General features: G+C 36.7%; 15 protein-coding genes and 2 pseudogenes across 23 annotated transcripts; 7 read left to right on the top strand and 10 right to left on the bottom strand.

The window, feature by feature from the left end:
- The first annotated feature begins 20,827 nt into the window (after positions 1-20,827).
- LOC145902909 (52 kDa repressor of the inhibitor of the protein kinase-like) lies at positions 20,828-22,785 on the top strand (annotated as a pseudogene).
- Positions 22,786-28,246: 5,461 nt separating this feature from the next.
- LOC145902908 (uncharacterized) lies at positions 28,247-40,830 on the top strand. The gene is made up of 23 exons (XM_082990997.1): positions 28,247-28,373; positions 28,668-28,788; positions 29,379-29,544; positions 30,602-30,693; positions 30,771-30,999; positions 31,440-31,582; positions 31,989-32,187; positions 32,272-32,396; positions 32,507-32,646; positions 32,719-32,912; positions 32,962-33,001; positions 33,058-33,156; positions 33,625-33,688; positions 34,630-34,717; positions 34,781-34,853; positions 37,316-37,379; positions 37,600-37,713; positions 37,767-37,814; positions 37,878-38,065; positions 38,183-38,332; positions 38,598-38,631; positions 38,691-38,761; positions 38,821-40,830. The coding sequence occupies exons 1-23, from the start codon at positions 28,247-28,249 to the stop codon at positions 40,797-40,799; spliced, it is 4,548 nt and encodes a 1,515-aa protein (XP_082847123.1). The 3' UTR covers positions 40,800-40,830.
- Positions 40,831-40,900: 70 nt separating this feature from the next.
- Positions 40,901-46,192, bottom strand: LOC145904040 (ras-related protein Rab-35-like). Its single transcript, XM_082992261.1, has 6 exons — positions 45,571-46,192; positions 45,464-45,514; positions 44,796-44,919; positions 44,605-44,729; positions 43,829-43,953; positions 40,901-41,740 (listed from the first exon to the last, which is right to left on the bottom strand). The coding sequence occupies exons 1-6, from the start codon at positions 45,620-45,622 to the stop codon at positions 41,606-41,608; spliced, it is 612 nt and encodes a 203-aa protein (XP_082848387.1). The 5' UTR covers positions 45,623-46,192; the 3' UTR covers positions 40,901-41,605.
- Positions 46,193-47,415: 1,223 nt separating this feature from the next.
- Positions 47,416-50,009, top strand: LOC145904041 (uncharacterized). Of its 2 annotated transcripts, none has more exons than XM_082992263.1 (2): positions 47,416-47,625; positions 49,257-49,864. In XM_082992263.1, the coding sequence occupies exon 2, from the start codon at positions 49,265-49,267 to the stop codon at positions 49,862-49,864; it is 600 nt and encodes a 199-aa protein (XP_082848389.1). In that variant the 5' UTR covers positions 47,416-47,625; positions 49,257-49,264. The 2 variants fall into 2 exon arrangements, with proteins under 2 accessions (XP_082848389.1, XP_082848388.1); XM_082992262.1 differs by having other exon boundaries at positions 47,418-47,733; positions 49,257-50,009.
- Positions 49,854-51,574, top strand: LOC145904038 (GTP-binding nuclear protein Ran-like). Its single transcript, XM_082992257.1, has 4 exons — positions 49,854-50,055; positions 50,129-50,310; positions 50,587-50,709; positions 51,092-51,574. The coding sequence occupies exons 1-4, from the start codon at positions 49,992-49,994 to the stop codon at positions 51,371-51,373; spliced, it is 651 nt and encodes a 216-aa protein (XP_082848383.1). The 5' UTR covers positions 49,854-49,991; the 3' UTR covers positions 51,374-51,574.
- A 134-nt stretch (positions 51,575-51,708) lies between these two features.
- On the bottom strand, positions 51,709-53,072 carry LOC145904037 (mitochondrial S-adenosylmethionine carrier protein-like). Its single transcript, XM_082992256.1, has one exon. The coding sequence runs from the start codon at positions 53,070-53,072 to the stop codon at positions 52,263-52,265; it is 810 nt and encodes a 269-aa protein (XP_082848382.1). The 3' UTR covers positions 51,709-52,262.
- Positions 53,073-53,135: 63 nt separating this feature from the next.
- On the bottom strand, positions 53,136-54,095 carry LOC145904035 (high mobility group protein 20A-like). The gene has a single exon (XM_082992255.1). The coding sequence runs from the start codon at positions 54,009-54,011 to the stop codon at positions 53,136-53,138; it is 876 nt and encodes a 291-aa protein (XP_082848381.1). The 5' UTR covers positions 54,012-54,095.
- Positions 54,096-60,492: 6,397 nt separating this feature from the next.
- On the bottom strand, positions 60,493-63,873 carry LOC145904034 (uncharacterized). Of its 3 annotated transcripts, none has more exons than XM_082992252.1 (12): positions 63,663-63,873; positions 63,241-63,349; positions 62,966-63,048; positions 62,855-62,910; positions 62,602-62,648; positions 62,497-62,537; positions 62,368-62,438; positions 62,138-62,312; positions 61,976-62,081; positions 61,824-61,917; positions 61,306-61,466; positions 60,493-61,248 (listed from the first exon to the last, which is right to left on the bottom strand). In XM_082992252.1, exons 1-12 carry the CDS (start codon positions 63,831-63,833, stop codon positions 61,082-61,084), a joined length of 1,281 nt encoding a protein of 426 aa, XP_082848378.1. In that variant the 5' UTR covers positions 63,834-63,873; the 3' UTR covers positions 60,493-61,081. The 3 variants fall into 3 exon arrangements, with proteins under 3 accessions (XP_082848378.1, XP_082848379.1, XP_082848380.1); XM_082992253.1 differs by having other exon boundaries at positions 62,602-62,645; XM_082992254.1 differs by having other exon boundaries at positions 62,981-63,048.
- Positions 63,874-65,787: 1,914 nt separating this feature from the next.
- Positions 65,788-66,705, bottom strand: LOC145902907 (uncharacterized; annotated as a pseudogene).
- A 2,885-nt stretch (positions 66,706-69,590) lies between these two features.
- On the top strand, positions 69,591-76,648 carry LOC145904032 (uncharacterized). Of its 4 annotated transcripts, none has more exons than XR_014402710.1 (17): positions 69,591-69,730; positions 71,667-71,815; positions 72,940-73,047; positions 73,110-73,235; positions 73,317-73,412; positions 73,506-73,616; positions 73,764-73,954; positions 74,181-74,341; positions 74,397-74,510; positions 74,572-74,683; positions 74,748-74,842; positions 74,993-75,183; positions 75,385-75,555; positions 75,621-75,764; positions 75,826-75,886; positions 75,947-76,092; positions 76,413-76,648. XR_014402710.1 is itself a non-coding variant. In XM_082992250.1 (16 exons), the coding sequence occupies exons 1-16, from the start codon at positions 69,632-69,634 to the stop codon at positions 76,040-76,042; spliced, it is 2,016 nt and encodes a 671-aa protein (XP_082848376.1). In that variant the 5' UTR covers positions 69,591-69,631; the 3' UTR covers positions 76,043-76,648. The 4 variants fall into 4 exon arrangements, 2 of the variants coding, with proteins under 2 accessions (XP_082848376.1, XP_082848375.1); XR_014402709.1 differs by having other exon boundaries at positions 76,149-76,648; XM_082992250.1 differs by having other exon boundaries at positions 71,667-71,783; positions 72,917-73,047; positions 74,572-74,688; positions 74,753-74,842; positions 75,947-76,648.
- LOC145904031 (uncharacterized) lies at positions 75,946-80,810 on the bottom strand. The gene is made up of 7 exons (XM_082992247.1): positions 80,569-80,810; positions 80,250-80,330; positions 78,982-79,629; positions 78,818-78,923; positions 76,756-78,758; positions 76,571-76,619; positions 75,946-76,518 (listed from the first exon to the last, which is right to left on the bottom strand). The coding sequence occupies exons 1-7, from the start codon at positions 80,775-80,777 to the stop codon at positions 76,405-76,407; spliced, it is 3,210 nt and encodes a 1,069-aa protein (XP_082848373.1). The 5' UTR covers positions 80,778-80,810; the 3' UTR covers positions 75,946-76,404.
- Positions 80,811-82,384: 1,574 nt separating this feature from the next.
- LOC145902906 (uncharacterized) lies at positions 82,385-83,854 on the top strand. Its single transcript, XM_082990996.1, has 5 exons — positions 82,385-82,448; positions 82,537-82,680; positions 82,738-82,841; positions 83,245-83,405; positions 83,474-83,854. Exons 1-5 carry the CDS (start codon positions 82,393-82,395, stop codon positions 83,852-83,854), a joined length of 846 nt encoding a protein of 281 aa, XP_082847122.1. The 5' UTR covers positions 82,385-82,392.
- A 207-nt stretch (positions 83,855-84,061) lies between these two features.
- Positions 84,062-85,445, bottom strand: LOC145904042 (small ribosomal subunit protein eS21-like). Its single transcript, XM_082992264.1, has 5 exons — positions 85,382-85,445; positions 85,069-85,217; positions 84,497-84,580; positions 84,191-84,246; positions 84,062-84,137 (listed from the first exon to the last, which is right to left on the bottom strand). The coding sequence occupies exons 2-5, from the start codon at positions 85,165-85,167 to the stop codon at positions 84,122-84,124; spliced, it is 255 nt and encodes an 84-aa protein (XP_082848390.1). The 5' UTR covers positions 85,168-85,217; positions 85,382-85,445; the 3' UTR covers positions 84,062-84,121.
- A 2,317-nt stretch (positions 85,446-87,762) lies between these two features.
- Positions 87,763-88,612, top strand: LOC145904039 (uncharacterized). The gene has a single exon (XM_082992258.1). The coding sequence runs from the start codon at positions 87,968-87,970 to the stop codon at positions 88,604-88,606; it is 639 nt and encodes a 212-aa protein (XP_082848384.1). The 5' UTR covers positions 87,763-87,967; the 3' UTR covers positions 88,607-88,612.
- A 5-nt stretch (positions 88,613-88,617) lies between these two features.
- LOC145904033 (uridine-cytidine kinase-like 1) lies at positions 88,618-94,476 on the bottom strand. 2 transcript variants are annotated; one of them, XM_082992251.1, is made up of 16 exons: positions 94,145-94,476; positions 93,256-93,337; positions 93,101-93,200; positions 92,939-93,045; positions 92,036-92,206; positions 91,903-91,974; positions 91,617-91,712; positions 90,817-90,910; positions 90,690-90,751; positions 90,603-90,619; positions 90,428-90,526; positions 90,206-90,362; positions 90,027-90,149; positions 89,785-89,907; positions 89,408-89,549; positions 88,618-89,354 (listed from the first exon to the last, which is right to left on the bottom strand). In XM_082992251.1, the coding sequence occupies exons 1-16, from the start codon at positions 94,213-94,215 to the stop codon at positions 89,320-89,322; spliced, it is 1,551 nt and encodes a 516-aa protein (XP_082848377.1). In that variant the 5' UTR covers positions 94,216-94,476; the 3' UTR covers positions 88,618-89,319. The 2 variants fall into 2 exon arrangements, 1 of the variants encoding a protein (XP_082848377.1); XR_014402711.1 differs by lacking the exon at positions 88,618-89,354 and having other exon boundaries at positions 89,410-89,549; positions 89,785-89,893.
- Positions 94,477-97,543: 3,067 nt separating this feature from the next.
- On the bottom strand, positions 97,544-99,630 carry LOC145902905 (uncharacterized). The gene is made up of 2 exons (XM_082990994.1): positions 99,611-99,630; positions 97,544-98,807 (listed from the first exon to the last, which is right to left on the bottom strand). Exons 1-2 carry the CDS (start codon positions 99,628-99,630, stop codon positions 97,544-97,546), a joined length of 1,284 nt encoding a protein of 427 aa, XP_082847120.1.
- A 667-nt stretch (positions 99,631-100,297) lies between these two features.
- Positions 100,298-104,361, bottom strand: LOC145902387 (T-cell immunomodulatory protein-like). 2 transcript variants are annotated; one of them, XM_082990332.1, is made up of 13 exons: positions 104,190-104,361; positions 103,722-103,809; positions 103,498-103,656; positions 103,199-103,370; positions 102,927-103,128; positions 102,616-102,761; positions 102,426-102,521; positions 102,228-102,368; positions 101,945-102,152; positions 101,811-101,885; positions 101,591-101,756; positions 101,108-101,204; positions 100,298-100,997 (listed from the first exon to the last, which is right to left on the bottom strand). In XM_082990332.1, the coding sequence occupies exons 1-13, from the start codon at positions 104,256-104,258 to the stop codon at positions 100,820-100,822; spliced, it is 1,797 nt and encodes a 598-aa protein (XP_082846458.1). In that variant the 5' UTR covers positions 104,259-104,361; the 3' UTR covers positions 100,298-100,819. The 2 variants fall into 2 exon arrangements, with proteins under 2 accessions (XP_082846458.1, XP_082846459.1); XM_082990333.1 differs by having other exon boundaries at positions 102,927-103,125.
- Between the last annotated feature and the right edge of the window lie 248 nt (positions 104,362-104,609).

Genomic DNA, 104,609 nt, shown 5'->3' with positions numbered 1-104,609 from the left:
ATATCTTACAACACTTTGGGTACACAAAGACCTTCTATACTTGGTTACAGCAGAATGGTAATACAAATCCAGCCAAAGCACAAGGTTTATGGGACTTCTTATTAGCGGATAGGTTACCCTGGAGGCTAATCTCCAAAAAAAGCTGCAGTGGAGAGGAAACTAATAAGCTCCCAATTTAAACCGAACCCCATGGCTATCATGACCAACAAACAATTAAAGGAATTCAAGCTAGCAAAACTGTATCGTGCGTCTTTTGCCTATGAAACGGTTTTTATTCTTACTATTGTCATATTGTGATATTGTAAAACAGTACTGAAATTTCATACTATTTTTTTTTTTTTTTGAAATTTCATGTTGTTGGCATGTAATGTACAGATGCAATACGCTAATAGGCGACCAACAATTATTCGTATTTTAATCGACAAGAACTATTAAATTGAACATCGGTGGGCAAAATCAAACAACTGAATATCTTATGAAAACTTGTTTAAGCTGCTTGTCGTGAAGTAAGTAATTTGTATTTTTGCGCCATTGTGTTTGTTTTTTGCCCCTATGCCACCTTTTTCTTTAATTATTCACCGCTACAGTTTTTTCCCTCTTTCTTCAATGATAAAAAAGAATAGACCAAAGGTCCCACATGTACTCACACCGAAACATGCATGTCTTATCACAATCTTTGATTCGCGACGATACATGACTCCACAAACTGACCCGTACAAGATGCAATACCAACAACGGTTATCGCTTGACCTTTCCTTTTGGCTGTTGAAGGCTGTTGCAGAGAACACCGTGTATATTAATATGAAATATTGCAAAGCTGCAGACAGGGTGTGTACACGCACTGTTTCGACCTGTAAGGTCTCATCAGTGCAGCTGTTGTGTGGCACTGTGCTAGCTTTCACACTAGCAGGCACACTAGTCTCCACTTTGTGGTACCTTTCGGTCAACGTCGATCTGCAGGGTACCCTATACTAGGTACCGAACAACAGAGACGACGAACCACTGCGGAGCGCACTATGACCAAACGGAACTGCTTGGTAAATATGAAATATGTAATATTGGCATTGTTAATATTTGTGACCTGTTTTCCACGTACAAAAGGACAAGCCAAACGTTGTGCAACAATAATTACAAACGACCGCCCTGACTCTAAGTTAATAACCTCGTCTCCAAACTGTGGCATTTCTGACAAAAATCATTTAAGCGTTATTCGTCAGTGAATTACAATAGTTTTAATTACCTGTTAGTGTGAAACAATCCTATACCATTCGCTGTCCCAAAATGTTTAAAACGTGTCCAGATTAATTTTAGACAAGGAAATTACTTGTTGCCACCGAAAATTAGTTTGGACTGACGTCATGACATTTCTATGTTTCCATGTGCTTATGTCACGTGACTCCCGCTGTGTTGAATGTTACGTACGCACAGGACGACACAGAAGATGTTTTTTGTATTGGAAGTTGGTTCGTTTTTGGTTTGTTTGTTTGTTTGTTTGTTCGCATAGGCGCCTAGTTTTAATTTTTCCAGGGGGGCGGGCTATATTATGACGTCATAATCTGTAACTATGACGTCATAATTTGTTACTATGGCGTCACAATTTGTAACTATTACATCAGCAAATATCGTGTTTAAACTTCAACGCATGAGGCGTATTAGCCAAAAGGACGTCGTTAACGATAAACGCACAAGATCAGTCTACGACACAACCAATAACTACCTGTTGGCATATGATAATGCGAGACTGACGTTGCAACAACCGATGTCAGTTACGCAAGCGAAACTAGGTCAACATATTTTGTGTGCGTCGTGTAAGAAACACTTTGTTTTCAGGTCATTTTTTCTTCGTACGTTACGAATGCGACGAGTTACATGGTGCGGACAGCCGCGCGTAATAGCCACTTGAACCCCCCCCCCCCCCCCCCCCCCCCCCGGACCAGGCGCCTATGTTTGTTAGTCTTCGTTTTCATTTTTAATGTGTCCAATTATAAGTGGATGTTTGAAAGACGTATTTTACCGTTTGCTTTTTCTAGACGTATTGTTAATTTCTTTGAAACACTGATCCTTACCAGTGGTCTGCTTATAGAAGATAGTAATATGACAAGACCGGCTGTTAAAAAAAGGGTTAAACTAAGAAACCATGGAATACATTTCGACATTTTTGCATTGGCCAGGGCGTTTGTTGTTACAAACAACTTTCAACCACTTGACAACATAATAGATCACAAGTGCCTGAAGTCATACTTTGGATTGAAAAAGACAAAAGTATCCAAAAAAGCTGTTTTGCGTTTCAACAAAAGTTGGCGCAGTAACCATGATTTACGAAGAAGAGTGATGTCTTTAATACATGACATGAACAGTATAAATCGCGATGTAAAAAGTGAAACATATTGCATATGTCACAAGCCGTATGAGGGAGAATTGATGATAGAGTGCAATGTATGCAAAGAATGGTTACATCCATCCTGTGTGTTTCCGCAAGGCCATGCAGCATTGCTATTGACAGAAAGTGAGTGGCAGAACACCAACATTGTGTGTGGTGAAGATATTATTCCAAATTTGCCAACTTTTGTTCATGAGCATGTTGCAGTATTGAAAGAAAAATATTCTGAAAAGGTTTTTGACAGTCAGCACAAAAATTCTACTACAGATGTAACTTTGCTACAAGAGCCACCTTTATCAGACAGTGTGGAAGCAGATTGTGGAAGCAACAAAAAAACAATAACTGAGGATTTAAAGTTTGAATCAGATACAACTTTGCTACAAGAGCCACCTTTATCAGACAGTGTGGAAGCAGATTGTGGAAGCAACAAAAAAACAATAACTGAGGATTTAAAGTTTGAATCAGATACAACTTTGCTACAAGAGCCACCTTTATCAGACAGTGTGGAAGCAGAGTGTGAAAGCAACAAAAAAACAATAACTGAGGATTTAAAGTTTGAATCACTTTTACCAAAGAAGAGTGATTATTCATCATTTTCCTCTGATTCAGATATCAGCCACTTGTCTGATGAAGAACGTGTAACCGATATGGGCAATAATTCTTTCACATCATACATAGATTTTAAAAAGATTGTGAATATTGATGAACAGGCTTGGAAAAATATTGTAAAGAACCGATCAACCAATAGATTTTCAAGTGAATCTGAATACGCTGATTTTTTTTTGAGACTTTTCAAAAGCAATTATGATGGTTGTGTACCTTGCATTAGGAACCATTATTTACAACGGCCAAGTGCTGTTACTTTACTGTCAGACAGTTCAGAGCTGCACTATGAAGGTCATATCAATATTTATTGCAGCCACAGAAATTGTTGTAAGTGTGAAATTCTGGGCAATATAAAAATTTTCACTGGACTTGCAAAAGTGGAGGTAACAATAACAGTGCAAGGAATTAAAAGACATGACATAAGATGTGTATGTAGTAGACCTATCAGAGGTGAATTAAAGAAATCCCTGGAACAACAACTGCAGTACAAAACTGCTGCCCAAGTCCACCGGGGCCTTCACAACAACTTAAGTCAAACTGAGAGAAGCTCTGGCGCATATACATATGCTCCAGCACAAAGTGTCCTGCATAATCTAAAATACAAAGGAAAGCTTACTGACAGGTACACATCCAATTGGTGCATTAATTTAATGTTACTTAGGGAGAAATCACTGGATGAAGAAAAACTTTTTATACGGGAACTTTGTGCGGTACCTCCGAGTGTTATCTTGTTTTCGAAAACACAAGCTAAAATTTATCGAGACTTGTGTGAAAAAGACGTGGTATACTTTGACGCGACTGGCAGCATTTTGCAAAAACAGAGTGACTATAGTGCGTTCCAAATTTACAGCTTGCTTGTAAGAAACCCATACCCTGGAGGTATTGGCATGCCAGTGGCTAGCTTCATTACCTGCAAGCACACCGCATTGCATATAAGTAGATTCTTAGAATTATTCATAGAAAATTCTGCTGCTTCTTCCAAAATTGTAAAAAAACCTCTGATGATGATGATAGATGGTTCGAAAGCTATTTGGAATGCCACTCTGAAGGCATTTTGTCATGAAACAAGAATTCAGTACTATTTACGCTGCTATCGGGTTGTGACTGGTGAAGCAGACAAAAGAGATTTGGAAACACCTTTCATTCACAATTGCCTCAGTCATGCTATGAGAGCTGCAAAAGTGATGTGCAAAAAATATTATACAGAAAGATACAGGGCAACTGTTATGTTTTGGATCCATCTGCTGTTTAATAGTCAAACTCTGACAGAACTGGACAACATTGTCAGAAGTATGATTGTTGTTCTAATGTTCCCACAGAGTTCCCTATTTGTGGAGGAACACTTCAACAATTTGAAAGGTCACTGTGATGAAGAATTGGAATTTGATGAAACACATAATACAGATAACTTTGAAACCTTCGACACTTCGAATCAAGATTTTTTCTTTGCAACAAGAGAACTTGATAGCAAACAAGAACTTAATTCTCCATTTTACCACAGGTACAGTAATATGCTTGAAGAAGTTATATCACAGCATGAATACGCACAAAATAATGATACAGCTATTTTTCCTAATCAAAACAAATATTATTCTGCTAAGTTGTGCGAAAAGGTTATTTCCATTGTTTTGAGTAGAATATGTACAACATCCAAATTGCTTCTAGGTGATCTTCTTCGCCATGCAAATGCAAATTCACCTAATCTTTCTTGGTATGCACGTCTTTCTTGTTCATTTCAAAACCTAAGGAACAGCAAAACAAATACCATCGCCAACAATAACATGACACAGGGAATTGTGGAGCAGCACTTCAGAGAGCTAAAATCAACGTACTTCAACAACTGTCGATCTGCTAGGATAGATCAGTTCGTTGAGAAATATGAAAAAGAAATCCGAATTTCTGAAAAAATCTTTCTTGACTACATTAGTCACAGGGGTTGTCAAAGATATAGGACAAAGGAGAAAAAACGCAAAACTGATAAGGAGTCAAAAAGAAAACTTGTGGAGTCCAAATTCAAACGACGCAAAAGGCGAGATAAAGGATTTTATTCCTCCCCGGATGTATATAAAGTTTTAAAATACCATAATGTAAAAGAAAATACAGTTTACAAAACGCAATCTGAAGACAGTGTTCAAAAGTACAACGATTTTTTGTGGAATGTGGATAAAGCAAAAGCCCAAAAAATTGAAAATTTCGCTCATATGTTGTGGCACAATGTCCAATTTGATGAAAGCAACATCTTCAACACTGCAATAAACACGAACACAAGACAAAATATTTCTTGGATAGATATAATATCCACATGTGACCACCTGAAAAAAAACACATTTGTTCTGTTTAAAAATATTGTGCAAAGCCCCACTGCTGTTGGCTGGCTTACCCAAAATGTTATGGATTCGTATATTTTTAGTCAAGTTAGTGCCATCAACAAGAACCAACTGGTACCTAGCTATGGATCAGTTTCATCAGATGTTACAAGTCAAATATTACGGGGCTATAAATTCAAAAGAGTGGACAAAGTTTTCCAACATGCCTTGCTGTCTGATGGTGAAACCTGGAGAACAACTGTTTTTTTCCCGGTTTTGTGGGAATCACATTTTATGCTGCTGGTGTACTTAAATAAGTCTCATTCTTTAACTCTTTTTGATTCCACAAAAAGATCCCAGAAAGCCCTGATGGCAGTTGCCGCTGAACAATTTTTTACACTGTTTTCAAGGTTTGGTATGAATAGGCAACTGTTTACTTACACCAAATCCCTCATACAACAACAGGATGCTATTAATTGTGGTGTATGTGCTTGTATAACTGCAGACTTAATATGTGCTGGTTTGCAACAAACAGATATTTCACCAGCAACATTTAGGTGTTGGATGTTATATGTTTTATACAATGGATGTTACAGTTGTGATGCTAAAATTACGGAAATGGCACAGAGATCAGCCCTGTGTCCTAAAATTAAAGGTTTGCACAATTTGGGAAACAGTTGCTGGCTAAATTCTGTTATACAGAGCCTTGCATTTTCCTTTAAGTGCTTAAACTGGAAAGAAAAAGACTGTGACAATACAATTTCTCCAATATACAAAGTTGTTGGTACAATTGCCAATGAACAGGAAGTGTCACTGGATTTGTTGGAGCAGTGTTTGAAAGAAGCATGCAGAGTTAGCAACTTTACAGTAGGGGAACAAAACGATGCAGAAGAGTTTTTTTTGAAATCTGATTTCAATAGCTTTGCCAGTATGCATGATGTGGTGATGAAATTTCAAGTGCAAATATGTACAATATGTCAAACATGTGCAGAAACCCAGTCAACACTTCTATGCGAGTTCACCGACATTATCTTGCCAATTAATAATATTTCTGATGAAACAAAACTAAGTTTGATTTTAGAAAAGTTTTGCAGTGTAACAGAAAGCAGAACATGTCTTCAATGCAGCAATAACCTCATGACAACAACATCATTCATTACTACACCTGACATACTGGTGCTGTGTTTGGGGCGAAATTCTACAGGCAGAAAGTGTGAAGTTCCGATTTGCCCAGACTGTGATTTTCAAGTGAAAAATGTTTCAAAGGGTTGTAATGTTGAGTACGAACTCAAGGCAGTTGTGATTCACCTTGGTGTTTCAGTGAAAACAGGTCACTACATATGCTACCTGATGACAGGGAAAAATGAATACTGTGTGTGTGATGATGAAACTGTTGAGTTCATTACCAGTTTTGAAGCTGTCACAAATATTAAAAAGTATGGATACATGTTTTTTTATGTCTCGACTGCCAGTCTAAGAAACAAAGGCATGCCTTCTGGCAATAAAGCACCACTTACTAAAAGGCGGGCCGCAGATAGAATTGATTTTTACAGCAAGAGTAAAACAGTGGAATATTTTGTTTACATGGGTATAGAACTTGACCAAGACAGCAGATGTGTACTACAACAAATTGAACCGGATTGTTTAAAGATTTTAGAAACCAAGATATTGGAAATTTGTCACATGCCTTTGGAAAATGCAAAAACTTATATTCATGGATTCCGCCATGCCATGTTTATTTCGTCAAGAGAAAATTGGATCAGAAAAGCTGACTCGAAACTGTGCTACACATTTAAAATTAGTACAAGTGTACTGGCTTCACTAATAAAGCATTTCAGGTCTTTTCTCTGTGTGTTTCGGGAAAAACGAAAAAAAATTGAGAACACGGACATAGATGTCACAGTTTATCCACAGACCACTTTAACTTTTAATAGTTCAGTTGTAGACAAAAATTGCAGCCTCATGAAAAAGTTGGAACCTGACTACCTATCAACATCCTACTTCTCAACAGTACTCGAAATTGAGATAATCATAAATTACTTAGTTATCACATTGGGGAAACAGTACACAGAAATTTCAACCATGCTTGGAGTGCCGTGTACTAGCTACAGCAATTTCAAAACATCTGCTACGTAAACCACAGCCAGAAATAGTGCCATTTGAGGTGAGAGATATATAGTTTGTTTGCTAGTTCAGTTACACAATTTGTTTGCCAGCACAAATAAACTGTAATTAATGATTGTTGAAATATGTTTCAAATTGTTATTTTGGGAAAAACAAACCTGTTTATTGACTGCAAACAAATACAAAACATTTTGCCACATTTATTTGCAGTTATTGGATTGTTTCCTAATACATATTTTGCTATATTTATGTGTAGCTGATGGATTGTTTTCTTCATTTCTTTGTCATGTGCTGTTCAGATAAAATTGCAAATGGAACAAAATAAAAAGGTATGTAAGATGCACAATGCTTTATGTTGGTTTATTACATAAGTTACACACTTACTAAAATATGTTTATTGGTGTAATAACAACTTATTTATGTGTTGCATTATTTTTTGGGGAAAACAGACCTGTACAGTAAAACCTACTGAATGCATGAACCAAGTGTAGCACAGTCTGGACTGAAGGACCAAACTTGATTACACCATAAGCCTTCTAAATTTATAACTTTGGCAGTATGCAAGTACAACATGTGTTCAATCACATTTGCACATATCAGCAAACTTGGCAATAATACACCACTTTATTTGTAAAAAATTGTATTTGTTAAATTCCGGGGCTGGGCCACGTAGCAGCCTTCGACATGCTACAAAATGTTGATTTAAGGACTGCAGTTTGTACACCCTTGGTGTAAACAAATACAAAACATTTTTGCTACATGTTTAGGTGATGGATTGCTTTCTACATTTCTTTTTCATGTGCTCTTTGGATAAAATGGCAACAAATTTTAGAGGTATGTGACATATATAACGCTAAATACTATTTTTTCCAACATATTTATTTACTGTTTATCCTGTGACATGTGTTGCATAATTTATTTCTGTGACAAAATACTGTAAAAAAAAATATGCTCTATTTTCTGTGCAGGTCGTGATTCATTTCTTCACTGTTCAGTTCGAAAAAAAAAGAAAAGTTGAATTGTGATGGTTACTTTTGAGGGAAAAAAAATTGAAAATGTAGTGTAATTCATACTACACCTGACAAATTCCTGCAAATGTGTCATTGATAGGGGAGTCAGGAGATAATAGGAGGGAGGTTATTAAAAAATTTTCATGTTAGGTACCACGAATCCATACGGGTTGATAAACTTTTCGGTATCTGAGATCAAATCCTAATAGAATGCAACAGTACAGTCAAACGATAACGCGCGAAATATGTCCTCATCAACGTCAATGCGTCATAAGGGACAAACAAAAAGAAAGGCAATCTTCGACCAAAACGAATTTCAATGCCAGGACCAAACTTTATTTTATGAAAATAGGACTAAAGACCGCATATCAGCAACTCTATTAAAATAGTTTTGCCCGCGGGGATTGCCCGTCTTGTACTCCTGCGTCATAGAGATTCTCAGTTTCGTCACAAGGCAACCGGTGATGCATTGGGGTCAATTTTCTGGTTGAATGAGCAAGAAGTCACGTGGTACAGCGATTTTCAGCGTGTTAGGTGCAGTTTGTTTTAATAGGGAAGTTTTTCGCATGCCGACATTACGCCATTACGCTGCTGATTCGCTCAAAGCGGGTCGTCTTCTATCGGCGATTTGAAGGTCATCCGGCACCTTAATTTCCAATTTGTTAATTGCATGTTGTAGAGAATTAAATTTCCGTTCTCTTGATATTGGTCAATATTGGCACCTATTGCCAGAACGCCGAGCAGAATTGTTTTAATAGGGAAGTTTTTCGCATGCCGACATTACGCCATTACGCTGCTGATTCGCTCAAAGCGGGTCGTCTTCTATCGGCGATTTGAAGGTCATCCGGCACCTTAATTTCCAATTTGTTAATTGCATGTTGTAGAGAATTAAATTTCCGTTCTCTTGATATTGGTCAATATTGGCACCTATTGCCAGAACGCCGAGCAGAATTGTTTTAATAGGGAAGTTTTTCGCATGCCGACATTACGCCATTACGCTGCTGATTCGCTCAAAGCGGGTCGTCTTCTATCGGCGATTTGAAGGTCATCCGGCACCTTAATTTCCAATTTGTTAATTGCATGTTGTAGAGAATTAAATTTCCGTTCTCTTGATATTGGTCAATATTGGCACCTATTGCCAGAACGCCGAGCAGAATTGTTTTAATAGGGAAGTTTTTCGCATGCCGACATTACGCCATTACGCTGCTGATTCGCTCAAAGCGGGTCGTCTTCTATCGGCGATTTGAAGGTCATCCGGCACCTTAATTTCCAATTTGTTAATTGCATGTTGTAGAGAATTAAATTTCCGTTCTCTTGATATTGGTCAATATTGGCACCTATTGCCAGAACGCCGAGCAGAATTGTTTTAATAGGGAAGTTTTTCGCATGCCGACATTACGCCATTACGCTGCTGATTCGCTCAAAGCGGGTCGTCTTCTATCGGCGATTTGAAGGTCATCCGGCACCTTAATTTCCAATTTGTTAATTGCATGTTGTAGAGAATTAAATTTCCGTTCTCTTGATATTGGTCAATATTGGCACCTATTGCCAGAACGCCGAGCAGAATTGTTTTAATAGGGAAGTTTTTCGCATGCCGACATTACGCCATTACGCTGCTGATTCGCTCAAAGCGGGTCGTCTTCTATCGGCGATTTGAAGGTCATCCGGCACCTTAATTTCCAATTTGTTAATTGCATGTTGTAGAGAATTAAATTTCCGTTCTCTTGATATTGGTCAATATTGGCACCTATTGCCAGAACGCCGAGCAGAATTGTTTTAATAGGGAAGTTTTTCGCATGCCGACATTACGCCATTACGCTGCTGATTCGCTCAAAGCGGGTCGTCTTCTATCGGCGATTTGAAGGTCATCCGGCACCTTAATTTCCAATTTGTTAATTGCATGTTGTAGAGAATTAAATTTCCGTTCTCTTGATATTGGTCAATATTGGCACCTATTGCCAGAACGCCGAGCAGAATTGTTTTAATAGGGAAGTTTTTCGCATGCCGACATTACGCCATTACGCTGCTGATTCGCTCAAAGCGGGTCGTCTTCTATCGGCGATTTGAAGGTCATCCGGCACCTTAATTTCCAATTTGTTAATTGCATGTTGTAGAGAATTAAATTTCCGTTCTCTTGATATTGGTCAATATTGGCACCTATTGCCAGAACGCCGAGCAGAATTGTTTTAATAGGGAAGTTTTTCGCATGCCGACATTACGCCATTACGCTGCTGATTCGCTCAAAGCGGGTCGTCTTCTATCGGCGATTTGAAGGTCATCCGGCACCTTAATTTCCAATTTGTTAATTGCATGTTGTAGAGAATTAAATTTCCGTTCTCTTGATATTGGTCAATATTGGCACCTATTGCCAGAACGCCGAGCAGAATTGTTTTAATAGGGAAGTTTTTCGCATGCCGACATTACGCCATTACGCTGCTGATTCGCTCAAAGCGGGTCGTCTTCTATCGGCGATTTGAAGGTCATCCGGCACCTTAATTTCCAATTTGTTAATTGCATGTTGTAGAGAATTAAATTTCCGTTCTCTTGATATTGGTCAATATTGGCACCTATTGCCAGAACGCCGAGCAGAATTGTTTTAATAGGGAAGTTTTTCGCATGCCGACATTACGCCATTACGCTGCTGATTCGCTCAAAGCGGGTCGTCTTCTATCGGCGATTTGAAGGTCATCCGGCACCTTAATTTCCAATTTGTTAATTGCATGTTGTAGAGAATTAAATTTCCGTTCTCTTGATATTGGTCAATATTGGCACCTATTGCCAGAACGCCGAGCAGAATTGTTTTAATAGGGAAGTTTTTCGCATGCCGACATTACGCCATTACGCTGCTGATTCGCTCAAAGCGGGTCGTCTTCTATCGGCGATTTGAAGGTCATCCGGCACCTTAATTTCCAATTTGTTAATTGCATGTTGTAGAGAATTAAATTTCCGTTCTCTTGATATTGGTCAATATTGGCACCTATTGCCAGAACGCCGAGCAGAATTGTTTTAATAGGGAAGTTTTTCGCATGCCGACATTACGCCATTACGCTGCTGATTCGCTCAAAGCGGGTCGTCTTCAATCGGCGATTTGAAGGTCATCCGGCACCTTAATTTCCAATTTGTTAATTGCATGTTGTAGAGAATTAAATTTCCGTTCTCTTGATATTGGTCAATATTGGCACCTATTGCCAGAACGCCGAGCAGAATTGTTTTAATAGGGAAGTTTTTCGCATGCCGACATTACGCCATTACGCTGCTGATTCGCTCAAAGCGGGTCGTCTTCTATCGGCGATTTGAAGGTCATCCGGCACCTTAATTTCCAATTTGTTAATTGCATGTTGTAGAGAATTAAATTTCCGTTCTCTTGATATTGGTCAATATTGGCACCTATTGCCAGAACGCCGAGCAGAATTGTTTTAATAGGGAAGTTTTTCGCATGCCGACATTACGCCATTACGCTGCTGATTCGCTCAAAGCGGGTCGTCTTCAATCGGCGATTTGAAGGTCATCCGGCACCTTAATTTCCAATTTGTTAATTGCATGTTGTAGAGAATTAAATTTCCGTTCTCTTGATATTGGTCAATATTGGCACCTATTGCGAGAACGCCGAGCAGAATTGTTTTAATAGGGAAGTTTTTCGCATGCCGACATTACGCCATTACGCTGCTGATTCGCTCAAAGCGGGTCGTCTTCAATCGGCGATTTGAAGGTCATCCGGCACCTTAATTTCCAATTTGTTAATTGCATGTTGTAGAGAATTAAATTTCCGTTCTCTTGATATTGGTCAATATTGGCACCTATTGCGAGAACGCCGAGCAGAATTGTTTTAATAGGGAAGTTTTTCGCATGCCGACATTACGCCATTACGCTGCTGATTCGCTCAAAGCGGGTCGTCTTCTATCGGCGATTTGAAGGTCATCCGGCACCTTAATTTCCAATTTGTTAATTGCATGTTGTAGAGAATTAAATTTCCGTTCTCTTGATATTGGTCAATATTGGCACCTATTGCGAGAACGCCGAGCAGAATTGTTTTAATAGGGAAGTTTTTCGCATGCCGACATTACGCCATTACGCTGCTGATTCGCTCAAAGCGGGTCGTCTTCTATCGGCGATTTGAAGGTCATCCGGCACCTTAATTTCCAATTTGTTAATTGCATGTTGTAGAGAATTAAATTTCCGTTCTCTTGATATTGGTCAATATTGGCACCTATTGCCAGAACGCCGAGCAGAATTGTTTTAATAGGGAAGTTTTTCGCATGCCGACATTACGCCATTACGCTGCTGATTCGCTCAAAGCGGGTCGTCTTCTATCGGCGATTTGAAGGTCATCCGGCACCTTAATTTCCAATTTGTTAATTGCATGTTGTAGAGAATTAAATTTCCGTTCTCTTGATATTGGTCAATATTGGCACCTATTGCCAGAACGCCGAGCAGAATTGTTTTAATAGGGAAGTTTTTCGCATGCCGACATTACGCCATTACGCTGCTGATTCGCTCAAAGCGGGTCGTCTTCTATCGGCGATTTGAAGGTCATCCGGCACCTTAATTTCCAATTTGTTAATTGCATGTTGTAGAGAATTAAATTTCCGTTCTCTTGATATTGGTCAATATTGGCACCTATTGCCAGAACGCCGAGCAGAATTGTTTTAATAGGGAAGTTTTTCGCATGCCGACATTACGCCATTACGCTGCTGATTCGCTCAAAGCGGGTCGTCTTCTATCGGCGATTTGAAGGTCATCCGGCACCTTAATTTCCAATTTGTTAATTGCATGTTGTAGAGAATTAAATTTCCGTTCTCTTGATATTGGTCAATATTGGCACCTATTGCGAGAACGCCGAGCAGAATTGTTTTAATAGGGAAGTTTTTCGCATGCCGACATTACGCCATTACGCTGCTGATTCGCTCAAAGCGGGTCGTCTTCTATCGGCGATTTGAAGGTCATCCGGCACCTTAATTTCCAATTTGTTAATTGCATGTTGTAGAGAATTAAATTTCCGTTCTCTTGATATTGGTCAATATTGGCACCTATTGCCAGAACGCCGAGCAGAATTGTTTTAATAGGGAAGTTTTTCGCATGCCGACATTACGCCATTACGCTGCTGATTCGCTCAAAGCGGGTCGTCTTCAATCGGCGATTTGAAGGTCATCCGGCACCTTAATTTCCAATTTGTTAATTGCATGTTGTAGAGAATTAAATTTCCGTTCTCTTGATATTGGTCAATATTGGCACCTATTGCCAGAACGCCGAGCAGAATTGTTTTAATAGGGAAGTTTTTCGCATGCCGACATTACGCCATTACGCTGCTGATTCGCTCAAAGCGGGTCGTCTTCTATCGGCGATTTGAAGGTCATCCGGCACCTTAATTTCCAATTTGTTAATTGCATGTTGTAGAGAATTAAATTTCCGTTCTCTTGATATTGGTCAATATTGGCACCTATTGCCAGAACGCCGAGCAGAATTGTTTTAATAGGGAAGTTTTTCGCATGCCGACATTACGCCATTACGCTGCTGATTCGCTCAAAGCGGGTCGTCTTCAATCGGCGATTTGAAGGTCATCCGGCACCTTAATTTCCAATTTGTTAATTGCATGTTGTAGAGAATTAAATTTCCGTTCTCTTGATATTGGTCAATATTGGCACCTATTGCGAGAACGCCGAGCAGAATTGTTTTAATAGGGAAGTTTTTCGCATGCCGACATTACGCCATTACGCTGCTGATTCGCTCAAAGCGGGTCGTCTTCAATCGGCGATTTGAAGGTCATCCGGCACCTTAATTTCCAATTTGTTAATTGCATGTTGTAGAGAATTAAATTTCCGTTCTCTTGATATTGGTCAATATTGGCACCTATTGCGAGAACGCCGAGCAGAATTGTTTTAATAGGGAAGTTTTTCGCATGCCGACATTACGCCATTACGCTGCTGATTCGCTCAAAGCGGGTCGTCTTCTATCGGCGATTTGAAGGTCATCCGGCACCTTAATTTCCAATTTGTTAATTGCATGTTGTAGAGAATTAAATTTCCGTTCTCTTGATATTGGTCAATATTGGCACCTATTGCCAGAACGCCGAGCAGAATTGTTTTAATAGGGAAGTTTTTCGCATGCCGACATTACGCCATTACGCTGCTGATTCGCTCAAAGCGGGTCGTCTTCTATCGGCGATTTGAAGGTCATCCGGCACCTTAATTTCCAATTTGTTAATTGCATGTTGTAGAGAATTAAATTTCCGTTCTCTTGATATTGGTCAATATTGGCACCTATTGCCAGAACGCCGAGCAGAATTGTTTTAATAGGGAAGTTTTTCGCATGCCGACATTACGCCATTACGCTGCTGATTCGCTCAAAGCGGGTCGTCTTCAATCGGCGATTTGAAGGTCATCCGGCACCTTAATTTCCAATTTGTTAATTGCATGTTGTAGAGAATTAAATTTCCGTTCTCTTGATATTGGTCAATATTGGCACCTATTGCGAGAACGCCGAGCAGAATTGTTTTAATAGGGAAGTTTTTCGCATGCCGACATTACGCCATTACGCTGCTGATTCGCTCAAAGCGGGTCGTCTTCAATCGGCGATTTGAAGGTCATCCGGCACCTTAATTTCCAATTTGTTAATTGCATGTTGTAGAGAATTAAATTTCCGTTCTCTTGATATTGGTCAATATTGGCACCTATTGCGAGAACGCCGAGCAGAATTGTTTTAATAGGGAAGTTTTTCGCATGCCGACATTACGCCATTACGCTGCTGATTCGCTCAAAGCGGGTCGTCTTCTATCGGCGATTTGAAGGTCATCCGGCACCTTAATTTCCAATTTGTTAATTGCATGTTGTAGAGAATTAAATTTCCGTTCTCTTGATATTGGTCAATATTGGCACCTATTGCCAGAACGCCGAGCAGAATTGTTTTAATAGGGAAGTTTTTCGCATGCCGACATTACGCCATTACGCTGCTGATTCGCTCAAAGCGGGTCGTCTTCTATCGGCGATTTGAAGGTCATCCGGCACCTTAATTTCCAATTTGTTAATTGCATGTTGTAGAGAATTAAATTTCCGTTCTCTTGATATTGGTCAATATTGGCACCTATTGCCAGAACGCCGAGCAGAATTGTTTTAATAGGGAAGTTTTTCGCATGCCGACATTACGCCATTACGCTGCTGATTCGCTCAAAGCGGGTCGTCTTCTATCGGCGATTTGAAGGTCATCCGGCACCTTAATTTCCAATTTGTTAATTGCATGTTGTAGAGAATTAAATTTCCGTTCTCTTGATATTGGTCAATATTGGCACCTATTGCGAGAACGCCGAGCAGAATTGTTTTAATAGGGAAGTTTTTCGCATGCCGACATTACGCCATTACGCTGCTGATTCGCTCAAAGCGGGTCGTCTTCTATCGGCGATTTGAAGGTCATCCGGCACCTTAATTTCCAATTTGTTAATTGCATGTTGTAGAGAATTAAATTTCCGTTCTCTTGATATTGGTCAATATTGGCACCTATTGCCAGAACGCCGAGCAGAATTGTTTTAATAGGGAAGTTTTTCGCATGCCGACATTACGCCATTACGCTGCTGATTCGCTCAAAGCGGGTCGTCTTCAATCGGCGATTTGAAGGTCATCCGGCACCTTAATTTCCAATTTGTTAATTGCATGTTGTAGAGAATTAAATTTCCGTTCTCTTGATATTGGTCAATATTGGCACCTATTGCCAGAACGCCGAGCAGAATTGTTTTAATAGGGAAGTTTTTCGCATGCCGACATTACGCCATTACGCTGCTGATTCGCTCAAAGCGGGTCGTCTTCTATCGGCGATTTGAAGGTCATCCGGCACCTTAATTTCCAATTTGTTAATTGCATGTTGTAGAGAATTAAATTTCCGTTCTCTTGATATTGGTCAATATTGGCACCTATTGCCAGAACGCCGAGCAGAATTGTTTTAATAGGGAAGTTTTTCGCATGCCGACATTACGCCATTACGCTGCTGATTCGCTCAAAGCGGGTCGTCTTCAATCGGCGATTTGAAGGTCATCCGGCACCTTAATTTCCAATTTGTTAATTGCATGTTGTAGAGAATTAAATTTCCGTTCTCTTGATATTGGTCAATATTGGCACCTATTGCGAGAACGCCGAGCAGAATTGTTTTAATAGGGAAGTTTTTCGCATGCCGACATTACGCCATTACGCTGCTGATTCGCTCAAAGCGGGTCGTCTTCAATCGGCGATTTGAAGGTCATCCGGCACCTTAATTTCCAATTTGTTAATTGCATGTTGTAGAGAATTAAATTTCCGTTCTCTTGATATTGGTCAATATTGGCACCTATTGCGAGAACGCCGAGCAGAATTGTTTTAATAGGGAAGTTTTTCGCATGCCGACATTACGCCATTACGCTGCTGATTCGCTCAAAGCGGGTCGTCTTCTATCGGCGATTTGAAGGTCATCCGGCACCTTAATTTCCAATTTGTTAATTGCATGTTGTAGAGAATTAAATTTCCGTTCTCTTGATATTGGTCAATATTGGCACCTATTGCCAGAACGCCGAGCAGAATTGTTTTAATAGGGAAGTTTTTCGCATGCCGACATTACGCCATTACGCTGCTGATTCGCTCAAAGCGGGTCGTCTTCTATCGGCGATTTGAAGGTCATCCGGCACCTTAATTTCCAATTTGTTAATTGCATGTTGTAGAGAATTAAATTTCCGTTCTCTTGATATTGGTCAATATTGGCACCTATTGCCAGAACGCCGAGCAGAATTGTTTTAATAGGGAAGTTTTTCGCATGCCGACATTACGCCATTACGCTGCTGATTCGCTCAAAGCGGGTCGTCTTCAATCGGCGATTTGAAGGTCATCCGGCACCTTAATTTCCAATTTGTTAATTGCATGTTGTAGAGAATTAAATTTCCGTTCTCTTGATATTGGTCAATATTGGCACCTATTGCGAGAACGCCGAGCAGAATTGTTTTAATAGGGAAGTTTTTCGCATGCCGACATTACGCCATTACGCTGCTGATTCGCTCAAAGCGGGACGTCTTCTATCGGCGATTTGAAGGTCATCCGGCACCTTAATTTCCAATTTGTTAATTGCATGTTGTAGAGAATTAAATTTCCGTTCTCTTGATATTGGTCAATATTGGCACCTATTGCCAGAACGCCGAGCAGAATTGTTTTAATAGGGAAGTTTTTCGCATGCCGACATTACGCCATTACGCTGCTGATTCGCTCAAAGCGGGTCGTCTTCTATCGGCGATTTGAAGGTCATCCGGCACCTTAATTTCCAATTTGTTAATTGCATGTTGTAGAGAATTAAATTTCCGTTCTCTTGATATTGGTCAATATTGGCACCTATTGCCAGAACGCCGAGCAGAATTGTTTTAATAGGGAAGTTTTTCGCATGCCGACATTACGCCATTACGCTGCTGATTCGCTCAAAGCGGGTCGTCTTCAATCGGCGATTTGAAGGTCATCCGGCACCTTAATTTCCAATTTGTTAATTGCATGTTGTAGAGAATTAAATTTCCGTTCTCTTGATATTGGTCAATATTGGCACCTATTGCCAGAACGCCGAGCAGAATTCTTTGTATTAGACTAGTTTTTCGCATGCCGTCATTATGCTGAATCGCAAAACCAGGCGATTTTTTTAATTCGCGATTTTTTTGATTGATACAGCTGCGGAAAATGTTGTTTAAATGTTTTTTGAGGTTTGATCTGCTTGCTCATCTCTGTAATTTGATTCTAATCCAAAAAAAAAACAATTTTTGAGTAAATGCCTGTTGTACCTTGTAGAATGTGGCAAATTTGCAAAATTATTCTGCCAGAATTCTGCCAGAATGAGGGTGGTGTATAAACACTGGATTGCGCATCTCACTGTGACGCATGAATGATTTTTGAAGCAAATTGAAAGACGCGGCCGCCGTCTTGGAAGGTCCAACTTGCCGTGCAGAAGGCATTGGAGAGGGTGATTTTAGGATTAGAAAAAGTAATATAGCGGTAATGTATGGGCGGCCAGAAGGGTCATAATGCGTCTGAATCAACACGTTGCTTATTTAAGGAACATGTTCCTTATTTAACCAACATGTTGCTTATTAAGCAACGTGTTACTTGGCGCCAGAAGGGTCAAAATTCACACGTTGCTTATTTAAGCAACATGTTGGTTAAATAAGCAACATGTTCCTTAAATAAGCAACGTGTTAAAAAAGACGTTGCTAGAAGGCGACCGTGGTCGGCCAAAAGGGTCAAAAGTCTGCCTAAACAACATGTTGCTTAAATAACGAACATGTTGCTTATTTAACGCACGTGTTCATTCTGACCCTTCTGGCGCGCTTTGTCACGTTGGTAACCTTTAACCCTGGCGGGAAATTGAACATTATTCAGCAGATTTAGAAGACCACGCTTTTTCTGAAACGTCGCGGGAAACGAACTTATTTATGTTGAACTAGTTTTTTTGTGTAGAACTGAAATCATTTTAATGTATGTCATATTATGCCCTTCATCACATTATAAGACCTACTTGACAAGTAAAGGTTCATTTCACTCTGTATCTCGTTGTATTTTAGTTAAAGGTATAGGTATACTTATAGGCCTACTTTAGAAATGAATTTTCGGAGAGAAGTTCGACGGCTAATGGATGAGGCGCGATCGGGGAACAATAATGAAGCACTTGTTCAAAGGTCATGGTAATTCAGTAAATACAATTACTACTTGTACTGCAGCAACATAAACAACTCTAACTATATACAAGTCATTGTAGTTCATGAGCAATTTGTATGCCATAACGGTGACTTCATTGCATGTTCAGACTGAGAATAAACACTACATCTATGTGAACAACAGACCAACCACTCCAGCCGCGCGTGGTCTTTTGAAACTGCTGAATAATGTTCAATTTCCCGCCAGGGTTAAAGGTTACCAACGTGACAAAGCGCGCCAGAAGGGTTAAATAAGCAACATGTTCGTTATTTAAGCAACATGTTGTTTAGGCAGACTTTTGACCCTTTTGGCCGACCACGGTCGCCTTCTAGCAACGTCTCTTTTAACACGTTGCTTATTTAAGGAACATGTTACTTATTTAACCAACATGTTGCTTAAATAAGCAACGTGTGAATTTTGACCCTTCTGGCGCCAAGTAACACGTTGCTTAATAAGCAACATGTTGGTTAAATAAGGAACATGTTGGTTAAATAAGCAACGTGTTGATTCAGACGCATTATGACCCTTCTGGCCGCCCATAGTAATGCAGCTTGTCGCAACCCATCACCTCCCAGTGCGACTGGCTGCGATCCTACGGCAGACGGTGATTCTCCGTGAGGAAATCACCTTTACATGGGCGCCTGACTCGATAACCTTTATGGTTTTATCGGTGCCCATGCCATTTCATTTCCTTGTTTTTTGATCGTCGAGTAGTTGCTTTTCTCGCAAAAATAAACATGATTTGATTTGATTTGATTTGGTAATTTACGGATTATCCCTAATTTCTACCGTAGAGTATGTAAGCATTGTCCAAAAATATGGATTTCTAAAGTTGCTGTGCAGTTGGCTGCGAAAAAAGAAACAATCGTGGGATAGGCACACATCAAAATCAGCTTTGGAAAGGTAGTCAAAAATATTTTAAAGTGGTTAAAACTGTACCATATATACTTTTAAAAGCTAGTTGGAAGTTAAATGATTGATTTTATTGTTAAAAACAGATTTCCTTCTGACGAAGAACAAAGAAATATGTATATACACTGAATATGCAGTTTTACAAGACTGGATACATTCATTCATCAAGATGGCTAGAAGGAAAGAATATATTGTTCCTATGGGGGCTGCAAACCTAATGATCGCGATACGATAGCTGTGATCGCCAAGCAAGGACCTGCGCAGTGGGGCGATCCTGCCAATCATGCCATTTTATGAAATATTACTGCGTTGTTCCTATAGGCTAATTATTTTTTTCCCAAAGAAAAAATTTAGAAAATAATTGGCGCCAGCCATGGTCGTCCACAGGAAACAAAGCAGGGGGGGGGGCAATATTATCGTCACATCACCGTTCCAGAAACGGTATTTCAGAAGAAAAATCATCTGACAATGCTACTCATTTTTGCCAATCCCGATATGGCAAAATAACACAACAAACACAATATTCGCTATCACTGAAGTATGTGGTGGAATGGCAAAAGCTTTTTAACGGAAGTGGGTTTACATATACGAACCTCATCAGATGTAACAGCAGACCCAGTGACTATATCCCATAATGGCTTATTGACACATTTATCAGTGACGTAACAACATGTCATTTAATCTGTTGTAAAATCTCATTCTATTCAGTTACAGTTACAGCTCGTATTATTGTGTTTAACGCGAGTTTGTTTAGCTGCTGTTGTTTTTCGCTAGCCGGTAAAACTGTAGTATTTTTTTGACAGGACCAAAAAAATGGATATCAAAAGGTTTCTAAATAAACGTAAGTCAGAGGAAAATCAATACAAACTAGAAACGCTTGCTAAACCAGCAAAGCAGCCTAGAGTGGACAAACGGTTGGTCACTGTAGCCAATCAAATTCCACCCGAAACACCACCTGCGAAAGTGGCCAATCACTTGCCTCAAGATAGGGACATAGGGCTATACGTTAAAATCGCAGAGCGTTTGACTGATGAAAAACTATACGACCTCCTGTACAACACATATGTTCCACCAATTGAATACAATTACAACAACGATTCTCATGGCTCCCGCTCCTTCCGTCACGCGTGGATAGGCCAATATTCTCCATGGCTGGCCTACTCAAGTCTTTTGAAAGGTGCTCTGTGCAAGTATTGTGTGTTGTTTCCTCAACCAGTACATCGAGGTAAAATGGGCGCGTTTATCGTGACCCCCTTTGTTAAATATAAAGATTTTAACGACTGCGCGAGGAATCACATCATTTCCTCCTGGCACAAAGGCGCCTTGCAAGATTGTACAAGTTTTCTCAACGCCGTGCAAAACCCAGAGCTGTCAAGTGGATCAAGCAGTCACAAAAAACCGTAGGAAACTTTTTCCTATCCTATCCAGCATTCTGTTTTGCTGCAGTCATGATATTGCACTGAGAGGGAAGGAGAGTGCATCAGGTAACTTCTGTGACCTACTGCGGTTCAGGATAGAAGCAGGGGACACGATCCTGAAGGATCACTTGGACAGTGCAGGCAAAAATGCTAGATACACGTCTGTTCGTATACAGAACGAGTTGATAACTCTCTCTGAAGAAGTAGTGAGAGATGGTGTTGTAGAAGCAGCAAATAATTCAACTGGATTTTCCATCATTGCAGACGAAACTGCAGACATTTCAGGCACCGAGCAGCTGTCCATAGGTGTAAGATTTGTTAAGCTACAAGGTCAGCAAAATGACGTAGCCTCCATACGTGAGGAATTCCTTGGATTTATTCCTCTGCAAGGGATGGACTCTGCCACAATTGCAGATGCTATCATCAACCAAGCAAAGAAATTTGGTCTTAATCTGAACAAACTCCAGGGCCAAGGCTACGATGGATGCTCTACAATGGCGGGAAAAGACAACGGTGTTCAGGCCCGTATCAGAAGCATCTACCCCAAAGCCACTTTTGTTCACTGCTCTGCACATCGACTGAATTTGGTTGTTCATGATTTAAATTCCGTCACAGATGTAAGCAAGACAACTGGGACTGTGGAGTCTATCATAAAATTTTTCCGTGAAAGTCCAAAGCGCAGGAGATTGGTTTCAAATGTTTCTTTTGTTGTGTGAAACCAGATGGAGTGCAAAGTACAAAAGCATTCGCAAGTTTTCAGAGAACTTTTGTGCAATCTACACACAACTGGAGCAACTTGAGGCAAACCAGCATGAGTCACAAAGTACGCGCCAGACGGCACATCAACTTAAGTGTACAGCAGGAACCACGGTGTTTCTTATCTGTCTAAAGATCATTGCGAAGTACTCGGCAATGCTGGAGCCAGTTACCCAACAGTTACAGGCAAAATTGACATGGACATGATGGGGGTTCGAAATCACATTGACCTGTTGTTAAAGGCTTTCCGAGCTCACAGAGAGAATGCTGAGCGTGTGTTCTCAGAGGATGTCATCCCCGAGGTGAAAACTCTGGCAGTTAAACTTGGGATCGACTTGACTGTGCCCAGGCGATGCGCACGCCAGATCCATCGGCCGAATGTAGGAGGCACCATTGAAGAGTATTATCGCCGCACCACCTTATCCCGTACATGGATTTCTTGATCCAATCTCTAGAAATTCGCTTTGGTGATAGCAACAAACCTTATTTCAACATTTTCAAATTACACCCTAAAGAAATGCAGCAAACAGAAAGAGGGGATTTAAACACATCGTTCTATCTGTAAAGGAAATGTATGGCTGGTGGTTTTGTGAATAAACAAACAAGTCTGTATAGTTGTTTCATTGCTTTCTTTTAATAGCTAGGAAAATATTACAAATTTATGTCACAACTTTCAAGACGAGAAAAATCTGTTAGAAAATGGAAGAGAATATTGCAGCGTACCAATATGATTCCCAGTCGCTGCTTTGCTGAATCTAAAGTCTGCTTGCGTGTTCTTGCTGAAGACTATATGCTTGATTTGAAACTCCGTGGCAGACTTGTTTATTAATTGAAAGGCATGATTGCAATTACCAGGTGGCTTAAGTTTAATTTGTTTCAAGCGCGTTTAATACGTGACTGAATTGCAGCGAATTTAACTATTAAAAGAACGTGCGAACGTTTACAGCGCGATGGCGAGAATAACAACAGGGCCGAGAGAGGTCGAGCGCCTAAGAGCGTAGACGAGACTAGACTGTCGAAGGATTACGAAAATGGGCGTTTTATAACAAAGTGTCAGAAAAAGTGTGTTGTCCAGCAGGATGCCAGAAAGCCTGTGGGAGCTCCGGCAGGAAAGCTTAACACTTAAAAAGCTTAAGTAGTAAGTGTTTAGCATGCTACCTTGCAGATACATGACAATCCATATTCTTTACATACAATGTTGTGGTTATGGATGTCATAGTTTTAAAAGGATTGCTGTTTCTTCGATACTGTAAATCATTACCACAATGTTACAAAACTAAGAACATATTAATATACATGGTTTTGAAAAGGAATTTCTCTCAGTTGTTGTATTTCTGTCGTGGCCTACAGGTGCTTTATCTTGTTTGATTTAACTTCTGTCCTCTACACTTGGACAGGATTCCGGTTGTTCAACAGGTTCAAAAGTGTACAATTGTACGTGACAATGAAAGAGACATATAGTACAAACGAGAAATTTGGTGCTTAAACACATAAAAAATTAACTCGGTACGTTTTTATCGAACATCTTTTAAACGATTGCGTGTAGGTTGTCCATATATTTTGTTGTTTTCTTGGGGTTTTCTAATTTTTGACGCATAATATTCGTAAACTTGTTTTGTGGAATTAAACTTATCATAAACGGGTTAAAATCGTTGATCTATCTATTTCTGTGTCGAAACTTGTTTCCCATTTTGTTGGAATGGCTTTTGTTAGCTTAAGGTAGTCTGTATAATTTTTGTTCAAATCTTCAAGTCCTCTACTCTGCAGTTCTTTGAAATGGCAGTATTGCAGGGATTCGTCAATTGGTGGTGTTCTATGCCGTTTGATAGTTTGTTACAAATTGATTTGGTACCTTCCACCGCACATAAACAATCCCTCCACTCCCTAAGGGCCACCCAGAATGTAGTTAATGGAGATACTGATATAATAATTTTATTGCTTGCCGTGAGAACACTGCATGCAATGCATACCATTTTGTTTATTGATGTTACAGTTGTTTGAACAGTTTTCCACGAGGCCATAAAATTCGGATTCAAAATTTTTCTTTTCCAAGAGAATCGCTGCGTTTTTGTATAAGACTCAATGTCTATCATATCTATTCCCCTTCTTCAATCTTTGCACATAATACATTTCTACATACTCTTTACGTCTGCCTTCCGCGGGGCCTGTCCAGCCATGACGTTACTTGAAAAACCCCATACCCGATTCCAGAACCTGCTTCCCCATTGCGCGGCCTAAACTAGCAAACAAGTTTCCAAGCCCATGTCCGCGCATCGAAAGCGAAAAGTGACAATAGTTCTCGTAATCTCTGAAGTCGGTCTCGGGTCTCGGCGTTGTAGGGTATTTGATGAGTAATATTCAAACGCGTAGCGGCTTCTTGTTGAAGTGTAAGGTTCCACTCTCAAATGATATGAGTTTGCCGAACCCGTCATATATAAAGCCGTTTGGATGGTGTCAAAATGTCGAATGCGAACCGGATAATCCGCCAAACGCCTGAAACGCAAACGCTGCATTTTGTCTATAATTTTATCGCCGGCCGGAACTTTTTCTATAATGGTACTTCCGTATTTCCAACCACGCGAGGTTAAACGATGTCTGTGTAAACATATATTGCGGAGTAATCTGAAGAAACTTCACTCCGACGCACGCTCGTCTACCTGGGGGCAGCTCGGCGAAAGGGTCATTGCAAAACCTTCTGGAACGTGTGCTCCAGTGCGTTGCTTTGTTTCATCGAAGGTAAACAGACCATGACCGGTCTAGCGTTTGATTTCGAAATCTTTCGATTTCCGCATATGTTGGACTAAAATTCGACCCGTTTCGTAATGGCCCGCATTTAGCATGTAGCGCAGCGTGCTGCCACCTTGCGTGATGTCAAACCAGCACTAAAATTCCCCAATATTATTCCATGAATGCGGGAATATTATCTCACTTAGATTGACCTCCCACTCGCCTGTCTCCAGGGAAATAACGGGCTTCGGGTAGCTTTTTTGTTAAAGCAGAAAGGTTGTTCGGGAAGTGGTCGACAGAGTTATTCGATGGGAGGGTCACGTACATCGCTCAGTTTTTTAGTTTAGGGGCGGGTAATACGTAACCGACAGGCTTGCTAACAGCGTAGTTCACGGGCTTTGACTGGGACTTCCAACCGTTAAGTTAAGCAAGCTCGTCACAATCACGAACAAATCGCGATTATCTGAAAGACAAAGACCATAAGAAAAGCAAAGTGGAGCCAATAATATGAATTGTGTAAGCTGACGGCACTATTGGTTGAGCTTTGCTTGGCCGTAGTGTTTCCACCTTGTTTTCTCCGTAAGGTTGCACCTAGTTTGGTGCCCAACGGATGACGGTGATTGTATAGTCACCACAAAGTGGAAGACTTTGCTAGGCCGTTTGGTCAGCAAAGTCGTCTGAAAGTCACACCAGCTGCACTGATGAGACCTTTTAGGTCGAAACAGTGGCCATGTGTCTGCAGTTTACACAAGACAAAGACCACTTCAGACCGTCTAACGTCTTTGATAAGAACGTAAATACCGTATTTACTCGATTGTAAGCCGCGGCTTATAAAGTTTTTTAACCTACCGTTTGTGCGGCTTACAAACGAGGGCGGCTTATATTCGAGGGCGGCTTACATTATTTAATGTCACGCCGATATTTTGTCTGCGCTCTGTTTTTTAATGAAATTTACCATCAACTCGCTTCATCGTACCAATACGTTTTATCTCCCAAGATTTTCTGCGTATCTCACAATTTTAAACGACAGATTTGTTGACTATTATTGTTGTAGGGCACCTAAGTTTGTCTTTAACATTAACGTGCGGCTTACATTCGAGTGCGGCTTATATTAATTTTTGAACACCTTCACATGCGGCTTACAATCGAGGGCGGCTTACATTCGAGGGCGGCTTACAATCGAGTAAATACGGTAACGCAAATACGAACCGAGTAAATCTAAATAATTTGATCCTATTACTAGCAAGATTTTGTATTTACAAATGTAAATTAGCTACATTGCAACCCTGCTTTGAAATATTCTGTAGACAAGTTCAGCAAGATATGGAGATACCGCTTGAAGAGAAAAACGCTTTATAGCGAGTATATGTAAATAGACAAGGGGTATGTCCAGGAGGGGTCTACAGTTTTGTACAGATGGCTGAACCCGGCCGATGACATAAAGACCCCAAATCACTTTGGGAGAAGGCTGTTTCCTGATTTATCGCCGCTTTCGATGGAACTTTTGCCTTAGGAAAAACAGACTATAACGAAGTTGTTAGGGTTGCCAACCGTCCTTTATTTCAGTGAACAGTCCTTTATTCAGCCATATGTACTTATCTTTTTGTGACTATTTGTCCTTTAATTTATAATCGCTTTTTCTATTTTTCAATGAAGAGTAGCCTACAAACTCTGTCAACTTTGCGATCTGTACAATACCAATCAGCTACCTTTTATTTTTTACTTATGTCTCAATTTAAAATGGGGCACTCATTTTTTAAAAAAAAGGGAAGCAATCTATGAATAATAAACCCCCCCAAAAGAAAACAAGGAAGAATAGCTCGTGAAATTTTGGATCGACAATATTAATTTGAAGTGTGTTTTAGGACATGATAATCTTTACATTGCTGCAAAATTGCACGTATGAAATTAAACAATAAAGTCTGTATGTCCTTAATTGTAGCTGCTTAAAGTGCATATGGCACGGTCATGGCAACTTTACTTAAAACCAAAGGTACACCTACAACAAACATATTTCCAAAGTATTATTGGTCTACGTCAACTAAAAATTGTAGAAAACTGCACAAAAAGTAGCGGCAGCGTGGTTGCGTCAAAAATGCATTGTTTACATAGGAGAAGGCGCCTTAATTGCAGATATCGAGTAGTTTCAAACATAGGAGAATCCGCAAATTACGTTATCTCAAAGGTCAGGACAAGTTTTGCATCATACAAAAATATGTCACTGTGACGTCACAAACCAAAGGCTTATTTGTCCCTGATTATTGGAAGACGAAACGTTATAGCATCAACAACACTAATCTGTAGTTTGATAAGATGGGGATGGTACGTTTCTTTGTGGCTCAGTGACATAACATGACGTCATTTTCGGTGTGATGTCATAACTTTAACCTCACCCATGTGTAGACTTAAATTTGTTAATTCCAACATTTAGAGTGACGAACTCTATTGCGGTCACGCTTCTGCCGTGGTACTATGACAGAAAAACTGTGTTGCATAATCAGCTAATTTGGTCGGCTTTTCTCGGCGGTCTTTGACAGCCTCAAAATTCACTTGCTTATATCTTTTCCTGTGAGTGGACAAACCACTATGCTTAAAAGCATAATACAGTCTATACGCCAAGGTATAAGTCTTCATGATTGCTATTACACCCAATGGTGTACAATGCAACACCTCGGATAACGCAGCGCTCTCAAACGGGCCGTTGCATAGTGCATTTGCTTAGTTTTGCTGTTTGTAATTGTTTAACCACAATCAATGCCTCACATAAGAAAAAAAATTCATGCTGTCTATAATATACTAAATTGTAAGCCTACAAAATCATCATTGTATACGTGTTATTACCTCCATAGCGCGCTATGGTTACTTCCTTGGACCTTGCCTAAAGCGGCGTCGAAGTTACCCGATTGGCAGTTTTTGAGATCAAATCAGTATATCAGCAATTTGACCGACTTATTTTTAGCCTTTTCAAAGAATTAGTCTATATTTTGGCCTTTTTCGAATAATATAACATAATAATCATGTAATTTCTCATCAATTTGTTTTTTTATTTCGTGTATGAGTCGATGCCCTGTTATTGGAATAATAGACTGGACGATCTTATTTGACCAGATATTTCTTTCTGAATATTTGCTCAGTATCGAAGTTTTGCCTTGAGGTTTTTTAAGTCTGGCAACCCTTTTCGACCTTTATTGCGTCACTTCCGTTGGAATACACTGTCTGTGTTTGTTGTCTGCTTGCCACAAAAGTTTTGTATTCCCATCTGTCTGAGTTATGCCTTTAATCTCTGCGTGATTCTTTAAATTAAAAATTATATTTTGGATAGAGTACAACCATGTATCACAGCGGCATTGCGTCGCTTGGTAGGGTAAAGAGTTCTGATATACATAAAACTCAGTTGTTCAGATACGTATCAAATGGAAAACACAAAAAAATTTCCTCGGTTATAACAAGTAAGTTGTGTTTGAGATCGTTGGTTTTATTTTGTCTATATATATACTGTATGGGATTGTGACGTTGTATTACACTTTTATGTATTTTTCAAAAGGTAGCCTATTTTTGTTGATATTGCCATTACATATGACATATGTCAGGTCAGGTTATTCGTACAACTTTTTGCTATAATTTAACTATCTTTCTTAGTTCGTGCTGTAGTCTTTCCATGTTGGTAACTTTATGTAAATTGTTTCTGCTATAGCCTATACATTGTTTATATACATATATTATATTCATATTTTTTACCATGTTTTGTTTAGGTCAAAATCTTTACGTAGATGATTGTAACAGCAGGGGCCAGACTCCACTATTTGTAGCCTGCTTAATGGGGCATACAAAATGTGTTTCAGTGCTATTGTTTTTGGGAGCAAATCCAAACAGGTATCACTGCCTAAAATTGCTAGCAATTTTACTCTTTTCTTGGCGTATATATTTTATGTTAATTTCTTAACAATTTCCACAACACTTTTCATCAAAAAAAAATAATTGTAGCCTAAAGAAAGAAACATACACACAAAGCATATTTGTTTTATTTATTGTTTGTGTGTATTGCAGTTTTTTTAAAGCACTCACATATTGCCATATTGGGTTTGTGAACTACATAAACCCTAGTTTTACACCTTGCTGCCTATTGTATTTAGTTCACCAATTTGTGTCACCTATGGCATATGGTGAGTGCAGATATGAGTGACATTATGTTAGTATAAAGAGGATTGAATCATTATTAAATAGGGTAAACTATATGTATGGTGCAATAGTGATCGGCAAAAATACTGTTCTATAACACTTCTTGTAACTGTAAAAAAATGCAATCTGTTTATTTATTGCACTCTGGGATTGAACACTGCCCTTTTCATGCTTTTATTTTTTTCTGATATTTCATGTATATATATTTGGAGGGTTAATATACTTTCTTGCCCAAAAAATCAAAAAGTATTATGTGTAACTAATAAATGCCAAAATGATTTAAGGCGATGTGATGATGGAAGCACACCAACCCATGCTGCAGCCTTTTCCTGTAACTCTGGTATATTAACAGAAGTTGTTAAACATGGAGGAGATTTAAGACTGCATGATAATAGGAATCTAGTTCCACGAGATTGGGCAATCGAAGCAGGAAAGAAAAGAAATGCAAAGGTAAGAAATCAGTGAATGTGGATTTTGAATGGCTTTTTTAGTTGTAAACTTGTGTTTGTTGCCAAAGCTGTTGACCCAACATCAATTCCAATGCATTATTATTGCTACAAAAGGCTGTTATGGTGCAAAAATGATTAATTATTCTTTATAAATTTTCCTGTTATAAAACCTATGCTTGACTTACAAAATAAAAAAAAAATATTGACAGCTTGTTTTGTCCTGTTTAAAAACATTGTGCAATACAGAGGTTCTTAAACTGGGTGGCGTGGAAGGTTGACAAGGGGGTGCAAAAGTTTTTAGAATACCTGTTTAGTGACCAAGCATTGATCTATCAATGTTTAGTATTTCTGTGTGCAGAATCCTTACGAAAAAATTTGAACAATGGTTTAGACTTTTGTTGGTAAAGCGCGACTACCGGAGCTCATCTTAGTGTCAATTTAGTTACAATGGTAACTGTGACGCAATAATGGTCATTATGTTTACGGAAGTAGTGTTATGATTACTGGCTACTAGTTGTTTTAATGGACTTTAATATAATGGACTTTTTCGAGTGGGAGGCGCAGAAAAAAAAAGATACTGTATGATCCCACTACAAGTATATATCTCCAAAACCAAATTTTTTCAGGACACACAAATCTTTCATAAATTTTTGATGAATTAGTTTGGCGAAAGCATGTTGACATTGTGTAATCCACATTCTTTGGTTTGACATTGAACAACATTTTTGTTTATATTACTGTACATCTGGGTATTGTTACATTTGTTCACATGTGTTATAAAAGACCATACAAACATGATTAAGGTTCCTTATTAACAAAATTCCAGCAGTTGGTTTAAATTAAAAATGTCCATCCTAATTTTAAATTTAGTTTTATAATTGCAACGGTCTATTATTGTGCTGCAATAAATCATTCCTGGCAGGATCAGCAATAATTTATTGGTCCATTATAGTATCAACAAGTCCTGCCGTATTTATTAGAAAGGTAAATACATATTGTATATATGCTTTTTTGTCTCTGCTTGGTATACAGTGGTTGTATATGTTGTTCTGTTGCAGATTTTGCAAGTAATTGATCAATACTATGTGGATGTGATGGCTAACCTTTATATTCAACCTTCTATGACTAATCCTGGCCCAAGCCTCTCCAGGTCAGCACAAATAAGTGATCACTGCAATAGTTTCATTTAAATTAGTTTGTGATTTGAATTTACTTGATATGCTCTAGGATGCTGAGTAAAGTTACCTCTGAATCAACATCTGAAATAAAAATGAAAATGTTCAATAACAAACAGTTGGAAATAAACAGCCAAGGTTATGGTGATTATGTTGCTGTGAAATATATAGCAGAACAACATTTTAAAGAGGACAATCAAGTGGAAGTTGGACATGCTGCCTTAATTCCAATAATTCAGTCTGACCAATTAACAACCACTGAAAATTCTTTGCAACAAGAGGTAACACTACAAACATTCAAAAACGTTTCAAAGCAAACCAATACTACCAACAATTGTAAACTTTTCCCTACAACACAAACTTTGAGATCAAAATTAGTTGTTCGTTTGACATCAAAGAAGCTAATTCGTCAATAAGGAAACAAAATCAACTACAATGAAACGAGATCTTGTTACATATTTTTATTTAACAATATTTAGGCTTGTGCAAAATTTCGCAAATTTTATTTGCCCATGATTTTTCTGAATGGGAGTTTTTGAGAACGCCATAAAAAGTACCATGGATTTTTGCATTATTTGATGCTATTTGCTTGTATTGCATATAAATGCAAGTTGATTGAAGTCGATACCCTTTATTTGTTTGATCATAAAGAAAAACATATATAGTGAACAAAAAATTTGAAGTTTGATTATAAATTTGTTTGCTTCTGTTGAACTTGCAGGCTCCTCCTATGTTTTTCATGTCACATGGCAAGTGGGGGCAACAAGCAGTCACTTTAAAATTCTGTAAGGAGCAAAGAAAACACAGATCAATACAAAGTGCATGTGCCTCTGATTTGCTTGTTCATGAGCTGAAAATTAATAGGTATTACATCACAAGAGCGTTTTTGATATGTTATTTTTATTGCAAAATAAAAATAACATATCAAAAAAAAATTAAAAAAATTACCATGTTGGCTGCATTTTGTCTGGTCTGTTTAAATTTAAGAATTTGGTTGAAACAGTTGGTTTCAATTATTAAGGGTGACATTTTAAATTTAATTGAATCTATTGACTTAACAAATAAATCTACTAAATTGCCTACTTTTACAGGATTTTTTTTTATATTGAAAGAAAATATTTTCTTCCTTGTATATTTAAAGCAGTTTTATGTTGATGGGTTTTATTGAACTGTTATGTTAAGATATTATGTGTTATCTCCAAGATCTAATTTTAGGAACTTTGTTGGTATCATGTTTTTTTCATGCAAACTATTGTATTTTGTCAAACAGAATGCTTAGACATCCAAGCGTATTACTTTTAATGGGAACTTGTTTTGAAATGGGTCAAACATCAACTTCGACAACAACTGCTGGTCTGCAGCTTCATTGTTTTGTATATGAAAATATTTCTCTTGGATCTTTACACAACTTGTTACATCTGAAAAAATATTTTTTGTCGGAGGCAAATAAACTTTTGCTGTTGACCCAGGCATGTGAAAAGAATATGTATAGAATATGTATATATATATATATAAAGTTCCATATAACAATTGGTCATTATTTTATTGTTCAGATTGGTAATGCGATCTCTTATGTTCATCAACTCGGTTTCATACATTGCTGTATATCGTCCTTTGCTATTTATTTGTGCAGTGATCAACAGGCAAAACTTTCAAATTTTTATTACACTTTACACAGGTTTGCTTAACTTTTTGGTTTTCAAAAGAGAATTTTATTTTACATAATAGCAGCAATTTAATAGCAACAGTCTAATTTAAGACTCTATTTTAGTTTTCATGGTTTTGTAGGAAAGATCTGGCTCCTATAGAAAACAAAATGTCATCTATTTTTAATCGTTGGGTAGCACCAGAATTGTTGGTGAACAAGAAACCTTGTGTTGAAACTGATATCTACAGCTTTTGTGTTGTAGTTTGTGAAACTTTATCAGGTAATGCAAACAGTGCCTTAATATGAGTTGTGCACCCTATGCCAAAGCAATTGCACTTTGTTTTTTATCAAGGTATATTGCCTTGGAAGGGTTTTGATGCAGAAAGCGTTCGTCACCAAGTTGTATCACGGGGTCACATGTTGCTTGTTCCGCCTGTTGTACCCAAACCATTGCACAAAGTTCTTTACAAAGGTTTGTCTGTGTCAAGGAGTAAACGCACAACAAAGCTGCAGGAAATTGAAGCCGTGTTAAAAAGTCTTTTAAATGTCAGTTTATTTTCACAAGTATATGTTGTTTTTTATTGCTGTTATTCAGTTACAGAGTGATTTTCCACAGAAAGATGGCAACTCTTGTGGTAAGTAGCGATGTTCGTGTTTGCTTTTTCTGTGTCATTTAATATATTTTTTAAAGAGTTTATGACAAGCACCTTTCAAGCTTCAAGTCAATACAAAAAAGGGCAGATGGTTGATAATGCTGATGGAGATTTGGGAATTGATCAGCCAGATTCATGTAAAGCTTGATGTTATAATTTTTTCGTTACTTTGTGCATAGAATGGAAAATTTCTTAACAGATTTCTAAATTTTTTCAGAAATTTTCTTTCTTAAAAAATTTCTCAACAGAGCTTTGTGTTAAATGGGCAGTAAAATTGTGATTTGATTTCAGTATATGAGATCATAGACTATGAAAATAATGGTCATTATTATGTAACAATAAACAGTTGAAAAAATTATTCCAAACAGGAAGTAAGTTTTTCTAATATCATGCTGCAACATCTGATGGTAAAATTTTAAGATTTCAGAGTTTGTGACATGGCAAACATAAAAAGACAGGTGGGCCACAAAAATTTGGTTTGTAGGTTGCACACACCTGCTGAACACTACATTTAGTGTTTTTTATCACACATTGTGGCTAATTTTTGAAAATAAACCAAAATGTGTAATAAATTTTTGAAAAAATTTAAAATTTCAATCTTTCAGGTGCATTTCAGGTGAAGACAATGCAACAAAGCATTGAGGGACCAACTTTTTTCCAGAAAAGATGGTAAAGTTTGTAGGGTATTTATTTACAGACTTTACTACTTAAAAGGCTATGACTTTGTTTATTTATAATAGTAGATATATTACTGAGATTGATTATTTATAGTACAAGGTGCCATTTTGTAAAAGTGCCTAAATGTCCCCTGTGTTACATGATTTTAACTATTAAAATAGAAAAAAAAAACATTATCAATGAAAAGGTCCACACATTTTGATGGGGATATATAAGCTGGCATGCAAAGTCATTAAGATCTTGAATAATTTGTAAACTGGCATGTGAAGTTTAAATGGTTGCTGGCCCCAGATTTAAACACAAAAACTGGTAATTATGCCAGACTTGATGTAGACAGTGTTTAAACTGTACCCTTTGCAGTTGTCCTCCTCACAATTCTGGATAAAACCTTTAGGTAGATGGTTGTACAATGACCCAAACTACCAAAGTCTTTTGGTTACTTTCTGCCCAAATAAACTGAAACAAAAACAGACATTTCTAAGAAAAGCCCAAAACTATTGACTTGAAATGATTGTGTTGTGTAACTCATTTGATGATGTTATTTGTATTTTGTAATATCTGTGTAGAATATTATATATTTACTGCAAAAAAATTATTTTGTGATTTTAGTAATTGCTGGTGCACTGTTTTGGATTTGCACCTGATGAACGAGATTAAGCTGGCGAAAACTCGTGCAAATAAAGTTGTTTAACAGTCAGTCTATCCAAAACAGTGCACCAGCAATTACTGAAAGTCATAGACCTGTGACTGACATTTTGTGATTTGTCAATTTAAATAACTCCCTCCCTTGTTATCTATTAAATGCATTTCTTGTCTGAGGTGATTGCATGTAATGTAGATATGATTAACTTATATTTGTATTACAGTTATCAACAATAAGAATAATGGAATCCTGGTTTAAGTTAATTTAGAAATGCTTTAAAATGTTTCAGTAAATTCCCTGAACATTCTGAAATTTATAAAAAGAACACAGAGAACACCGAAGTGGAAAACATACACCAGTTATCAACACAGTTGCCGGTAATAATTTTAAATGCATAAAGTGAATGGTTATTGGTGTTAAATTTAAAACCAATGATTTAGGATTGTGAAAACTTAAGACCAACTTTTTCTTTATCTGTGAGCTGTCCGCAACGAATGGCCAACTTTTCTGAAGGTAAGTTAAAAATATATATATACTCCTATTTGGAAATGAACGTGTTTACCAAACATCCAATCATAAAGATTATGTACAGGAATTTGTAAATACTACAATTAAACTTGTTTGCACTCCACAGATACATTGATTTTGTTGAAATTACATAGATTGGCACAAAAATATGTGTGAAAATTGTTTATGTAAGTGTTTATACCAGTGGTATGTTAAGTTCCTTGTAAGGACCACAAAGCATGTTACTATATGGATAAGTCATTTGCAAAGTCCACAGCTTGTGTGAATGCATCTTTTTAAGTCTAATTGTTAATGTTTTATCAGAGGTGGACAAAAAGTTGGGCACTGTAAGAACCACCTGTATAAAATCTAGTCTCATTGGTAAAAGACTAACACGTATTTAGTTAATACTTGCCATTGAAAATGAGCCACAAGCTGAAAAACGTGGTTTATTTGATGTTTTACAAGGGTCCTGGATGCCTTAAGTTACAACTTCATTGTTGGTACCTATGATATGTTGAATGTGTGTGGACAAAATGTATCCATGTAAAATTATGTCCGGCTTGATAGTTCATAGTAGCGCCAACTCCAAATTTTCCAAAGAAGTTTAGAATACCTACAACATTGTATTATCCTAATACTTAACACTGTGCATAGTCTATTTTTTAGCTAGAGATGTACCAAACGAAGCCTATTTTATTTAGCCCAAAACAAAATTTCTGAAAAAATGCTGAACGTTCTCTACTCTGTTTTAAAGGAGTTCAAATTGCAAGTGACTATTTCTTAATAACCATCTCATCCAGACATTTTTAGATGTAATTTTTTCTCATGTGAGTTTAATCCCACAAAACTATAATTAATATGGTTTGAGTTTACAAAATGCTATTAACATTTTTCCCTTCAACACTTCAGTTTAAAGTATTCTATAGCAGGGTTTATCACACAGTGGGTAATAGAATAAATTGGAGGTTAATGAGACAATTCTGTTTTAGTTAAGGTTTAGCTTTGTGGTACGAACTGAAAACTGTAATTTATTATCTTTTTGGCCAGTAAACCATATGCTAGTAATTTCCTGTGTACACACTGCATTAACTGGACTATAAATGTATGTTAAGACAGTCAAAAATAGAATGTGCATTTCCTAAACTAGGGATGCCAGATTCTGGGGGTGAGATCTGTTCCTAGGTGGTATGTGGAGGCTGAATGATTCGGATGAATTTTTGATTTTTTCATATCCTAATGGAAGTACAATAACTTGATGGTGATTTCAAAGAGGGTAGGAATCACTGATCTAAGAAATGTTTCTTGTTACCATCGTGGCTACAACTTGTGTGGAGCAGTGAAGGACCCATATCAGTATGAAAACCTAAGAATTAAATTTTGAAGGCTATCAGCATTAATACCCATACTGAGTTATTTCCTTTTTTGGCAACAACATCCTGTGGTGTGTGACCCATGAAGATCTACTAGTACTATTCAAAAAGAAAAAAAATATATATATGTATATACATATACATATATCGCAGCTGCTTAGAACAAGACACAACAAGGATCTGGGGAGCCTCAAGGAGGATCTTATATCCTAGGATAGCAAAAACAGTCCCGGGGGTTACCAAAGCAACTTTCCCATGACAATTTTTTTGCCATTGCATAGAAAAGGGTTGGGCCAACATTAAATTGCAAATTGGATGAGGTTTTTGTGATTCATTTTTTGCAAAACCAACTTACATTTTTTGCAGCCTATTTAGCTAAAATAATGTCCGACCAGGGGGCGAAATGCCCCCTGGGGTGCGCTTAAAGTAACTATCCTGCAACTAATTTTGACCTGAATGCGTAGACAAGAGGCCGGCCCAACATAATATCACAAATTAACGTATACTTCTGTGATTCAATTTTGAGCTTTTTGAACTAACTTTTTCACAGCACCCAGCACCAAATGACTAGCTGACTGAGAAGGGCAAAAAATGCATAAATACTGCACCAAACACACTGAAAATTGCCCTCGCAACAACACATGCCTTCCTGCTCATTCAACCACAAATTGATCCAAATGCATCACCGGTTGCATTGTGACATAAGTTTCTTTGTGACAGTGGAAACTTTACAGAAATACTGATATCCAATCTTAAGTGATACAGTATTGGTCACATAAACGTAAATGCTTGGACAAACCTAGTAATTGTATATACCTTAGTTTAGACTTCAGCTTTTAACTATAAGCATACATAACAAAATTTTATATAAATGGTGGGCTGGTGCCCCATGTTAACACAAATTGTATTGCTCAAGTCAACCTGTATTAACTACTATCCATTTATGGAAGTAGTGGTAATGGTCTAGTGCTCAAATTTGTCGCAACCTGAAATGTACTATTTTCTGGGATTTGGTATTTTCCTACTAATAAAATTTAAAACCACAAATAGTTTACCAAAATATAATTACTTCAGAAACCACTAACTGTTTTGCAGTATGCAGTGATGTGCAAGGAAGATGGAGTCACTCTGGTGCTCAACAAAATAACTCCAGTAATAGGTACGAAGGCACAAAATTTTTTTTCTAAATTTATTCAAAATTCCCCAACCAAATCCATAACCTTTTAAATGCAGCTTTTAGATTCCAAACTAACACCAATGTTATTTAATTTATTAATTGTATGTTGTAGTTTGGCTTTACACAGTGCTTTGAAGTGTAATAATTTTTTATTAATAATGTTTGTTCAAATGGGGTAGTTAAATTATAAATCTGATTTTAGGGATGATTCTGTCAGTGTTATACATAGTGACTTATTGGACACAGACTCCTTAAAAAGTAGTATGGTCAGTATGAGTGAAGAATATTTGTACAATGACACAGATGTAAACCAAAAGTAAGCATGATGCTTTTGTAAAAAAAACGTGTATTTTAAAGTTTAATTTGCAGTCCATCGATTTCATCAGCCAAACAAGGTTTTGTTGAAAGCATCATTAGGTATGTTTTTTTGGATGTAGAATACTTGTTGTTTCCACTTGTTGTATGTTAATGTTTTTGCAGTGAAAGTGTTGGAGTTTTAACGACTGAAGATTTTGATGAAATACTGAATTGTCGTGAAAACTGTGTTCAACCCAAAGATAATAAACCTGTTTGTGGTGAAAATGTGAAACAAATTGAAAATCAAAAAACCTTTGCTAATAATCCATCCAATCCACATTCAGATATGATTGACTGCAAAAAAACATCTGGTAAATGCAGCAAAGCAATGTCATCCAACAAAGTCTAGGGATCTTATATAATAATCAGTCGTTTGCTTTTCTACACTCAAAATTAAGTGTAATATTCCAAACCAGCATTTTTGATAGGAGACAGCTTGTATCAAATGTTTTATGAAGAAAGGTCTTCACATTCTTTTACGGACTCCTACATTGATATAAACCACCATGCTCCAATACCTGTTGGAGCATTTTCTAATACTCCGCTAAAAAACTCTTCAGGCCAAATGAATTTAAAAGGTAATGTAAGCTACCCCTGGTTTGTATATTTAAATATTAATTTTATGCTCATGAAAATAAAGAGACTGGCCCATACTGTTGAAAACATTTATTTATTTAAAGACCAACCGAATCATTTTTAACTGATGATGGCGTAAGTTCTTGCCAAAACATTTGGAATATAAAAAAACATGTCAATGTTTTTAATAGTATAGACTAGTCTTCTTTTTCTCAGATTTATAAATCTATTGATAGTGTTCGTAATTTTATGCTTATTTTACACTAGAAACCAAAAGCGTTTGTCAGGAAAAAGTTCTCAGGTATATTTATTACACCATTTTGTAATTGCCATGCATAATTACCCAAAAATATGTTTCAGACAAGAAACCGAATCTGAAAAAAGTTTGCCTGCATGTCCCCCATTTATCAACAGCAAAATTAAAGAAAATGGTATTACTAAGACTTATTACCCCACTTATATTAAACGCTACACCCTCTTCATTTTCCAGGGACCAAATCATGTCATAGATATAGTCATTTGAGACAAATCAAGCCCTGTAACAATAAAGTCCGAACAAATGAACCGAAGGATGCAGCAGAATTGAGTGAAACTACTGGTAAAAGATGTTCTGTAGATGTTGGCATTTCACACATGACCGTGACATCTCCTTTACACTTTTCTGTACAAAAAGTCCAGAAATCTTTGGAGGAATTTTCAAAACTCTTTAAAGATGAAGCACAAGTTGATGGGAAAAATGTTCTGGAAATTGAACACTCCCTTTCATGTGTAGATAAAGATAATAGATGTGACAAAAACTACAACAATGAAACAGAAAATTTTGTTGAGGAAGTTTTGAATGCAGCTGGATTGTCTGAGGTAGATATTACTACTGCAAATTGTTTGAAAGAAACCAAACCTAAACCGAAAAACAGCAAAGCTACATGCAACAAAGTGTCAGGTGGTCCTCCACCAATTGTTGGGCAACAAACAACTTCTGAACTGGAGGCGGTTAAAAAAATAAAGGTCCCAAAACAAAATATGATGCCCTTACCAAATGAAGTGGAACATATATCACAAATCGCCGGAGCACAGTCTATTCCAGCACAACTATTTGGTGCACCACAGCCCTCTGCTGATAATGCAACTTTATTAGAGCAGAGTATAAGCAATAAAGGTAAAAATGAGGATAAAGCAAATGAAACTAAGACAAAAAGGTTTAGTATCACCAGTGAAGACCTCATCGACATTTTTACGGATTTTGCAGATCGAAAAGGTTTTGTGCAGGTAGAAGAAAATTGCCATCAAGATGAATTGGGCTGTGTCGATGTAACCAACCCTTGCTCTTTAATTTCTGACAACATGAATGGTGTTGAAAATTATAATCAATGTACTGCTGTTTCTAAAGTGACAACAATGAACCAAGCCTCGCAGACATCTCCCAATCATGCAAAAATGTGTAAACTAGAAAAAATGTTGGCAGAACATCCACCCTCAATTAAAGAATTTTTGTGTCGAACAGGTGATTGGTCACTGATTGTAGTTCCACCTAATGAGGTCCAAACAACAAATAAACAAAATATCCTAGATTCTCCAAACAATTCTAATTTTAAAGAAGATTGTACTAGAGCTCCAATACATAAAGAAATCCAGCTCAAAAATGCGACACCAAGCAAATGGACATTCAGGCAAAAGTTGTCGATGTTTGAAACTAACACTGCTGACAAAATTATTGAGACCAAAGCACGATTACAAAAAAATCTTACTGCAAAATTTGAAGCTGAAGCAAAAAATGAAATACCCCTGACTTTGGAAGAAAACATAACCTCACCCCTGTACCTCACTGCACTTGACAAGGAACTCAGCAACAGTTACCTCAATGATACACCAATCCACCAAACCGGTACATTGATACCAACGCTGAGGGAAAATGGAGTGAAAACCTCGACCCCTGTAACTTCTGAAGATTTGAACATTACTAGTAAGCAAATTATATTGGAGGAGGAAAATGACAATTACAAAAACATAAAACAATTCAACACTGCAATAGATTGCCGCAAAAAAAATGTTCAAACTACAAAACAACAGGATGAAACAAGCCCGGTTCTCAAAACAAGTGTTACACGGAGATCAAATAGTTTGCCGAATATCAGTGTGCTGCTGAATGCATCAGCATTCAAAAGATGCACACATAAAAATTCAATCACTACCAACAGTCAGTTCAATGCACACCATGATCAGTACAGAAATTCAACTGATACATCCTCAGAAGAGGGGAGCAATTCTGTTATTAGTGAAGATCAAGAACTAAACTTTGGTAAACTATCCAGACATACCAGTGAAGCAGTATTGAAAAAAATGAAACAGTTGCAGGACTTAAACAGTCTGAATAAGAGTGTAAAAGCAGGAGGGTGTTCCATGCCATGTGATGACTCTGTTGAGGTTGATCCAAATGATTTTAAATGTGAAACAAATGTTTGGTCAGAGTAACAAACCTTGAAAACTATATTTTATAGCAGATAACTCTTAAATTTAAAGTTGTGTTACTTTTGTTTTCACAAAACTCTGTTGGTTATGTTTATTATGTATATTTTTCGAAAGTCAAGGCTTCCACCAGGTCAATAAATAATCAATGTTGTTTTGTTCTTGAAATGGTAATGATTTATAAGTGGACAAATCTTATCTCAGAGCAGTTAAGTGCACAATAACAATCCATTTAACAAAAACACCAAAAAGCCGAGAAAAACTTTTGTAGGTAAACATGTTTCAAGAAACAGTATTGCCACATGGAAATTTTAACTTACTCAAGAGCTATAATTACAAATGTTTTTTAATTTATGGCTGAAAAATTGTGCCAAGACTGTTTAAGCACCATTTTAAACAGTGCCTTTGTTCAGATCTTAAAATAGTGAAACCAACACAATAGAAGTTAAAACACAAGAGAAATAAAAATCTCAATTACCAAAAAATAAACACGAGCAAGTGGTTGCCAAAAAAGGAAAATTGTTATTTTTATTTAATTCAAAATTTTTAGCTATCTAAAAAGTAATTTGTTATTTTAGGAAGTTACATTTTGGCTCCGGTAAATTTTTAGAGCCAATACTATATGTTTCAAATGATTTGTGGCACAAGTTACAAATAAATGAGAGTTAATATAAAAAATGACATAATAATTGACAACATCATTAAAATGTGTGTAAACCAACCCCTTGGCAAAAAGCTTTCTGCTTCATTGTTCAAGGGTACTGCAAATTGCCTGATTTGAACCAACACATAATAATATGAATAAATAACAATCAGCAACATCCTCCTTTCTTTTTACGCCCCCCATCATTCTTTACTTTTATTGTATTATTGGCAGCAGCTTGGCCAGTTTGGTTTTGGGAATTTTTCTTTGTTGTTAGCACTTGACGAGTTATTTCCGTGAACATCTGAAAACAAGCATTAAAAGATAAACAGTTTTTTAAGATTGTAACGTAGAATGGCGGTCAAAAAAGTGAAACAACAATCCCCTTTTTTTATTTGTGACACAGTTGCTTGGGCATCATGTAACGTTTGTTAACAGCCTGCAGCCACAGTAGTTCTTTCAAACAAAGGTAGTAGTTGGCCCTGCATTTTTTGTGCAATAGTGAATTTGCTTTTAGTCATTGTACATCCAATATAATTGGAATCAACAATTTTATTTTCAGGTAAAATAATCAATGGTGGCATGTCTGGCAATATACAAAAATGTGCATGTATACCACTAACATGTGGTGAAAACAAGAACATAAATTCTTTGTCATGTGGCCCTTTACTAAAAAAGGATAGACACATGGTTCACTTGAATGTACTGGATAGTTGCTTTAGCATTTACAACATATAAACACACAAACAATTTTGCATATTATTCATTTTGGGGACCCTGCTGCGTAACCACTTACCAACTTCCATTTTCACACCCGGTAAACAAGGTCAACCTCATTTGTGACGACAATATCAATGCACTACTGCTGTTATGAAAATGTGTGCATTTAGTTGGACAATATTTCAAGGGTTTTGTCATAGTATACTTATACAAGGGTTCTTCAACAAGGGCTATTTATTTACCCAGGGGTGATTTCAGGTTTTTGTACATTTGGGGGGCGATTGTTGCATGAAAATCTGCTGTACATTAAATTCTCATCCTTAAGTTGTGATAATTTTGCTGTTGTGGAATTAAACACAGGTTACCTCTACATAGCCTACTTCTATGGTTATTATCTTTTTATTGTCACAATGTAAAAACATAATTGTTGATTCACTGTAGTTGAATTGTGGTACACGGCATTAGTGTTATGGTCATCTCCATCAAACATACAACTTCCTATGTGTCTTATATCCATAAAACTCTTTCGAATGAGACAACAAAGCCCTCAAGATTGAAGGATCATTTGTGCAGAATTCAACAGTTATTGGTGTGAGATCCTTAAAACCATTCCACTGTGTGACACCACTGTTAAACGTTGAGTCGATGCAATGGGCGAACAACTTAGTGAAATGCTGCGAATTTGCAGTTCAATGGCTGTCAAAAGGAAACTAACTTTCGCATTACAATGAACTTCACAAAAGTATTGTGGATTTTCTCGCTGAAGAATCTGCTCTAAAAAAAGTAATTTCATCCAGATGTGACGCCAGTAACCTTGCAGATTTTTATGAGAAAATTAACACCACAATGACTAAACTTCAGGGTAAAAATATAACCCTGGTTTACTGCAAAACAGTTATCCGTGGCTTGATTAACAAACTGGAACATTTTACCAGCAGATGCTGAACAGAGGGAATTTAAAATACTTTCCTCGACTTGTGATGATTTCGGAAGATGTAACAACTTGCTGGTATATGTTGAAAAATTTGAGGCTGTTCATGAACGCACCATTTAAAGACTTGCTTGAGCAGGAAGTTCTCCTTTTTTTTGGCAGAATTTTGGATGAAATACAGTGATTGTTTCCCACAACTAGTGGTTTCTCATGACATATATTGTCGAGCAAAGTTTCAGTGAAGTTCTTCACATACGGAATAAATATTGGAATAGACTGGACATGACTGAAGTTGACTAGCTTGCAGCCAGCCTTCAAAAATATCGCGGAAAAACACCAGGCACAAGGGTCACATTAATTTGAAAAATGTATTTGCTTGTTAATTTTTTTCGTGATTTCTGTTCTTTTCAACATATTTTTATAAAGATCCTTATGAACACAAAATGATTAGGGCGATTTTCTTACAAAACTTTAAATAAGGAGTGATTTTGTAAAAAAGTTGAAGAACCCTGCTCTATATCATGATTTGGTGAGGTTTCCGCAAAAAATATATTTTATGAAAAGATGAACTACATCACAAGTGAGTTTGTTTACCATATTTTTAACGCTACACTCTTATTTGCTGAACTACAGATAAGATAAGCAGAACATGGCATACACAGTGCATGTATGTAGTAATGCCAAAGTATATTTTTCAGCCATAGTAAGGTAGTAAATTTTTAAGCACTGGTTTAAATCTACCTCTTCAACATTTTTGTTCTCTTTGGCACTTGTTTCAAACAAGGTTATGTTGAGTTGGCCGGCAAACTTTAGTGCATCTGCAGTTTCCACAACTTTGTTTTCAACTGAATCATCCTTGTTTCCAACTGTAGAAAATTAGCATTAACACGAACCTATCCATATCTAGGTTCACATACATAACGCTATTTAGACACACAATGTGTCTTTAACTTTCTTGAAGTTAAACAGCCACAAAGCATGTGACCGGTCTAAAGTGTGATTATGCAACACAAATAAATAATATTTTATGATCCTTTTAAAAATATAGTCAGTTAGGGTAATTATTGCACAATTAAAACAAAAGCGTAATTAGTAGACACCACTATAGAAACTAAACTGTGGTTGCCTCTAATGTTACCTTATATTTCAAACAGAAGGTCTTCCATAATTCAAAATATTATGTTCCTTGTGAAATACTAATTAAGAAAAATCAAATCTAACCGGTTTGCACTCTCATAAAAAATGTGCCCCCCCTCCCCCCAAAAAATTAATTTTCTACCTGTTTTATGAAATTTGGGAATAGTTTTCGAAAAGGTTTTTAGCGAGTGGATTACCACCCAATACATGTATGTTTTTAAATTTATCTGTGTCTCCTATTTTTTTAAATGATGTCAATTTGTGCACACAGTTCAGGTAGGAAAACATTGCCCTTGCTAAAATAAAGGTTCTTTTACAAAGAAGGGACAACAAGTGTACAAAGCCTTTTGGTTTTCTTTTCTAAAAAAGTGTCAACAAACCTAAAATCCGATTCACTGTATCACAGTTCTGTTCAATTTCATGAAGCCATCTTTTGACATTTACAAATGATTCTGCACTTTGAACATCATACACTACAATTACACCATGTGTTCCACGATAATACCTAAAAGTTAAGTAAAAATACAATTCAGTGTTTGTAAGGTTTTAAACAGTTCACAATCAAGCTCACGTAGAAGTTATTGTTCGAAACCTCTCTTGGCCAGCTGTATCCCAGATCTGAAGCTTAACTTTTTCACCATTGATTTCAACTGTCCTTATTTTAAAATCAACACCAATGGTAGTAATGTAGCTTCCTAAACAAAAACATAATTTTGTGCTCATCATAACAGCCTAAAACATTGTAATACAATGCACTTTTGCTTGGGCAAATGTATATAATTATACTGCCATAGTGCATTTTTATTCAAAACATATAAAAATTATATCAAACCAAACTTTGTTCGCAAAAATTAAAGGAACTTAAAGATTTGTTAATTTACTAGCTGACTTAAAATTTGTAGACATATTTTGTGACTGTTACTTCCACAAAACGCATTTGCTACAATATATAAACACCATGTAACAAGATTGGAGAGTTTAAAACAATGAATGAAGTGGTTGTGAAACTAAACTTTAACAAGCAACATAAACATAACATGTCACCACAAAAACTAGAGAAAAAATCTGCAGATTTTAACTTTATTTGCTGAAGAAACAAAGCAAACCCAAAAAAGTCCGATCACAAAACATGTTACCAGCAACAATGATTGATTGATAAAGTTATTGCTCTCTCTATCTTGCTTAAGCAAACACAAAACAGGTGTGAATATTATCAATCAATAATTATATTTAACATACCAGAAAATGTGTTGTCAGCAAACCGTAAAAGAAGACTGCTTTTCCCAACACCTGAAAATTATGTAGGTTTGTAATTTTATTTCACAAGAAAAGGAAGGAAAACTCACCACTATCACCAATTATTAATAATTTAAACAAATGATCATACTCTCTTGCCATAGTCCTGTTTAAATTAGCACTATCATTAAATAAATGCCTACAAGGCTCAAAACAAATATACAGTTTTAACAATTCCTGTGTGACTACAAAATATGATTTACTAAGTATGGAATTCAAGGTGTGTTACAAGGCATCACATTAATTTTAAACATCCTGCAGGAAAAACCTTTTTAAGAAAAATAAATGCAATACAAGTTTAAATTCCCCTGTAAGTAAAGAGGGTGTTTTATGAAATTTGGAAATATCTTGATGTGCTTCCTTCATGTGGTATATTATTGATAAATTAGGCTACTTTAACATAAATGACAGACTTTCTCAGGGTATTAATTACTAGTGGTTACATGTGTGGTAACATATGGGATTTTTCCACTCGTCGTTACATGCGGACTCATACTTCAATACATCAACATAGTTGAACTTTATACTAGCTGCTGATCTAACACAATTCCAAAAAGTTTTGTGCAATATTATGATGTAACCACGCGCAGTGAACATCTTTGCAGGCGAAGATAAACCAAAATGGGATCATTATGGGCAACTATTATGCGTTCACAATTAACAAAATTCACAATTCACAACCTCAGGGCAGCAACAAGCCAACAACATTCAGTTAATAACAGGTCTATCACGAAATATTTTACTAGAGGGCGCTATTTGCGAGTTTTGTAATGTTAAACACTGTTTTAGTATTCTATGGTTTGATGAATCGGGCCACTATGACTTGCATATGATTGGCGTGATTTGACTATAACAATAGCAATAAAAAATCAGCCACTTTAATGCAATAGTACAGTGGTTCCCAACCGGGGAGGAATTCCTCCCTAGGGAGGAATTTCACGAGTTCAGGGGAGGAATTTCATGAAAACTTTAAATTTTTTTACATTGAAAATGTTACCGCACTAAATATCTTCTTCAGATAGGTGCACAATATTTAGTAAAGATTAAGTTTTTAGTAATATGGGAAGGAATGAATAGTTCCAAAATGGGCAAAGGGAGGAATGTAACAAAAAAGGTTGGGAACCCACTGCATATAGTAGAAAGTTGTTTATTGCCTAAAATGATGAGTTTTGGTAACACTTGAAACTCGGCTAATCATTTCGTTACTGCAATTTGTAAAGATGTGGCAGGCCGGATGATTTTGCTGGCCAACCCCTTCCATAACCAATGGCCTTTCATTCAAATGAAGTTGCGAGGCATTTGTCATTCTTACAATGCTGTAAGGCAATGGCGTCAAATTAACGCGGAGATAAAAAAACAGGCTAACATTTCAAACACCTTTTTTCTGTTGCATGTCCCGGTCGTGTTTTTATTTACCACACCAGGATTTGAACCCAGGACATCCTGGGAACGAATCCCGATCAGGTTTTTACTTGATATATGGGTCGGGCGCTTGAACAATGCTGCCAATCACCCGCCATATTCCGGTCGTGTTAAAGTTCAAAAATTTCCGGAAAAAATAGCGCCACCTACTAAAAAATTTTGGGTGAGAGGCCTGTCATTAACCACAATTTGATTTTCTCAAAAGCGTTTGTTTCAATAGTAAGTATATAATCTAGACTCAAGCGGGGTTTTTAACTCGTTTAAGCCCCCAAAAGTCCAAACTAATATCACTGATATTTTTTGTTGTTGTCCAACTTCTTGACTCATCCATTTAGCAGGACAGGATAAAATCAAACTCCATCACATTTAATCGTAACTTCATCGCTTAACCGCTAAACCGAAAGAATAAATTTATAAAAATAACCTTCGTACGTCCCCGATAGGTCGATTATCGAGATCGAAAAATATTTTTTTATGTACCGCCAAAAAGGTTTATAATTAAAACATTTCTCACCAAACAAAAACGGCCTGATTTACACTTACTTAAGACATAATTTAACTTTAGACATTACCACAATATAAAGTACAGGTAACATGTATCCTCCCCCCTTTGTGCAATAATTGGCGGGAAGAAAAGAAATCCAGTACAACTTACCACGTGACCAACTATTTCGCAAGAAGGGGTGAGCGTGGATGTTATTTTTAATGCAAAAATCTTTTTTGAATACAGGTTATCACAATTATTGTTGTGGTCGTGTTTGGTACAACAACGTTTTCGCGTTAAACTGGAGGTTAGTGGTTTGGCTCACGGAGACTGTGCAAACAATTTCGTGTTAAACTGAGTTATAAAGAACCGTGACCTGGGGATACTAATTTATTTTTAACATATTGTTACACTAAGTAGAATGATTTTAAGTCATGTTTTTTTACTAAGGGGGATTTTTTAAAGGTAGAATTGCTGTAAAGTTATACATTTCGTTGCTAGTTGTATCTTTGTATGCTTTAAAATATAAGTTATGCAACATAAAACAATATGCCTTTATAGTGTTGTCATGTGTTGATTTCAATTTGTTCTCATTCTTCTTAAGAGGTTGTTAACAGTAAATGGTAGCAGAATAAGCCATTTCCTGTAAGTTGGTGGTAAAACTAATAAAAGAAAACATGTAGGCCTATGTGGAAAGTGATTTTAGTTTAGGTCTGTCTCAAAAACCTAAGTTGATTATAAATGTTAAAAATTCTTACTGCACAAAAAAAACCTCCATGCATCCTACAAACTTTCCAATCTGGCTCATATTATAGCTTATCTAATTTAAGCTACAATAGAGAAAACGTCAAAAAATTGACTACAGGAATCAACCTTTGCAAGTCGGTGACCGACGGATCTGTCTTTACGAATCAATATAATTCCTAGAGCTCCAAAGGGAGTAAAAGACGATCAGCGCCAGAATACGATGTTTATTTCACAGAAATATTAATTTCGCCTATTGGCATCTTCAGTTTCTGTCTAAAACAGAATAGCAATAAAAAATAAAAAATTTTTTTAAAAAACCACAACAAAAACAAAAGCAGTTCTACGTCACTACCCTTGCTCGCCCCATTTTTTTGCGTTTGGCTACTAACACCTTCAGTGCAGTCTCTCGTTGTTTCTCTTGGTACCACAGCGGCTTGTTGTAGAAAACAGTTTTTTATCGTTTTAACCGCTTCGGCTTTTGTCTTGGCAGTCCCGATAGTGGACTTACTGTTGAGTTTTTGTTTTTGTTGTGGTTTTTTAAAAAATTTTTTAATTTTTTATTGCTATTCTGTTTTAGACAGAAACTGAAGATGCCAATAGGCGAAATTAATATTTCTGTGAAATAAACATCGTATTCTGGCGCTGATCGTCTTTTACTCCCTTTGGAGCTCTAGAAATTAAGCTACAATATGAACCATGAAGGGTTTTTTTCAATGATTGTTAATTTAATATAGGCTACAGTTTTAATTTAACCAATTCACTGATATATTTCTTTGTATTATTTTATGTCTTGTTATTATATATCATAATATCAGTAACAGTGTTAGCCTACTTATTCATCCCTGTGATAAAAAAATATATCCAGTCATGAATGTTATTGTACGTAACTAATGCAACATTATTGGCCAATTTTGTTGGGTTTTTTTATGAGGACTTTCAATATCTGGATTATCACTTTATGTATATATGTTCCATATTTAGTTAAAGTTCATTTTCCAGCCAAAAATATTGTTGTTAAATATACTTTATTTTATTCACAAATATGGTACTAATGTAACAGACATGCATTGTCTTTTTATTCAGACAATTTAATGGACTGCAATTTAAATACATCCGACTCTTCTTGTCAATCAAATGGAAATATTCATGTCATCCAATACTTTGGAACCTGTGCGGATCAGCTTTCAGACATGATATTTAATTTGTGTGTTCAAGATTTTATTGCTTTGATACCAGAAATCAAGCTATACTTTCAGGAGTATTTTGAAGATGAACTTTCCACCCATGAAGACATACAAATAGGCATCAGAAAATTTGTCGAGCAGTTCTACGCATCACTGGATGTGCATTCAGAAATACTGGCAAACTTTCTCAGTCGAGTAGTGTTAACTATTCACCCAAATTTCATAATTGGTGATTCTGTTTTTCATGACAAATTTGAAAAAACTTTGGCATTTGGAAGAAACTTGTCTAAGGAGTGTAATGTTACTGTTGAACAAGAAAAAACTAAAGAAGAATTGAGTCTGTGCATTAGAAAGATAAAACAGAATCAAGAATTTTTGAATCACAAACATAAACTTGCTAATGATGTTGAAAAGAAACTTGTTAGTTTGTTAACTCACTTAAAAAATGTTGAAAGTAGATCTGATTTAAAAAAATCGGTTGCAACATTCCAAAAATATGAAATTTAATATTTTCTTTTTTTCTTATAATCCCTGACAGCAAAACTTATTTTGTGCTTTTGTTTTTTATCTGTTCATAAACTATATTGTTTGCAGAAAATTTAGATATAGTTAATACACATTGCAAAAGTTTCTAATGGCTCAACAGGAGGAAGAGGTTGCTTGTTTTAAGCTAGTACTTGTTGGTGATGGTGGTGTAGGTACATTACTTGAATGTCTTTTTGTTTAATGCAAAAATTCTACAGTGGTTGAGTAACTGTTTATTTTGTTTAGGAAAAACTACATTTGTCAAAAGACATTTGACTGGAGAATTTGAGAAAAAGTATGTGGCTACCTTGGGTGTTGAAGTGCATCCAATTCAATTTTGTACAAACCGAGGTAAAATACGTTTCAATGTATGGGACACAGCAGGACAGGAAAAGTTTGGAGGTCTGCGGGATGGATATTATATACAGGTTTGAGCAGAAAGTGGCATTTTTTTAATGTAAAAAGTATAAAATTAGGTTTTCCAGTATGCCAAAAAATAAGTTAAAATAAAACATTGACACTTTTTATGAAGTTTCCTAAAAATCATGAAAAACCAAAACCAACAAGTTGTGAAGTGCATGATGAATAACAAACATCCATTACATTTGTCTTTTACTGAATCACAAATATTTATTCCCTGATATATGTTGGTAATGGAAATGCTTAGTGAGTACTGTTGACAAAGATTGACATTCACAATGCAGGGAGACTGTGCTATAATCATGTTCGATGTCACTTCAAGAGTAACTTACAAGAATGTCCCAAACTGGCACAGAGATCTAGTCCGTGTGTGTGAAAACATCCCAATTGTTTTAGTTGGAAACAAGGTAAAGTTTACCAGTTCCTTGATAAAACCTAAATTGAAAAGTTGATTGAAATCAAAGGAACACATAATCTGTATTTATATATTATGTCAAAATACTTGCATGGTTGTGAGAGTAAGCGAAAAATGTCATTCAAACAACTGGAATCAGCCTGTGTGCAAGGTGGTACCAATGAATCTGCCTTGTCTTGTCATGGTTGTGAGAGTTGTTCTATGTAAACAAATATTATATTTTCTTACCTCAAGTTGAGAAACAAGAAGTGTAAAGTAATGTTGCTTATCAGAATTAAAAAAAACTTTTTTGAACTAAGATAAACAATACAATGTTCATGTTTTTTTAACTAAAAGTTCTATCCCAAAATGTAACCTGTCAAGTGTATGTTTAGGTCGACATCAAGGACAGAAAGGTTAAGGCAAAAGCCATCAGCTTCCATCGCAAAAAGAACTTGCAGTACTATGATATTTCAGCAAAATCCAACTACAATTTTGAAAAGCCGTTTTTGTGGATGGCACGCAAGCTTGTTGGGGATCCCAACCTTGAGTTTGTTTCAATGCCAGCTCTTTTGCCCCCAGAGATACAAATTGATAATGCTCTAATGAAACAGTATGAAGACGAACTGAATAAAGCTAAGGAGGTCAGCCTTCCAGATGAAGATGATGATTTATAAACAATAGTTCTTGTGCTTTGGCGGTGTAAGATTTTGTCCAGCTTGCAGCTGTTCTTTTAAGTCAGCAACTTGAATAATTATCATTAGCTGAAAATATACTTCCGATAACTTGTTTTTACTTTTCTGGCCACTGCCCATATCCTTCGTTTAAAATTCTGGTTTGCAAGTTCATTGTCAAATAAAACTCTTTTGTTGCCCTTATGAATGTGATGTTTTATGGGAATTAAAATTAAAAATCTGAAAAAAAAGAAAATGGCCCATACTGTTTAAAACAATGACATGTTTTATTTATTTAAAACGTTTCGGCCAGTCTCTTTATTCTCAGAATCATGAGCGGACCCATAAATTGTGTTCTGAAATGGAAAGAATTGATTACAAGTAACAGTTCTACTAATAAACAAATGACATGGTCATAGTTTGGAATAGTGGATCTTAAATTTGTTCGAGCACAGTCACACTAAAATTTTCTATGTTTCAACTTGAAATAAAGCTTTGAGCGATACACCAGTTTGACAGTCTTGAGAAATCATCTGTAGCTTGATGAATTTGGTTTTTATTGTTTCGTATCCCTAAAGTTCTGGAAGTCTTGTATGTGGATGATTAGACCCTGTCATAAAGGCTAGTGCTACCATTTTATGGTGAAAACAACAAAAAAGATGCAACCTTATTTAAAAGTATGTGCTTTTCTGGCCATTGCAGAATGTGGATTGGCCAAAGAAAACCAAATATAGGTGATTTTTTTTACAAAAAATATAGATTTACTATCCGTGCACACAACCGTTAAGCAAGTTCTATCATGATAAACACTTTTTTACAAATGAAGCCTTTTTATTCAGTTTCGATTTTGGGTAACTATTGACAAGCAAAGCTTTAAAACATGTTTATTAGTTCACTGTTTTATTGGTATGAGGGACTTGACCAAATCGAATGAACCGAGAAATACAAATCCACCAATGGAAATGAATATAACTCTCTGTTTTACCCCAAGAAAAAGGGAACGAGCTCCTTCAGAGTGGTAAATGTTTGCTAATACAGAAAATATCCTCCCATTTGCTGCACATTCTTTATTTGTTGCTAACATAATTCTGGTTTTTGCAACATCCAATGGAGTAGTCACACCTGCTGCCACACCACCTGCAACCATTCCACATAAAGCACTGTGAAAAGGTGATGAAATTTCATTGTTTTGCGTTGTTTTTTTCAACAGTTCCCAAATAGGAAACTGTATCAGTGAAAATGGTATTTCTCTTACAACTGTGCTTGTGTATCCCCTGTATAAGCCAACAAACCCTTCCTTTCGAAGAGTATGGTGAAATATCTGCATCGTACTTTGTCCACAACCTACTTGTGCTCTTTGTTTTATCACTTCGACAGGAACACGTACAATACAGGCTGCAATTTCTCCAAGACTAGCAGCAAACATATTCACAATGGTTTGAGAAAAGTATGAGGAGTTGTCATATCTGCATTTGCGCTTAATTGTTTCATATGTTGCAAAAAATACTGCAGCACCAGGAGCAGAGCCAAAGATAACTGGACCAATTCCAGCATACAAATTTCGAAAGCCACCGCTTCTTTTTAGCCCAAGTTTACTCTGAAGCCGGGTCTTAACTGTGTCAATAGGATATAAAGCTGCATCAACAGTTAGGCCTGCTAGAGCCCCGCTTAATATATCAGCGGTCCATTTGCTTACTTCCATTAATTCAAACTAGGTTTTTGTGATATTAGACAATTCACTACACTTGAAATATAAAAAGTAGCATTAAACATCTGGCTTATTTTCATATTCTTCCCATGATACGTCCATGGTTTGAAAATTGACTTTAGTCATAACATCCTGTACTGCAGTAACAAATGATTTTTCACAAGCCATGCCTTGAAGCACTGTACAAGTTTCGTCTATGTAACTATCAATGTTATCAAAATTTGGCACTTTTCCATTGAAAGGTAATCGTATTTCACTGAATGCTTCGATTAATAATAATCGGAAACTTGACAATTTATGTTCAAGGTCAGAGTTTTTGTTACTTTGTTCTTCTATTTCTTGATCAAGTTTTTCGACAGCATTTTTTAGATTTGAAACATGTTTGTCAAGAACTATATTTTGTTTTTCATAGGCCATGTTTGCTTTGTTTATTTGATGAAGTTCACCTTCCTTGGCTTTGTTGTAATCTAAAAACTGTTCTGTGAAAATAGGAATCTCATTGTTTTGTTTTTTGTCAACACCTTCAAATGATTTTAATGTGCTTTTGGTGTCAGCACTAGATTTGGGTTCTGGTCTATCCGGGCTTGGTTGTTTTATATCACCTTTTCTTTCCAAAAAATTTTTATAAGCTTCAGTTTTTTTGTATTCTTCCATTTTTTTCTTGTAGATTTCTTTTTCTTTTTCAGCTGTTGCCAAATATATACTTCGTTGTGTTTCATTCATTGAACTCCATTCCTCACCCAAAAGTTTTGTGACATCAGCAAAACATAAGTGTTGATTTTGCTTGGTCACACTTTCGCGCCTTGCATTCATAAACAAAACATAACCATTTACAGGTTTTTTAGGGGCATTTTCGTCTTTCAAAAATCTCTTTCTTTTGTTTTTTGTTATATTCCGCTTTTTTACTTCAGCCCCATCACCAATGGGATCCATAGTCACAGATTTCTTTAGATCTACAACTTCACACTAAAGCTGTTACTTCAATATTTTATAAAATGCAAGTATATAATTGCAATGTAGCCTATAAAAGTGAATGTAAGCATGATGAGAACCAATGTGCCAGATTTATCAAATGTAAATACAGAACATCGCATGCACATGTATTACCACATTTTGGGTTACATACCATGACTACATATAAAGGGTCTGGTGTACAGCACCACACCTAATATCTCAACTATCTCTAGCACTACAAACCTGAAACTTCACACGAACGTTAAATGACACCTTACGAGTTACCATGCTAAAAATGACGTCATCACCTATAACGTAACGAAATTTACAAGACTTCGAAGTTTTCCTCTATATGCGCTACGCCCGTCAACGAACTGCAATAGCGTGCTCCGTAAGGTACAACACCCACAAAACAAAAGTGTTCTTTGATGAAAATTTAAAAGTCTCACCACCTGCATTGCGTTGTGTGACTATTACTGATTTGTTAAATGCCTTCTTAAGCAAACACGCCAAAGTAGACCGCAGTTATTACGAAAAAAAACACAACAAACAACATGTACTCTTTTCACCACGACAAATTATCAGGATCATAGAGCAAAAACCACTAGTCCAATAGAATCCATTGTGGCATCATCAGAAAGGTCTAACCTTCTACTTTACACCAAAGTTAAGTTTGAAGATATATATTTTAATGTGCGACACCTAGTGTCGTTTAGAACAAGGACGATTTACGAAACATTGTGACGTCACAAGCAAACTACCAATCTAATCGAAACTTGCATCGATCGAAAGACATGTCCTTTGTGACAAAGCGTATCAAATTTTAGATTGTAGCAACCTTTACTTTTGAGTTGGGACCCCATCAAAGACCCACACCTAATTCGCTCGTATACACGCAAAAAGACCGAAACTGTACACTAAATTTTGAAAATACCTTGCATCGCAAATCATTTTTGGTGACTAATTTTCGGTTTTGCATCGGCGACGTCTCCTGTCTGAATCCTCTTCATCTCATACCAATCGCTATATATATTTTTTGAAATGCTTGACTTCGATTTTACTTGTTTTAAGTACATTTTTTTTTATCTGCCTGCATATCTTGTTGGTCAATTGCCGTTGCCTGCTGCTTTATGTTTAATTTCGTCTTTTTCTTGCACCTAAAGCAATGTAATACGTAAATGTTTGACGGAAAAAAACTAGCTTAAGTATTTTGTGTTTCCTTCTGTTAGGATGAGTTTAATGTTGCTCCATAGAACAAATGTGATTTAGAATCACACTTCGTAAAGTGGGTTCGATGCGATGGCACGAATTAAATCAGCGAAGTAGAGAGATTTGTCCCTTTTTCGCCGCCAAAGCCACTCATCAATGTACGAAGGAATGAAGTCCCTCCATTTCTCCATTCATTCGCTTAAATTTTCTTTTGCAATCGCACCATAGGCTTTCAATATCATTAGTATGAACCCGTCAGACGCCACAAACAAATACGAGTGGTTCACCGTGCGATGTACATATTGCAGGGACAAGTCTGCAAAATAAAACTTTGTTTAAGTGAGAGTTTGATTTCTATGAATCGCCTGTGTAGACTTTATGGCTGACAGAGACTCAGTGACGGATCAATGCAGAAAATGATAAATAATCCTAAGTCGTCTGTCTGTTTCAAGTTTTTACGACATATATATTTCGCCTGTCTGTGCAGGCATCATGCATTTGCATTACTGTTGGTTAACTCCGTTATTGTTATGTTGTTTTTTAGCGATACTGATGATGCCTGCACAGACAGGCGAAGTATATATGTCGTAAAAACTTGAAACAGACAGACGACTTGGGATTATTTATCATTTTGTGTAAGTGCATTGAACAAGAGGTCTTCTTTTTGCAACATACGAGATATGTTGTTGTAGGCAGCACACTGGTCAGACCAAATTTCGGTGCCAGCCGCTATTTTTCTGGTAATTACTTCTTCAAGGGTAGCCCGGTCGCGTTGAGCCACCAACTCAATGAAACAGTTCCTGACGGGAGAAACATTTAAAGCAAAGAAGGGTGAATGTATGGTAGTCTTACATGGTTGTCAGATCTACCCCAAAACCCATTGCTCCCTGACAGGTCGCGCTTGGGCGTTCGAACTGGCTTTTCTTCTGGCCACCAGACTCTCGTCTATAGCAACGATGTGGCCCTGCCCTCCAATCACATTAGGTTGCCGTAGCAGGTCTTCCGTACAAATCTGTTTGTGTGTTGATACCACAGTATAAATGCCAGCGGCCATGTCACAATTCCACTGTCAATGTTACCTCACGAATAAAGTTGCACCAGTCAATGCACACTTTATTTGAAATCGAAGCCTCTTTCATGATCACGTCATGAGTTACTTCTAACGTCCAAAAGTACATATGATAATAACCTGATCAATGGATAGGTGGCTCTTTTTAAGAAATGAGCCCTTTCTTATAGAACTTGTTCGTCGACAGTCCTTTTAAAACAGTTTAGGTTAAAAATACACTTTTACGGATTGCGTAGGAAGAACAGTACTATAATCCTAAAACACATCTTACCCTGACTGGACACCTCCAAATTCGTCTATCACTGCAACGCTCCCACTGAACTTCCCGCATTTGTAAATGACATTGCGGGCATGTATGTAGCCTCGGTGGTGCAAAACCCCTAATCGAGCAAGCTCGCGTAGATTTACATCTGCCAACGCCATCTTTAATAATTTACAAATGTTCTTGTAGGTTTTATTTCCCTTGAAAGGAAATAGTAATGGAACATAACACAATATTTGACTGTGACGTAACAATACCTGGTTTTACAATTCACACGAACCCTTGCAGTGTTCGCAAAATTTCTGCCCCCTTACATTCATACAAATCCTTAAATAAAACCAAATGGGAAAGCATAAGAATAACAAAATATAGCAAAAATAACTCACCAGCATTTCATTTACCTCGTCATGCCATTGTTTGCTGCGTGCCTGTGCAAAAATTGACTGAAATTGTCAAATGTTTCAATAGTGAAAACGGTATGTGTTATACGTTACAAACGATTTTATTTAATTATCTTTTTCTATCACCAGTAAACTGTGGTGAATTTCCAATGAAGAATTTATTAAAGTGATGTCAATTATAAATTTGTGCGGCAGTACAGGCTATTGGCCAACAGTCACTCTTGTGTCTGGGGTGCGCTGATGAGGGAACAACGCCTTCGGGCAAGCAAAGATGGGTTAATATGGAGATGCCCGGACCAAGTAAGGGTTTGGGTTGACTTGCATTTCCCGTTGTCTTCTCCAAAATTCGGGAATGCCAAGAAGAAGTTGCGTTAACATACACTTCCTATAGTTGCCTTCATGCTTGCAGGAATGTCGAAAACGAGTCTCCATTCGGACAGGATCGTTCTTTGAAGGAAGCAAACTGTCCATGGTTAAGCTTCTCACAATTCTTTAGTGCTTTGGTGTAGTTCACTTTTTGCGTAATAATTGTAATTGTTACGTCACAAACAAAAGTTTGTCGTAGATTAAGAGAGGTTTAATGAAGTGGTATCGGGTTAATATTCTGTTATGTTGGTGTAGAAACCCTTGTGGTTTTTTGTACCAAATTTCAGGTCCCTGCGATGTTTCTTTTATGGTTACGTACAATTGTACTATGGTATCTTATGGTATCTTTTCGACTTCGGTTGACGTTTTGATGATTTCTGAAAGATCATTCTAGGTCTGACGCTCGCGCGAGCAGGAGCGAAAATGACAGACAAGACAAGTTATGCACAGGCGGTAAATAAGAAAGCGGCAAGTTTTAAAAGGCCAAACTGTTTATCTATGCGTTCTGAGAAATTCCAAAAAAGAGATGAGTTACTTACTTTCCTGAAAAGCGTGAACTACTCGGTTAAAAAATTGGTTTGGTAAAAAATACCAAGCTACATTAGAATTGACAATTTCGAATTTTATGTTACCTATCATGGCCAAATTTTTACCTGCAAGCATTGTGGAGGAAAAGGACACAAACAAGCAAACTGTCCAGCTAGAAAACAGGATTTCCCAGGTTTAGGTGCACAAATACAAAATAACCAAACACCACACTGAAACGCCGCAACAACCAAAAAGTCTGATAACAGAGACCCAACTGATAAGAGGGCTGCAAAACACGCAGCAACTGACGACGAGGCTCCAGAGAACTCCACAGGAGGTAACTTCAAGCAACACGAAAGAGAACTGCAAGCAAGTACTCCTTTTAAAGGTAATAGCAAAAAGAGAAGTCTAGGAAGCCCGGAGGAGCCGAAAAGCAAATCAATTAGCTTGTGTGAACAAACAAACAAACACGGTTACATGCAAGAAATGCAAAAAAGAAGCAGCATTACCTGGCAATGCAACCACCTTCACATGCTGGTCATGTGGTTCAGAATATTCTGTAGGATTGGAATGCTGCACCAGTGAAGTATTCCTGGCCGAAAAGGGAATAGAAGTATGCGAGTGCCCAGCCTGCAAGAACACAATGAGACCTATGCCCGAGAATTTCAACCAGAGTATCGTCTTGATGGAGACGTGTTCGAATGCGTGCAGTGCCAAAGGTACTCTCTTAAGTGTGCTTGTAAAACAGTAAATGTTGTGCCTAAGTCCCCGTTGGGGATTGCATGTAAAAATAGCATCTGTAAATGCAGAATTGTACGTGTAAAAAGATATCGGCACGCCAAATTAGCCCGGAGTAAATCGAACATAGGAATATCAACAGAGAATTTTTTTTAACACAAGTGATGACTCTAAACATCTTTTCGCAAAATGTTCGCGGTTTAAACAACACAATGAAACGTAAATCGATATTTCAATATTTTCGAAGTAAAAAATGTAACATTGCCTTCTTGCAGGAAACGCATAGCAGTGTTAACAAAGTTAAGTTGTGGGAAATGGAATGGGGAGGTAAAGCGTTTTGGGCACATGGCACATCTAACAGTAGAGGCGTTGCAATTCTACTAGACAAGTCAACTTCGCAACATACAAATAACGTTCGAGTAGACCAAGATGGCCGATACATAATGGTTGAAATGTCAATTAATGCTATTGAACTGGTCCTTGTCAACGTCTACGGACCAAACAGGGACGAACCGGAATTTATAGATAACTTGTTTTTATCACTAAACAATTTCTCAAATGCCCATGTCATTATAGGCGGAGATTTTAACTTAGTATTGAACGACAATCTCGACAAATCGGGTACCGATAAACATGCTAACCGGAATGCGAAGAAAAAGTTAGAGCAATATACAACTCTAGGAAACTTGCAAGATATATTTCGACAAAAAAATCCAAATCTGCAGAAATACTCGAGATTTCAGAAAAATCCATACGCCGCCTCACGTATTGATTTCTTTTTGTTAGACAAACAACTCACTCTAAATGTTACAAATGCCGATATCGACCCGGGAATATTGTCAGACCATTGTATGATAACGTTACAACTTAATACCAACCCTCCGTCCCGCGGAAGAGGATACTGGAAGTTTGATGTATCCCTGCTTGATGATACCAACTATAGAGAGAAAATAGTTAAAGTAGTCACCAACTTCGAACGCGAAAATCCCCCAAATGATACAAATCCACACACAAGGTGGGACACACTAAAAGCCGTTATTAGGGGGGAAACAATTCGTCACGCCTCAAACGCTAAAAGAAACAGATTAGCAACCCTACATGAATTCGAAAACCGTAAAAAAAGTGCAAGATACTTTAGCTGAAAAGGGGGAAGACGAACGTTTACTAACCGAGTTAGCGCAACTTAAGGACAAACTAAACGAATTTATAGTGCGCCAAACTAAAAGCGCAATCGTCAGAAGCAGAGAACGTTTAGCCGAAGATGGGGAAAAAGTACTAGAAATACTATATATATAAAATAAGAAATAGCGCCGTTGGCGGTAAAAAAGAAACACCTTTTTGTTTTTTAGGCCCCGCCCCGCTTACTAATATTACTATTCGCGTGCTGCTCAAAAGCGTTCAAGGGCGCAAGGGGGGTATGGCTAGTATTTGTCCAATTAAAGAAGGTTCTTGTTTTCTTAGGCCAAATTTGATTTTATTCGATAGCAGGAGTGTGTAGGGTTGTTGGTTTAAAAGGATTTCATCGGCATACGTTTGTGCAAGGTTTTAGGGCCGAAATGTGTTCGAAACATGGGAAAATAAGGGGGGTATGGTTTTTGTTTTGCAAATTTGACAATGTTCTTGTTTTTTTAGAAGACCAAATTTGGTGCTATTTGATAGAATGAAGGCAAAAGAATATTCGTTTTAAAGGATTTCAACGGCAAACGTCATTGCTTAGAGTTACGCCATAATACGCATATGATATTCATAACCGATTATCATGCTGGTACCTAGTAGGGCGGCCGAGTAACCCGCGTTCAAAGTTTTGTTAACTGGCGATTTTTTTTGTCAACCAACATCCCTCTGGTCTTCGGCGGACATCGATCAACTTTAAAAGTAAGTGGTTTATTGATGTACGTGCTTAACCAAATCGTTTGTAACCACAATGAACATTCGTGAAAGCAGATGTATCGCGTAAGTTTGATCAACTAAATTGAAATCTCCCATTGCGAAAAACAGATCTGAAAAACGTGATCGATTGTTCACAACCGATTTTGATTTGCCAAGGGCACTGCTATTCAATTTATGTGAAGCAAGCTTCAACTAAAAAGCTTGACTGCGAATCCTGCATTTGATGTGTTTCAATAGAATTTTAACAAGGGTACTTGAAATTGAACATTGTCATTAGAATTTATGCACGAAACTGTGAGAAATATGAATAGGAAACACTGTAAGAATATGAATAGGAAACAAATAAGGTTGGCAAAAAATGGAAAATGCCCCATTTAGCGTTGTTTGCTTAAAACATATTTTCTAAGAGGCCAAAAGTTAAAAGGACACTAAGTCTTGCAGATATGGTATGACAACTTATACTGGTACCCCTCCAAATGTCATATATTTTGCACGCATTGAAAGCATTTGCAGTTAAAACTATTCACTGAGTTGTTAGTTATATATGCAAACATGCACATTTATATGGGATTGCAAAAGTAGTCTATCATACTGTAGAATTTTTGACATTGTGAGGTTCCATGCTTCCTCGACCCCAAATAGCAACTTCATACTCTGGAACTACAATCCCATGTTTTGATTTTTTGTGATTCTTCAAACTTCTGTTAGATTTATAGGAAATGCCACACTCTCCACAAACATACGGTTTTTCCCCTGTAATAAATATAGTTAACAACTCAAATTAATCTTTTACATTACCAAACTTTTAACCTGTATGGATTCTTCGATGTTCTGTGAGTTTAACTTTCCTTGAAAATGATCTACCACAAGTTTCGCATACAAATGGCTTCAGCTTATGATGTATATCATTAATATGTCGCAAAAGGCCACTCTTTTGAGCAAATGACTTGGTGCACACTGTGCAGTTATACCTACAGATCAATTTGATTTTCAATAAAAAAATGATTTTGTGGTATACAGAAAACTAATTTTTTACCAGCAAAAAGTTATTTTTGCTGGCTTCAATAAATTAACCACATTTAATTTTTAATTGATGCCATCAGTGTGAAGAGAGCTTTTGAAAAAAACTTCATTCAATATTTTGATAGCTCCCAAATGTAACTTACTGATGATGACAAGCAATGTTTTGTTGCCGTGAAATGAAGTCTTTTTTTATTGCTATCTTTTTTATAATGGCAACATATTTTGAGTTAAGTGACATTAATATGCAGTAAACAATAATCTTCCAAGAACTGCAAATTATAAAACTGATATATGTTAAAAATAACCTTTTCTCTCCAGAATGTCGTGATTCGTGTTCTTTAGCATGTATTTTTTGCCTGAAAGATTTTCCACAAACTGAACATATGTATGCTTTTTCATCTGGTCAATAAATGTTGTTCAAAAAGTAAGTCTACACTGCACATGGTTAATGCATTACCTGAATGAATAAGCATGTGCATAGTCAAGCTACTTTTGTATGGAAATCTTTTTAAACAAACAGGACAACCAAATCTTTCTTCACCAGTGTGGGTTCGTTGGTGGAGCTTAAAAAGCATAATTTGCAACAATGCTGTCAATTGGTAGATTTTGCAGAACTTACTTGCATCACATATTCATTTGTAAATGATTTGTCACACAATTTACAAAATGTACGACTTTCTTTGCGCTGTAAATGGCGATCTAACTTTCGTTGTGTGGAGAAAGTTTTTTGACAGTGTTCACAGGTTTTGTTCGCTGTACAATGAAACTTGTCCATATGATGCTGCCAAGCTTTTCTGTTGATAAAAATGGTTCTCACAAATGATCAAATGCTGTTCAATAACTACTTACCGCTGTTTAAATTGTTTGTCACACTCATCACATGAGAAGGTGGGTAGTAATTGTTTTTGTTCCTCAATATCCTAAAAAAACACTCTCACATATAATGACAGTTAAATGCATCCAGTATTGTTGCTGTACCATAACTTGATGTATATTTCTGTTGGTGAGTTGTTCCTTTTCTGCAAAAGAAACCATCAAAATGTAATACAACTGAGACCAACTTTTGTCTTTTAATTGAAAAACCTGAATTTGGCATTGAAGGTATTTCACATTTTGAACTTTTGAGTCTTCTATGAAAAACAAACATTTATATCTGTACATTAGTGTTTTCCGTTATTAGATAAAATATTTGATTGCATACAGTTCACAAACACTATAGGTGAAAACAAAATTCCTGCTTAAATAGTTTTGAACAATTTGTTTTTGGTGAAATCTTTACTGTTGTTTGCACATATTATACATGCATTGATGTGTTTTAAAGAGAAAAAACATCTACCGTTTTCTTGTGTGATATACTTTGTTTTTTTCATGCAACCATTCAGATGAATCTTCCTGAAAAAATGCTACATCGAACTTTTTTGTTTGGAGTATGCAAACATACAAACACCTTAATAAATTTTACTTCAAGCAATGAGGCTGCCTTCATCACATCTTCTGAAACTTTTTCAAACAGATGTGCAGCAGATTTCTCTATGACATAAACAGTTAGCATTTTACTTTTGGTACTATTTGGGGATTCATTGAAAGTTGGGCATCTAACTGATGTAATTTTATCTGTGACTATGTATTTGGTACACAGCAAAATGATTTAATGGATGTATTTGTTGTTTTAATAATTTGATGAGTTTCACCACAACAAGATATTTGTAAAATTAAACCAACCTTTGGTATGTTCTTGGCCATCAACATTAATCTTGGAAAAATAAATGTAATACAGTATTAACCTCATTACGTCCAGGTCAATTTCTTCAGGTAATTTGACTGTTGTTTCCTATGTAAATGAGGTAGAATGTTTCATGTTAATAAAGTCTGAAAGCATCTTAATGTAAATTACAAAATAGGTCTGTTCTTCACGAAAAAGAAACAAAGCCAATTTCAAACAACAGGTTAACATATAATTACTAGGATTTTTGTAGTTATAATACATTCTTACCAGGTTGAAATTTGAAATACGCAAAGAGAAGTTACTGGCCAAGTTTTATGCATCTATATAATGTAGGCCTATTAGTCTTTTTTTCAGCATAGATTTTTTCTGAAAATGTTTTATGTTATTATTTCCGATTTAATATTCATACCATACCTACCATTGTTACATTGTCTTTGTTTCCAAGCCTAATCATCTCCTTAAGTTTTGCTGATGCAGCAGAAACGACACATGCATGGGCTTGAAGAGCTTCACCGGAGCTAGTTATAAATTTAAGGTCGCACCACTCGCCACTTTGCTGCATTCCATACAATGCATCCAGTAAAGTCATTCTCAAATATTTTTGATTATTTCACAAATAAGACAACCAAATATCTGGGAAAAGCAGGAAATGACGCAATTGACAAATACTACATGTTGTTACATTTTTTTGAGTTATTATAGCACCACAAACTCCGCCAGCAATACATTGTCAGCACCAAAGTCGACAAAACTTTTTTTTCTGTAGACAAAACTTTAAACGCCCATAACTTTGTTGTTTCTCAATTGATTTCGATGATTTTTGCATTAGTTGCATGAAATGACATGTAGTTTTGCATGGAATAGCATGTAGAACCGCGGCCACGACCATTCAGACACCGTTGGAAACTACATTAAAAACCCTTTCAAACCATACCTAACTTGTCTAATTATCACATCTGAACGTACGCCTACTGATTGAATATTTTTCATAGCCGTCATAAAAAAATACACTTTTTCGTTATTAGTCTTTTCACAGGTTCGCGGCCACGGCCATTCATACACCATTGGAAACTACATAAAAACCCTCTCAAACCATACTCGAAATCCATGGAGAAACGGCAAAGTTATGGGCGTTTAAAGTTTTGTGGACTAGCGTTTCGTGTGTGTGTAACTTCGGTCCGTGACGGCGACGCCAATGTGACGTAATTTTTTGTATGCTGTTAGAGCCTTCCCCGACCTTTGTGGTGACGTAACTTGCACCCCCACTTTCGGAACATACAATTGTACACTAGTCTTCAATCGAATGCACTCCCCTCCGTAACGGCAAAGCGGTTCGGCTAAAACTAAAATTCTGAAAGCCGTCCCACCAGACTCGACTCAGCTGCAGTGTTTCTTAAAATTTTCTCAACAAATTTAGGGTTCATAAAGTATAGTATATGGTTCCGACTTCGGGTCAGGAATGAGTATGACGTCAAAATAATGCAGGTAAAGATTGGCTAAAAAATGCATTGCTTTAGATTGGAGTTCTTCAGTAAAACGTGTAGCGCATTGGTTAATTCTTTTGGGGGGAACATTTTACATTCAGGCAAAGCAGAAACTGTCGAAGAATATATGTACCAAGCACCCAAAACAAAAATTTACATTAGGCAAATAGAAACGTCTGAAATTCAAGGCAACAGAAGGCCTGGCAGCTTCTTGGCTTTGAAGTCAAACATAACAACCAACAAAACTTGATGCAAAAAAGGGCGGGACAAGACTACATCAAAATGTTCAAGTCAACCAATCACCCGACAGCTCTAATGATCAAATAAAATAAGGAAGTTACAGTAATATTACCAGTAGCTGAATAAATTGGCCTCCAACATTTCCACTTTTACTGAAAGTACCGAAATGGCGGTCTATGTAGCCTAAGTAAAATGTATCATTAGAATTGATCCCGTAAGTTAAGTCTAGACGCAGGGTTAACTGATTTAATCAAATTCCAATTCAACCAACCCTACTCCCCTCTGAAGTTCTGTGTTCATCTCCACTGTTTGTAAATATGTTTTCTGTACTGTTTTCGTGTTATACTTACTGGTGAGTTGCATTTTCTATTTTGCAAGGAGTGTTTTAAATTGATATAGACGTCAAATTGTAGTCCCGACCAGTGGTCGAAATCTGGTACAGTTTTTGGTAGAAAGTGCAAATTCAAAAGACGTCGAAACCGGACTCTAATCAGACGTGGTTAGCTGGACGTCGCATTTACGTCCAAATATGTTCCTTTTTTATCAGTGGTCGAAATCTGGTACAGTTTTTGGTAGAAAGTGCAAATTCAAAAGACGTCAAAACCTGACCCTAATCAGACGTGGTTAGCTGGACGTCCAATTAACGTCCAAATATGTTCGTTGCGTCGATATTTGGTTGTAAATTCGCATCTAAAATACGCCTGTTCTTGCCTGACGACGTACATTTTTAGCCTGTATAAGGCGTCAAATAGCCCACGATGTTAAAGCTGAAAACAAGTTTAATAAAAAAAAAGAACGCAAAGAAAGGTTTGGAAGAATTTAGGCAGAGGTGCTTGGGCTGGAGGACGGGCGACCTCCTTTTCTCCCGGGCGCATGCTTCAGGTAATCTCCCACATGGAATAATCAATTTCTTTTAGATCGGGATACAATTCCCTCACTGCTTCTGTAACAAAATATTTAAAAAAGTAATTATCCAGATGTTTAGTAGCAAACAGTTCTTTAGGATAACATAATATCTTTTTCGTAATCATTTGTCCCCCCTGAAGCAACCCCAAGGCAGCAACAAGTAAACAACAAGTACAAACTATATGTATCCTTCAGGAAGGGGACAGATAAATAATAAGACACAAGAAGCACACAAAACTCACCGAGTACAACTTTAAATAATGGAGATTTGGTGAATGCTATTTTTCCATGCCCTCCTTGCATGTTCATGTTTGTCATCAGAGCAGTCGTAAACATCCTAAAAAAGAAGATTAGAAGAGTGAAAGTCTACTCCCCACACACACTACTGTTACTTTTCAAGCAACACAATTTCAATAACTTTTTAACCTGTCACAAAAAAAATTTAAATTGTGATTACCTGTTCAAAATTTTATTAACTTTATTCCAGTGCACTTAGTTAAGGAGTCACTCTTGTAGTAGAAATCAATATCCATATCCATATCTGAACTAGCTTGACTGCCATCATCATGTGTATTTTCCTGTAATTCCACAGCGCGAACACGTTCATAAGACGTATCTTTTTCTGGCAAACAATCACTATCACTTGACGATGGTGCAAACAAAGCATCGACAGCTTTATTTAATCTTCTATATCGCCTCTAATACGCCACGTTTAAGTGTACAGAAAGCGCAGGAAACTTCAACTGCAAGAATAACAGTAACGAGAAACGTCAATTCAAACTCACATGCGTCTTGCCAAGTTTCTATCTCTCGTCTCTCCCTTTTCCGCATTCCATGCGATTTGCGCGGGAAATATTTTACGTCAACGATTTTGTGCGCGGGTGGAAGAAGTCGGCGGCACGCCAAAAATAAATTCAAACTTGAGACAAGTCGGTGGGAAATGGCGAATACCACATCACGCATCTAACGATTTTCATCATGACTGCGTCGATAACAAAGTGGGTAACAGCGGTAACAAGGGCCGGCGACTGCGTTTTGATAAATTTATTAAATTCGCAAAAATAAACACTGTGCGCCACTAGCCTTTTTAAACATGCTGATTTTAAACAAGTCAGAAAATGTTGTTTGAAAAATCAATACATAACTTAATGTTGAAACTGGAAATGAACAAAATTAATGTCGATAATCAATTAAGGTTTCTACGTCTTTGGACGTCGATAGCTAGTTTTAACTTGGCCGACGGAAAATGTACCAAAAATGGACTGTTTCGCGACATACAGAAGATGAACAAATATTGACGTCCATAATCAGTTAGGACTTCAACGTCTATGTACGTCGATAAATAGTTCTTAAATGACTGACTAAAAAATATACCAAATTGAGACTGTTTTTGGACGTACTGTAAGTGACTAAATGCGAACGTCGATATTCGACGAGTAAATCTACGTCGTTGGACGTCGAAATTATGAAACTCTCTGACCGACGGAAAATTGTTGCTATTGAGACCGCCATACGACGTACAATAATGCCCGAAAATTGGACATGTCACTTTGGTCAGTATTTCTACCAAATATGTATGTCTAAAAGACGTAAAAACATGGACCCTAAATTTGGGTCTGAGATGTACTAATATTGGACGTCTGAATGAAGTAGTTATTTTGGAAAGGCGGGGACCGAAAATCAAAATTGGTCGAATCGACGTCGTGACCGCATTTCGACTTCGATTCGACGTCGGTATGACGTCGTGTGTCTGCTGGGTAGTAAGTAGGTCACTTCATTACCAACTGCTTGAAAATATAATCTGTTGTTTTTTTCTCTTCTGTAAACAATAAATATGTCAATTGAATAAAGAACTAAAGGTGTTACCAGCAATATGTTATAAATATCCGACAATATAAGTACTTAAGCATTAAGTACCATCTAAATTTACTAATCTAAAATTATGGGTATTCTGCAATCAATCACAGTGCCATTAGATGATTCATTTTTGAAGTGACAGTGTTTAATTATTACTGACAAAACACAGCTTTGTGGCAAACCAGAAAAATCTAATGACACTACAATATTAAACTTTATGTAACTTCAGCATAATTATACTCACATTTTGTGTTAAAAATTCAATTACAGGTATATGCAATGGATGCACAGTCAAAATCCTGGTCCTAGTAATAAATGACAGTAACAAAAGCACTTTTTGATAAACTACTGTTGCTACATGCTAAAATCTTGTGCATATATCCACTCTTACTTATACTGAGTCCTAAAATTGCATTTATTTGTAAGCTATTACAATTGTTATTATGATAGTTGTTTTATTATAGCACATGTTCACTAATCACACATGAATCATTACAAGTTTGCTCTAAATATCATAAAAAATAAGGAACAAATTAATTTTATATAAACTTAAATCATTATTCACCAGTAGTGAGCATTAAAACAATCCTAAAACACATGTGAACAGCACAGCGAATTATATTTTCAACTCTACAACACGCTATTTCGCTACGATGTGCTTACGACGCACGACCGAGTAGAACTCAATTCTACTCGATCGTAACGTCGTTAGATCGACTTCTTTCGTCGTAAGCGGCGCCGCCGAATGCTTCTCCGACGGCGCTCCGATGCAGTGGGCATATAACTGCTCCGACGGTCGTTACCGTCGTATCGTAAGGTCCTTACGACGGCAGTGGGCATCAGCCTTTACGTTCCATTTATAGTGACGAAAATTATAAAGGGCGCGTTGTGAGCTATTCCAAGTTTCATAGGAACCTATCGTATTGAGACAAAGCCATGCCCTGCTAAAAAGCACTGGATGCACTGCATCGTTTTGTATTGAGACGGAGTCACGCCCTGCTATCGTTTTGTAAATTTCCTGCTTCATTGTAACATCCATTGACCAACCAACGTTTTACTACTGTTGAGTATATGGCCTTAACAGTAAATTCTATAAATGCTTTTAGAAACCCGCGTACAGCGGCTTATGTATCTATAGATCTATAGACCTGTACACGTGTGCAAAATACCTGTGCAAAATACCTGTCCCTCTGCATGCAATGTCTCTTTGTCGAAGTCCGGCCAGCCGCACTATTAAACGCCACCTGCAAGAAGTTCCACGATATGTCTATAAATAAGTGCTCGAAATTTTACGGAATGTCCCCCACGGAAAAAGAGTAATTTGTTGTCAAAAATAGATTTTATCTTTGTTTCGGTCATCATTGCGGGAAATGCTGATTGATAAACTTGGTCTCCAGTGCAAGAATCGAAAGATTTGTCCGAGCACTCTGATGGTTTAAATACGAATGTACCAATTATGAGATTTCACCACTATATGCCGCTCGATGAAAGTGAATCGTTATTGCTTCAGGAACATTTCGATATCAAAGAGGAAAGTCACCAATATGTTTAAGAGTCTGAGGGCGATGCCATAACAATTGCGAAGACCAACGTGCAGAACCCTTCTAGCTCCAGGCCCCGCGCGTGACCTGCATGGGCTACTATTGATCTTCGACCGTGAACAGGTCCGGAGATGGTCTGAGTGTAAATATAAAAGAGTGCAAAGCGATTCTAAAAAACCGAATTCAATCATTTTTTTAGAAATTGGCAAGACACATTCCTTACATCTGGAACAAATGGAAAATTGCAAGACAGGGTTCTAATGCTGCTTAATCATGCGTAACGTTACTGTTTTGTCATTCTGCAAGAGTGGCGGTTGTTTGAATGGTGGAAAGTGGAAACGCTTGTTTTTTTTCTGGCCATGAACACATCGCAAAGTTTGCACAAACAATTGTCGGATACATCAAAAGGTCATCTACAATATGGTAACTTACGAAATCCTTCAAAACGACTACATTTGGTAAGAAATTAAGGTTTTGTGGAGACTGCAATCCAACGACAAGTGTGTAAGTGTATTGTCCTGTTAATTGTTGATGATCCATAAAAAAGCCAATTAATAATGTTCTGCTTTAGACAGTGCTTGTATGATAGTTTGTCAATAATAATCATGTCTCGGACTTCGCATCATTCATGGTTCTAACTTGACAACATTGCTGGTATAGATTGGCCTACATTGGTTTAGAATTAGATAGAAGAGTTCAATAAAACATGTGTAGCACAGTGGTAAATCCTTGCTTTGTGGAACATATTTTTGTTTGGATTGATGCATCACTGCGCTACATGCATTTTACTCCTACATATACCGATGCATTTGCAGGCAATCTTTTTCTTAGCCCAAAACCTGCAGCATTGTGACATCAGACCGATTGATGAACCTTAAATTGAAGTAAATGTTCAATCTTCATGTTGACTTTATCTGTAGCTTCTTGATAACCACTTTTGGTTCTAAGCTGGCCCATCCCGTCAGCATAAAGTGTAATCTTTTTGCGCTATTTTTTATTGCTTTTGGTGGGAGAATGAAATTATGGTTGTATATTGAAAAGAAGTTATATTGTATCTATGGATGTTATTGGAATAAGGAATCTATTTGAATAATCATTTGCAGAAACTGATGATGTCTTTATGTCAAAATATTTTTTTCTGAAATGAAAGAAAACATCCACTCTTTTGTGTTTGTAGGAAATCTGTGCAGAAAACATAACTAATCATGAGGCATGTGAAAAGTATTGGCTAGTACACAGTAAATTTTGCATTTTGACAAATGTGGTTGCATTATTATCCAAACAAATCCAAAACATGGTGGCCTCCCAAATATATTTTGGAAAGTTTGTTGCATTATAAACTAAATAGTCGTTCATAATAAGTCTGTGTAATATTTGTTTTAAATCCATATGTACCATTTGTTTGAACAAGGCATAAAGGTGTTATTTATGATCTTTTTTATAGTATGAACATTTTATTTAGGTTTGTTGAGCTCATGCACAACTTTTGTGTAATGTGGCCTGCTGTAAACTTGTACATCTCTTAGGTAACCTGTAACTATCATGTGGTTGTTGTAGTTGCCAAACTTTAGCAATTAATACTTTTGTTGATCACCAATGACAACAAAATTCAAACTATTTTTGACTAATTAACAAAGTCATCATCATGCAATATGCACATAAAGCACTAGCTTTTGACAACAGGATCAGCCTGACTGTTGTTATATATTTATATTTCAGAATATATATTTCACCCTGTGGGCATCCTTAGTTACAGTATACACAATAATAAAATGATTTAAAAGGCATCTGAAAAACAATAACACTAAAAGGACCAAGGATAACAAACAACTTCAACCTGTTGCAACAGTACCCTGACCAGGCTAGACACTACACTGTGTTGCAAGCAGTGCATAAAAGAAGTGCCTGCACAGTCAAAAGGCAGCATTGAACGTGTGTTGATAAGAATCATGCTGATAAGGCAACTGCATTAAAACATCGAAACCTCTAAAAAATTTCAAAAGGCATCAACACACTCTGGGCAAGATCATCTTTTGGATTTTAATAGTGGCACCGGTGAGATTAAGCCACTTTGCTTCACACATTTCCAAGTCATGGAAATGTGGTTGTTCCACAAATATATTTAAAAAACCCTCACCAAATTTGTGGTATTTTCAATATTTTGCACATTACTGGTCCTCAATTATATTCTAATATTCTAATGGCATTGAAGCAACAATATACCTAAATGACAAGTTTGCTTTTTAATCAAAAAATGCAGTTTTTGATAATTTGTTTAAATGATGTTTTATGTTCTAATTTCAGTTTTTAAGTATTTAATGTACAATGATCATTTGGGCCTACAATGCTAACATAGAAAATGTGTAAAAAACAATCCCCCTCCTTACATTTTAGAATACTCAAACTCACCCTTTTAACCTAAATTCATTGAGTGTCTGTTTGGAGTTAATTGAAGATGAAGCACACCTAGAAGAGCACAAATATTTAAATAAAAAGTGTGACAACACTAGAGTTGATCAGAGTACCATCACAAATGTTATCAGGTATGTTTAATGTACTTCGCTCTTTTTCTAAAGTATTTGGAGACACTTTTTGTCAACTTCTTTTATTTTTTGTCTGAATACAATATCAATTTTATGTTAAAGAAATAACCCCATATATTAAAAGAGAAATCCAAATATATGCCACATAATCTTTATGATAGAAAATTTACATCTATGACAAAATCACTTCTTTTCCAAATGGCACTTTGCTTGATGAGAAATGACAAAGAATTTACGAAATATAGGACCTATATGGGTATTAGATAGGAGAAATCCTGTGTTCAAGGCCCTCGGCTGTAATGCATCTAGCGACTGTTCCGCTTGTTTCCCAATGACCGTTGATGGGTCATGTGACTTACATAGGGACCTGAAATTCTACAAAGTTGAAAAAAAAAAATGGAAGATCATATGACCAACAGGGGGGTATACCCAGCCCTTAGGGGAGGGCATTGACACTTTTTCAGCAACTAAATTTGATGCCATCGCATAGAGAAGAGTTGGAACTTACAAAAAAATGCAAATGAGTGGGTAGTTGAACGATTCATTTTTCTGCAAAATCCAGTTCCATTTTTGGTTGCTCTTTTAACCAAAATATTGAGTAACCAGGGGGGCAAATGGCCCTAGGGGGGTGGCTAAACCATTTTTTCGGAGACTAATTTTGATCAAAATTTGTAGATATGAAATGGATCTTTCATAAAATCACAAATGATTGGACACTTAAACGATTCATTTTGCCACAAACACAGCCTGATTTTTTTGCTCCATTTTCAACATAAATTTCAGCAGCACCCACCAGCAAGTTACTACCTAATTGGAATAGCTCAAAACCACACTAAAACTGCCCCAAACACCCTAAAATTCGCCATGACAACAGCATGCACATGTGCGCTCATTCAGCCGTAAATTTAACTTAATTGCGTCACTGCTTTGCTTGGTGATGCATGACTTTGCATTGTGACACAGGTCTACACGGTGGGCATTTCCCAGCACCAAAACTAATTTTCATAGAAATACCAATATGCGTCCTATAGTATTTATAGGGAAAAGTATGGCTTATTGGCCTGGTTTTTATATTTTACAATTGTACCTTCATTTTTTAAGACCCTTAATAAATTTTTTCAAAGATCATCTTCTCCTGAACTTTTATGTGAGAGCAGTGCTGTTATTGCTGTTGCAAAACACATTGCTGAAAGTGATGTAAAAAATCAAACCAAAATTCATAGCAAGATAAGGTAATCTGGTCGTTGCAACGATTTCCATTGCTTTAAAAATAATGACAATATTTTATCTCCAGAGAGCATGAACAGCAGCAAAAACTTGCTTGTCAAAATGCACTACAAAAATTTGACAAGTTTAAACAAAAACAAAAATCTCGGCAACGAAAAAATGAATATGAGTTTAAAGTATTTCAAAAATCAAGGTTGTTTCTTTACTGATGTTGAAGAATTTTCTGTGGTATTGTATCAATTCATGTGGTTTGTTGACAACATCTTCTTTTCAGTGAACAAAGAGCTACAACCATAAAGCAGCAAAACATTGAACAACAGGAAAATTCAACCTTAAAACTAAAAACTAAACTACAAGAAGCAGAAAAAAGGTTTTTGAAAAAATGCATTTTTGTTTGATTTTTAATGATGTTATTGTACTTTTTTGCTTGTTTTTGGTGTTTATTGTATTGTAACTCTTCTAGAAAACAGATGAAGTTGCAACAAGACAAAGAGAGACTTGGAAACTTGCAAACTTTTCTGAAACAGTCTTTTGAGTGTTACAAAAACACAAAGCTATTACTCAACAATGAAACGTATGTAAAAAAACATGGTTTGTTTACAAGATTTATAATTTTCTTTAGGGATAACACTTTTTGGTATGTTATAAAACCCTGTACACTGTACTTACATAATAATATTAAATAGATGTCAGATTAATTTAATACAATAATCAATTTCAGGTACACACAATTTGTTAATGACCCAAAAATATCAACCGTCCAAGCACCGTTTGAAACCACATATAAACAAATAAATCAGCTATCACATCATTGTCACAGTAAAGGATATATGGAACAAAAGGAATGGCAACTTTTTTCAGACCTTCTTGCCAAATTTTTGTATATTTCCCAAACTCTTGTAGCGAACTTAGGTTAGTAAATACTGTAGTGTTTGATGAGATGGGCTTTAAACTGTTAACTTACCTGAAAAGAAAAACCTTAAAAATTTAATGTCAATTTTGTTTTGTGCTGTTAGTATGTGTCCATTAGCATTAAAATCTTTAGTGTTGGGCCCCAAATTTACACCAACCACAAAACAAAGTCAGTTAGTGTTGTGGTCAGGTTATACAATAGTGGATTGTATGTTTTAATTTGTAGAAGAACTTAAACAAAGAAATATACTTATGGAAGAGGAAGTGAAAAGACAGAAACAACTTGAATTGGATGTGGAGAAGGAAAAAAAGCTGTTATTAGAATTAGAAATGCAAAAACATATAAAAGAAAATAATCCCGAATTTAAGTGTCCTACTCTTCCTAAGGTTGTATTTAATATTTGGATTATTGTATTTTGTAAATCTTTTGTTTGTTTTGAAGGAGTTGCAATTATGTGTAAGCCGTTCAGCATACTTCTACCATCAAGTGTTAAAAAAAATAACCACAAAATATGAAGAAATTACAAAGCAGTTAAACACAAGCAAGGAAAACCAGGTAAAAACTTAAAAATTCTAACTTGAAATATAAGATTTGTCAATTCTACCTCCATTGACAGAAACTAATCATTGGACTTAATAAAGCAACAAGTGTGCCTATTTCGTCCATTACAAATCGATCTTGGTCTGACATTAAAAGCAAGTTGTGTGACCTAAATGGGCTTCTTCGAGGTTTAGTTTGTGTACATAAACTTGCTGTGCAGGCTTGTAAAGTATTTTTGTTATGTTGCACTAGAACAGGATGTTAAAGTTGGCAACCAACGTGTAAATGTTTCAAGCCATCCTGATGGTTTTGACTATGCATGTTTTTTAATGGCCAAAAAATTTGTGGTGAGTGTTTTTTGTCTTCAAATGAAAATATGGCATAAAATTTTGCAATTTATATGTAAACAATCTTACACACCTTTGGCTCACAAGGAATTATGTATGTTAGCAGTTTATTGTTTTATTTGGATTTATGGCATATTTGCCTTCAACTAGAAACAAGCCGAAGATCAGGTGTCTGCAAATCATGCTGCAGCATTCAGTCTTGCTTTGGCTATAATTGGAGTTTGGGAACAAAACAAAATAGTTGGCGAACTAGTACTTGGGCAGCTGCAATCTAAATGCCCATTTATTATTCCTTTGTACATACCTCGGCTTGATACACAATCTGAAGTGGAATATAACAGGTAATTTTGTGTTTTGAATGTTTTAATACTTTTATGTCAAAAAACTTAAGTAAACATAAAATAAATTGTTTCCTTTTTGTTCTTATGTGTTTGTTGCTGAAAGTCTTTGCTTAAAACTAGATAGCAGCTCGTGAAATCCTTCATATGCAGAACTCCGAAATTTGCTGTCTTAACATATTTTATCAAAAACTATATGTTAAGATTACGAGGCTATATTTGTGGTAAGGATGGCACTGTGGAAGCTCAAGACAAATATCTCAAGCGAATGTCTGGTTTTATTCGTACATATGCTGCAATTATACAGTCTCCTCTTCCTCCAAGCATAAAGAAACACCCTCATGGCATTGAAGAAGGTTGGAAGTGGATAACCAGGTATCACTTAATTTGGACCAATTTCATTCAGCAAACAAAATGATGATAACCTTGTGTCTACGTAGGATGCTTAATTTGGACCCTTGGCCAGAAGTGACAGCCACAGTCCTCTTTGATTTTCTGGAAGTTGCTGGTCATGTGTTAATGGAAGCCTATAGTAGCCAATTTAAGAAACTTCTGTATTTTCTGTGCCATGACTATTTTCCCAGGTAGGAATAAAAAGGGATGTTAAGATGGAAAACGTTATTACAGGACATTATATTTTTACAGAATAAAAGAAGTATCTGGGAACAAAGGTGGTCCATTACAACGATTAGAAATGTTTTTATTGGTTGGTGGAATAAAATTTTCAATCCCGATATAAGTTTTTATTATGTGTATATTTCTTCAGGAATGTATTAAGTCCGACCATGTACCAAAGCCACGTGGTTATTTAGGACCTTCTTTCTGGAACACCTATCACCATACTGGAGTCGTTGGAAGCTGAGGAAGGTTGTATGTACAGTTGCAAGGATCAAGAACAACTTGTCATTGGAAGTAAGCGATTATAAAAACCAGCAAGCACAAAATATATGATCAATTAACTACAATAGAAAGAAAATTTGGACTTTTTGGATTTCTACAAGAAAACTCAACATTGTGTGATCTGGTGCTGTTTAAAATACACATACAAAAAACAAAGAAATACTAAATAAGCTACAGAGGCTCTGAATGAATTCTTTCATCGGATGGAAATGCCAAATAAGCCAACTAACAAGTGCAGCAACACACAAAATCACGTTATGTACAAGATATAATTGTTTTAAATGCCTGATTTTAGAATTGATAGATTTTTTAGAAGGCGTTGATTTACACAGGCGTTTCCTGTGATTCGTTTTCCTCATTCACAATGGAATCATTCTTCACCTCGTACACACCAGCAGTGTCACTAGATTGCGAGTCCGAGTCGCTGCTAAACGCAACCTAACCATAAGAAGTGTATTATTAATAAGCACATGCATTTGGAAGTACTTACGTTTATTTGTTCAACTGTTACTTCCTGCTTTTCTTTGGCGCAAGGAGCACTGCAAATAAAACAATTCGTTTAATTTTACGCAGTTTCAATGTTGTCTATTATGGAACAAATATTAAAAACTTGTCATATCATAATTATTTTTTTCCTGGGTATTGTTTCTAAATATGCCCTTAGGTACAGTTTACCTTGCTTGAGTTTCTGCACCATCACGTTTTAGTACGACAGTATCATCCTGGTCAACTGGGGCATCTTGTTTTTTTCCTTTTCTATGTCTTTTCCTCCCTCGGTCTTTTACACCCAAAGATTTTTTTGACATACGAAGCGGAAAAACGCTGTGGATAAACCGTGGAAAGCTTGATCGGGACAAAGTGGAACTCGCACTGGAAACCAAAGAGGGGGAACTTCGACCTGAAGACTGGTTGCTTTCACACCGCTCGTCCGTAACCTCGTCTACAGCTGAAAAGACCTCTTTATTTTCTTTTGTATTTGTAGGCTGCATGCCAGACTCATTTGCATCAACAGCTTGCTGTTGCAATGACGTTTCTTCTCTGGGCGTGTATTGCAGAGTTGTATCCTCCTCGTCGTCAGACGATGACCGAAAACGTTTTATTGGCATAGGGTATTTCATTGCTTCAACTGTGACTGTTGCTGTCGGCAAGGTTTCCTCTGTTGAAGATGTCGAAATTCTTCGCGAACTTTCTCCAGTGCTACTATGCAAATAATAAAGTGATACACTTTTGGCAAACTCTGGAAAATCGAAATCGTGGGTTTTCAGATCGCTTTCAAGTAAGACATTCTCAGTAAATTTTGCATCAACCTTTGTTTCAATTTTACTGCGAATCTCGGTATACTCTACATGACCTTGAAGGGCGGCGGTAATTGCTGCCTGGTCCAACTCGTCTATTTCCGACTTTGATGCAATAGAATCCGGATCAAATGGCCAACTTGGAATAAATTTGCGAGAGTTTGGGTTTAAGTTCAGTTCGTTTTCTTGGGGAGATGGAACCTGTATTCCAATGGATCGTTGCTGTGGATTTTCAAAAACGTTGGATCTAGCTTTTTTCTTATCTAATCGCCCTTTTGTTCGGCGAAGTTTTACTCCAAACAACTTGTGATACACATCGTTCATTTCGTCATCACTTCCCAAGCATTTTGACCATATGATATTAATAATGTTTGGATTGCAAAGTTCCTCGGTATCGTTGGTAAGTTCAGAAACACACGAAGCTGAAGAAAAGCTATCTAAAGAACTTTCATTATCTCCTCTGTAGTGGTTAATATTGTCACCATCGTCAATTATGTCATTAAAATTGACGTCATCATCCCCCATTATCGCCACAGCACTACTTCCTCCGATGGTTTTGTTATCATCCACATCTTCCTCATAATTGTCGACTTTATTATAATCGGAAGGAATCACTTCACCTGTTAGAGTGAGTTCACTTTTCACATCTGTTATTGATGTGGAATTATTCAGAACCTTTTCTTCCTTATCCACGTCTAAAATTCGCGCTTCAAGTTCCGTTTCATGTTTCTCAAGTGTAACCTCACTGAGCAGTTGATGCTGTGATTGTGTGGTACATTTCTTATCAAACAAGTCGTCTTCCAATTCAGTATTTCCTAACTTTTGTCTATGCATAGGGATATTAAGGGCATCTTTCGTTTGTTGCTGCACTAAAGGAGGTGGTTCAAGGTGACTGACAGAAGTTGTTTTATTGCTTTTAGAGTAATCGGTTTCTTCTGCCACGGTTTCATCTACAGGTTCAATTATTAGCTGAGGTAAATTTGTTGTTTCCGTTGTTTTGGTCGTTGTAGAAGTGCTATCTTCATGTACAATTGCCTTTACACCCAATTCATTGACGGGACATGACATTGGCTTGATAATTTCATTTTCTGTATCGGGCACAGCTTCTGTGGAATGCGTTGTCTCATCTTCTTCCAGGATTGTTTCAGAAAGCAAAAGATTAGGCTTTAGAATGTCAATTGCTGTCACCGGTTCGACAATTTCAATGTCACTGCTTTTGTAGGGACGACCATCCTCTTCATCTTGAGAACTACTTTCAACTTTCGGGATATTTTTTAAAATAGATTTTAATTCTTTTGTTTTCGTTTGTGAAGTTTCACTGGTCGAAGGGCTTGAACTGTTCGACTTTAAGCTAGCAGATCTTCGCAGGCTGCTGTGACGCACCTGTATGGAAGAAAATGTTACTAAAACCATGAGCAAATAATTGAAAAAAAAGCTTATACCACAGTTGGGTTTAGCCGCTGTATTTTTGAACTTTCTTCTCTAGTTTCCGCTTCAGTATTTGGACGCTTCTTTCGAAAACTAAGAGGGAAACTAAGTTTTCTTTTTCTGCACAAAATAAATGTAGATGTTATGATGTGAAAATGTAAAAAGGTAATTGGCATACTTTCCAAGTTTGTTTCGGTGATCAATAACCGGACTTCCTTGTGTGGAGGCTATCGAGGTTCTGTCGGAAGCTGTGGTACGGTAAAACACGTGATGATCAACTGCATTCTGCCAGAGAGCCTTTGCCTGTATTGCCGATGAGAAAGCGTAATATTTGGAAGTAGAGTGTCCACCAACTGAAGCCGGAGACAATATTTTCAGGTAAAACTTGTGTTTTTTGTAGTTAATGTGCTTTATGCAATTCCATTTGTATGTAACTGCCTCATGTTTGCTTGTTATTTCCACGATACCAGACGAATTTACGCCAATAATACACTCGCCGCCTCGTTTGTCCGAAGCAGTGTATCGATGTACCCCATACAATGGAAGCTTACTGGCAAGCCGAAGGAACTGTGTGTCGGCATCAACTGCGGGCATACCTTTTCGTGATCGGTATTGTTTTAAAACCTGACCATCAAAATCAGTAATGGCTCGTTCGTCTGAAATGGATCGGAGGGAAGAAAGACAACTCTTCAAATCATTTGAATCCATCTCGTCATCACCAAATTCTGATTGGAGCCAATATGAACTAAGAATTGCTAATGTATCAAGGGGACATGGCAAACGTTTGGTAAGGAGATCTTCCCGCATTTGCAAGCAAAGGTGATACCTTTAAAGCAAAAAAAATAACAAGAGCCATAGAGCAACAACATTTTATTTGCTTTAGTTGTAAGCTCAAAACACATTGATTAGAATGTGTATGTTTTAAAGATAAACAACTATTCTAATTTAGATCCTTGCACATATTAGTTAGCTGCTAAGTTATAAGTTAGCAGGTATAGTTCAGTAAATAGTAAGTGCATATAAAAATAACACAGGTTACCCGGGAACCTTAGTGCGCATTGCTCTGACCTTAAAGCCATGTATCTGACAATCACGTAACCTAAGCTGGTCGCGTGTTGGTGGACGCCTGTCCTTTGTATAATTACACAATAGACCAATTTAAAGACCTCTTTTTATTGTTGTTTAATTTTTCCCCAAAACAAACTTTGTTGAATGTATTCAATATCAAAAGCTTAATGTACAATTAAGTTAAAGTTACACGCGTATTGTGTGTGACAAAATTGCAGCTAAAATTGTACGTAATTTGACACTTGCACTTTTGTCCTACCCGCCCTATTTATGCAGCATCTAAGCTGTTTCTTTATTACATTTACTTCGTTTTGTTTGTTCGTACGTTCGCTTCGTTTGCGAAAAAAAAAATCTTACATTCAATAAGGCAACACGTACTTTGTTAATTCTTCTTTCAGGAATGAAGGGTCCGAAGGATAGAACTTTACTAAAAACTTAAATGCCCAGGTTTCATCAGATCTAAAACAATGAACCCATTAATATCTTTCAATCGCCAATACTGTTTATACAGTATTAGCCTACGGTGAATAATATAAATACATTTCTATTATGTAAAAAATAAATTTGATCACCAAAGTGAATTACAGCGTAGCCTTCCCTTTGTGAACTTTTTTAATACAACATCAATCACTTTCATGAAATATTTATGAACACAAGTATTATGAAATGGTGTAAATACGTCACTTCAACAACTTACTTTTCAGCAAACTGCTGCTTAATGCGCTTGTTTGGTTTCACCCAAGCATTTTTGTACTTTGTGCAGTCGATTTGTAAACCAAAATAGTCCCGTTCCACCAAGTTGAGGTAGGTAAACACCTTGTCTAATAGGGTTCCACCGAGTGCATTGCTGTTTAATGTCAATTTTATCTCGGATTCATCAAGAAAAGATACGCGACAAACCAACATGTTGATACCTTATTTCACTACAATTTCCTACAAAAGACACTCTGTAGTGAACAAAGTTATTTTTGAAATAAAAATCAACAAGCACTAAGAGCGACGAACAGCAGGTTTACCCAAACCTGTTCATGACTGATGGTAAGATAGAACAAGAAAAGACATGTTTCAATTATTGTACGGTGGAGGTCGTCAAACGAAAGAGTCGCCTTACTGTGCTTTGTCAAGCACTACCTTTAATTCGCCTTTGTTGCTGGTTTGTTACCAAATAGCCAGATGATGTTTTGTTGTCGGATTTACGTGAAAGCACTTCAAATTCCACCTGTAACGTAAGTCCAACAGCGTTCAATTAAAATTCACAAAATATGTTAAACAAAGGCGGCATATTCGATGTGTTTTGGTACGTAATACATGGGTTTATTGTCTACGAAAAAATGCCGCACCCCATCTCATCAAGTTTCATTTGCAGACTTTTGTTGACAAACTTTTCTATTGATAGTGCCACCATAGCGGATATTACCATGCCAACAGCTGTTTGCAATGATGTGACAAAAACCAGTCTCTATACGTTTTGTTAAAAATACGTGATCCATATAGTAAATGTTGACTATTAATAACTGGATGGAGCAACCAATCTTGCCAGGGCGGGATTAAGCCCTGAAGAAGCTTTTAGCAACTAAAAGGCTTCGGTGTCATAAAGAATACGTAATTTAGGGCCGCCAATACATTGAGGGCATATGTCCCCCACACCGAAAAAAATATGTACCAATCTGGGACTCAAAATTTAACCATTACCCTTTTTCATCATTTTCATTTTATTGTTCATTTTTAAACTAGATATGAGCTTTAACTTTAGACCAGGGCTTGCCAAGTTTTTCACTTGTAAACAATTTTAATTCAACATAATGTTCAGCGACTCTTTCCAACGACATTATTCAGCGTTAATTATACCAGGTCGGCCTTTTCTATCCAAAATTCCGCACTTTTATAGGGAGGCAGGGAGCCTTGCGTTACGTGCAAAACAAATTAGCACAAACTAAGTATGACGTCATAATCATGGTGCAATGACAATTGTGTTGAATATCGTACAGAACTTTTTGGGTTTTTTTATTTGATATGTTTGTGCGAAGATCATCGAGTTCATTAACCGTAGACATGAAACGACTATATCTGTTATCTAAACTAATCAGGATAAAAACCATTTAAACAATAGGCTGTTTGGGGTGAGTTAAAAATGAACCTTATACGATTATTTTTGCAAGAAGTATCAGGCAACACTAAACAGCTGTTTCTGACCAGTTGCCCACATACAATTACAATAGTTAAACAAATACCTTAAATATGACCAACTTCATGATATTGCGAGTCAATTGACGATGTTTTTCGATCAATTATTTCCAGGCATCTCGTACAGTACGGCTTGTTAATAATTAACTAAGTTATAAGAAGAAAGCACCCACACGTGTTTTTCTGGTGAGCTTTCTATTTTGTGCAGAGCAACTCGGAACAAGTCTTTGCTTCCCAGTAACAAACAGTTAATTAGCACATATTAAGATTTTAAACCAACCAGTATAAATAGCACATCTAATGAAGTAGCCGTTTGAAAGATTGAAAGGTTGAAAATATGGAGCACAAACGACCAATTTCAGGTTTTGATAGACTCGTCTTTCAGTCGTGTCGGTATGTTTAATTGTGTATAGTGAAGGCAAAAACAGCAGACGCACTCATTTGTTGTTGTTGTAATGTTTTATTTGTTTGTTGTATTAAGGGTCGTATTTTCATTGTGCATACTGGCTGATGCAACATGGTATATGGGATCGTTTGCCGTACGTTCAGCATATTTCAGAGAACTTGGCCTTCCAGAAATATTTATTTATGTTGTGTTTTTGGCATACGTATTCTTTGGTCTCGGGTACGAATTTTATTGATTCAAGTGATACTACTGTTTTACAAACGATACGGTTTTCAGGATACTTCTGCAAAGAAATTTGGAAATGGCTTCTTTGGGAATGATAATAACGTATTGCATTATGTTGTTCGTGGTTCACCATCCGGTTGGAGACGGTGGCATAGGTAAGATAAGCTTATTGGAAAGACAAAGAACACCCGAACGATAAACACAACTCTTTTAATGGTCGGGCAAATATACCTAGTTTACATTGTCTTCTGCGTCTTATTCGGACTTTCTTCTACTCTTCTGACTCACTAAGTCTGTACGGTTTTTATAATATTTTTGGGGCAGTGGTTCCCAAGTTTTAGAGAAACACTCATACATATAACAAGATGGTGACGACGCACACAAACAATCTTATTGAAGTCTTTTTAAAAGGACGAATAATACTTACGTTTGTCATTCTGATCGGTGACGCATTATCATCGCTTGCAAAATGTTTTAAAACGAGGAATGTAAGAAAAACATAAGATGCCACATTAACTTCTCTGCTTTTTGCGAGTGTGAAACAAACTACTTTTGCAGGTGATTACCCTCGCCACATGCATCAGGAAATGAACTTCATGAATGTTTTGATGTATCTTGGTTTGATGGGCGGTTTGCTGGTTATATTCGGAGCCACTGACATGATACAGCGCAGAAAAATAATGCAAGGTTCCAAGTCGTACGCAATTGTTCTTGGTCGGGTTAGTGCCCATCGACGATTATACCACAAGCAAATAAACAATATTTTATCGCTTCACATTATTTGCAGGCAACCGTGGCTTTGCAGTTTATTATTCAGGCACTATACTTCAAGTTGTTTCAGCACCAACTTCGGACAACCCAAATCAAGTTGATGGGTGGAAGCCCATTCTTACATATATTTTGTATTGGAGCTTTGCACATTATCGCTTCATACAACTGTTGGTTTGGAAATGCCTCGCAGCGTAAAATGGGTTCGGTTGCTCTTGCACTTGCAACAGCAGTCCTGGCAATTTCTGAAAACGCAACTTTGGCGACATCTCTTGGTTTATATCATATGAACATTGAAGCTAGAGTTCATCACTTTATAATGCAAGTCGGTATAGCCACCAGTTGCTGCCTGCTCTATTCGACAGCGGGAATGAACGCACAATTGTACCGCGTGGATTAGTTTCGCTTTGGCCCAATACATTCACTCGGATCTGGACGGTGGTGATTAATTTTTTGAAAGACTGCTGTTAATCGTTCAATAAAGTGAAATAGAGTTTATTTAGACCTAATTATGTTCAAAAACAATTGCTACAATTGTTTAAAAAAGATAACCAAAACCTCCTGCAGCAAACTCTGTTATAATTAGTAATACAACCCAACAAGAATATTGTAGAATGCATCCATTTATTGGCATCAACATTGCAAGAATAGGATATTTTATTGTTGTTTACTTGTTGAAGCCCCTGTAAAGCAAACTTTTTTGAACATGCCTTGCAAAACAATAAAAATTGCTTACTTTGACATTATGCCATCGCGCAAAGAGAGGCGGTTGAGGCAATCATCTGATTCTCCCTGTTACATACAAATGTTTGTGAAAGATAATATATACATACTTAAACCAACAAAAACACCAGTATTTATTCATTGAAGAACCAAATGAACAAAAAGAGTTTACTGAATGTATTAACTCAGTTTGTAAAAAATATGTGTTGTGGCACCAACTGATTGATTTAAGAATATTTAATACAATTCATCTGCACATTAAAATTTCACAAATTTACTTTTACTCGAAAAACATCTGTGATATAATGATAATATTTACCATTCTCCTTATATCACCACATATTGTGTATGCTTTTGATGTACTTAAAGCTCTACCAGATTCATCAACATCTATGATTGACAACTGAAATCATGCCAAAAGTGTCAACGTATGCAAATGAACTTATCATTAATGCAACACATGATGAACAGTTTTTCTATTTAACGTGTGCTGTATGTTTTCCTATTGCCTTTTGCTGGGTTTGTACACCAGAATGCACTGGTTTAAGAAAATAAGTCTTTTACAATTGGATTTCAAATAATTAGCTATAAAGTTTTGTTTTTCATGAACCAATGTACAGTGGTGTTTTTTTTGCATTGTCCAACCAATTTCACCAGACCGTATTAAGCCTGTAGGGGGCAAAATATAAACATTTTGCTTTGACATTCCAACCACAAACAATTAAGTTACAAGCCAAATCTACCAGGTAATTTAACAAGATGCAAACCAAGGCAAGTATTTTAACTAAGAAGTATTAAATTGGAAACCAATCACACTGTAAAGTGTTTGTTTTTTTGGCTTCCATTTAAAAGTAGACACAAAACATGTTCAAAATAAATTGCTAACATTACTTGAACGGATGCATGGTCTTTGGCTCCAATAATGCGACCGCTTGCAGTGCATTTTCTGGGAATATACAAATCAACAATTTCTCCTGCGTCGTTCTGCATGCTAATGATGTTGACTGCCTGTTAGGATTTGTGGATTTACGATCTCCAATCTTTGAAAAAGTTCATGGTATTTAGAAGAGCAAAAAAGCGGTTAATAAACTATTTATTGGTTGCCAGTGAAAAGATGATTGTTCTTCACACATCTATACAACACAAACAATATTGCAGACAAGTAAAATATTTATTTTTTTGAAAAACTATTTCTTATTCTCACCACAGACACTCTTTTCAGCCGCGTGGAAAGGAAAGGAAAGTCGATACTCCGGTGCAGGACAGCCCATTGTCAATAAATATCGTACCAGGTAATAGTAAATAATCATTTTGTATTTTTCTCAATTATTTTTAATTTAATATGTTTCATGTAGTTTTCGAAATACCAATTTCAAAATAATAAATTTCGACACTGAACCCACTTTTTCGGCAAACTATGAGACGTGTTCGGTACTTATGCCCAGGCCTCACGAGAGGGGGTGCACCAGGGCCCAAAGAAGGCTAGGGACCCTGTGTGGCGAAATGGGACCCACGAATATCATGCAATATCGAAAAAATACGTCATCGCACCGGCATATTTTTAATCTGTCAAGCCCATGCCATTTTTGTGTCATGTTTATTGTTACTAAAATCGTGCGAAATAAAATGATTTGTTTATGATTTGTAGCGAACAGTTTATGAATTTGGTTGTATAGTATAGGCCCTTATGCTTGTTTTTGATCAGGGTGTGCTTGTGCAATATAGCTGCAAAAAAGTTATGACGTCACGCGATCTCTGAGGTTCGTATAGGCTGCTGTTACAAAAGGCATAACTTTTTTTGTTTTGATTTGATGTGTGCATTCAGCCTATGCTATGTCATTATTTTCCAACCACAAAGTAAAAAGAATTTATCCTCCAACGATTCAATCAGAAATTGAATTCTGATGGCTCAAGTTTCACGAAATCTAGCATTTGGATATCGATTGAACGAATTAGTATTAGTCTATATACGAAAGATTGAAGGATACAAAATAAGGTTTGATACCAGAACTCGCAATTTTTCAATTGTAGCGATGTTCCGGTAAAATTCTATTAACAGAAAAACGATGGTGCTTGGAATTGATTCGTGCTCAAAAACAAACACCAGCGAATTTAGCGCATGAATCATGGCTTCAAAACATAATTCTGTGATGGAATTAAAATACTTTATCTGTTGCCACATACTTATATTGTGTGGTAGTGAAGCAAAGTTTCGTCACTCAAAAGATCACGTAATTTCTCGAAAGCGATGATCATACATTATAAAAATACACATATGTGTTCACTACACTAGCCAACCGGATTTCTGCTGATGGAGATTCAGTCCAAACAGAAGGTAAGGAATAAAGAAAAAAGATGAAGAGAACCACTGTTTTAAACAAACAATTGACTTTCTGAAATATAATTTTTCCAACTACAACAATAAATTGAATTAATATTTCGGGAAACACTGTGAGAAGACAGTATTCACCTACGTCCTACACACTGTTTGGTTTGGTTCACTCAAACCCCGTCGTCATTTCAGTGAAATAAAAAAAAATCCACGAAAATTCATTTACGCATGAGTGAACACAGCTTAATTCAAATTTCTATGAAATTCAAACATGTTCCATACGTGTTTCAGTAATGTAACCAACTAATCATTGGCAAAAAAAACAATACAATCAGAAGAAATAAACAACAAATTCACAAAAAAATCAAAATTATAACAAAGGAAAGCAATACGGACCAGATCTATACTAAGATTACATACAAAAAGCAACTGTTAATGTAGGCCAAAAACCAATCACTTTCCGGTCCATAGAATTCCTATAATTTTGCACAGGGCTTGCCTAGAGCATGCAGGTGAACGTAAAATAAGTTAAAATACCAACCGGCTCCACAATTCCCATCGAAATGGCATTAAACGATGGTCATTGTGTTTGACATCTTGACATATAAGCTAAAATTCATACACTTTCCGGGCCATAGAATTTCCTATAATTCTATTGTGGAGCCGGTTGTTTTTTCACTTGTATCACGTCCACCTGCATGCTCTAGGCAAGCCCTGTGCAAAATTATAGGAAATTCTATGTCCCGGAAATTTTGTCTTATATGTCAAGATGTCTCTGCCGCCATTGCGTTCACAAGCAGCCCCTATGCCGTAACACACAATGTCCTACCTTTGAGTCTATTTCGCTGGGAATTGTGGAGCCGGTTGGTATTTTCGCTTATATCACGTCCATCTGCATGCTCTAGGCAAGCCCTGTGCAAAATTAGTAAATTACAGGAAATTCTATGGCCCGGAATGTGTTTGAATTTGCGTTCTTTTTTTTCACTCTTTTGTGGTCTGATCGTGTTAATAATAGTTTTTTGGTTTTGTTGGTTTGATACATTCCTATGGCAATGATGCCGGGTTGTCTGCTTGAGAAGGTTAAACTGAAGATTTTATTCAGAATTAGTTTGCTGCATATTCCTTTATATATGCTATGCTTTGTGTCTTCTCAAAAGAGTTTGATTTGAAATGGTATTTAGTCATGCATGAAATTTATGTCCGTAAAAGAAAAAAAGATTTCGAACCATTGAGAAATGCACAATGCAGTGTACTGTAATCGATGGATGACAGCTGAAATGGGATAACAAGAGATTTTTTTGTCAAATTCGCTTATTTATATTGCTGGCATTCACACTAAATGCCTAGAAACAGCTTTCTTATATATTGCTTCGGACCTGTGCGACGAGAAACGTTTTGTTTTGTAATATTGTTTTTAAGCTTATTGTTTGTAGGCTACATTTTAAACAGCATTAATTTATGGATTTAAATGAACCAACAATGAAAGGAGTGTTAAGAATGCCCAAAAACAAACCATTTACTTTGACAACAAAGAAGGACATAGTAAAGACAAGTAAATTCAAGAAAAAAACTGTTCGATTGCCCAGAAAAAATGTTTTGAAGCATCCAAAGTTCATCTACAAGCAATGTTTTTCATGTGATGCTCAATCAGTATTAAACTGCTTGTCATTGCTTCAACAAATGGCTTTAGAAACTGGGCACAAAAGTGTTGTTATTAAAAGACCAGTCAAGGTTTGTGATGACCATCAATCAACACAACAGACTTTTGAAGTAGTTGGATCATTTATTACAAAGTACTCAAGTGATTCTGAAAAATTGTCAAATCCAATAAAAAACTGCAACAGTGGGTTATCCAACAAAACTGATAATAATCCAAATGTAGTAGTAAAAACCAAATCTCAAAGCAGTTCTCTACAGACTATCAACAGAAGTGTCAACATGCTTGTAGTACCAAGCAAAAAACAAATACCCTATGCTCAGCATTTACACCGAGAAGATTATTCTGAAAATGTTGTGCATGAGCTCACAAACTGTCTAGAAAATTTTTTATTTTTTCCTCGCAAAATGTCACAAATGGCAGAAATGATGTACACATAACAAACAGTTGCGGGGTATGATCTCAAATACAAAATACGTATAGTGTTATGTTTATTGCTAGTTATGATTTGTCATTGTAAGACGGCTATATGTATGCATTGCTAAGAAAGTTGCACTGGTGTACAATGTTCCAGTACATGTCATGGATCAGTGATACAAGAGTGTCAATATTATAGTTAAATGAACTTGGATTTAAGTGTGACATCAGGATGATTTTGCTAAGTTAAAAGCCAATAATTTTGTTTCTACTTTTTATTTTGGGAATGGTCCTTCATCCATTCAGATCAGAATTAGTTGCAGGACAATTGCTTAGCTGACATTATTTTGTTTGTAAAAGCAGTAAAAAATTTATGGCAGAAAAACACCCAACCTGGGCCTAGATACCGAAGCACAACCGCAGTATTTTGATTACTTTGAGAAAAGATTAAATACGCAAGCAATATGAAAGTAGTGGTATTAAAATAGGCATACATTTGTAATTACATAGTAAATACGAAGCTTTGAGATTATACCACACTTACTATGCAATCATAGTTCTGTCCTGTGTATTATTTGTTTATGATTGTTGGGATTTAGAAAGTATGTTAGTGCTGCATGTTTCAAAAAAGCAATGTACCTTGAAAAAATTTTTGTTTCAAAAAGTTTACAAATGGACACCGAAGTTTGAACATAGAACATGTTAGAGCAAGATATGAAACCAAATCCCAAATTATTTATTCTGTTCCAAAGTACCGGTCCCCAAAATTTCCTGCAACAACGTCGACACATAAATAACAAAAACATTTATTAACATAAACTTACCAAGGCCAGGGATAATGTGGTAATTTGAATCAAGTTGATTATCAACAGCTGTTGTAATTATTTGAACATGGGGAAAAGCATATGCCACAGAATGCACCCCTGTGTTTGCCATTAGAAGTGACACCAATAGTATATTTTCCTCCTAAAAAGTCATTTATATTTTTGTTAAGAGCCTTGCAATTTCTTATGGTTATTGTAACATGTATTTTTTAACATTTACTAAAATGAGCAGATATATTCACCAAAACTGTGCTCCGTTAGTATTTTTAAAAGTATTTTCAAGAATTTAATTGATGTGAAGTTAATGACATGAGACAGGAGTTAATTCAATTCTAAAACTTTAATAGGGTTGGACAACAAACTAAAATAATTAGTACCTTGACATCATGATCTAACAATACTCTTATTGCCATCATTGCTGCGGCGCCAGTTGCAACCGTTGCATCCATCAGCACAACATGGTCTTCATGTATCTTTCTGGGAACTCTAATGTAGTGAAGCTTTAAATAACACAATAAATAAAATTCTCAGTTAAATAATAAAATGCTCCATCCAGAAGTTGGAAAATAACCAAAAGTTGCATTTGCAAGAGTTTTGCAACCACGTTAAATTAATTAACCTCTGGTTCACTGGTCTCCAAGTTTGTCTGTATAAGTATTTTTCCAAGGCGAATATCTTTGGCAACAGAAAATAGTGCCGGTTCCATTGTTTCACCAGCCCTCAATATTGACATGCCACACAGCTAAAAAATCCAAAATATGTCACAAAAGTTTATTTTCACACGATTTTATTACTAACCCCAGTTCCACTAAACTTCCTCCCATCATACAAAACATCTTGATGAGTTTCAACTTTGTGGTCCGAGTGAGGGAGAAATGATAACGCAAATTCAAATAATAATCTCATTAGTCGCTTAGAATAAAACACAAAGTCATCCCGACTTGTTGACCGATCTCTGAATTTGTTTTAACATAGCTTAACATATTCCCAGGAAAATCACTTTTCTTTTATTAATATTACCTTAAAATCGTGTGGATTCCTTTCACTTGTGGTGTATTTTCAAGAACATGGAGTGTTGATGGTAATGGCTGGCCAATGTGGGCATTAGCAAGTTGACTCCTATTGAATAGAACATTCCTGGTAAACTATCTTATCGATCAATAATTTAAAGGTATATTATTGTTTCCAACCTTACCTAAAATTTAAATTTCTCTGCAGGCACATGAAACATATAAAGATTAAATTTTAGTAAAAAGGAAACTCAAGCAATAAATAAGCTTACAATTTCTAGCTGTGCATGTACATGTTGTGCAATTAAATCAATTGCAACATGATTGGAACCACCTGAACAAAAGTGGTGAAAAGCATCAAATATTGTTATGTAGAACTCCTTTACATCATCTATGTACCTCTAGGAACTACGATATCTGCATGCTGAATAGTTGGTTCAATGAATTGCTCAAAAGCTGGTTTTACAAATTTGTGATATTGATGCAAGACACCCTGGGTACAAATCACATATTTATATATTTCACACCATTAATTTTGTGCGAAAGATGGATATTGGTATTTCTATTAAAATAAGTTACGCCGACAGGAAATGCCTACCTTATAGTCCTCTGTCCAAAAAGCAATAAGCAATTCATGGGGGGCAATTTTACGATTGAGTGAGCACATATGCATGTGCTGTTCCCATGGTGAATTTGAGCCAGTTTCGGTCAGTTTTAGTGGGGTTTGGGGCGTTTTTAATCAGGTAGCTACTTGGTGCCAAGTGCTGCAGAAAAACTAAAAAGGCAGCTCAAACTTCAGGCTATATTCACAGAAGAATGAATCGATTAATCCTTAAACTTTGAGAGCCTAGTCATTTGTGGTTTTATCAAAGATCTGTACCTCATCTACACATTCTGGTCAAAATTGGTTGCTGAACAGGTGGATATTTGACCAATTTAATTGCCTAAGCAACCCCCAGAGCTGTTTATGCCCCCCTGTAGAAAGATCTTCCAAGAGGCTCTACAAATCCTTGCTGTGTACTGTCCCATACAGATGCTTTTTTTTTAATTTAAGAATATTAGGTCCCTATATAAGTCACAAGACCCAGCAACGTGTATTGGGAAACAAGCGGAACAGTTAGCAGTTGCATTATTGCAGAGAGCCATGAAAATAGGATTTCTGTGGTGAAATTGCCATATAGGTCCTGAACAAAACTTGCCTGCAAACTTCTCCCTCTTTGTGTTATATCTCGTCTCAATCTTCGTGCTAATCGCTCATCAGAATCAGCATCAACAAATACTTTCATATCAAGAATCTACAATATTTGAGTACTGTCATAATTATCAAACAATCTTCTGTTTTCCTATATCAGTTTGAGGCCAATAACAAATCAAAATTTTATGATGGTTTTGTTGCTGCAACAAAATGTAAATAACATGCAAATGTAATATCTAAGAAGTTCCTAATTAAATAAACTGTTGGAGGAATCAACAAATAAAATTTACCTTCCGCAGTTCTGGTTTCACAAAAGACATTATTCCCTCAAATATGACAACATTAGCTCCATACAAAGTTTTCTGCAAGAAAAGTTTGTCAAATGTGTCAAAATTAAACCAAAAATTGAAACCAGTTTCACACAGTGTTTTTCTTTCTTGAATGTGTGGTGAAATCATACATGGGAATTTCAACTTTTTTTCCTTGCTTGAGGTTTTTAAGGGTCTCACAACAAAGATCAAAATCAAAAGCATCAATGTGGTCAAAATTGTACTCATTTCTTTCTGCTATTTCATGTTGTTCTGGTGTAAGTACCTACAATACATTTAGGTCTTGCAATAATTGATTTTCTGTAAACTTTGAAAAGACATATGCAACCTAAATTTTTATACACAATCCTAAGATTTGTGAATCAAATAAAAGTGGTACACATAACTATCCAAGAAAACTGAATATGACACAGCAAAATAACAATGCCAAGTGCAAAAAGTGCAGCATGGAATCTCCTACTTGGGGTAAGACCACAAAGCCCCCAACAAATCAATCTGATAAAAACTTACAAATCATCCTTTGACAATATAATCACTGAACAAATTGTTTTGCATTTACTAAAATTAAGGAGTTATTGGTTCCAAACTTGCAATGGAAACATCAATATTTTGAAGAAATGGTCACAGTGCTGTGATTGGCTGGCTCAAAGTAACAAACAAGTTGATTTTAATTTATTACTAGTAAAGTTGACACCCAAAGATTGCCATCTCAGTGTTGGTGCCAAGTAACTAATAAGGGCTAACATTTTATAAATTATATTTAAGTTTGCCTTTAGGTGCAAATTCTATTTTGGAAAATGTCAGCCATTGTTCAGATTTCTTATAGTTGGTCAGTGGCAGAGTCCATATTGTTGTCAGTGGTTGTCCTTATATGATGTTGAAAATTTCAATACTTGTACTAAAAAATCTTTTTGGGGAGATCTTAACAACAATGTAATCTGCAGAACTTAATAGCAACGTTCCATATACAGAGTGTTAATAGGAATTCCACACCCACCTTGTAAAAAGAGTCCATTGACAGCAGAACTACCCATGGAATGTCTAAAGCTTGTATAATTTTTTCCGCAACAGTTGTTTTTCCAGAAGCACTTCCTCCACTTAAACCTCACGTTTGAGAAAAGATGTTATGAGCAATGTGCAAAAATAACTTGTTTTTTACCTATTATAAATGCTTCCTTATGTTCACCCTGTTCATTGTACCAGGGTGGTCTACCAGCTGTGTAAATGGCACGCTTTTCTGTTTGAATTACACTTATTGCCTAAAAACAAGGATAATATTCCATGTATGTAAAAATTCACTAAAATAGGTCTTACCTCAGAAACACTGGCATTTCGTTTGCGTCTTGCTCCAGCAGAAATTCTGCTATTCTCTGGTAGCAAATCATCAGAATCACCACTAAAACATACTTTTGTCAATGAAAAAAATAATGACAAAAATAATGAAGAGCCTGTCAGTAAATCAAACAAACATACATGCTGTATCAGTCTCAGGTATATACATATTTAAAGCAATACAGGCATGCATTTCTGCAACTAGTCGGGTTCCTTTAAAATACCACTTTTGGCACTGTGCCTTTGTAAACCCTTAACAACAAGCCTGCCTAACCTGCAACCCTCAGTATAATCAGTGGGTTGGGTCAAATATATTTCCCAAAATATACCCTTTTTTCCATGAAACCATTCAAAAAAGTGTCTGACAAATGCTTTGAAAATATTTTAATGTTTCAAATTTGGTGTAAATGCATACCAGTTGACAACAGTGCGGGCAACTAATGATCGATTAAGACCTTTTTGTTACATCACAATTAAATGATATTTTTCGGTACAATGCCCAAACATTTTATGTCAAATATCTCCCACTTCAATTGGCATCACTTTACTGTTAATTGGGTGAGGTTTTGAATGTATATCGTTATTTTATCATTTTACATTATGTTTAAGATCTTTATTTATGTTAGCAAAATGTAACAGTTTTTTAGTTAAAAAGTGAACATATTCAAAATGATAATGTGCATACAGTAAAGTTTTTAATAAAAAAAGATAGGCAGGCCTGCAATGCATTATCATGCCTTTAAAAGAATTTGTGGGGATTGTAGCTAGACAAGAATAATTGACTGTAATATGCATACATAGAAAAGATTTCGTGCAAGTCACGTAGCCTACATGTTTTTTATTCCTTACACAGAAATAAACGTACACAAACCTGTTTGATCGAGAAGAAAGTCGCCTTTCTTTGTAATGAGCAGCTTTTTCCATGTACGACGGGTTTAACATGAAACTTTACTAAGAAACGCTTGCAAACATACGTTTTATCGTTTTAAACCATAATTCAAACAGCAAAAACTTGAATCCTACTAAATTTGGTGGGTTTAGTCGAACGTGTAACGTTTCGAAAACTCTTGCGTCTTCATTATGACCAGAGGGATGTAGGTTCACAAACAAAAATCGCCAGTTAACTAAACTTTGAATGCGGGTTACTCCGCCCTACGCTACGAATACGATGTAGCAGCATGATTTCCAACAGGGGTTGTGTGTAAAAATGTACCGGTTGTGTGAACAGGTGCCCTAGGTCCGCTGGAGGGAGGCGGGTTCGTAACCAAAAAATGGCACGGGCCACGTGGCACCAACATGGCACCAAATTTGTCCCACGTGGCACCAAAATGGCACGGATGCATACCAAAATGGCACGCACCAGCATACCAAAGAGACGCTAGTCGACAAAACTTTTTTTCCAGTCGACAAAACTTCAAACGCACATAACTCTGCCGTTACTCGTGGGATTCGATAATTTTTGCGCAAGATGCATAGATTGACACAACATTTATAAAAATGTAAAAAAAATAAACAATTTCGAACGATTTTTGTAACGCATATTAATAAGCATTGCCATAAATCAGCTATAACTTTTTTCATAGGTCGACAGCAAAAATAATTCAACCACCGTTTGAAAGCCCTTTAAAATCCCTTTACAGCGATACCTAACTTGTGCGCGATTTCGTGGGGGAAATATGTTTGCCAACTGAATATTAAGTATGACCGTCATAACAGGAATCAGTCTTTTTTATAACTTTGGCTACAGTTCGACGAGAAAGACAATTTTATTACCATTGCAAAGCTTGCACAAATACCTTTCCAACGACACCAAACTTGTCTTTTCATTCACGGGGGCTATATGTTTACTGGCCGAATATTGTTCATAACCACGGCCCAAAAAAACAGTCTTTCGCTCATAACTTTTTTTCTAGGCACAACAGGAAAAATAATTTCACCACCATTGCAAAGCTCATTGAAAAACCTTTCCAACGATACCAAACTTGTCTTCTCATAAGTGGGGGAAATATGTTTACCGACCGAATATTAATTATGACCGTCATAAAAAAATCAATCTTTCACTTGTAACTTTGGCTACAGTTCGACAGGTAAGGACAATTCTACTACCATTGCAAAGCTTACACAAATACCTTTCCAACGATACCAAACTTATTGTCTTCTCATTCACGGGGGCTATATGTTTACCGGTCGAATATTGTTCATAACCACGGCCCCAAAAAAACAGTTTTTCGCTCATAACTTTTTTTCTAGGCACAACAGGAAAAATAATTTCACCACCATTGCAAAGCTCATTGAAAAACCTTTCCAACGATACCAAACTTGTCTTCTCATTAGTGGGGGAAATATGTTTACCGACCGAATATTAATTATGACCGTCATAAAAAATCAATCTTTCACTTGTAACTTTGGCTACAGTTCGACAGGAAAGACAATTCTACCACCATCATTATGTTTGTGTAATATGTATAAAAGTATTTTATTTCTTGCAAAAATATTTATATAACTTGTGTGTAGCAAAGTTGTTTTTGAAGCACGTACTTTTTCGCTTGCACCTTTCACTCAGCAAGGATGCCAGCGATGTCGGCAACGTGAGTGATCGGCCTCATTACCCGCAGACTTGAGCGGCCGCGCATCTGATCGGAGGTGAAAAGGCTCAAAGTCGTGCGGCAAGTGTTCCAATCAGGGTTAATCAACTATTTTTTTGTTTTTTTAAGAAACTCTATATAAACCTAGGCAAAATGCTGTGGAGCCCTGTGGAGCAGTTTGTTGTTGGGGGATTTAGGTCGGCACGGGAAGAGCACTGCGTACAACACTTACACAAGTTTTTCGAAAAAGTTTCCCTAAAACCCTACCAAACTTTGTGCAATAACAACAGGACACAAGGCATAATGGAAAAGAGTCAACAAGAATTAAAACGTACGAGATTGGAAGGGCGCAAGTTAAACGGGTTGCACGAATTCGCCGAGTTATACGACCAAAAACATATCGCCCTGGTTCGGGAGTATATGGATAACGCTTATCGTCCTCCAATAAAGCGTAAACGTAAATTAATCGTAAAAGAGGACGAAGAGAAGTGGGGTAAGAAACCAAAAACTTGCGGCCCCGATAAAACAATTGGGAAATATTTCCAAACGCCTGGGACAAGTTTGCGTTCTTCTAATACAACAAATAAGTCAAATGCGTCCCACAACACGGATAAAGATCTTTCACGCAAAGTAGACGAAATAAATAATCATAAATGCTTTGCAAGCGATTTAAAACAGCATTGTTTGGCCCGACGATGCGGTGCAAATAATATGCCAGCAATATTTTCTTTAAACGGACAGGACTATATAGAATTACTTGATTCAGGCGTTTGGCTCAGTGATAAACATATAGATTCGGCCCAACATATTTTGAAACAGCACTTTCCCGTGCCCACTTACACCCCTCAACGCAAATTTGTCCAAATTATTAATGTGCACGATGATCATTGGGTTACCATAAATGTGCACGATGATCATTGGGAATACGTTTTTAATCTTTTGGGATTTCCAATAAAATGTGCTGCATGCTGGTAATGCATTCAAGGTTTGAACCAACACCCCCACACCGGAGAAGTACAATTAACCTATCATGCTCCGCACAATTAAAACGTAATTTAAATAACGTTTCTAAAACAGATCAAAGTAATCAAACGAACACGTCAATACGAAACGTTTTTATTTGGTTACTTTAGAACTTAATAAGAACATACAATTTAAAACGTAATTTAAGTAACGTTTTTAAAACAGATCGATGTAACCTCATACAAATGTTATTGCAAAACAGTTTTATAAAGTCTTATATTAACGATACAAAAACATTTAGGTAGCCTATACGTATGTTCAATGACAATACTAAAATTAGGAACACAACTCACGGGTTTTCTCATAATGCTGAGTATAAATAGACTGGCCCATATTGCTATTAACACTGTCATGTTAAAGACGTTTCGACAAAAACTTTTGTCATCATCAGTTTGACTGACGCGATTGGTAGAGCTCCATCAATATAAGGAGCTGACCTGACCGACGTCACAGATAAGGCTCGCGCGGGTGGTGACGTCATTTTGCTATCGGCCACACACCACTGAGAGGCGGAAAATGCGCAGAAAGCGACGCAAAACGCAAAATACACAATAAACGGCATAAAACGCAACAAACACATTACACATTAAATAAAAATAATGGTGCAGAAGTGCCGTCCACGTTGAGTTGTGGTTGTTGCTGTTGTATGGACAGCGACTCCATCAGCAGGAGACGGTACTGTCTCTCGCCAGCGCAAGGATTTGTGGCTCACTAAACTTAACCTTGTGAGTCGGGTGGTCAAGTAGGTGTTTGCACACCTCCGATTTTGGGGATCGTTTGTGCTCATCGATCCGCGTGCACAAGTTTCGAGATGTTTGTCCGATGTATGTTTGTCCACATGAACAGGAAAGCTTGTATACCACGGACGAGAGGTGCAGGGTCTGCTGGCGATCTTTAAATGGGAACTGCTGCGCAAGTTTGCATGGTTCATGCACGAAACGCAAGACAGTTTTCTGGTTGGTGCAGCGGTCGACAAACCGTGACAGTTCCCTACGAATTCGGTGGTTAATAGGGCCTAGGTATGGTAACCTCATCACACAGTTCTTGGTGCTTTCTTGTGTGGGTTTTATGGTGTCCACCTGATATTGTTTGCGTAGCACCGAACGTACACAGTTCGCTATGAACTTGAGTGGATACCCATTTTTCCTTAGCATGTTTTTTATGCACTCGAATTCTTCGTGCATGATTTTGTACGTGCTGCTGATACTGTAGGCACGGTGAAGGAGTGAGCGCACAAGGTTGACCTTGTAGTGCCGTGGCACAAAGCTGGACCATTTGCTATAGAGACCAGTGTTGGTTGGCTTCCTGTAGGTAGTTGTAGTAATCGAATCTCCCGCTCGTTCGACGAGGACGTCGAGAAACGAAATCCGTTCCTTACATTCAACGCTTTTTGTGAACTTGATGTTACGATGAATGCTATTAATGTTCGAGTAAAAAGCGTCCAAGGCACGTTCATCGCGTACGGCAACAAACAGGTCGTCCACGTAACGACACAGAACCAGGGGGCGATCGTTTGTGGATGTGGCCTTAAGTGCCTCGTCTATGATGTGGTTCATCAGAATGTCTGCCAGTAGTGGGGCAATGGGAGACCCCATGGCGACACCATCTACTTGAGTGTAAATGTTTCCATTAAACTGGAAGGTAGTGCTCTTCGCTGCCCATTGGAGCAGTTTCTTTAGCCTGGATTTGTTGAGGTCTTGTATTCCACTTATGCTGTCTTTGCTGACCAGGGACAGGATGAGGTTGATGGTAAAGTCCACTGGAATATTGGTAAAAAGACTCGACACATCGAGTGTGGCCCAGGTGGAATTCACTGGCAGCGTTTTAATTCTGTCAATGAATTCGAAAGTGTCCTTCACGGTATTTGGGTGTTCCCGTAAACTCGCGAGATTCGCAGATAACCACTTTGCGCATTTGTAGTTAAAACTGCCGATTGAGTTTAAGATTGTTACAACAGCAACAACCACAACTCAACGTGGACGGCACTTCTGCACCACTATTTTTATTTAATGTGTAATGTGTTTGTTGCGTTTTATGCCGTTTATTGTGTATTTTGCGTTTTGCGTCGCTTTCTGCGCATTTTCCGCCTCTCAGTGGTGTGTGGCCGATAGCAAAATGACGTCACCACCCGCGCGAGCCTTATCTGTGACGTCGGTCAGGTCAGCTCCTTATATTGATGGAGCTCTACCAATCGCGTCAGTCAAACTGATGATGACAAAAGTTTTTGTCGAAACGTCTTTAACATGACAGTGTTAATAGCAATATGGGCCAGTCTATTTATACTCAATACTAAAATGTTGTAACTTATTTTAACCACACAAAAACGTTTTTTTCCAAGTCGTGTTCAATTAAACGACACAACATCGTTTGAGTTACATTGAACGCCAACGTTATATAACGCAATCTCTATGCAACATTTATTTGAGTGAAAACAAGAATATTCGTTTACACTAAAAGTGGGTGGACCATAGGCCTACACCAAAAACAACTTCAAACTGTCTGGCACGTATCTTTTAGGTTAATTATTAGGGTGCCTCTAAAAATCCGTTGTAGGCACCACGTGGTTATGCATTCATTGCCTGCGGAAAAAACTACTACACCGGGTTACAAAGTTTTTTCCAAACTTGATCCACATATAAGTCTGTGTTGTAAGGATTTTGGCTTGTCGTAATTCGAATATTTATTGATATTTTGTTTTAAACTTGGTCTTTTTACTCCTTTACATTTACACCCGTCTTTCTGGCGCCATCGCTAGTTATCTCACTTGCGTTACGTCTTTCAACTAGCGCTACTTCTTCTAAGTTTCCATTGTCGCGTAATCGCAGCAATTATCTCTTTGTTTATGCCTCGTCTTTGATATCTCCCTACATATTTGCGACTCTTTCTACAAATAAACAGATCATGTTTTTCGATCTCACAGATCATCATTTTCGGTCTCCTAGATCACGGTGTTCGGTCCCAGACCTCTGTTTTGAACTAAGACCGAAATTCGCTCCAAGAACAAACCGTCGGTGTCGGGACCTGCTGCCTATGCGACCCTTCAGTGTAAAACAAGAAATCTGTGCGAATTTAAATGATTAGGCGTGAACAGGTCAACCACCTGTTATTTTAGTTTATATGTTGAAGTTGAAATACTACACGAAATCGTAGCGTTAATATTCGCACAGATTTCTATGTTACATAGGCTAAAATGTGGATCAAGTTTGGAAAAAACTTTGTGACCCGGTGTAAAAGTATCTTCCATTGCCAGCAATGTCTATAGCTTCAATGCCTACGATGCCCGCAATGGGTTTTTAGAGGTACAGCTAGGCGTGCCTAACCGCAAATTATTAAAATTAAGCAACGAATTGGACATTTGGAAAAGCGGTAGGCCTGGCCCCTTTCTCTCCCCCCTGGATACAACAGTGATGTATGGTAGAGGTTACCTGTATTTTTAAAACACCACTGTACCGAAAAGCCATTTCCAACCGCGAAATGTCTTCAAATAGAAATACAGATATATTGCCCACAAACAAGCTAAATTTAATTAAACAATTGTGGGAGAAAGATAACTTTCTTACTATCAACAGCTGTGGTTATTTGAAAAAACTTTTTCAATCAACGCATAAATTCGTGCAATGAGTTTGACATAGTAAACAAAAAAAGAGCTACCGTAGATCATTTTATGTTGTGATGCAAAATTATTACTATGTAAAGTTTATTGTTACGTAAAAACAACTACATATGCGATAGAGGGAAAAAATAATTTATTGCTTTAAAAAATTACAACTTCGGGTTGTGATCCACAGGTTGCGAAACATTGACCTAGGCTATGGTACTACAACAATTGGTTTATTACCAATACCAGCAGCATTCATTAATTACTAGGATTTAAATTAATTTTGTGATTAAGGCAATTTTAATATTTTTACTGAACTTAGCGTTTGCATAAACAATGTCTACATGGCATCAAAATGAAATCGATGAGCTTCTTGAATTTTTTCTTGCCTATCTTGTTTCCGTTCCATACAATGCAAAGTAACAATTGCTATGGCAATTGCAATACAAGTCGCCACAAGTACTGCCAATGTGTCAAGAACATTATGGCCTGGTGTAACCAATAATTCATTACTCCACCTTCATAATAAATACATGATGAAAAAAAAAATATTTGATCTATTTATATATTGTAACATAAAACATGTTTGCAATCCACATAATTTACTTCTGTGCACACAAATACTCACTTGCTGGGATCATTTGGAGGATAAGGAATAACATACATTTGAGAGTTGGGAATTATCATAGTCCATGACTTTTGATACCTCGTATTATTTCCAGTGTCTATAAAAACAATTACACTTTGAACATAGAAGTACAATTAAACTTTATTCTTTTGATTTGTGGATGTAATCACATTTTATAATGCAAAGTGTTTATGTTGATATAATTCAAAACAATAGTTCAAACAATGTACTGTTTACTGCATTTCCAAATGTACACTGCAATACATTTGAAAAGATACTGCCTGGATCACCATGGACCTGCTAATTCAGAACTGCTGATGGTAGTTGCTGAAACTGAGGATATTATAGGTGAAATATATTTTTGTGCTTTAAACATGATCTGAGCTGTCTTGTATGATCGGTGTTTCAACCTCACACAGAAATATAGATAAAATAAAATATAGAATCACCTAACAAGAAAAAATATATAAAGAAATAACTCACATGGGAGCAAACAATGTGCTTCAGGTAGCAAGCAATTGGGAACAGTGATAACAAGTTGGTCCACAAAATTTGGCAGTCTTCCCAATCCAAAACAAACATATGGCAGTTGAAGTGATAAATGTGCAGACTGAGAAAGTTGGGTTGCTGAAGTTTGCAACATTCCACCCTAAAAAATTCACCTGATTTCTGTTTCATGTTTTTAACTATGTATACTACCAACCATTGTGTTTGTTGTTAAGAAAGAAACTGTGACACCTGCAACATTAGAGTTGCTCCTGTTTTTTTCAGAAAGACTCTAATCAGAAAATTTATGTCAAGTTTGCGATGGCTGTACATACAAAGTGTTCTGTTTACCTTAACAAACAAAAAGCTTGCATCTTCACTCACAGTGTTTTCAAATGCTTGGATGGAGTACAATCCATCTTTCCCAACAGTAGAAACAAGAATATCTAGATTACCATCACTAGAGAGATCATAGAAAGAGCTTGAAAAGGATCCTTTGCTATTTGAAATAACCAATGATAATTCAAATTGGAAACCGACAGACTGACACATCTCATTGCTTGTGAGGACAAAAAAATATATTAGTTTCGTTTCTGTTTTAATAAAGTAATGTGTGTGTGTAGATGATTTATACCTGCAGGGTTTTCCAAAAAGGACAACTGTTTGCCACAAAGTTGAATCAGAAATGCGTCCATTTTGCATGACACACAAAATGTCAATGTAAGTATCTAGGTTATAGTCGCCTGTTACCAACGTGATTGGTTGCTGTAAGTGACTAAATTTATATTTTGTTAGTTAAATTACATTTTAGTCCTATAAAAGAAAACTTAACCTGCTCTTCATTGAAATGAAGTTCCAACTGTCTTCTGGGACAAAAACTTCATGCCACACATTTCCTTGCTGCAAAAGTATTCTGCTGGCATTGCAACTAAAAAAATGATTCTGTACAGATTGCTTATATGGCATGAAAGTCGATATGGCTTAAAAAACAAAAAAACAACTTTTATTTGTTGCATATATACTTGTTTTCAACAACGTCACAAACAGGAACCAAGTGATCTTGTTGTGAATCTCCATTTACATCCACAAAGAGAGATTGTCCAACTTCCATATTGTTTGTCTTTTTTAAACTTGCTAAATCAAATAAATGTAATCCATTGGAAGAACCCTAGCAAAAATTACATGGTTGGCAGGAGAAGATAAAATTGCATTTCCAGACAATGAAAACTGCAGTGGCAAGTACGTAGTAAAATTTTGTTTATTTTTTTTTGTACATCATACATAGCTGTAAGTAATGCATGTCAAAAATCACTTAGAAATACAAAAGTTTTACCTTCCAAACCTCATATACAGATATTCCCTCATTAATAGAAGTGATAAAAAGTTCACAAATTCCATCACCATTAGTATCAACAAATGCTGATGAGTGAGGGACTTTTAGTTCATAGGGTGGAGTATCACTTTTTGTTATAAAGTCGACAGTATGAAACTTCCATGTAGCTGCAATTGGACTTTGGTGTCCAAGTAAAAACCTTCTATTTTGTGAAAAAAAAAACATATCACAAACTTAAAACCTTTTGATTTATTAATCAAGGTAATATGAACCTAGAATTGTTTCGAAGTGTAACAAATAAATCAGATATCATATCTCCGTTTGCATCAAGCAAAAGTGGCTGATCCTTGACATCAGACAATACATGAACCAAATTTAATGACAACATTTTTGTGTTCAAGCCAAAGCATACACACAGAAAAAGAGAGTCTTCTCCTTTGTTGCCTGAATTTCAAATAAACATGTTATTTACTTTTTTTGCCATTTGCCAATTATATTTATGAGTAGTATTAAAAAAATATACACATGTTCATTTTCAATATTATTAAGGAAAGGATAATAAGAATCTTGCCTGAAACTGTAAGCAGAAGGTCAGTGAAGCCATCTCCATTAAAATCAGCAGGAAGGATTGCCTTGATGTCACCAGAAATGTCATATGTTATAGTTTGCCATGTACTAAATGAAAGTGAGTTTTGTGAATTTCCTGAGAGAATGATTAGTTGATCATTGCCTGCACAAACAAATGTAATTTTTTAGTAATAGGCTATTTCCGTTGACATGCAAAGCTAATTTGACCTGTGCTCAAAAACACATCTGTGTGTTTGTCACCATCAATGTCTGCATATGCCGCCACAAAGACATTTTCCAGATCTGCCGGAAAAACCTAAGTGCAATAGTATTTTGAAAAACTAGATTCTTTCATAATAGGAAACTGATGATACATGCAGTACATAGGTGGATTTAATTTCTACAGTAATAAATCAACTCTAGATGTTGCTTTAAAAAATATACAACTGTGTTTTGTTGATGCAAAAATCAACAGGCTAACTAATGTAGGCTTCTACTTTTTTAGTCCCATTACATAATGTATGAAAGTGTTCTCCATGGAAATTTTATCTTAGACCCCTGTTTGATAAAGAAATGCTGTGCACCAGTATTGTTGTTTTGGGTAAAAAAATGATAATTGAAGTTGATACCCCCCAAAAAACAGTACTTGTATTTAGTCCACATCAGGCAAGTAATTGCTTGTTGAGTTGTTATTACCTTGCTTGTAACATCAACATATTGTGCTTCCAACAGTTGGAAATGTAAAATAAAAAAAATCTGCCACATGTAGTTGCGACCTCATGCACGCTTTTACTCGCGACCTTTCAAGAGTATGTATGCTCTCGTCACATCAACACGCCAACTGCATTACCAATCTTCTGTTCTTGTTTTTTGCACAACAACAAAAAAACTAAAATATTCGTAACGCAAACAACTTTGTCGTTCTACAAGGTAGCTAATAATTTTACATTCACGACGCAAGACCCAAAATATTTTGGTTGATATGGGGTGTTTAAACTCCAACGAAACAATGATATATTTAAAAGGTACGTATCTAGCTCATCGTTTGCCTCTCTGTTAGGGTTGGTTCATGTATCTTTGCGCTTTCCATTCCATCGTCATTTCTGTCGTAGTATG

The sequence above is a fragment of the Ascidia mentula genome, chromosome 5 (assembly GCF_947561715.1).
Source record: "Ascidia mentula chromosome 5, kaAscMent1.1, whole genome shotgun sequence".
Taxonomy (NCBI): Eukaryota; Metazoa; Chordata; class Ascidiacea; order Phlebobranchia; family Ascidiidae; genus Ascidia; species Ascidia mentula.
Note: the sequence above shows the minus strand (reverse complement) of the source record. Positions and strands in the feature narration are given on the sequence as shown.

Coding starts and splice junctions, on each gene's coding strand:
- LOC145902908 (XM_082990997.1), top strand. CDS start 28,247: ATGTATCACAGCGGCATTGCGTCGCTTGGTAGGGTAAAGAGTTCTGAT. Junction 28,374..28,667: donor GGTTATAACAAGTAAGTTGT/GTTTGAGATCGT, acceptor TGTTTTGTTTAG/GTCAAAATCTTTACGTAGAT. Junction 31,583..31,988: donor CATGAGCTGAAAATTAATAG/GTATTACATCAC, acceptor TTTGTCAAACAG/AATGCTTAGACATCCAAGCG.
- LOC145904040 (XM_082992261.1), bottom strand. CDS start 45,622: ATGGCAAGAGAGTATGATCATTTGTTTAAATTATTAATAATTGGTGAT. Junction 44,920..45,463: donor TGCTGACAACACATTTTCTG/GTATGTTAAATA, acceptor GTTTTTGTTTAG/GAAGCTACATTACTACCATT. Junction 43,954..44,604: donor TACAGTGAATCGGATTTTAG/GTTTGTTGACAC, acceptor AATTTTCTACAG/TTGGAAACAAGGATGATTCA.
- LOC145904041 (XM_082992262.1), top strand. CDS start 49,265: ATGGACTGCAATTTAAATACATCCGACTCTTCTTGTCAATCAAATGGA.
- LOC145904038 (XM_082992257.1), top strand. CDS start 49,992: ATGGCTCAACAGGAGGAAGAGGTTGCTTGTTTTAAGCTAGTACTTGTT. Junction 50,056..50,128: donor TGTTGGTGATGGTGGTGTAG/GTACATTACTTG, acceptor TATTTTGTTTAG/GAAAAACTACATTTGTCAAA. Junction 50,311..50,586: donor GGGATGGATATTATATACAG/GTTTGAGCAGAA, acceptor TTCACAATGCAG/GGAGACTGTGCTATAATCAT.
- LOC145904037 (XM_082992256.1), bottom strand. CDS start 53,072: ATGGAAGTAAGCAAATGGACCGCTGATATATTAAGCGGGGCTCTAGCA.
- LOC145904035 (XM_082992255.1), bottom strand. CDS start 54,011: ATGGATCCCATTGGTGATGGGGCTGAAGTAAAAAAGCGGAATATAACA.
- LOC145904034 (XM_082992252.1), bottom strand. CDS start 63,833: ATGACTTTACTGGATGCATTGTATGGAATGCAGCAAAGTGGCGAGTGG. Junction 62,082..62,137: donor CAAATGAATATGTGATGCAA/GTAAGTTCTGCA, acceptor ATGCTTTTTAAG/CTCCACCAACGAACCCACAC. Junction 61,467..61,823: donor CGACATTCTGGAGAGAAAAG/GTTATTTTTAAC, acceptor ATTGATCTGTAG/GTATAACTGCACAGTGTGCA.
- LOC145904032 (XM_082992249.1), top strand. CDS start 69,632: ATGAACACATCGCAAAGTTTGCACAAACAATTGTCGGATACATCAAAA. Junction 73,413..73,505: donor CTACAAGAAGCAGAAAAAAG/GTTTTTGAAAAA, acceptor TAACTCTTCTAG/AAAACAGATGAAGTTGCAAC. Junction 74,843..74,992: donor TAATGGCCAAAAAATTTGTG/GTGAGTGTTTTT, acceptor GCCTTCAACTAG/AAACAAGCCGAAGATCAGGT.
- LOC145904031 (XM_082992247.1), bottom strand. CDS start 80,777: ATGTTGGTTTGTCGCGTATCTTTTCTTGATGAATCCGAGATAAAATTG. Junction 78,924..78,981: donor CACCGAAACAAACTTGGAAA/GTATGCCAATTA, acceptor TATTTTGTGCAG/AAAAAGAAAACTTAGTTTCC. Junction 76,620..76,755: donor GGTGCAGAAACTCAAGCAAG/GTAAACTGTACC, acceptor TTTTATTTGCAG/TGCTCCTTGCGCCAAAGAAA.
- LOC145902906 (XM_082990996.1), top strand. CDS start 82,393: ATGGAGCACAAACGACCAATTTCAGGTTTTGATAGACTCGTCTTTCAG. Junction 82,449..82,536: donor CTCGTCTTTCAGTCGTGTCG/GTATGTTTAATT, acceptor TGTTGTATTAAG/GGTCGTATTTTCATTGTGCA. Junction 82,842..83,244: donor GGTTGGAGACGGTGGCATAG/GTAAGATAAGCT, acceptor CTACTTTTGCAG/GTGATTACCCTCGCCACATG.
- LOC145904042 (XM_082992264.1), bottom strand. CDS start 85,167: ATGCAGAACGACGCAGGAGAAATTGTTGATTTGTATATTCCCAGAAAA. Junction 84,581..85,068: donor AAGACCATGCATCCGTTCAA/GTAATGTTAGCA, acceptor GCATGATTTCAG/TTGTCAATCATAGATGTTGA. Junction 84,247..84,496: donor GTGGTGATATAAGGAGAATG/GTAAATATTATC, acceptor TGTATGTAACAG/GGAGAATCAGATGATTGCCT.
- LOC145904039 (XM_082992258.1), top strand. CDS start 87,968: ATGGATTTAAATGAACCAACAATGAAAGGAGTGTTAAGAATGCCCAAA.
- LOC145904033 (XM_082992251.1), bottom strand. CDS start 94,215: ATGTTAAACCCGTCGTACATGGAAAAAGCTGCTCATTACAAAGAAAGG. Junction 93,046..93,100: donor TAAGGAAGCATTTATAATAG/GTAAAAAACAAG, acceptor CTCAAACGTGAG/GTTTAAGTGGAGGAAGTGCT. Junction 90,150..90,205: donor GGAAGTTTAGTGGAACTGGG/GTTAGTAATAAA, acceptor TGGATTTTTTAG/CTGTGTGGCATGTCAATATT.
- LOC145902905 (XM_082990994.1), bottom strand. CDS start 99,630: ATGGCGCCAGAAAGACGGGT. Junction 98,808..99,610: donor ATGGCGCCAGAAAGACGGGT/GTAAATGTAAAG, acceptor CTCAATCGGCAG/TTTTAACTACAAATGCGCAA.
- LOC145902387 (XM_082990332.1), bottom strand. CDS start 104,258: ATGTGGCAGATTTTTTTTATTTTACATTTCCAACTGTTGGAAGCACAA. Junction 102,762..102,926: donor CTGTATATGAGGTTTGGAAG/GTAAAACTTTTG, acceptor AATTTTTGCTAG/GGTTCTTCCAATGGATTACA. Junction 102,369..102,425: donor TTCATTTCAATGAAGAGCAG/GTTAAGTTTTCT, acceptor ATATAAATTTAG/TCACTTACAGCAACCAATCA.